This window comes from Phlebotomus papatasi, chromosome 1, assembly GCF_024763615.1.
Source record: "Phlebotomus papatasi isolate M1 chromosome 1, Ppap_2.1, whole genome shotgun sequence".
Taxonomy (NCBI): domain Eukaryota; kingdom Metazoa; phylum Arthropoda; class Insecta; order Diptera; family Psychodidae; genus Phlebotomus; species Phlebotomus papatasi.
The window spans coordinates 40,585,228-40,717,837 of NC_077222.1; the positions used below are offsets into that span (position 1 = coordinate 40,585,228).

Genomic DNA, 132,610 nt, shown 5'->3' on the forward strand with positions numbered 1-132,610 from the left:
TCCCAGCCATCGGAATTATTTCATTTCTGCTCCACAATCGGACAGAATATTGCCCTCTTCAGTGGCAAAACATTTTTTTCCATTGCATCGCATTGACCAGATAAAATACCGCGCACGAGGAATAAAAGGAAGCACTTTGTGTGGTAAAAAACATGAGACACCAATGAGTGTAAATATACCATTAATTGCGACGGCAAAAGAAGGGATCATCCTTGACAATTGTGACAATTATTGAGGGAGATATCCTTAAAAGGAAAATCATTAAATGCTTTATTATTTAAAAAGACTTCTCCGGATAGATTAACCCATTAAAACCTCTAGAATACAATGGTTCTCTTCAATGATAGCCAGTGGATACTAAAAGTTACCTGATGGAGAAAAACGCTTTTTCAACCTTGTACAGAGCTTTCGATACTAGTTGCGGACGGTGAGGACCTTCTCCAAACGAAGTAACAAACTTCAGAAAATTACAAAAAAAAAATAATCAACCAATTTTTCCTCGGGTTCTTCTACTCCCAAGATGTTTCAAAATTAATTTCGACAAGTACCCTAACACTTTCGACATTTAAGACAAGATTTCTGACTAAAAATGAATAGAAATCCCGAAAATATTGGAAATCTGATATAAGTTTATGAAATGAACTGAGCATTTCTTTAACATCTTTCGCAAGTTTTTGTATTTGGTAACAAGTTAATTTTTGATGCTTCAGAGATCTGTGACGTTGCTCACTTAAAGATTAAAGGTCCCTTAAAACTCTTGAAAAAAAAACAATCTTTATCCTGAAGAAAATTTACTCATCTTTTTATTTATCAAAGCTAATATTTCTGAATTAAAATCAACAATAAACCTTCATGTATTTTTTAAAACTCTTCCTGTAGAAGTCAAAGATGGCTTCACTAGCCTTGAGGCAAATATCCTGAGCCTCATTGAATTGGTCAACGGTGTACTTGCCTTCCGAGTGAACCGCCACAGTCCGCCGGGAAACACTGTCAAAGGCGAACGTAAAGGTAGCCACAGTGCCACCGTCCTCGGCCATGGTCCTCACGTCAGGATCCAACAGGATAGTGCCGGAGGGACGTAGGGCACAGTGGACAGCAGCCACGAGGAAGCGCATTTCGAGTCCACTGTGCAAAAGTGACAGACACGCCGCGTTCACCGCGCACGCAATTAACTGCAAAATAGAGGAGAGAAAAGAAGCAATTAGCGGTGAGACTAATTGCGCCCGTCGGCGACGTGGGAGTGAAAAATCCACCATTGCATTGCTCTAGGTCAGAGGAGGGATAACTAAAAGCCCGAGGTGTACGTCAAACATACAGGACTTAAAACTTCCGAAAGATTAAAAATCAAATTTATTTACGACTCTATCTGAATCTAATACGGGTTTCAGACCAAAGGCTTAGACATATGGCTTAACTGCTATAATTTCTTTTCAGTCGAGATTTCTTAGAAAAGATTTACTTAGGATTGAATTATTAAGGGCAAATGTTCTATTAGATTCCAAAAAACCAATAAAATTGGTTGGTATATAGGATTTTGAGACCTTCGGGAACGGGGCTAAACCTCTAGTCTGAAGACCGTTTAAACTTATATAAAGTTAAATATTGTAACCTCCGGTGATCATTTGAGATCAGCAATTCTTGAAATCAAAATTTCTAACCCTTCCTTCTTAAACGTATTGTATATGCTAATCCGACTCTTTCAAAATCAAATCCAAATTCATTTTGTTTTGTGATGCTAACAAGAATAAATTTTTATAAAACGAATAGAATAGAATTTAGATTCTCTATGAATCTTTCTAAATCTTGGATTTAGGTCTATGATTTTTTCTTTTTAGATTTTTTATGAATATAATTTTAGTAAAACCTGATTAAATAGAACGTTTAATGGCTTAAAATTATAGGAAATACATAAATCTTTCATTTTCAGGACGTATTCAAAATCGGTCAAAAATAGAATAGGGGGTGGCAAAGCGTCCCAGGCATGGCGAAGTGATAGTATTTGTGACTTAGACGCTATACCTCAAAAGTTCTTTCGCACAATTTACCTTTGTTGTGTTAAGTTGATCATAAACCACTCAAAACATCGTCCAAAATAGCTCAGAAGTAATACAATTGAATTTCGGATAAAAATTACTTATCGGTTCATAACCAGTTCTTAACCGATTGAAAACAGTACATAATTGTCATAAAATCCAAGACATTTCTTACGAGCCCAAATATGATAACATTCGATTGAGAAATACGCCCTCTGGAACCTTTTTGACCTTTAATCGTGATAAACCCTTATTAGGAATGATTCAACGGTGTTATTTTTATATGGACGAAATGTCCACCTATATAATCTCTAAAACATATCCAAAAATTAAAAAAAAAAACCATCGCACGACGCATTGTCGAGCAATCCCAAAAAACATGGTCATGGATGGATTAGGGGAGGATTCGGGAGGAAATGAGGGGCATATTAATGATCCCAGGGTCCATTTATGGGGGGTCCCCCAAAGGTACCAAGTCTCTATCTCTAATCGTTTGAACTATATGTGTGGTAACGGCCGGGCAGACGGACGGATAGACAAACAGCGTGACGTTAAAAAACTCGAAACTTTAGATTTCCAAAATTCTACCGAACATATGACTCCTTAGGGAGCAAGGATTCGATACTAACTGAAAATCGAGGGATTATACTGCTCTCTTTATAGAGTTCGAGCACTAATATTGCGCGAAAGAGTAATATTGGTACTGTTTATCAAAAAAATATAATTAAAATTTTAACCTATTTTAACGGAAATTTAAAAACTTTTTAAAAAAAATCAAATATTGTTGAAATTGACTAAAAAAATAGAAGATTAGGACTTATATAACTTTTAAGCTTGAAGAATACAATAAAGAACGAATTATTGAAATCTGTTTCCGAGATTTGTTATATGGTGTACATTTTTCCCCAGAACTTCAACTCCCCTTGAATCGGCATATTGCACCAACCAAGGCAAGAGTCAATAATGAGAAAGAAGAGAGACAAAACACCAGGGAGAATTAATGTCATCTTGTTGAACACTGTGCAAAAGACTGACTCTTCTTCCAGGCTCCTTCTGCACTAATCGATTGGACATAAGAATTGTGTCCAGTGTGTGCGCAGAAAAAAAATGGCAATGAAAATAATTGCTTGTGACCTCTACAAGATTCTTGAGTTGCAACATGCAGATTATTTTCAAGACACCTTCCCGCTACTTCTCAAGAATTAAAGAAACACCCAACACACAATGTCTTATCGAGCAATTAATTTCCCTTGCAGGTGTCAAGAAATATTCGGCAGGAGGGATTAAGATGAACAAGGGAATTCGTTTTTTCCTTTCGAAAAGCCCTTTCATGCTACAATGTTTTTGTACGCAGGGGCAATAACAAAACGGACCTTCCTTCCCAATTTCTCCAACAGCGAAATATATTCCTACCTCATTACATATATCTTACAAAAGTGTTAATTCGCTTATTTATTATAAATAAAATGAATAACATTGAAAAGAACTTCACTCTTCATTTCTTTAACGAGTTTTTAAGTTATAAAAGTATCATTTTATTCACATTTTGTGTCTGTTTATCACATAAAGAGTTCAATGATTCATCCAACATGCATAAAAAAATCTTATCTTATGAATTAATTGAAAGTGAATCAAAATGTAAGCATACTAATAGCACAATTTATAATTTTAACATTTGCTACAGAGAAAAATATTTACCATTTGAATGCTATGTTATAGTAAAATGTCTAGGAAAATTGCAATAAAATGCAAATCAGACGCTTTCAATTAGATAAAATTGTCTATGTTGATAAATTGATCAATCTTTGGCGAGAAAATGTTACTGTGTTAATGTCTTTTTTCCGTAAAATCACAAAAACAAATTAAAATCAATCGAATTGTAAAAATGCAAATATTCTAAGATATATGAAAATAAATTTGTGCTAAAGACCTTTATCATAGTAAACGATAAATACTGAATCAATGCTTTTAGGAGTGGAACTCTTTGGACCTTTGTTTTCCATTTACCGGCTGAAAGGCCAAACGTTAGAAGTAATCAGACTATGAATTTTCTACGACATCCTTTCTAATAACAAACTTAATTTTCTCGTAATCTGTTCTTTTCTACACAAAACTGACTTTTCCTGATTATTTTGGAAACTCGACGTTTAATTTTTTCATATTTTTCATTGTTGAATATCAAACAGTTATAGAACTAAATTTTCAACAGATTTGTTAAAGTTCTTTAAGAACAGAAAAAAATTGGAAAGCTAATTGACCGACTAACACGTTAGGCTTTTTTTAATTCTTGAGTTTTGTTAATTTTCTTTTGTGATGTCATATTAGTCCATCTCTTTCTATCTGTAATACCTTAATAAAGGACTTAAAAAGTACTTATTATAAACTTATTGTATGCACTTTGACAAAGCTCTTATTTACGTGCATGGTCAATGCCTTTAATCTATTTTAGTACTTAATGTTACCAGTGTAGATACTAAATAGCACTTCCTTTATCATTTTAAACTAAATGTATTACGTACTTTAAGAACAAGTTTTCGTCATAAATTTCTTCTAATTTTTCTAAGCTGAAACTACGAATTGCATTGTTTGTTCAACACTGAAGGGGAAACTGGGCAGTAATGAACATGGATTCACCGAAAATGGATTATTTAACATTAAAACATTTATATAATGTTTATTGACCATTTTGATCAATCGATTGCATAATCTATCGGAGCTATTTAAAATTACTTTAAAAAAAATAATACAAAAATATAATATTTCTTTAGAATAGGGGAAGGTAGGACTACTTTGAACTGTGGGACTACACTGATGTTACGATTTTTTCGCGCTACATTTAAAGCCTAGTTTCCTTTAGAATTATGAGAAATAGTCGTATATCAAAGTTGCACAACAGCTCAAAATAGCCCCACCTCTCCTCTACGATAACTTTTATAATTATATTTTGTTTAATTTTAAGATAGTCTAATAGAATTTAAACTCTCTTGATTTTCAAAAGATTTCAGGAAAAGTGGAACTCTATAGATAAGAACAATTTTTCCACTGCACCGAATTGTCCCAAAATTATGAATACGATAAGTGACAATATTGCTGATATTATTTATTAAATTTGCCACTGCACTGAGCAAATTGAACTTCAGGAACCCGGTGATGGCTATCGAGAATTACTAAGCTCTCGATAGTCTGTTTTTAGAAGGCATGCTTCCAAAAGGCATAAATTTTCATGTTCCAGGAACAATAAAGTAGGGCAAAGTGGATGTGGCGATCCATATAAAAAAGGAAGGGGAGGAAAATTTTAAATATGTCATATGGCATTGTCATATGACAATGTCTTTTCACACAAAAGACAAGTGTAGGAAGCTTTGCTTTCTGTAGGAAGCTTTGCCCCTTCAAAAACCATGTTTTTCGGTATTTCTCAAAATTGGCCCAAGCTTTTTCAATGGTTTTTGGACACGTTTTAGAGCTAGCCCAGGCGAACATTTCGCCCAAACATGCCTATGACCGGAAAATTCGCCATTTTGAATTCTTGAAGGTCAAAGGTCAACCACATTGGGAGGCTCATTATTCAACCGATTTCGTTAAATTTGGATTTTTTGGAAAAGTATTGCAATTTAGAACCCGGCTGCATCGGTCTTCATCGGTAATGAATCGGTTAAGTACCGATTTTTGAATAAAATTACATCCCGAATAATTAAAATTCCCTAAAAATAATGCTTTTTCGGTTTTTCTCAAAATTGGCCCAAGCTTTTTCAATGATTTTTGGATATGTTTTAGAGCTAGTTTAGGCAAACATTTCGTCCAAACATACCTATGATCGGAAAATTCGCCATTTCGAATTATTGAAGGTCAAAAGTCAGCCACTTTGGGAGGCTCATTATTCAACCGATTTCGTTAAATTTGGATTTTTTGGAAAAGTATTGCAATTTAGAACCCGGCTGCATCGGTCTTCATCGGTAATGAATCGGGTAAGTACCAATATTTTGATTTTCAACTGCTTTTGTGATTTATGGATCAATTTGATCTCTAGTAGATCAGTGATACCAAAAGATTATGCAAAAAAACTAATTCGCGGTGAACTCTATCTCGTGAGTTCGAGCATTCATTCCGCAAAGCTGGGACGCTTTGCCATCTCAGTTTTTAAAATAATTTTAGTTAATAAAAAACTAAAATTATGTTTTGACAAATCAATAAATTAAAAAGAGTAATAACCATGAATGTAATGGAATCTTAAACTTAATTTTTAAAAATGTTTACAATAGTTTTTTAAAATTTCTTTCATTAGAAATGAGCACCGCAACAAACTTATGATTCCGTTTCAGATACTTTTCAGACGATTTCTGAGATATGATATCACGTTGTTTGTCCGTCCGTCTGTCCGTCGCCAACTCTAGAGAGATAGCGACTTAGAACCTTCGGAAAACCCCCTGGGACCATTAACATGTCCCGCATTCCCCTCGAAAACCATGTTTTATGGAATTACTCGAAAACGCTTCATACAATTTTTTTCATTTTTGGATATGTTTTAGAGATAACCCGAGCGGACATTTCGTCCTGATACGAAAATTATACGTTGAATCATTCCTAAAAACCATTTTTCAAGATTAAAGTTTAGAAAGGCTCAAGAGGGCGTATTTTTAATCGAATGTTATCATGTTTGGCCTTGTTGGAAAAGTCTTGGAATTTCCGATAAAACTGAACGGGTTCCAAATAGGTATGAACCGGTAATAAACCGATTTATAAACGATAGGTAATTTTATTGCCCGAATACCACGGAGAGAGCAGTATATAATAATCCCTCAATTTTTTCACGCCCCCCCCCCTTCCCAAAATTTCCACTTTCCACCCCCCGGAGACCAATTTTATCAACAAATCTTCACGTTTCAGACGATTTCTGAGAAATGCCGTCACGCTGTTTGTCCGCCTGTCCGTCAGTCCGTCCAACTGTCGCCAGCTCTAGAGGCCAAACGGTAAGAGATAGCGACTTGGGACCTTCGGAGGACCCCCCCATAAGTCGACCCAAGGATCGTTAACATGCCCCTCGTTCCCCCCTCCCTTTCCACGCCAAAACCATGTTTTTTTGGGATTGCTCGAAAACGCGTTATGAGATTTTTTTCATTTTTGGATATGTTTTAGAGATTACCAAGGCGGACATTTCGTCCTTAGACGAAAATACCATTGAATAATTCCTAATAACGGTTTTTCAAGGTCAAAGGTTAAAAAATCCTTATAGAGCGCATTTATCAAGCGAATGGGGTCATGTATGGGCTCGTTGGAAAGGTCTTGGAATTTCCGACAAAACTGAATCGGTTCCAATTGGTTTTGAACCGGTAATGAACCGGTTCATAACCGATAACTAATTTTTGTACGAAAATCAATCCTATTACTCTTAAAACTATTTTGGGAGATATTTTGAGAGATTTATGAATCGGTTCAAATCGGTTGAGAACCGGTAAACAGGGAATGATACGAAAGTACTTTTGCGGTATAGTATCTATGTCACGAGTTCGAGCATTTCGCAAAGCCTGGGACGCTTTGCCACCCCTTTTATCAAGAAATCAATTGTATTACTGTTAAGTTATTTTGAACAATGTTTTGAGTGATTTATAAATCGGTTCAAATCGTTTCAAATCGGTTGAAAACCGGTCAAAGCCTTTGACGTTCTGCACTCCTTTTTCTAATCAAATTTTGATTTTTCAAATTTTTGACTTGTCCGATTTAGTGAATTTCTCCGAAGTTTCTTTTAATTTAAACATTCAGTTTAATTTAAAAATTTATGTTTCACGCGCCTAAAGTCTTTGAAACATGACCTTTTTGGTTGAAAAGTCATACAACAATTTATGACAAATACTAAAACTGATTATTATTACTGCTGCTCATACAATCTTCCTCTCTCTATTAAATTATCTCAAACTTTGTAATTCCTTGCCAATTGTGGACTTTTTCATTTTCTATTTATTCCTCAAATATTCTATTTAATTGCAATTTAATTGACAAAATTTACTGCAGTGCCAGTGGATAATTTTGCATTGAAGTGTAGTGAAGGAATCGTAAAGTGGATAGAATCCCATTAAACTATTGCAATTTTTTTCTGCACCTGAAGAAGTCTCTTTTGCTGAAGAGTTGGAGGAGAGAGAAAAAGATGTGCTGCAGCGTGTTTGCAGGCCATTTTGCCACCACCTTAATTGCAATTCGAGCGCAAACGATTGACTCAATCTTGATCTGGAGGCTTTGAGCTAATTAACAAAATGCTGAAGGCATTGGCCACAGAAAACTTTTTCACCTCAAACTGGCTGAAGGCATAAAAGCACAATTTTTTTTTTTATCCGGTATCAAAAACACTATTTTATTGAGTCTCTGTGCCTCAAACAGGAGGGAGTGCAGTTTGGCCTAATCGACCTACTGGATCAGCGGACTCTCGGGGAAGATCACAGAGAATGGGAAAAACAGGGAGCAAATTGCCATTAGTCAGAATACGATATTGTAAACTTTTTGCCACTTTGAAAATTGACTTGAATTGTTTCGACACGGAGTGCTTACCAAAACAGAGACAATCGGAAAAATTCAATGTGGATTAACTTACCCCAGCACGATCTTCCATTTCCTGCAATTGCACTGAAATTGCTGTACGCGGATGGAGTGTTGTCAGAAGTGCCGATTCGCAGGTATTCCGAATGTATTGCTCACGAAATCTATCTCCCACGCTCTGATGACCACTTTTACTCTTGTAGTAAACCTCAACACTTGATTTATCGTACTGCAAATTCTGCAATTTCACTTCAACAGGGCCATGAACAGATGCAATAACTGCCGTCTCACCTGAGAATTTAAATATTTGATATTACTATTTTGACCCAGATGGCGCTGTTAACACTTTCAAAGTGTCTTGGATAAACATGAAAAGCATGAGAATAATCAAAATAATGAAACCTCCACAATCTCAATAAATTATTAAGTAAAATACATTTTTTAATATAAAATTTAAAAAAAAATCACCTTGAGCAAAAAGTGCTGATCCATCTGAACGAGATAGTAAATCCAATTCGCAGTGCATTGGCCTTAATTCGAAAGTTGGCTTCTCGGTATCCTCCTTCATTGTTTATCTCAAAATCTCTCTATTTTCACCAATTTCACCAAAAACTTTACCTTTGAATATCTTACAACACACGATTAAATAATTATCAATGGATTTTTCACTGAATTATTCAATACTTTTGTTTGAAAAGGCAGAAAACTTGATTTGTTTACATTTTCTTCTGAGAGAGCCACGTTTTTCTGACGGCTCTCTCATAATTTCTCTCCGATATTCGATATATCGTCAACTCAGCGATTTTTCGCTCAGTTTTTAAATTTGAAATAACAGAAAAATTAAAATAGAATTTCGCTTCCCCTTATGGCCTCTACACATTGGGAGAAATTTTTGTCAAAAATTGCTTTTTTGAAGGGAATTCCCTGCAGCGTTGTAGTGGAAAACGTCAAATTTTTGTCAAAAACGCAATTTTTGACGAAAATTACTCCCAATGTGTAGACGCCTTTACGGTGTCTACGTCTACACACTAGAAGCAATTTTCATCAAAAATGGCATTTTTTAAAAATTCTGACGTTTCTGCCTACACGGATAGGATATATTTTCTTTAACCCTTTAACTCTTTCGCGTCCATAGGGTAATGTCATGACTCGGGGAAAAAAGTTTTTTTTGGGTATTTACATTAATTGAAATCTATCTGTTCGTGCACGACATCATAATAGAAGGATGTAAGATTCTTGGCTCATTTTCTCAAGACTCCAGTTAGATTTCAATTAATGTAAATAGCCAAAAAGAAACTTTTTTCCCCGGGTCATATATGACCCTATGGACGCGAAAGAGTTAAGGACGATTGGAACACCGGTGTCCCATAAAGAAAATAATTTTTCCTGACTACCTAAAGTTATTTTTTCCTTATGTTTGTACGTAATTACAAAGTAGAAGGTTGAAGGAATCTAGGATATTTTTTGCAAGTATTCAGCTGTTTGCTATATAATAAATTTTTAAGCTCAAAAATGACGAATTTTTAAATTCTCATAATGATAATTAATTTTAAATTATTTTTTATACTTCCAATTTTTTTAAAGCAAAACCGTTTTGGAAAAAGAAACTACAGTACTGAAACACATTATTTTTCATTAGAGTGAAAATTATCACTAATTGGTATTGTCAGAAAAATTACTTAAATTTTTAGGCTATTTTTGTCCCTATTGCTCATAGAGGTAAAAAAATACACCTAATCAGACTCTCCTGGATTTTCTGAGACTAGATATAAGACCTTTTACTGATTTTCCCCCCAATTCTGAGATTAATCTTTAAGTCTTAAATCATTGAATCGCCCTTTAAAGGCCGATTCGTATTTTTTGATAAAAATCTTTAACTTTAAACTTTAAAGTGTCAAATTTATTTAAACCTTTAAGACTGTAAATTTCGAATTCTACGCTAAAGTTTTACAGACTTAAAGATGTCAAACGTCTATAAATCGCCTTTAATTTAAAAGCTGCTCGAGAGGACCTTTTAAACCTTTAAGTCCAGTTCAATTTGAAATTGTCAATTGTTCAAGGGGCGTGTTTAATCAAAAAGGTGAGTTTAATTTATCACAAAGATGTATATTTTTCTGGAGAGTGATGTACTTGATCATTTACATAGTTTTTCCCGCTTTTCCTTATTTTCAGTTTTCGAAGTCAATGGATCCAGTACTGGAAGAAGCTGTATGTCGAGCTCTCAGGAATGAACTTCTGAACTGATTCAAAACTTATTATCCTCTTTAGTCGTGCGCAGAGATCACGAACGAGGTACTTGAGAGATGAATCAAATCCTTTAGATGTTCCGGAAAGAGCGTTAATAAAAGGTTTGACCAAAGGGGATCATATCTGTCGCTTAATGCGTCCAGAGTATCTCTGTGTTCCAGGACAAAATTGACGAAGCACTTCATCTGGCTTAAAAGTGTGTTGGGGCCCCTCTTTCTTTTATTCGGTCCAGATGAAGCTTCTGGAACTATAAACTGACTTCGTCACTTACCTACAACAACTTCTTATTTAAATCACTTACCACTTGAAATTAATTGACCTGAATTGCTCATTTTCTTTCAAATCTGTATAAGTATCTTCCTGTGCTTTCTGCTGAATGGGTTTGGTATTTGGTGAAGCACGTGGAGCAACTGCCGATAGTTCAGCGATAACTTAACTCTATTTGATATACTGCAGCGGAATTGCGACACTGAGGAGAGCAGGAACTGTGTAGATTGTTCTTTTTGTTGACAATAAATCGGAACTTATGCACCATTAAAACTGAACGTCTTGTTTTGACATCTTGGATAATCAAATTTCTTTAGTGGCGCTAAAGGCTATTTTATCCAAAACTCCTATATAACTCGGAATTCGAAATCTTTAGTGTCGAAGTTAAAGCTTTAACTTAAATCTTTAAGCTTCTCTCAGAATTGGGAGGTTTGTTTATCTGTTTCATTTTTATTGATGATTTACGGTCCGCGAAAACTGTCTCACCATTAAAGGCTTAAAAAGGCTTTTTTTTAAAGAAATTTCTATTAGTGTGTAGAGACCATAACGCAAAAAGTCTTTTTCACTCCCACACCTAAAAAAAACAACATTTCTAAGATTTTTTCCAATAAATTTATTCAACAATTGCCATGGGCGTATCGCTGAAGATTACATTGTTGTATTTTTCAGAGAGAATTTTTTTAAGTTCTTGAGATTGTGCCCAATCACTAGTTTCACACACTATCTTAACCTGAGCTTCGTAGACATCATGAAGCCAGGCTCTTTCGTGGACAATGTCTTTTACGGAGACTCCCAACGTCGCCAATTCCTGACAAATATCAGCAAGGCCTCCTGGACGATCACTTATGGTGACTACAAAATTCAAAAGACGTCCTTCAGCAGCCATTCCGCGTTCTAAACATCGTCCTAGAACTGTAGAATCCAAGTTCCCGCCAGACAGTATGAGAACCACTCTACAAGAAATAATAATTGCATTCCAATTCATTTTTAATGAAGTGAAATAGAAAAAAAAAATAATAAAGAAAAAGCCTTGTCTTACTTTTTGCCTTTTAACTCATCAAGATGTCCCGATAAGATCGCTCCCAATCCTGCAGCGCCAGCTCCTTCAACAACACACTTCTCCCGCTCCACTAGACGCAAAATTGCTAGTGCAATCCATTCTTCTCGAACCACAACCATCTTGTCCAGCAATGGAGTAATTGTAGCAAAAACGTTGTGGCCAACAGTTGGTACCGCCAAACCATCTGCAAGGGTGGCTTGACAAGGTACTTCTACAGGTTTCCCATTTTCCAAGGCTCGTGAAAAACTGGGGCATTTGTCCGACTCAACACCAATAATCTTGGTTTGCGGCGAGATGGTTTTCATAACCGCTGCCACACCAGCAATTAATCCACCTCCCCCAATGGGCACAACAACAGCATCCGGCTGGCCGATCTGTTCAATAATTTCCAGTCCAATTGATCCCTGACCAGCTATGATATGGGGATGATCGTAGCCGTTGATGAAAACGAAGCCATGTTTCTTTGCAATGGTCATGGCTACCATCTTAGCCTCTGACATATTTTTTCCCTAAAAAAGGAATTTAAAATATATTTTTTAGGTTAAAGACAATACTTTGAATTCAAGCTTGCAATTCTACCCTTAGAATCACATTAGCCCCAAAATTACGACACTTCTGGATCTTCATGATAGAGGCTACTGTGGGCATTACCACCGTTACAGGTATTCCAAGACGAGTAGCATGATAGCATATACCCTGAGAATAGTTTCCTAAAGATGCTGCAATAACACCACGCTTCTTCTCATCGTCCGAAAGCATAAGAAGTGCATAACATGCTCCACGCTCCTTGAAACTGTTAACAAAAATGCAGAAATTATCCTCTTCTTAGACCTGATAAAAGACTTAACAAACCATCCTGTGAATTGAAGGAATTCCTGCTTGAGGTAAATCTCCATTCCAGTCATCTCCGACAAATGGGATCTCTGTGGAGTACAGCAATAAATCCTTCTTAAAAACACCCTTATGCCCAATACACTCTTACAACTAAAAGGCGAGAAGCAGGTTAACATAATTATAATCAAAATAATGATTAGACTAGATTCCCATCAATTTTCCACTGACTAAGCCGATACTCGGCTTAAGCTAAGGGACCCTTTAGTCAGAAAAAGATGGAAATGTAATCTGATAATTATTTTAATTAAAATTATGTTAAACCGTCCCTTGCCTTAAGTCGTAAGTGTGTCTACTAGGACATAACCATCTCGTTATATTTTGTCCAAGTACCTACTCACCTTACAAGGAGTTTTTTCTACGCCATCTTTTATCATAAAAGCCGCAGACGTAACATCCTGATAGGAAATTTTAACTGGTTTGTTAGGAAGACAATAGGGATCCTCAATGTTTTCAACAATCTTGAAATCTTCTTCTGTAAATTCAAATTGATTCTTTTTGGCAGTTTTTATTTTGTGACTTAAAGATGCATTTTCCGAAGAGACAACCATGCATGCCGGATCATTGCAGTGCGGTACTTTTGTCGTAAATGTACGTTTAAGACTTCGGTCAAGGAGGAATTAATGGAAAAAAACAAAGATCAAATGAAAGCCTTCAAAAATTGTATCTGACGTTAGTTATATATGAAGAATTGAAGAAATGGAAGCATTTTCCTGTCCTGGGCCATATTAAAGTTAGTCTGTGGAATACGAAGTTATTCTGCGCTCTAAATACTAGATTTAGAATTAAATCTGGAAATGTAATATGATTATCAAAACTGACTTTGGCTTTTGATAAACTCTTCTCAAAAGAGTCTAAATGAGCTCTACTCTACATATTCAGAGCAATTTTCGTAAAAAAAAACACTTTTTTTTTAAGAAAATCGTCTGCTTTGCTTTATGGTGTCTACACATTACAAGCAATTTTCGTCAAAAATTGCCTTTTTAAAAAAATTCTGACGTTTCTGCCAACAATAATAGGGGAAATTTTCTTTAAAAGGGCATTTTTTTAAAGAAATTTCTCATACTAGTGTGTAGAGGCCATTAGGCGAAAACGTCAAAATTCTATCAAAAATACAATTTTTGACGAAAACTGCTTCCAATGTGTAGAAGCCTTAACCGGGATAAATCTGAAAGTATTACGCAGAGATAAAAACAGTTTTTTTTAAAGAAGGATTACAAGAAATTATTTAAAATAATATTGTGTACATTCTCTGAATAAAACATCAGTCATTTCATTTCATTTCATTTTATTAAGGCCTTTCGTCATTATTGCTATGGAGATGACGGAACCCTAAAAAGGTCAGTATAAAACAGTCCTAATAAAACTGCCTAGGTACTCATAATCGTACGTCCTTTAGTTTTCCCTTAGTTTTCTACTGTTTCTCAATAGAGACTTTCCGTGAAGCCAGCGGCAAACACATCGAATTTGAGAAGAATACACAGAGAAAAATTACCCTCTAAATTCAAGAAAAAAATACTCTAACTAAGGGTTCGATTTTGCTCCAAGCAATTTTTTTTCTTAAATTTCGCTTAAATTAAGAAAAAATTTCTATAAGAGCATTTTCTTAAATTTTAGAGTACGATGGTTTTGAAATTCAGTAGCTTTGAATTTAGACTTTTTTACTCTTAAATTTAGAGAAAAATAGTTTTGAATTTGTAGCAAAAATGGTTTTGATTTTAGAGTATCATGGTTTTGATTTTAGAGTATTTTGGTTTTGATTTTAGAGCATTGTGGTTTTGATTTTAGAAACTTATGGGTTTGATTTTAGAGTATCATGGTTTTGATTTTAGAAACTTATGGTTTTGATTTTAGAGTATCATGGTTTTGATCTTAGAGTATCATGGTTTTGATTTTAGAGAATTGTGGTTTTGATTTTAGAAACTTATGGTTTTGATTTTAGAAACTTATGGTTTTGATTTTAGAAACTTATGGTTTTGATTTTAGAAACTTATGGGTTAGATTTTAGAAACTTATGGGTTTGATTTTAGAAACTTATGGTTTTGATTTTAGAGTACCATGGTTTTGATTTTAGAGTATCATGGTTTTGATTTTAGAGTATCATGGATTTGATTTTAGAGAATTGTGGTTTCGATTTTAGAAACTTATGGTTTTCATTTTAGAAACTTATGGGTTTGATTTTAGAAACTTATGGTTTTGATTTTAGAAACTTATGGGTTTGATTTTAGAAACTTATGGGTTTGATTTTAGAAACTTATGGTTTTGATTTTAGAGTATTGTGGTTTTGATTTTAGAAACTTATGGTTTTGATTTTAGAGTATCGTGGTTTTGATTTTAGAGTACCATGGTTTTGATTTTAGAGTATTATGGTTTTGATTTTAGAGTATCATGGTTTTGATTTTAGAGTACCATGGTTTTGATTTTAGTGTACCATGGTTTTGATTTTAGAGTACCATGGTTTTGATTTTAGAGTACCATGGTTTTGATTTTAGAGTACCATGGTTTTGATTTTAGAGTACCATGGTTTTGATTTTAGAGTACCATGGTTTTGATTTTAGAGTGTTTGCAGTGTTGATTGTCGAGTATTGCTGGTTCTGAAAGTAGAGTATTGTGAGGTTTTGAATCAAGGCAATTTGAGGGTTTTTTTGTGAATGTTATATATTTCATTCTTTACCTTTTCCACGTGATGCATATGATGCGCGCGTATTCACTTCCATGAAACTCTCATATGCATCTTTCATTTCAATTTTCTATATGAACTTTGCCAATCGGAATTTACCTCCACTGAAGTATGTTGCTTAATCTGAAATATTTAAGAGTATAATGGTTTTGATTTTAGAGTATCAAGGCTTAGAACCTCTCATAGTCTGTCTTATTTCGATATTTTTATATAAACTTTTCCAATCGGAATTCATCTCCACTGAAGTATGTTGCTTAATCTGAAATATTTAAGACTAATATGGTTTTGATTTTAGAATATTATTGTCTTGCTTTTAGAGTACTTTGGTTTTGATGTTGGTCTATTGTGGTTTTGAATTCTTTTAGAGTATTAGGGATTTGATTTTAGACTATTGTGGTGATGATTCTACAGCATTGTGGTTTTGATTTTAGAGTATCGTGGTTTTGATTTTAGAGTATTATAGTTTTGATTTTAGAAACTCATGGTTTTGATTTTAGAGTATTATGGTTTTAATTTTAGAGTATCATGGTTTTGATTTTAGAAACTCATGGTTTTGATTTTAGAGTATTATGGTTTTGATTTTAGAGTATCATGGTTTTGATTTTAGAGTATTGTGGTTTTGATTTTAGAGTACTGTGGTTTTGATTTTAGAGTATTGTGGTTTTGATTTTAGAGTATCATGGTTTTGATTTTAGAGTATAGTGGTTTTGATTTTAGAGTATTGTGGTTTTGATTTTAGAGTATTGTGGTTTTGATTTTAGAAACTTATGGTTTTGATTTTAGAGTATCATGGTTTTGATTTTAGAGTATTGTGGTTTTGATTTTAGAGTATTGTGGTTTTGATTTTAGAGTATCATGGTTTTGATTTTAGAAACTCATGGTTTTGATTTTAGAGTATTATGGTTTTGATTTTAGAGTATCATGGTTTTGATTTTAGAGTATCAGGGTTTTGATTTTAGAGTATCATGGTTTTGATTTTAGAGTATTGTGGTTTTGATTTTAGAGTATTGTGGTTTTGATTTTAGAGTATTGTGGTTTTGATTTTAGAGTATCATGGGTTTGATTTTAGAGTATCATGGTTTTGATTTTAGAAACTCATGGTTTTGATTTTAGAGTATCATGGTTTTGATTTTAGAGTACTGTGGTTTTGATTTTAGAGTATTGTGGTTTTGATTTTAGAAACTTATGGTTTTGATTTTAGAGTATCATGGTTTTGATTTTAGAGTATTGTGGTTTTGATTTTAGAAACTTATAGTTTTGATTTTAGAGTATCATGGTTTTGATTTTAGAAACTTATGGTTTTGATTTTAGAAACTTATGGTTTTGATTTTAGAAACTTATGGGTTTGATTTTAGAAACTTATTGGTTTGATTTTAGAAACTTATGGGTTTGATTCTAGAAACTTATGGTTTTGATTTTAGAGTATCATGGTTTTGATTTTAGAAACTTATGGTTTTCATTTTAGAAACTTATGGGTTTGATTTTAGAAAGTTATGGGTTTGATTTTAGAAACTTATGGGTTTGATTTTAGAAACTTATGGGTTTGATTCTAGAAACTTATGGTTTTGATTTTAGAGTATCATGGTTTTGATTTTAGAAACTTATGGTTTTGATTTTAGAAACTTATGGGTTTGATTTTAGAGTCTCATGGTTTTGATTTTAGAGTATCGTGGTTTTGATTTTAGAAACTTATGGTTTTGATTTTAGAGTATCATGGTTTTGATTTTAGAGTATTGTGGTTTTGATTTTAGAAACTTATAGTTTTGATTTTAGAGTATCATGGTTTTGATTTTAGAGTACTGTGGTTTTGATTTTAGAGTATCATGGTTTTGATTTTAGAAACTTATGGGTTTGATTTTAGAAACTTATTGGTTTGATTTTAGAAACTTATGGGTTTGATTCTAGAAACTTATGGTTTTGATTTTAGAGTATCATGGTTTTGATTTTAGAAACTTATGGTTTTGATTTTAGAAACTTATGGTTTTCATTTTAGAAACTTATGGGTTTGATTTTAGAAAGTTATGGGTTTGATTTTAGAAACTTATGGGTTTGATTTTAGAAACTTATGGGTTTGATTCTAGAAACTTATGGTTTTGATTTTAGAGTATCATGGATTTGATTTTAGAGTACCATGGTATTGATTTTAGAGTACCATGGTTTTGATTTTAGAGTATCGTGGTTTTGATTTTAGAGCATTGTGGTTTTGATTTTAGAGTATCGTGGTTTTGATTTAAGGGTATCATGGTTTTGATTTTAGTGTACCATGGTTTTGATTTTAGAGTACCATGGTTTTGATTTTAGAGTACACCATGGTTTTGATTTTAGGGTACCATGGTTTTGATTTTAGAGTACCATGGTTTTGATTTTAGAGTACCATGGTTTTGATTTTAGAGTACCATGGTTTTGATTTTAGAGTACCATGGTTTTGATTTGATTTTAGAGTACCATGGTTTTGATTTTAGAGTATCGTGGTTTTGATTTTAGAGCATTGTGGTTTTGATTTTAGAGTATCGTGGTTTTGATTTTAGGGTATCATGGTTTTGATTTTAGAAACTTATGGGTTTGATTTTAGAAAATTATGGTTTTGATTTTAGAGTATTATGGTTTTGATTTTAGAGTACCATGGTTTTGATTTTAGAGTATTATGGTTTTTCTAAAATCAAAACCCTGATACTCTAAAATCAAAACCATAATACTCTGAAATCAAAACCATAAGTTTCTAAAATCAAACCCATAAGTTTCTAAAAACAAAACCATAAGTTTCTAAAATCAAAACCACAATGCTCTAAAATCAAACCCATAAGTTTCTAAAATCAAACCCATAAGTTTCTAAAGTCAAAACCATAAGTTTCTAAAATCAAAACCATAAGTTTCTAAAATCAAAACCATGATACTCTAAAATCAAACCCATAAGTTTCTAAAATCAAACCCATAAGTTTCTAAAATCAAAACCATAAGTTTCTAAAATCAAAACCACAATGCTCTAAAATCAAAACCACGATACTCTAAAATCAAAACCATGAGACTCTAAAATCAAAACCGTAATACTCTAAAATCAAACCCATAAGTTTCTAAAATCAAACCCATAAGTTTCTAAAATCAAACCCATAAGTTTCTAAAATCAAAACCATAAGTTTCTAAAATCAAACCCATAAGTTTCTAAAAACAAAACCATAAGTTTCTAAAATCAAAACCACAATGCTCTAAAATCAAAACCACGATACTCTAAAATCAAAACCATGAGACTCTAAAATCAAAACCGTAATACTCTAAAATCAAACCCATAAGTTTCTAAAATCAAACCCATAAGTTTCTAAAATCAAAACCACAATGCTCTAAAATCAAAACCACGATACTCTAAAATCAAAACCATGAGACTCTAAAATCAAAACCGTAATACTCTAAAATCAAACCCATAAGTTTCTAAAATCAAACCCATAAGTTTCTAAAATCAAAACCATAAGTTTCTAAAATCAAACCCATAAGTTTCTAAAAACAAAACCATAAGTTTCTAAAATCAAAACCATGATACTCTAAAATCAAAACCACAATGCTCTAAAATCAAAACCACGATACTCTAAAATCAAAACCATAAGTTTCTAAAATCAAACCCATAAGTTTCTAAAATCAAAACCATAAGTTTCTAGAATCAAAACCACGATACTCTAAAATCAAAACCATGAGACTCTAAAATCAAAACCATGAGACTCTAAAATCAAAACCGTAATACTCTAAAATCAAACCCATAAGTTTCTAAAATCAAACCCATAAGTTTCTAAAATCAAAACCATAAGTTTCTAAAATCAAACCCATAAGTTTCTAAAAACAAAACCATAAGTTTCTAAAATCAAAACCATGATACTCTAAAATCAAAACCACAGTACTCTAAAATCAAAACCACGATACTCTAAAATCAAAACCACAATGCTCTAAAATCAAAACCACGATACTCTAAAATCAAAACCATGAGACTCTAAAATCAAACCAATAAGTTTCTAAAATCAAACCCATAAGTTTCTAAAATCAAAACCATAAGTTTCTAAAATCAAACCCATAAGTTTCTAAAATCAAAACCATAAGTTTCTAAAATCAAACCCATAAGTTTCTAAAAACAAAACCATAAGTTTCTAAAATCAAAACCATGATACTCTAAAATCAAAACCACAGTACTCTAAAATCAAAACCACGATACTCTAAAATCAAAACCACAATGCTCTAAAATCAAAACCACGATACTCTAAAATCAAAACCATGAGACTCTAAAATCAAACCCATAAGTTTCTAAAATCAAAACCATAAGTTTCTAGAATCAAAACCACGATACTCTAAAATCAAAACCATGAGACTCTAAAATCAAAACCCTGATACTCTAAAATCAAAACCATGAGACTCTAAAATCAAAACCATGATACTCTAAAATCAAAACCAAAAGTTTCTAAAATCAAAACCATAAGTTTCTAAAATCAAAACCACAATGCTCTAAAATCGAAACCACGATACTCTAAAATCAAACCCATAAGTTTCTAAAATCAAAACCACAATACTCTAAAATCAAGACCATAATAGTATAATAGAATTCAAAACCACTATACTCTTATTTCGAAACGATGATTTCGCTAAGATCAAAACCAAAATAGTCTTAACTCGAAACCTCTATACTCTAAAATCAAAACCATGACCTTCTAACTTTAAAACTTCTGTATGCTCTATCAGTGTTCAAAACTACGATTCTCTAAAATCAAACCCACTGTTCTCCTATTATTAAGCACAATTTATTCTATTTTTTAAACTATCATACTCTTTTAGAGAAATTCAAGCGCAAAATATCTCAATTATAGGGGAAAATAGTTTGAAATTCTTGTACTCTTGATTCAAAACCACGTTTCTTAATTTTTTCTAACTCAAAATTTTTCTCTGTGTATGTTTAGCCCAGTTCTCGAAGATTCCAAAATAAATAATAAACATAAAACCAATTCAATTGATTCTTCAGTTTCTGATCATTTTCTCTTCTAATCCTAAGGTATTTTTTTAATCTTCTCTAATGATGAATTGAATTAGAGACATTTGAGAAGTTAAGCCATATGGCTAAGCCTTATGTCTGAATTCCATATAAAAAATCTGAGATGGAAACTCGACTTATTATGTCGGAAGTCGTTGTAAGGTCGCTATAAAACAAAAAGTTATATTAAAATAAATCAAGAATAGAATTGGAAATTTAATTTTCAAATTTCAGAAATTATTCTTTGGACTTTAGCGTACGGAACAGTAGTCTCAAATCTCAAAATTTCACTAACAATTCAATTCGTCTTGAAAAATAATTTATAATTACCTCCACTCAGAGAAATATTCGAAATTTTGGAATATTTTGGAAATACAGAAATACAGAGAAAAAAATACAGAAAAATATTGGAAATTTAATTTTCAAATTTCAGAAATTATTCTTTGGACTTTAGCGTATGGAACAGTAGTCTCAAATCTTAAAATTTCACTAACAATTCAATTCGCCTTGAAAAATGATACCTACACTCAGAAAAATATTCGAGTGAAACTTACTCGAATCGATGTTGAGTTAACTCTTTTTCGTTGTGATTTTCGATTAACTATATTTTAGAGTTGATTTTACTTCTATTTAGGTGTAATATTCGGAAAAGTTGTTTTAACTTTTTTTTCCTAAAATTTACATGACAAAAAGTGTAAATAACTCTTCTTAAGACTGAAAATAACTCGTTTTAAGAGTTAAAATAACTCGTTTCAAGAGTTAAAAACAAATCTTTTTTAGACTTAAAATAACTCTTTCAAATCCCAAAATAAATATGTTTTGCGATTTTATGTTTTTTTTATTTTATCATTTTCTTTATTAATATATTCTTGACGTCAAGTTCCCTATGTTCCGAGCAAAATATCACCTATGATGCAAGTACATTTCTTTATGAAGCACTGTTAGGTATATTTCTAATTGATGTTCCATATGAACTTTGTCACACGAAAATCTTATTGACTGATTCTTAAAACGAAAACGCTTAAGCATATACTTCAGTCGAGATAAAATTTTACATCGAAAAGAGTAATAATTAGATCGATATCCGACGAATTAATTCAACTCGCACGAAGAGTTGTTTCAACACTATTTCCTAAAATTTACAACGAAAAAGAATAACAATTACATCGATATTCGCAGATTTAATTCAACTCTGCCATAGAGTTGTTTCAACTTTTTAGGTTTTTTCTTAGTGAAATAAAATAATTCATATTTATCTCGTTTTTTTTAAGAATGCGTGGTTCTTCCAAGAAAATTCTATACCCTCATTATTATCATTATTTATTATATCGAGTCATGGGCCCCATGGGCCGTAGTGGGGATGATGATAAGATACAAGGCCTGATTACAACGTACTCAGAGTTAAGTCCCATATGCGCCTTAGATAAACATGAAATAAATAAATTCCAATTAATTAATTGCCAAATTTATAAGAAAATATTTGCATGATAGTCCTTATTGAAAGATCACCAGAAAATTGCTTTCTCTCCGAAATTTATGGGTTTTGGGGCAATGGATCATCTCTGTTTACAAGCCTTCTTATCACATCCAGCAGAAGACGTAACAATATTAAATGAAAAAAAAACTGGAGCTGAGACAATCCTCCTAAAAGAGGCGTGTATGGGAACAGCTGAGGCTTGAAAACATTTGATTATCGTTAGGTATAATGTGTATACTAAATAACATCAAAAACCATGTATTTAGAGGCATTATTAACCCCTTCGATAATGTTTTGCTAGCATATTTTCATTCTTTGCATTGATTTTCACATGAAAAGACTAATCAAAAGTTTTTTTTCTTGCAAAATTTTAGTACTATCAAGAAACCACAAATTTGCAAATTTAGAAGTTATACTTACAATTTGATGACGGGTGTTAAATTTCCAACAACTGAGACTCTCCTCATTCTTCCCACAAAACTTTATTCAAATTTTGAACGGATAAGTAAATTTTCTGTTTGTTTCAATGCGGTATCTTTTCTTCCAGTCTAAATTTTTATTTTGTCGAACTGCAAAGCTCGCAGGTGCAATAAGCTAAATAAAATTACATCACTGATTGTCTAAAAGAATAAAATACATATATTTGCATGTCACATTACAACATATCTTCTTTTCAAGAGAATATTGTAAGAATGGTCTCGTAAGGAATTCTAAATTTAATTTGCAATTGCCATTGGGACGTCGTTGAAGACAACATGGCTATATTTTTCAGTAAGGATTCTTCTCAGTTGCTCAGAATGAGCCCAATCACTAGTTTCGCACACAACTTTCACTTCCACGCTGTAAATATCCCTGAGCCAGGCTCTCTCATGCATAATGTCCTTTATTGAAACGCCCAATGCAGCGAGTTCACGACAGAGCTCAGAGATTCCTCCTGGACGGTCACTAACCGTGACGACAAAGCGAAGTAGACGTCCTTCAGCGGCCAGGCCACGTTCTAAACATCTCCCAAAGATAGTAGTGTCAATATTGCCACCACATAAGAGAAGGACAACTCTGGGGAAATAAGAAAATTCAATTAAGTAAAGTTTCTCTCCTAAGTAATCTTCAAAGAGGTTCAGCCCAATTCATAAAAAGAAAATATAGAATAGGTGTGGAAACGGGTGAGCGTCGGGTAAGAAGAAGCAAAGAAGAGTCTCAAATTCTTCCCAAAGCTTTCGGCTCGGACTCCAGGCCTTCCTCAGTGGTCAAATTTTTAGTCTTTTCTTGCTTTGTCAAATGGTCTTTTTTGTTCACAGGGCATGGGATTTGAGGCACTGCACTTAATTTTTTACTTATTTTTAAAATTTTAGCAATTTTTCTCTCTTTTTGTGTGTCTTTCTTAATATTTCTTTGTGAGACTACTTTGTGAGTAGTCTCACAAAGAAAAGACTGCAAGAAAAGACTAAAAATTTGACCACTGAGGAAGGCTTGGAGTCCGAGCCGAAAGCTTTGGGAAGAATTTGAGAATTTTCTTTGCTTCTTCTTACCCGACGTTCACCGGTTTCCACACCTATTGAATTAATCGTCGGAAATTACCGAAAATATAGAATATTGAAATTCACGATTTACAAATTTGCCCTAGTCTACCCTACTTTGTACAAGATAATTAAGACTTTCAAAGCAAAAAGGGACCCTATCGTATATGCATTTCCTTGTTAAAATAGTGTTCGCTTGGTATTATCCATGGCTTTTTTTTGTAAACCATAATAATCGTCAAATTAAATAAACAGTGACCAGTAATAAGTTTCGCCTTAGTCCAGCCCATAGTTCATCTTTGCACCAATCTTTGCACCCTCCTGTTCATAAACATTTCTTTAATTCTAATGTGTAAGAATGGTTCTCACCGATCATGATAGATCGGATCGCTAAAGACCACTCTTAAGTTTTAGAATTAAAGAAAAGCTTACAAACAGGAAGGGGGCAAAGTCACTCATGGACTCATGGAGCTATTTGAAGCCAATTCCTAAATTGATCTCGGACTCAGCTCACAGTGCCCCAAGGAAAAACTTTATTTAAACAAAAATTTAATATATTTATCCCTCCATACGGAAAGGTATCTTATAATACGGAAAAACTTCTCACTTTTTAAATATTTAGCATAACGACCACGAGTGCAGAAAAATTCCCATACGCATTTGTATGTGAAAGTAAGAAATTGGCTTCAACTTTGAAGGCCACTCGCCGAGGACTAGCCCATGGAGGATAAAGTCTTTCGCATCAAAAATGATGTTTCTTAACCGATTTGGATGATCTCATTAGGAAACATCGCAAGCACTAAATAATCCTAGTTCGAAAAGCTAACAACTGCAGTACAAAAGGGACAGATAATCCTAACCGGCTTATGTAGGTGAGATTCTTAACGTGAGCTAACTCGGAGTGCATGCAAATTTGATTTAGAGCTGAAGTTGGGAGACGCCATTCAGTTATCTTGAATAAAATTCGTGAAATTATACAAATTTTGTATTTAAACCAAAATATCAAGGATTTGGATGAACTGAGAGAAAAGTGTTATATGGGTGAAATGTAGACCAGAATGTTCTCTATAATTTTCCCATAGAACATGATCTCATCGATTACTGAGAACTCAAGATAATCGAGGTTTTTTGTTTCTTAACTCGTTTTTTTTCATCCAGAGTTCCCCAAGTAGTCATTTGTTGAACTTCAACTATATCAAAGAATTGTTGTATTTTGTGGGACTTTCCATTTAAAACCCTATTTTAAGTGTCTTGGTCGAGTAGAGGCAGTCAAATTGGCATCTGAGTGGTTTCAAAGCGTTATTATGGGAAAAATCATTTTTTTCACACTTAAACGGCAAAATCGGAGTGATAGCGTAGTCTGAGTGGAAAATGATGTATGGACGAAATGTAGAGACAAATGTGCTCTACAATTATGTTGAAGTAATCATCAAAATCGGTTCAGCGACAGTCGAGATAATTGAGGTTATGTGATATTGAAATTGGTTTTTCGACTGTGGCGCCCCTGGTGTTGGTCCCACGAAGTTCAAATATTCTAGAAAGTTGTAGCATTTGGTGAGATCTTTCGTTTAAGCCCTCATTCATCAAAATCGGTCACATAGAACCGGAGATATGATTTTTTGAATTTTGTGAACTTTGACCCCTCATATCTCCGGTTCTATTGAAACCACAGCGCGCATACGCACCATTTTGGAAACGTCCTAGACTGGACTACAACATACTAAAATTTCATTAACTTGCACAATGCCGTTTTTGAGAAAAGTGACTTTGAATTTCGATGAATTTTGACGCTATCACAGCGCCACCTATGGTGACTTTTTGAACTTCCATCTGAAAGTGCTCATCGAGACGAAACCAAAAAGGTAAAATTTAGGTCGCTATGTTAATTAGAACCGGAGATAGAGGCCGGTCAATGTTCGAACTTTGACCCCTTATAGCTCGGGTCAGGGGTTTTAGATCGACTTAAGGTTTTTTTTGTTTGATAGGTATAATCAACGGCTACAACATACTAAATTTTCAGCCCGATGCACAATGGAATTTTTGAGTTATTTAACTTTTAAGATTTAAAAATTTTCTTTTTAAAAAAAGCGCCCCTAGCGGTGGTTTTATGAACTTGCGATGTTAGAAGGGGAAGTGGAATTTCACGAGAGCTTTCCAAAAAGCCCTCACTTTTTAAATTCTGACAATTAGAACCGGAGTAATGGCCATTTTAAGAAATTTTTTTTGGACCCTTATAGCTCGGGTCAGGGGGGTCGGGGGACCTTAAGTTTGGTATTGATGGAAAGCTCTAAGGCCCAGCTATAACATACTAAAATTTGAGTCCGCTGAATGCCATAGGGGCGGAGCTATTGAGAAAACAAAAAAAGGGGGGTCTTCAAAATGGCGGAAGGAGGGGTGGGGGGTGGGGGGTCTATGCACCAAGTTGCAATTTTCACCCGATATATAACCTTTGCCGAAAACCGCAAGTCGATATCTTTTTTAGTTTAGGAGCTATTAAGCTCCAAAGAGCGGCCGGCCGGCCGGCCGGCCGGGAACGTAACTTAGCCACATATATATTCGGAATCAGGAAGTGGCGAAACACATTTTGGCCAAATTTGAGGTCGATCGGACGACATGAAATTTTGTTAGGATTATAGTAGGTGAGATTGTTAAGAATCTCACCTAATAGCACTCGAATATATTAAATATAAATTTCTACTAACTTTTTGCCCCTGTACTCGTTAAGATGTCCTGCAAAAATTGCTGCTAGTCCAGCTGCGCCTGCCCCTTCCACAACACACTTCTCCTGTTCAACGAGACGCAAAATAGCTAGTGCAATCCATTCTTCCCTAACCACTACCATCTTGTCTAATAGAGGAACTGCCGTTGCAAATGCATTATAGCCTACAGTTGGAACTGCTAGGCCATCGGCTAGAGTAGCCATGTTTGGAGTTAAGATAGGTCCGCCATGTTCCATGGCTCGGGAGAAACTCGGACATTTGTCCGATTCAACCCCAATTATTTTTGTTCGGGGTGAAATTGCCTTGATAGCAGTTGCTACACCAGCTATAAGTCCTCCACCACCAACTGGAACAACTACAGCATCAGGTTGTCCCATCTGTTCTATGATCTCGAGGCCAATTGTTCCCTGACCTGCCATTATGTGAGGATGATCGTAGCCATTAACATAGACATAGCCACGTCGCTTTGCGATGGACATTGCGATCTTCTTTGCTTCAGACATATTGTCTCCCTAAATATAGAGGTTAATCTTGGGATCAACAAAAAAAAAGAAGAGACGTAACCGATTTTTATCATACCTTGACAATAACATTAGCACCATAGTTCCGGCACTTCTGGATCTTCATGATTGGAGCCGCAGTGGGCATCACTACTGTTACAGGAATCCCCAAACGGTTAGCATGGTAACTGAGGCCCTGAGCATGATTGCCCAGAGATGCCGAGATAACGCCAATACGCTTCTGTTCTTCAGAGAGCATGAGGAGTGCGTAGCGTGCTCCACGTTCCTTAAAGCTGCGTTATTAGTGAAATGATTAAAGTCAGAGATGTGTTATTTTTAGACACTCGAATGGTTTGGACGCAATAAATCTGAAGGCGCGATATCATAGATGATTTACACATTCGCAATCATCCACTTCTCCTAAGGTGATAATTGATTAATTACACATCGATTTAGTGTACAAACAATAGGTTTAAATTTCACGCGGAAGCTATAATTTTATTAGAGAGCTTTCGCGATTAGAGATTAGAATTGTTTTTTGTAATACTAACCTGCCTGTAAATTGGAGGAATTCTTTCTTGAGATAGAGATCCATTCCAGTCATCTCGGACAAGTGAGATTTCTGGAATTTAATTAAAAATTCTCTTGAACTGATGAAACTCTGTTCTTGATATTTTCACACTAACCTGACATGGGGTATTCTGAATGCCATTCTTGATGAGAAAAGCTGCCGAAGTGATGTCTTGAAAGCACACTTTGACTGGATTCTCAGCAATACAGTAGGGATCCTCAACATCTTCGATTATTTCAAAGTCCTCCTCAGTAAATTCAATTTGCTGGTTTCCATTTATACCATTTTCATGTCCGTTTATATGTCCATTTGCGATCTGATCTACCTTCTTCACAGTTATCACCTCCCCATTTTCAGGCTCCGTAAACGATGTCATTGCAATCAAAAGGGCACAAGAAATACTACGAGAGATCAATGGTACATAATGAGGAAAAATGCGATTAAACTGCAGTTATCTCTCGAATTGCTCATGACTATTTTATTTACATAAATCTTCATTTTTTTTCTATCTCGGAGTGTTGGACAATTGAAGTGATAAGGAAATGTGCAATTGAGTTCAAAAGTCCGGAAAAGGAGAACACAGAATATTTATTTTTTATCATCATGAAGACTGTTGCTTAGGGCAGGACAATAAAAAAGATGAAAAAAAAATCTTGAGGTCTTCAGAGACAATAAGCAAAGAAGTACGATGATAAAACTTGTCTCGTAAACATGTTTTTGGTGGTCAACTCTGTGCCCAAATATTCCTTATCACACCAAATTGTTTTTTTGCTCATATGAAATGATCGAGAGAACAAAAATTACGGTGAAAGGTTGTATGTATTTAGCAGGATGTTTAAGGCAAAAAATGTTTCTAGCACTTACTTTTAATTTATGTACAAAAACCGTCGAATCTCACTAAAAACACAAAATCACTTTCTTCAAAAATTACACTTTTCACAGATGAAAACTTCAAAGATGAGCCAATTGAATCGAACCTTATCGATGAGAAAGCCACTTTGCGACTGTCCCAAACGAGAGATCACAAGGGAATGCCTCTCTCTCAGCCGTATGATGATATATTAAGTGTGGATTTGCTAGCACGGGATCATCTCTGTTTACAGCTACTCTTATCACATCTGCAAAATACGTAACATTTATTGATAAAATTAAACTGAAGCAAATCCCAAAAAAGGCGTGTACAGAACAGCTGATGGGGCTGTAAAATTTGATTATTATTAGGTAATTCAATGATAAATCTGTTACCTACCGAGGAGTTCAAATAACCCCTTCAGAATTATTCAAAAGCCCATAAGGTAGCTGCTCATATGTACACGTGTGTATACTCGTGTATATACACGTATTTCTGAATATTTTTTTTTTAACAAATAAGCCTCATGAAATGAGCAAGGTATTATAAGAAAAGACTCTCAAGATAGGGTAACAACCTTATAATTAATAGAATAATTAAAAGCAGAACAAGTTTGGATTCGAATGTGAAATATCGTAAAACGAACAATGCAAAAAAGACTAATAATTCGATAAAAGATATAACATAATACTCGTACTTATAAGTACGATTACATGTGTACTAATTTCTCTTATAGGGTGGAGTAAGTACTTTTGGCCACTTTAAGGTTTCATGTGCTTGTAATTTTTATAATCTTTATTTAAATAAAATGAAATTTTGTACAAATATATCTTAAAGTCGATTTTTCTTAATAATCCAAGAGAATTCCCAAAATTTTTTGGATATTTTAGTGAAAAATGCATTTTATGCAACTATGCATGTTTCAGTACTTTTGGCCACTTTGTAAGTACTTTTGGCCATTGTGTGCAAGCACTTTTGGCCACTTGTTTCCAATAGAATTTTAATAAAATAATAGTAGAAATAGCTCTCGAAAACTTTCACAAATACACAGCACAAGTCCTATTCTTATTTAACACCAATTTTATGTGATTATTAGAGTATTTTAAACGACTTTTTGCATATTTTCTATTTGATGTAAAAATCAGTCAAAAGTCACGATTGTTTTTACTGAAATCCGCGAGGTGCGCCACGTATAAAATATATGGGAAAATGAATGGCCAAAAGTACATACACAGCCGAAAAAAGTAAGCTCTTTTAGCCACATCCGCTTTTAATTTAATTTGTTAGAAAATCTTATTAAGGATGATATCACAATAAAATTTAGTTAATTATGAAATGGACTTTCATTGAATAACATCAAATATTTTCATCAAAAATATGAAATAATGCAAAACAATTTTTCTTAACATTAACAAGTTTCTTAAGAATCCCATGTTTTTTTAGTGATTGTTTACCTTGTCGAGAATTTCTTTGAATAACTTAGAATTAATCTAGTCGATACAAAATCAAATATGCTCGCACACTTACTTGGCGCTCTTGTAATTTGTCTCTGTATCTTCAAAAAAAAAAAAACTTTGAAAAATAAAAATCAATTTTTTGACCTTGTCATTCAAAAAAACCCTATTAACTAATTTCAGTTCAATTTACTAAAGTGACTTAAACTTACGTTTTAACTTTGAAATAAATTAAAAAACATGCGCCTTTATTAATTCCAAAAATCTTATTCAAAATTTTAAACAAGGGACTGAACAAGACTTAATCATATTGAGCTCTACGTCTTTAATGACACCGTTAACACCTTACTATCTTACCTTTTTTTTAAATTGATTGATGACAAATACCTGGAGATATTAAATTATGTTGACTTATTAGGATTTTGCGAAATTGTTTTACCGATAATGTTTACTTGGTGTAAAAAAAAGTGCACAAGGTACAGAGCAGGTGATTATAAAAAAAATACCAGCTAAAAATCTGTACTGCTGAGTCAGACACGTATAAAAGTACCTGGTTCATCCAGCTCTAGAAGAATTATCTAAAAAGCACATTTCTCGTTGAAATAAATAAAAATTGTCTGCAATAAAATTGAAGAGAAATACATTTTATATAAAAATTCATCAGGTCGACATTTCTTCCATTTACGAAAAATCTATTATAAAGCGAATTAAAATGCCTGTAAATACTTTCTGGAGTAATTTTATGCACATTCGCCTTCGAGATAGAGGATATTGGTCTATGTTATAGAACGGTTAAATTCTCATGAGAAAATTCTGAACCTATTATCTCATGTTTTCTAGAAGCTTGCAATGAAATATATGTTTTATCCGTTTCGCCATATTATGCCCCAGGTTCGCCCATACATTATCTTTGATATTCCATCTAGAAGCTTAATTATTCTTATCATGTTACTGCTCGAACTCAAAGAGAGAGCAGTTATATTATCGTCTACCTTTAGCTGTTTTCAAATTGTCACCGTCCTGAAGCTTAAACGGTAAAAGGCATCAATTTCCGATCTTCAATGACCCCCAATAAAACAACAATATCCCCAGACGTTTTTTTTTTCTTTTCCACCGACCCCCCTCCAACGCCTCCAAAACCATGTTTTTAAACGATTTTCGGATATGTTTTAGAGGTAGTCCAGGAGAACATTTCGTCCAAACATACCTATGACCGGAAAATTCTCCATTTTGAATTATTATTGAAGGTGAAAGGTAAACCACTTTGAAGAGGCTATTTTTCAAGCGATTTGGTTAACTTTTGATTCCTTGGAAAGGTATTGAAATTTTGAACCCGGCTGTATCGGTCGTCATCGAGAATGAACCGGTTAAGTACCGATTTTTGAATATTTTTTCTGTTTTTTTATTCTTGACCCTAATGCCTTAGACACACTTACGACTTAGTGGAAAATTATGGAAATATAGTTTAATCATTATTTCGAATATAAAATTACGCTAAGCCGTCTCTCGGCTAATCCTCAAGTCTGTCGAGGCGGTCGAGGCCTTAAGTTGGTTCCCGATCTAAAGGTTAAACGGTAAGAGATATTAACTTCCGGTCTTCAACGACCCCCCCCATAATTTTCATGGCTTTCGTATTGTCTATAAACAATATTAAAAAATATGCTAACGGAGGGGACTTTCTCATGAGTTCGAGCATTCCACTAAGTTGGGACGCTTTGCCATCTCTTTTGATTCAAAATTTTTATAGTTAGATAAAGCGTCACCAAAACTACCAATTCTCTTATAATCTATGAGAATTGCCATTAATATGAAAGTGCACAATCATCTAGAAATTTAATTTTGCGTTGTAGATTCGATTAAAAATACAATTTCTTCCGTAGACTTTTCTCAGTGGATTGTTATGAAAAAAAAATCACTCCGTCTGGGTCCAACATCGATGAGAAAATACGTAAGATTTTGAGCATGAATTTAAATATATTATCATAATTTTATATCCTTTATTTATCCTCTCTCTCTCTCTCTTCACTATACAATGGTGGTAGTCTGAAAAAATACTTCATTTAATATTTTCCAATAGAGAATATTTCACACAATAATTTTTTTTTAAATAACTTTTTTTTTCATCTGTATAAATTCTCTCCATATCTCTCTCTAAAAAAAAAGAAATGCTAACTTGGAACAACTCTGCCTATTTCCTTTAAGATCTTCATTTATTCTTAATTGCCATCTTTTGCTGTTTTTAGTCAATATTCTTCTTGTTTCTTGTCAACCTGGTGTTGTGCTAGAAATTTGTATATAATTCAATTTTATCAATTGAAATTCCTTGTTTTTGTGGTCAGAACAATCGTACAATGCTTATATTTGTATTTTGCGATTTTTTGGTAACTTTAAATGAAAATTTGATGGTCTTTGGCCCCCCGAATACCGCAAAAAACTAGATAAAATTTGTGTTTAGCAGTCGAAAGTTAACAAAGAGAAGATAAAACATAATTAATTGTTTAGTAAACAGTTATTAAAAATTATAATTTCTGATAACTTTCAGTATCACAAAGCTTAATAAATTGTGAAATTAAAATATTAATAATAACTTTTGCAACAGTTTTCTTTTAATTTTTTATTTTACACATAATATTTAATTTGTTTACTTCCCTTGTATGTATAATAATTTTATAATTGTATTCCATCATCGTCAATAACTTTCAATATTTTCTTTTAGTAGAAGATCATCAATGTAAATACTGTGTATTGTGTCAAGAATAAATTATTTTATGATGTTAAAGAGGAAAAGAAACATATCAAAGAAACAATATTTAGCTAGATTTTCTTTTATTTAGCATATATTTTTTTAATTTTTTTTTCTTAAAGAGTAGAATTAATATATTTATTGTTGCAATATTAAAAGGATTTCTTCGTGCTTGAAAACTCGTGCTTCAGTAACTTTTCATTTTGGCTGGACTTTTCTCTACCCGTTCTTTTTGATTGAAACAATAAATATATTTAAAAGGTTTTTTTTTGTCATTCTTCTCTAGCGAATACAATATGAATATGTGTATCTCTTTTTTCTAATGGTTATTGATAATAAATTTAACTTATTTTTCCTCCTGATGTTCTTATTTTCTTTTTTTTTACTACTAGGTAAAATTCTATTAATTGTTGTATATAAGTAAAGTTCATTAGACTTTCCTATAGGAAATTGAATTTTCTCCCACTTCCACTAAAAAATATTTCTCTGTCTAAGATCGATTATACTTTTCTTTAGATGAATTTCTCCTGTGATCCTGTGATAGTGCAATCAGAGACTCCCCCCTTTTTATTCTTATATTTTTTAATACAGTATTTTTTTTTTCATTTAATTAAGGATTTTCTGACCCATTTTTTCTGGTTGTTTAATAAAGAACAGTGGTATTTATACTACGTTTATAATAGTGTATATAAATATAATAATTATACAATTTTTTTTATCTCTTTTCTCACTTTATGTATAAGTCCTTTTAATATTTAATAATATGATTTTCTTTAATAGGTGAAGAATTACTTTCAGTGTTTCTTTTTTTCTTTTTCTCATTTTCTCTTTGGACATTGACCGGAACATTTGTCCCTCCCCTCCTCCCAATTTTTGGTGTAAGTTTTTTTTTCTACATTTTCACTCACTACTTTTTTAATTTAGTTTCTTTTTTCTCAAGATCTACATAAATAGATTTTTTTTCTCCCATGTTAATTTTATTTATTATGTGCGCAAGAATAATTCCCTCTCTGAAGTTTATTTTTTCACTTTTTTTTAGCACACAAAATTGATTTTCTTTTTTAGTTCTCTCCACGAGATTTTTTTTCACAGATATTCATTTTTCTATCCTCCCTCGGAATTGAATTTTAGCAATGAGCCAATAGCAGTGGTCTAACATCATCAACATTTATATTTTTTTTCCAACACTATCATCTTTACTGACTTGAAGTTCGAAAGGTACTTTATTACTCATCGTATAAATTTGAAGAGTTTTGTTTTAATGGGAAAGGAAACTTTGTGTGTCACAGAGAAATGCACCATCATTTTTGGAAAATTCTTGCGGAAATTAAAAAATAAATAAATAAAATACGTTTTTTTTTGGTGGGGTGAAAGGTCTGAGGAAGCGAAAAGGAAATTTGCTGGTGGGAAATGGAAAAAAATGAAAATAAATCCACAGCCTCTCGTCAACTTAAAACTTGTTTACATCTTGCGTTCTTCGTGAGCTTTCTTGACGATCGCCAGCTTTGAGTGTGGAGATCCGGGCACAAGAGACCGATATGGAGCCTCTTTTGTACCATGCAGAACCAGAGACCATTCCTTAACGAATCCCATTCGTGGCTGTTGAGAATTAAATCGAGCCTGAAAAAAGATTGAGCTTTAGTTATTAAAATATTAAAAAAAAATCTTTTTGGAAATGAGTTTTATCTTAAACCATTCGTACCATCGCTTACCGTATTAATCAAAAAATAGACGAATTTGAATAATTTATTTCTACGCAATTGATGTCGGGAATGGATTTTTAGTTAAAGTCAAGGGGGAGATTTAGGGTCGGAAGTGGTGTACAGGCGAAAATGCAGTGCTTGGAAGTCTTTGGAAGTGGAAGTGTTCAAATATAAAGTTTTTTTGCCTAATTACGATTTTTTCAGACTACGTTAGTTTTAGTTGAGATTTTTAATTCGAGAGACAGTATAATTTGAAAAAGTTTGTTGAAATTTTCAAGTTCGGCTATTACAATTAAATGGAGCAAATACGCTCAAACTTATTATAGTTTAATTTGTGTCGTAATTTTTCCAAGGAAAATTTACAGTTGAACAATAATTTTCCTTAATTTTTGCATGAATTACAAATTCATGTAGTGGCTCGCAAATAATGACATAGCATTGCAATTGACTTTCAATCAATTTGATATAATTTTTTTCTAATTTATCGTATTCGTGGGACTTTTTCGCGAATGTCATTAAGCGGTATCCCATAGGTTACCTGTACCATTTTTTGTTTACCTGTTTGCATTTACTGGAAAGGTTTTAGTGTATTATATCTCTTCGATGCCAAAAGTATTCTTCAAAAAAGTAGATTTGTGTTTTTGAGGACTATTTCAAAATGAGGAACGAAAAGGTGCAATTGTAATATGAAATGCTAGACTAATTTTGGAAAGGTCTAAGTAAGTGATGTACTTCTATTAAAGAAACATTTTGGGGGTTTATTTAGATTTTGTCCTTGCTTTAATGATTATTGAAAAGTGGCTTTGAAAATTTAGAAATAGGAATTTATTCTTCAAAATATCAATTTCATTTTAAAGGGTCTCTAATATTGATGCCAATATTGTGAGAATCCTAGTAGAAGAAAATTTATGGATAGCAATTGAAGAAACTGTTAAAATGTCGGAAAACAATAATTAGATCGTATTTCGCTATGTAGAAAGGCTTGGATGTGTTTAAAAGCTCGGCACGTAGGTGCCACATTCTTTCACTTAAAGGAAAAAGCATAACTTTATGATTGTGACCATTTTTCTCTTGATATGTTGCGATAAAAAAATCTTTTTTGCGGATCGATTGGCGACAGGTGATGAGGAATTGATCTAATACAACAATAGCGAAAAAGATCCTGGAAAAAAAGCTTGTTGCAAAATTTGATTAGCAATCATCTAAAACTTTTCCCAAGAGTGCAAAATTTTTTAATTTTAAAGGATTTTGAAACCAGAGAGAGAATCAAGCTCAATAAAATGTGAAGATTCATCTGAAGTGCTGAATTAGTTGTTGCATTCGTACTTTTTAACTCTTAAAGACTCTCCAGCATAGTTTCAAAAATTACAAACGACAATACGTATTTTTCTAAAAGTAGCTTCACAGCTTCTTAGGAAAATTCAAAATATGTTAATACCCCTTCGTAAAACGCAGATAATATTAAAATATTGAAAGTATGCAAGAATATCTGGCGCAAGAAATTCAAAATATAAGCAAAATTTTAAAAAATATGTGTAAAAATAAATTTCTTGAGATTTTTTTAGAATTTCCTTAATTAGGTTTTTCATCATAATAAATAAATTATACATTAATTTCTAAGCATAAGAGGTGCATGAAGTGCAAGAAGTGCTGGAAGTATTGCATTCTCGAGAGTGTTGCGAAGTTCTGGAAGTGCGAAGGTCTCTTCCATACAAATTGGAAGTGGTGTACACATTTTCACCCAAATATCTCCCCCTTGGTTAAAGTAGAGTCTTTCAAATTCGAACGATGGTTAAATTCAAAATGTCATTTGTGGGGTTATGTTAAAAAATCCGTGTTGTGAATAATTGAAAATCATACCTATTTCTGTGCTGTTTTCTGTATATTTATATACATTATGAACGAATTAAATGAAAATTAATATCGTCACTATGAAGATTTGTGAGAAAATGCAGGCATTTGATTCAAAGTACGATTTAATCCTACATAAATTCCAATATGGCTCCGGCACACCTTTTAGATCAGGAAAATTTTATAAAGTAAAAATTCACCTTCTTTTCCTTCTTAAAAGTTTTGTATATGTTTCTCCTACTCATTTGAACTCTTTTTCTTTTAAACATCAAACCAAATTAAATTTAGTTCAGTCCAATTTTGAGACCGACTTATGCAAATCTTTTGAGAAAGAAAACAACGCGAATTTTGTCTTCATGAAATTATACCGAGTTAAAAGGTGTGGCGAAGGCATTAGTATTAAAAGTTTCACCTGATTTGAATTCTGATTGTCAATTTGTTTTTTTTTTTTTTATAGGTACCATATCGAAATCAATGGAGTTTGTATTAAATTAATGTAAAGAATTTAAATTCAGTGACCGTTAAAACGCGTATTTGACAGCGACTTTCCGTGCCCCTTCAGGGAAATTGTTTGCAATTTGGGACAGCTTGTAATTTTGGACACTTTGTGGGTGAAATCGGAAACTACAAATAAATTGATTACAATTATAGAATATTCTTTGAATATTTAATGAATAATGCATTTCATCTAAATATTTACTCTTTTTAGTAGATATGAACACTGTTCAATTTTGAATATTATTTGAATTAAAATTGCGTTGTTAAAACTTCATTGTGAGCAGTTCCTTAGAAGAATATGACAGAACCATTTGTTTACTTCAGTCTTATTTAGCTGTGATAAAATCATATAATTTTACATTCATTTCCACTAATTTTTACTAATTATGTTATTTATTTTTTCTAATTCCAAAATATGAACATTCTATACCAATTATCTCTAGTACATTAACTGAATAAGTTAAAAACCACAATAGTATGATTTTTTTGTTTATTAAAAACATTGTATGAAAAAAAATCTGCGTCTCTGGACTGAATAATATAATTAATTGTATTTCTACCACTTTGGCTTTTAAAACGCTACTATTCTCTCTCACAAAAGAAAGACTTAAAAAATTAAAATCAAGTCTTTAAAACTTCAATCTGAATGGGTTAATTAAGAAAATAAAATTTTTGTTAGGTTGTTGTAAGCCGGAAGCTTCCTATTTTACAATGTGAGAACATTAAAGAAAAACACTTCCATCGTAATCTTAGTAAAATAAAAAAAAAGATTTTTAATAATCTCAAATGTAATTGTGTTTGTAATAAAGCTTCATGTTACACCATTCAGAAAGAACTTTGCCAAAGTATTTCTCGGAAAACCTGTCAAACATTTGGTGAAACACTTTTTCTGTTAAATTTTCCTAATTTTAAATCTTCATCACCAAAATCAATCATTTTCTATAAATAAAGGTAATGATACTTAATTTTATTTAGGACTCCAATATATCCGTTTACTATATGCCTCACAACTTTATAAGCTCTAAAATGATTTTATACTTATTTAAAACTGGTCGTTTATAAATCTCACCAGTTTACTAAAAGTTTGGGCCTATCATTAAGTTTAAATGAATTATAAAATTTTAATTATCAATTAATTCTAAATTTTTGCATACCGCTCATCCATATTCGTCTCTAAATGTAGTTTACAGACTTATTTCAAGCTTTCAAGATGAATTCTAGTAACAGTGCTGGAAAATTCCATAAGTCTACTCAAGATTTATCTCAAGGAACAACTAAAACCCAAGATATGTGAGTGAAAGTTTTGTCAAATCAATATAGAACTTGGAATTAATTTTCTTCTGACGTAATGTAATAGATTACCGAAAATGGAATTCACTTGGAAATTATACAAATCTCGAAGATATATTGTCACTGCCATGAGTCTTCTGGGATTCTTCAATGCCTACACCACAAATGTGAGCTTTAACGTTGCAATCGTTGCAATGACCCAAAAAGTGAATGTAGTCTTGGAGAATGGAACCACTATTGAAACACAGGAGTTTGATTGGAACTCCAAAGAACAAGGACTATTGCTCAGCTCTATCTACTACGGCTACATCTGTACTCAAGTTCTTGGTGGAATATTAGCTGAACGATTTAGCGGACATATTGTAAGTTTACCCATTTATAAAGAACTACATATGCTATAATAGATAACAATTAAAAGAAAAATAAGACTTGATGTAAATTAACCCTTTAAGGACGATTGGAACACCGGTATCCCATAAAGAAAATAATTTTTCCTGACTATCTAAAGTTATTTTTTTAATGTGTCTGTACATAATTGTAAAGTAGAAGGTTGAAAGAATCTATAATATTTTTTGCAAATCTCTAGCTATTTGCTATGTAGTGTATTTGCTTTGTAGTAAATATTTAAGCTTAAAAATGGCGAATTTTTAAATTCTCAAATTCATAATTGATTTTTTATACTGCCAATTTTTTTTTAAGCAAAACCCTTTTGGAAATAAAAACTACAATACTCATACATAATATTTTTTAATAAAGCGAAAAATATTATTCATTAATATTGTCAGAAAAATTACGTAAATTTTTGGGCTATTTTTGTCCCTATCGTTCATAGAAGCACAAAATATACCGAATCAGACTCTGTTGGATTTTCCAAGGTTAGATGTAAGACTTATTATTGATTATGTTTCTCAGTTTAAATTTTATTGTTGATTTTCAGTCCGTAAAAAGTGTCTCGTCGTTAAAGGGTTAACTAGAAAAAATCGACACACCAACCATAACACCATATGCTGAAACTCAGCAAAATATTTATATAACTTAGCAAAAAACTAAAAAGTGCTGATCTTCAGAACTTAATGTTCGCTAAAAGAAAAGTATTTTTCCTGCAAAATATATTCCTTCCAGATATAAAAATAATTTTGAATAAAAACTTGTGTATATACATGCTCTGCATGTCTTACAAATTTTAATCTAATTAAAAGTGTAAAAAACCATCAGTGAAAGAAAAAAGAGTTAATAATAAAAAATTCAAGCAGATGTGTTAAAACTACAAACTAAAATAGAATGGGCAAAACCACTACACTACTGTGAGATAACTCTACACAGAAAAAATTGTGAAAAATCGTTCGAAAAAAGGTCTGTGAATTCCTATTGTGGACTCACGAAATGCTCATAAATCGTTTAACCCACAAAAAAAAGTAGTAAAAGTTTGTACTTTTTCATTTGTTGACCATTTTTTGTTCCTTTACAAACATTTTTTCGTACATTTTTTGTTCGTACATTCGAATCTCAAGTTTGAAATGTAATATTTTTAATACAAATTGATTTTTTTATTCCTTTTTCTTAAGGAGTGTTGCTTGGAAACTTCTTAACAATTTATCGTCTTTATTTTCTCTAAAATCATTCTTAGTACATTTTAAAATGAATAAAAATGTAAACCTAGCTTGGTCCCCTATTTCGGCCACCTTTATTCTCATAGTTCCTTGCCCTTCGGGATTTCTTCCAATGTCTGTTTCTCGTCATCTCGTTTGTCGAAATTTACATTCTCTGTTTTTCTTTTGCATTGTTTGTATGATCTCTAGACTATATAAAAACTAAAACTTCATGGAACTTCGAGGAATAAAAAAGGTGGTCGGAATTGCAAGCTGTCCGGAATTTGGCACACTTACCCTATGTCGACCTTTTCTTCAGTGGACAAGGGCCCTATACTCTCTATATGAATTTATATAAGACTCCTTCTCTAAAGTTTAATATCTAATTTAAAAAAAATGCAGTGTTCACAACTATCCCGTGTTAACTGCTGCCCCTGTTTCCCCTACAGTTTCGTTTTACACTCAGTCCCGGCATTATGCACTTCGGGATTATGCACCTGACGGAATTATGCACAGTTTGCCTACCGTTGGGAGTAAATTTATGAAATCATTTTTTAAATAACGCCTGAATGAATACTATCTTGCGACGCGGGAAATTTGAAAACACTGCGCTTTTTTTTCAGAATAAAACCTAATTTATTTTATCAAGGTAAAATTTTTAAATATTCTAACCATTTATTGAAGGACTCTGGCCAAAAATACTGTTTGTTAATGCATTTCTATTAAACCGTTAAATCTTTTGGTATTACTCCGCGCGAAATTCGTTCTACGGCCGATTTATTCAAAAGAAAGTCCCTGCGAGTATGCAAAATTTCTCGATGCGTAATGCCATTTCGCGCGTTGATTCCGGGATTGAGTGTAATGAGTCTTAGCGTTAGTGTCCAATCTCTGTAATTTTTTAGATTTTCCTCGTAAATTCTTGAATATTCTTCAAATGAAATTTCATGTAAAGAATTACATGTACGAAAATAGGTTCTGTATAGAAATATTCTCCTTGAAAATTGGGTAGTAGAAATTGCTCACTCTTGGAGTTATTCGAGCAGTTAAAAGAATTTAAGTATCAGAAGATTGTAAGGTCCTACAAGACAGTGTTATCTAAAAAAAAACTCTGGCTAAATATGTTTAGAGTAAAACTATACTTATGGAAGAGTTACATTTTTGCCCATTCTCCTTTGTAAAACAAAAGTTTATGAGGTACATGACTTTCTCAGACCGGAAGACACTAAATGCTAGCATTATTGTGGAAATTTTTGGTCCATTTTTGCAATAAAATATATAAATGAGTATCCACCTGAACAGCAGTATAAATCTGCTCAGGTATTTTACTACGGTATTCTACTTGTCGACTTTCAGGAAGCCCCAAGGCCACTCGCCTGCCCAAATACTCTCACGGCAACTGGACTCAACCTGAACCGTGGAATCATAGAAACTCTATCCCGAGCAACAACAGGATACGCGCGTCTATTAAAAGCACTCCTTGCTAAAAAAAATATACTAAACTATTTTTTTTAGATCATATCATTAAAAAAATGTTGAAATTTGTTGAACTTTAAATATTTTTCAGGTTTTTGGCATTGGCGTAGGGGCAAGTTCAATTTTAATGATACTTTCACCAATGGCGGCTAAACAAGGGATTATACCCTTAATAGTTACGAGGATCCTAATAGGTCTCTTTCATGTAACTATATCTAACATTTTTATTCTTCACTTGCATTTTTCTAAAATTGATGTTTATAGGGTGTTACTTATCCAAGTATTCAAGACGTATATGCACACTGGGCTCCAATCTATGAAAGAACTACAATTACTGGGATAGTTCACAGCGGAAGTGCAATAGGAATATCTGCTGCGTTCCTTCTATCGGGAATCTTTCTTGAATATTTAAGTTGGGAGAGTATATTCTATGTTTTCGGTTAGGAATCTTTCCATAAGATTTATGGATTGAGTTTTTAATAATGTCAGTTTTTCAGGAGGTCTTGGTTGCGTTTGGTATATAATATGGATGATATTTATCAAGAAAGATCCAGCAAGTGATCCCCGAATTTCACCAGAAGAAAGAGCTTATATCGAGAATAATCTAGAAAAGATAGATGAAAAGAAAAATGTTCAACGTCCTTGGAAGGATATCTTCACTTCTTCAGCTGTAATTGCTGTCACAATTGTCAATTTCTGTGATATTTGGACGACCAGCATATTTGTAACAGAGGTTCCGACTTTTCTCAAAGATGTACTTAACTTCGATTTTAAGAAAATGGGTATTAGAGCAGCAGCTCCATACTTACTGTATATTGTCATAGCTTTTATTGTTAGTCCATTAAGTGACTACCTTCGGTCTAGAAAAATTCTTACAACTCAACGAGTAAGGAAACTTTTTGTTAGCTCTGGATTTCTCGGAACTGCATTCTTTCTGTTACTCATGTGCAACATGAATAGTGCCGACGCCGTTAGTAGCTGTCTAATTATTGCAGTTGGCATTACAGCAATTACGAGAACATCGTATTAGTAAGTTATTGCTGAGCCAGAACTATAATAAAAAATAATTCAATCTACATTTTCTAGTTCAAACGCTCTTGACTTTGCTCCTAACTATGCCTCAGTTATTATGGGAATATCAATCACAATTGGAACCATTACTGCAATTATAAGTCCATCCATGGTAGGTTTTATAGTTCAGAACGGATTAAAAGACGAGTGGAAAATCGTATTCTACGTTACTGCTGGATTCTGCGTGTGTGGCTCCATTGTATTTGGAATATTTGGAAAAGGAACAGTTCAATCTTGGGCACAAAGTTCACAAGTGCATAAACGTAGAATTGACATTATAACAGATTAACAAACATTCCATGGTATTTCCAATTACACCTTTTATTATTTGGACCTAAGAACAGAACAATGTCTTCCTACTTTAATCGATATCTATAAAATTTCATTCTCTTTTTACTGCTCGAACTCCGCAGAGACAAAGTAGGGGAAAGTACTCTCCCTTCGAACGTTCATACCTTCGAATAATGTGAATTTTCTTTGATTTTCCAAGAAGACTTACACAAAATTATCACAGGAATAATTGATAATAAGCTATGCTAATATTTAATAGAAATGTGTAAGCCACTTAGAAAAAGTAAAAGAAAATTCACATTATTCGAAGGCATGAACGTTCGAAGGGAGAGTACTTTCCCCTACATTCCTAGATGTTTTACCCCCTAAAAATTTCCACCTTCTACACCAGGAGATTAATTTCCTCAACATATCTTCACGTTTCTGAGAAATGATGTTATGCTATTTGCCCGTCAGTCCGTTTGCCCTTCCGCCCGACCTTTACCACGGCTAGAGACCAAACGGTTAGAGATAAAGACTTGGGGCCCCCGAAATCATGTTTTTTGGGATTGATCGAAAAGGAGTCGGGCGATTTTTTTTTCATTTTTCAATATGTTTCAGAGATTGTCCAGGCGAACATTTCGTCCATATATAAAAATACCGTTGAATCATTCCTAATAATAACGGGTTTTCAAAGTGAAAAATGAAAAAGGCTCTAGAGAGCGTATTTCTCATCCAAATGGTATAATGTTTGCGCTCGTTGGAAAGGTCTTGGAATTCCCAATAAAACTAAATCAATTCAAATCACTTCGGAATCGATAATGAACCGGTTCATAACCGATTATTAATTTTTATCGAAAATTCAATTATATCACTTAATGTGTATTTTGGGCATTGAGTGATTTGTAAATCGGTTCAAATTGGTTGTGAATCGGTAATGAACCAGTTATATGAACCGATAAGTAATTTTTGTTCGAAAATCAATTATATTGATTTTCGAATCTTCGATATTATATCAATTATATGTAACCGGTGACTCACTGGTCCTTCAAAAAAAGGATTCAATGATTTTACAGAATTTAATAGATTTATTTGACCTTAATATCGAATCCTAAGCCACAATTTCCTTTAAAAAAATGCCTCATAAGAAATTTGAAGAATTAAGCCATATGCTGAACCTTAGGTCGCAGAAAACTATATAAGTCGCTATCTCAAACTGTTTGGCTTATAATAATTGTAGCAAAATACGGACAAAAACGAAAGTGACGTAATTTAACAGAAATCTCCATCACAGTTTCAAAAATCTTAAAAATAAAATGAATCCCAAAAGCATGGAAGGCAAAATTTTTCAGAACAGCTAAGTTTTTAAATTTCTTTCTCTGTGGAATTCTACTAATTTTTATGCAAACTGTAATTGAATCAGATGTTTTTCTACAATTTAGGTCAATTAAATAAATAAGTTAATTTAATAATAAACGTCTTTTATTTCTTCTGGTTATTTCTTCTTGGTTTTACCAAGACGTCAAGCATACTCTTGCTTGCGGCGTTGAACACTACAATAGGGATTTTTTTTTGTATTTTTTTCAATTCCAGGAATTTGGTACTGCAATCGGTAGTGAGATAACGCCTCATAAGTTTAGTTTCTAACCTTTCAAAATAGGCTGTATAGGGCTTATTAAACTCCTTGGACTATCGCATCATTGCAAAGTAATAAAATGACATAAACGGTAGTTTTTCAAGAACTTCAAGATTTTTTTTAAGAAGTCTTGAATATCTGTATAACACCTCTGAACACACTATCTGTCCCTTGTAAAGATGTATCCATTCTATTGTTCCAAAGGTTTGAAGCTACTTCAAAACAACAATAATTCCAAGAAAAGTATTCGTAAAATTTAATTGAAAAACAAATTGAAATTAATTAAAACTGAATGACAGCAATGAGTACGAAAACCTTAATTTTGAAGATTAATCGAGCTCGTTATTTTGGTGGCATACCCTTAAAGTTAGCTTTGCATGATTGATTGAACAAATAAAGTCGTTTTGCTAAATCAACTCATAGATGTAACTTTTGAGTTCAAAGTTATGACGAATTTTTTAAAGTTTTTTTTCGCTGAATGTTCAGTAGTATTTTATGAGTCATGAAAAATCGTAGAAATAACACTTACCTCCAGTATCCAAGTGCCTTGTGGATACTCTCCCCAGGTGTGTGTAGTCATGAATGGCCACTTTGTGAAGCCGTCCCTGTGATCATCGTCATTTTTCCTGCGGCTCAATATCATAGATCTAAAGGACAATATTGTCAAATAATAAAAGCAAATTAGATATTTGGAAATCTTATTCTTACTCAAAAAAAAAATTACCTTGTTCCCATGGGAGACGTGAGAAATAGTTCCAAGTCACCTCTTCGTGTACTGTTTGCCGTGATAACTGCCTGAACGTGCTCCAAGTAGTTCACTTCTGTATCTGATCCTGCACATGCATTCGTGTTGATTTTCAAATACAGAGAACCTCCATTACTTGGGATCCTCATGGGCTCCAATATCGCTCCGGCTTCACAGTGATACCTCGGTGGACAGGTAAGCCACTGCTTGGCCAGAGCGACCATTGCACCAGCATCGAGAACTCCAAAACCAAATAGATGATTAAACTCCAATCCAACTCCGTTCATGGTCCAGTGAAAACGATTTTTAGCATCAAAAAGCGAATTCCTCTTGGACGTCAATACTGTGATATGCTGAACATCGCGCCAAGTCAAAGATGGACTAAGGAAAAAGTGAAATAAATTAGTAATTTTATCATCTACTACCAACGAAAATCCCCCATACTTTGCTTCTAAAGCTAGAGCAAAGACGCCTGCAGCTTCAGGAGCTGCAGCACTTGTTCCAGAATGAGTTGTTGTGCACTTCCCATACAAATCTGTTGTGGCTACACCGGTATTGGGATCTTTGGCTCCATTGCTGAACGTGCTGGCCAACGTTGAACTACAGCTCTCGTCATAGTGGGCGTTTTGACCATCATTTATCGCACTGTTTATCGAAATTGTCCACATTGAAGCTGCATATCCCTGAGATTCACAAGAAATCAATATGAATTAACCAACCGTGTGGGAAGCTCCTCAATACTCATTATTCTTTCCAGCCACGTGAGTCCACAATCAAAATGAATTTAAACTCTTTCAAGAATTCATACTAATAAAAAAGTACGAAAAACTTTCTTTCTAACTTTTAAACTCTGTACAAAGTTTTCAAAGAATTTTGTGGTATCTAGAAAGATACTGGCAGATACTATACAAAACTTTTGTAGCAAGATGCTGCAAAACTGATTTCGAACTTTTCTTTGAAGGTATATAATTATTTTAGCTTCAGAATATTTAAAAGCAAATTTTAGGGAAAAATCGTGTAACAATTTATTTCCAATGTTTTAATAATAATTTCTGACAAAGTGTTTTCAATCTATTTATAATATTGAATAAATCTAAAATAATGCATTGAGTTTGAAGTTTTCTATTATAAAATTTCACATTTACATTTTCAAGTGCCCATTGTTACAAAAATATACATATAGAGAGAATACACTTGGGTCATATGGAAATTATATCATTTACTTTAGCGGCTATAGAATTAAATTGAAATTCTGGCCCGCATCCGCTGTTGACTGTCAAGAGAACAATTTGTATGGTAAAAGTTGTGGATTTCCCATTTGGTATAAATCTAATTTTAGCGTAAATGAAATTTTCAACCCATTCTCTTGTGTCCACAGAAGCCGGAAAATTCGCAACTCTATAACAGAATACTCACGTCGCAATTGCAATCATCCTCTTCACCTCCATCTCCTGATGCCCACACATAGATGTTTCCCAGTCCATTTCGACCCTGATGCATGACACAATTTTACATTACTCCTTACCACTTAGATCAAACCTCTCTTAACACCCTCATACTCACCTCATTGACTCCCTGCACAATGGCTCGCATTGTGGCATTTCTCGGACCATCTACGGTCTTTCCATCATCCGTAGGACCCCATGAAGCACTGTAGATGTGGATCTTGTGAGGCTCATGGCCCATTGAATTTGCCTCAATGAGATCCGTCATATAGGGCTGATCCAACATTCGAATTCCGGCAATCTTTGAATCATATGCAACACCTACACCACAAATGCCATTGTCTCGGGCTGCAGCTACTTCTCCAGCACATCTGGTACCATGGCTGAAAGAACAAAATTCAGGATAATCAGGATTGTTGAATGCCAATTTATTTACTACTTTTGGAAATCACAGATAAATCCACTTAAAATTAGAGATATAATTTAATTTTATTGATAAATTGAAATTGTCAGGGAGAATCTCCGTCTGGAAGCAACAACAAAAATCTGTGATCGAAAACTTGATTCTTTTCTTCTCCAGAGCCTTCGACACTCTCCGTATCTTTCTGAGCGGCTGGGGAAAAAAGCTTTATTGGGAAATCATTTATTGGGAAATTTTTATTGGGAAATTGGCAAATCACGGATTTTGGTGAATTCTGATTGTCCAGGAAGTGTTTTTTTGGCTCTTGAGAAAGCTTAATGTGTCTACAATAACATCGTGTTGAAAGAAATGTGTAAAGTGTTATTATGTGAAATATTTTGAGGTATCTGTTGGCAAGCAGGAATTTGGTGTCTTCTTGACCACTTCCTGGACATCCCACAAGGTACTGGTCAATAATTCTTCTTGTTTTAGTGATCAACATTGTAAAGGAGTCATTTGACACGCAAAATTAATTCACAAACTTAATATTATTGGCTTTTGGAAAATTGAAGTTTGTCTCCTTTTCGTTCTTTTGGGGACGAGAGTACCCATGAGTTTTCCAATTTCCCAGAGGTGGAGAAAATTCTTTCACTACAAAAGTATCATATTTGACCACTAAGACTTAAAATAAAGTGAGTTTTACTGAAATTCGTTCACTGGATATGTTGCGGTCCGGAAAGAGTTAACGACTGAGCACGGCACAGCACATGTCGAAAGCTCTTGAAGCTTTTGATCTATTCTGTGTTTAAAATTTCACAGATTGTACTGCCGCGTCCATACGGAGATTCTCTTTCCTAATTTCCTTTGAACGACAATCTTCCTCGTGATAAAATATTCTTTTACTCTTTCGCTTATTTTGGGACTCTGAGGGATCAAAGAAAAATACAGATATTCTAAGAAAAACAATTTTTTTGGACTATTTTAAAATCAAGAAAAAGCAATTCACGTGAGTGAATCAGCTATAAGAATGTCCAAACCTGGGATATTTTTAGCATTAGCTTGATTAATTTAGCTAAGGTCTTTGTCATCGAACAATGATAAAAATGGCTTATTGTATACGGTCCGGAACGAGTAAAAGGATTATAAGGTAATTGTTTTTTTGGTTTCCCTTCCTTATCTAGCTCCCTATCGTCCCTATCCAAGGTCTTAGGACTTAAGGCTTATTTTGACCAATATCCTGTGTTAAAAATTGTTTAAAAAATAAATACAATATATTCATAAAAATTGATATCAAAATTATCATTCTATAAAATTGTCTTTTGTCAAATATTGAGGAAAACAAGAAATAACATTCTGCATAAGATTATTGTAAATTAATTATACATTTTTGAATAAAATACTTAAAATAATTATGAAATATGTCATTTATTTAATTTATCAACAAAAGTACCTACATAATATCGTTATCAAAACTTTTTCATATTTCATGTTAAAATTTCTAAATAAAGTCTGCTCAAAAATAATTTAGGTCATTTTAGTCACCTAAATAAAAATATTAATGATTTTTTTTTAATTCCTATTATTACATAGAGGATAATGCAAGTAAACCAGCATTGTAAAATTCACTAAATAATAAAATAACAAAAACAAGAGAAAAGGTAAAAAAATTGACCTTTGTATTTCTTATCATCAAAATCTGATCAAATATCTCATGTCGTAACTTTATGTACCAATATGATTTTTAAACCTGGAAGAAGGAAAACCCCTCCAAAACAACGGTTTATGAAAAAACTAAAAGAAAAAAAGACAAAGTTCAAATCCGAGTTCAGAATTTTTCCGTACATTCAATCCATTTCACCCGAAAAACATTTAACTTATAAAATTTCCAGAAATTTTCGAATTTTTTTAACACTACTCACTAAAATTCTTAATGAACAACAATTGCAAATTACAGAGTTATTGATAAAGAAGTGAAAAAGCCTTCATATGGAACGTCGAAGCACCAATATCTCTTTTTGCACTTCATTTCTAATACATTTATTTCTTTTCTTTACTTCAATCCTTTTGAAAATTTATGCAATTTGTTGGTAATAGTGACAATAATCTTGTTGTGATTTAAATATTTAACAATTTTACTAAATAGTTTATCGTATTAAAAATTTAAAATTACAATAACAGCCTAGAATTTTCAAAATATTTAAAAATTTAAATTCTTCAAATGCAAATTTAATTATTTATTTTAGACTACCAACCATGCCATATAAGCTTGCTATTGTATATGTACAATATTTGTAACTTTATATTGAATTTTTATATAAAGGGAAATTTTCTAATGCAATAGCCGCAATAGCTTTCCCTTTATATTCCCGAAGGTAATATGCATAATTAAACACCAAAGCACTAAAAAATATTCTTTTATTGAACTAATTGATAAAAGGGTATCCATTAAAAGAGTAATTTTATTTTTGCGACTTCTGACCTATCCAAATATTTTTTTTACAACTCTCCACAATCAATATTTTCTCTTCGTCGTCACCACTTATTTATGATTTTCCACATTCATTCTAAATATGATTTTTACCACCCATGTCCATCAACGTGGGAGTGAAAAATTAATTGAGAAGTGAGTGTGTCAATTTAGATTGATATTTTTCCGCAGTCCTCTCCTCAGTCGACCTTCGGAGTTTGAAAAACAGTTTTATAGAGACTGATTAAATTACGTAGAAGATATGAAGGATAATGGAGGCACGTTTTCATAGAATAGCAACCCCATTTTCACAATTGACTTTCTGAATTGAAATCCTTTAGTATACCATCTAGTTCTAGTATATATGCACCCCTTCATCTCCGCTTTGATTCACAATCACGGTAACACAATTAAATTTTCTTGACAATTCCACTATGTTTCCTATATTCCTTTAAAATTTATGTTCTTATTTTACTCTTCTTGGAATGTATTTCAAACGATGCGACAATAGATTTATGAAGCTATGAATTAAAGACAGAAAATTTATGGTGATTTAAGAGAAATCTGAACATTAAGGCACTTGCATTGAAGAGCTAGTGCCCTACAACCCCTTTACTTTCTCCACTGCATGTTGGTATTTCGAATCGCTTTTTACTGCTCGAACTCTACGGAGAGAGCAGTATATATCCCTCGATTTTTTCACCCCCCCCCCCCAAATTTCCACCTTTCAACCCCCTGGAGACCACTTTTCTCAACAAATCTTCACGTTTCAGACGATTTTTGAGAAATGTCCTCACCGTCGTCACGCTGTTTGCCCGTCTGTCCGTCCGGCTGCCGCCAGCTCGAGAGGCCAAAGGGTAAGAGATAGCGACTTGGGACCTTTAGGGGAACCCCCCCATAAGTCGACCCGAAGATCGTTAACATGCCCCTGATTTTCCCCCAACCCTCCCCATCCGCACCAAAACTATGTTTTTTGGGATTGCTCGAAAACGCGTCGTTCGATTTTTTTTTTTTCATTTTTGGATATGTCAGGGGCCTCTCGACATTTCATTTTTTCATACGTTTTTGCTTAGAGACACTGAAGACTATTGGCTAGTTTTTTCCTAAAGAGAATTGACTTATCAGTCTGATATATTTCGAAATTGTTCGTTAAAAGCTATCTATAAATACATATTGAGTCATTTATGAATCGATTCAAATCGGTTGAGTACCGGTAAACGGTAAATGATGCGAAAGTACTTTTGAGGTATAGCATTTAAGTCACGAGTTCGAGCATTTCGCAAAGCCTGGGACGCTTTGTCACCTCTTTTCAAAATATTAACAAATTTTTAAAAGATAATTTTGAAGTTGCACAACTATTAAGAAATGAATTATCATGTATTATGTGAGCAATTATAGTTATCTATAAACAAACAATAATAAAAGAGAATTTATTTGAATGTATTATGAAATCAATTAAAATCTATCTAAAATCCGATTACCTTTTTATATATATATATATTAATCCAACAAACGAACTTGTTAGTTTCAACCAACATGAAAATTCTACTAATTGGAAGTGAACTAAAAACACCCAAAACATGTATAAAATGAAATGATATCCCCCTTTGGGAATTATTTAATTATCACGAGGAAAGTTTTATCTCAACTTCAAACTTCGTGCTTGAAGGGTATGTTTAACAAAATAAGCTGTAAGTATAAATAACACAAATTAAGACTATTTCAGAGAAGATACTAATAGTGGACTTAAACTAAATTTCAGTGGAAAATTATTACAATATTTCTGAATGACATTAAAAAACAAATAAAACAAAGAAGCAGAAAAATTGGTCAATGAAATAATACATTTTGGTCAGAAAAAATTCTAAATCTTTACAAATTGTAGATCCAATGTATAGAACTAACTAATTCTATAAATTCTACAACATTTACTACTGATCAAATTTATTTTTTTACTGGCGAATTCTAATTTCTTATTTTTTGTACAATGCTCTTTACTATTTTTTTTGTGTCATAACATCCCACAATTACCTATTTAAAAAGATCGCTGCTTTCGTAAAGCATTTAACTAAATGTCAGACTGTCTGGAGGATATCTATTAATAGTCTCTTACAACTTACGCTAGAGGTATTTGATACTAAATATCAAAAAAATTCACGTTAAATTTGACTTAAAGACGAACCTAAAGACGTACGAAAAAATCTCCCAAAATACCACCAAATGTCACAGAAAATGGCGAAATTATTGCAATATGCGGAGTAACGGCAATATCTTTCACCAACAGCGTCTCGGTAATTAATGAAATGGTTCCTCAGGATCTTTTCACTTTAACCGCTGTCGCGGATTTTCGGAATGAGACACGTGAATGCCATTAAGAGACTATCCTTAATTGCGTGACAAAGATCTCAAGAACAATGTCAAGAGATTTAAAGTGGCAATTTCTGTACATTTGAAATGATATCTGTGGAAAATGCCCAAGCACGAAAATCTTCATTGCCAAAAATTATTATAGCGCATGTAACATTCCATCTCAGATTTCTTCCCTGTGGTAAAATAGGTGAGAAACTTCTTCACGTGAGACATTTAATATCCCATCGCACACGTGTCACAGCCCCCGGAAAATGATCTCTAGCTTTTTCTCTATTGCTAAGTGCTCGTCAGAACAACTTTTACTTATCCGAATTCCAGCTATTCTCTGACGTCAGTATACCTGGTGGGTAAATTGGACTTGTTCCACGTAAAAGAAACAACCATAGAATCTTCATCACTTTTCCTATATACTTTCTGCGTATTTTTGAACTTTCCACCCAAGGGTGATATCCAATTTGTGATAATGTTATTGTGTTTATTACACGTAATGTTCACATGTCAACTGTTTCTATCTACTAAAGGATTTTAAGAATAACCACCCCTTCTATCGAGATATCGAAGATAGACGAAGAATAGGAGAATATATTGAGAAAACAAAACCAGAAAAGTTTGAAATAAATATGTGATACAGGAAAACTTCTTTAGACATCCAGTAAAAGATTCACAAAGACTCACACGATGTGAGTTTCAGGGAAGAAAAGTTTTATAACATGTCATAAAAAATTAAAACAAGAACGATGGGAAACTCGCTAAATACTGAAACTCCTATTTAGAGTTTGAACTGTGTACCAGATCAAAATAGTTAAAAAAAAAATCATAAATAGACTCAAAATTTTAGCATAGAAAATATGAATTTTAAAGTAATCATTTTAAATAATAAATTATGTTGTTTATTAGCTAATAGTTAATAGAAAGTAACTAAACAGTGAAAACAGCTGAGCTTAAATATAGTCCGCATTCATTTGGGGAATGTAAACTTGTGGATTTATCTTTGCCTGATTGTGTATTTGCCCGTATTGTTTATTAAAATAAAATTATTAAAAAAGAAAAGAAAATGTCGACAGATAATATTGACTTAGGTAGTCACTGAAGACTAGAAATCGATATCATAAACCATTTGACTTCTAGCTTCGTTACAAATTAAAAAAAAAGTTTAAAAATCAATTTTCAAAAAATATCAAACAATTACGAGTCCTTTGGGATAATCGATTGAGATCTATGCAGTCAAGTGGATTATTTGAAAAGCTATCAAAAAATTCAAATTTAGATTGATTAAGATATAGGATCAGAATCGTTATCTCCATCTATAAAATTTCAAAATGTCGATTTTTTGTCATGGATGTACATACATGAACGAAATATCTGTCTTGATTACCTTCAAAACCTATCCGAATATTTAAAAAATGTAAATGGAGTTGTTTTAGAGATAACCCCGCAACACCTCAAGAAAAAGAAATTTCTGTCTTTGTTTTGGAGAGGAAAATGTAGGAAACGGTATGAAACATAATGCTAGGGTTTTGCGGAGTCACGGAAAATCATAACTTTATAACTTTTACCGTGTAAGCGATAAAACTATTTGAAATTTAAAAAAAAAATCGATTATTTCCTGATTGAATTCGAGGAGTAAAAATTATATAGTACAATATTACTTTAAACAAACCAAATTTTCTCTAATAATACGTACAAAAATAGAAGCTATTCAGACAAAATTGGTTAAAATTTATTTATTAGATGTTAGTATACATAATATGAGAATAGAAGCACCTGCAAAGTCCTAATTTATGCATTCTAGAGAAACACTAAAAAGGAGAAATTCAACAAGTGCGATACTAATTTGTATTTTAGTTGAGATTGTTATTTTTTATTCAATATTTTTTAACAATTTAAAAAAAAATAAGAAAATGCCTTGATATATAATAAAGACTTCAAGATTTTTAAAGTGGGATACTTTTAACTTTAATTTAATTAAAAATGTAAAATGATGTAGAAAAATTACTTTCTTTTTTCTCTAAAGTTATTGTATGAAAAGTTATCATGTTCCCGCAATCTTTGCGTATTATTAATTACTTTCGCAATACATGTAAATATCACTATTCAAATTCAAATTTAAAGACAAATATTCTTACTAAAGTAGTACCAGGATCTACACAATTACTTTACAGTTGACAGAATTGCAAGAAAAGATACTCCTGCCTTAATAACTTCAATAAACATGTGCAGGTTAATATCATACATTCCACCTGCCTTTAGTCCAAATGTTTTTTGTGACATAAGCATCAATATTAAAAGGATCTTTTGCTCTTTTAAACCTAGTTCATACCAATTTGTGAGGTAGAATTCGGTAGAAAATTTTTCTGTTTTTGAATATATGAGTTCTCCGAATATGCAAATGACTCCAAATTGGCCAAGAACTAATGAAAATAACGGAATAAATGCAATAAATTCATCACTTAAAATTAGAAAAAATATACACAAGACAAATGTTGCACTAGCTGCAATTTGAACTGTAATGGTATAGTAAAATACTTCCCCAAATATACTGAATTTATCAAGAATATTGCAATGAAATTTATAGAATTGGATTAAGACTCTTTCTTTGTTGCTAAAATCAAAATTTTTGATATGCTGTAATATATCGTGAAAGATATTCAAGGCAGCAATAAAATAGAATCCAATAATTATTAGAACCGCGTCAGAAATTGAGATGAAAATTGTTGATATTTGGAGACAGATACACTGATTGATGTGCTGATTGAATAAGCTGGCATTTGGGATTGGGAATACTCCAGGAATAGCAAGTACCATTGAATCAGTGTAAACTACGTATAACATTGTCGCTGCACCGGCCATTAACATCGCTAGAAAGAGAATTCTACATAAGGAATTTAATATACTACTCTTGTTCCTTAATTTGAAAATCTCACCCCAGAATTATTTTAATTATGCTGAAGCTCTTCTTAAGATGCTTTAGATAAATTTTTGCAGAATCTGTAACTAAATCAAATTCATGAACTTGATGAAGTTCTTCAATAAATTGAAAGAGAATTTTCAGTTGATTTGGTTGGAAAGTAATTGACAAAGATCCAATTAGAACATTTAGAAATCCTGCAATAATTATAACTCTTAAAAGAATTTCCATAAGATTTTGCTCAAAGTACACTAAAGTAAAAACAACAGATATTAAACTGTATATATTGTAACTCTGGATGATGACTTTTTCATATCCTTGTAGATATGTCCAAGGTTTGAACGATAAGTTCAAAATGCGTATAAGACATGTAAGAAACTCTTCTAATTTTTGATATTCAAGAAAACACTCGATATACTTCACCATCTTTAGACTGTTCAGGAATGACGAACCTCAACAGGAAATACATCGATTTATAGTTGGACTTAAATTGTGTTCTAAACTCATTTGTTCAATTTTCCAAATAAAAAATTACCTATTTTATTTCATTTCAAAACCGTGAATAATGTAATATCTGTAAAAGAACATGAATATGTAAATTACTCAATTTTTCATCTATTTTTTCTTAATACTGAGAAAATATAAATTAACTTTAAAGGACATTTGATTTGTATGTCTGAAATATTTATTAGTCTAAATCCCTAATATACAAGTAGGGGAATCTGGGGCAGCTTTGAATTGGGGTACCTTTGAAATTGTTTTTTTTTTCTCCTATTGTCAAAATAAATTGAGGCTTATTAATAATGCAACTTAGCTTGATAATTGCTTTGAAGACTGAATATAAAGGTGGCCCACTTCCCAGTAAACCATATAAACACGAAATATAAATATAATTTTTTAGGGATTAAAAGTCGAAATACATAAAACTCAAAATCGAGGAATTATACTGCACTCCAAGAGTTCGAACAGTAAAAGTTAAGCTGTATAGAACTGCCTTACTTTCCTAGAATTATTCTATATTATATCAATTCAATACAGTCTCGAACTTATTCTAATACCCTAGACACACTTACGACTTAAGCGGAGAGACGACTTAATGTATTTATGATCAAAATAACGATTTGTCTAAATTCCCACCAATTTCTCTTTAACAAAGCCATTTCTCTTCTTAAGTCGAGAGATGGATTAGTCAGAAACTGATGGAAATGTAATCTAATCATTATTTTCATAATAATTACATTAATCTGCCTCTCGGCTTAAGTCGCAAGTGTGTCTAAGGTATAATATTTAAAGAATTTCATGATTATAGTGAATAATAAAATTTCAAATGAAAAATCTTTGATCTGGAAAGATTGAACTTTCACCCTGAAAGGTTAAATTAAAAAGCGATAAATAGAATCTTCGGTGTATATAGACGAAATATATCTATTTAGACAAACATCAAAATATTTTAATATCTAAACTTTAAAATTGAAAATCGTAAAAATTTGTTTTCTAATAACAAAATAAAATAAACTGAGATAAGCTTGTGATACTAGACATCTTCTCTTGGTTTTGAAACGTAGAATTTGGATGAATTTCAAGTTGCAGGACCACGAAATTGTTTGAAAAAGATCTCAGCGTTCATTTATGTTGGCTTCTCATTGATCACTAGTTTAACTGGTTTAACTATGTTAGTTTGAAGACGATTAATTTACGCATTAGAATAATCATCGTTTCCATCAATACCAGTCACATGCAAATGTATAAACCAAAAAATACTGATACGTATTTTCTTAACTTCAACATTCTAAATTATAATCTCTTAATCTTAATCTCTTTCTAGACATAATACAATACTAAAAAGTATTTCAAAATCAAAAAATTATAAAATTCCCTCCCCTATGTTTATAATCACTATTTGTTAATTTTGCTTTAAAGGAATTATCTTTAATAATAAAATGTGAAAGAGTTTTATAGTCATATGTTCTATGAAAGAACAATCTTTTAACAAACTTTTTAAAGACGGAATTACAAAACTTTTCGTTCAGAGTATGTTTCATATGTTCTAAATTTAAGAATCCTATCGAATATCTCATGTTATTATGTAATATTATTGTTATATCAAAAGTACAGCTATTACGAAGTCTACAAAACCCCTTTGCGACTCTCTAACACTTTAAGCAACTTTTATCACCGAAATCACTTTTACTGATAGCTATAAATTTCTTCAAAAAAAAAAAAACATCCAACCCTCTTAAGAAAAAAATTAATATCCAACTTTCTAGATAAAATTCTGGATCATAAATTTTCTGAAAATTGCGAAAGGCATAAATTGTAATAGCTACATTCCTCTGTCTCCAATTTCTCTCTACCAATGAGTATTTATCAAGTGTAAATTTCCCGATGGAAATCACATTGAGCTTTTGAATAGCGACAACAGAGTATATGTCCACGAGAGAAGGTTTAACTCATGTGGAAAATTGGAAAATTACTGCAAAACGAAACGCTTCAAATGAGTACCATTACTTCCAACACAGTATAGTTGGAAAATAATTCATGAGTTTCCTGTGCACACAAAAAAGCGCGTATATGAAGCTTATATTATGGCTATAATCTCCACAGAGCTATTCCATCGTTAATTATACTTTGACTGAGATGGGTGTGCGGGGGTGAATGATGAGAATTCCCGATAGCACTGAAGTTGTAAGAGGAGTTACGTAAAGAATAAATGAAATGAGAGTTCCTCCTACGTCATTGTTGCTGTCTGTTATTATGGTTTAATTGTTGAACATATGTAGCCAATAATCACTCATATTCATCTGATACATCTCACGGGAAAAGGGGGCTTTGGTCACGTTTGAAAATGCCAGAGCTTCCACATAGATTAAACTTCTACAACCGATTTTGCAATTAAATACAGGTCTTTCATATAAACATGACTAAAATCCCTCAATCGAAATCTCTTCAACATGTAATCAATGAATGCTATTAAATCCCTATTTGCTCATCTTCCCCGATGTTTATCAATACCTAAATTATTTTCACATCCAAAGACTGAAAATGACTAATAAATATCATGAGAGTGATTTAATAAAGACTTTATGTGTCTCTATTTTTTTTCACATCAACCACCCTCATCATTATTGTTAGTTATAAAACCACAAGTGGAGCAATAAAAAAAGCCGCACATAATATTGAAGAAAGACCGAGAGACCTGAATTTTATGCTACAGTGAATGTCCGAAGCTGAAAATGCTTAAATATTTGAGGGATTGTATCCTTCACGTAGACATTTTTTTCTGATTATTCATGTGAAAGAAAATAATTTAGCTCTAGAAGGAAATATTTTTGCCCCCAGAGCCAGAACGAAACTTTTCACCCCAAGATGTGAAAGAAGAAAAAAATCTTGAATTATTGAATAAATAATACCACAATTCAATCCATCATTCGCACCCTGAGGCTATGGAAGCAGAGGAGAAAATATTCAAATCACAGATATATCTTACCTGTTGAACCAGTCATCCGTGTAGCGTGGGTAGGGATATGGATCATTGCTGCTGAAATCGTAACTGGCTTCTGCATTCTGAAAGAAAGCCCAAACATCATCAAATTAATCGCTATATTCGCTAAATTTATTAAAAGAAAAAAAAACACGAAAAAAACATTACGTAACGTAAAATTGCTCAAAATGTAATTATTAAATGTATTGCAAATCTCTTTGACAGATAGAGAATATGTCTAATGCGGAAAAACGGCCGCCCACATAAGAAAACCACTACATAAATTATGATACAGAACCATTTTCACTGTGCTATAAGGTACATGGTGAAATGTATTAAGTGAGATTATTTATAATCTCACCTGTTGTAGTCATCCCCAAAGTTCATGTCTTTCGATTATGCTCAAACTTTGTTAAATTATTTTGTAAACTACATAATCACGAATGCTATGAGTGGCAGAAAAAACTTTTGAATATTGGATATTGGAAAATAATTACAGATCACTACAACGCTTACACTACACACCAGTAGGGGAATTCTGTAATTTTCATGGCATTGTCACGCGTGAGTTCGAAATGTGACAATGCCAATCGAGCTTTCCCCTACTATTTCTTTAGTAGTTGATACTGGAAAAGTCCCACCCACGAAAATATAGACCACGCCCCAAATTACTTTTTTAGTAATGCAAATACCAAAAATCGTATAAAAAAATATTATCGAAATTTTTATATCGAAGTTCGTTTTTAAACAAGAAAAAAATATTACAGAGATAGTATTTTGAAAAATTGTATTTAAATTCACCAAGTTGATCCACTCTTAAACGTTTTATAAAATGCAATCATTCTCTTTAACATATAAATTTCAGAATACAACTTTGCGATGTTTTAAAGACAAAATAAAAATTATAACAGTACTAACTTAATTACATCAAGCTCCAACTAAACATAATTTAACTGTTTTTTTTTGTAGATTGATAAAAATTCTTTAAAACGGAGCTTTAGATTAAAAAAGTTAATAAGTCCAATAAATTCGATATTCCTCATTTTTGAGTCCTAATTGTATATACGAAAAATTGCTTTTTTATTACTATTAGGCGCGTGAAGTAATGCTAAAAGGTACTGCGAACATTCACGTTAAAAAAAGTATGCATCTGTGCATAAGACATTTTTTAATAAACATTTCAGAAAAGAACGATTCCGAAACTGAGTAAAGTGAGTGAAAGTGAGTGAAAGACCAGTAAACTATTAAGGGCCCCGATGTGCATCCCCAATGACCGAAATCAAACTAAACTATGAATAAGCATCGCTACCGACATCAATTAATCAATTTGAACCATAAATTACTTGAAAAATAAACAAAATAAGACAAGAACCGTGAAAATTTATTCACACTCCGAATAATATCATACGTATTTCCTTTGACTCACGTTTAGAATCTGACCCACCATAAGGTATTCTAGGCTTATCAATCACTTTGGATAATACTGTTGGTTATCTTCTCTCTCTCGGATGATTGATTGATTGTGATTAAACACAATCATTCTATCGATGAGGTGTGGTTACGACATGGCAGCAAAAGAGTGAAGGAGCGCCTGGTACCAGGCGTCTCCATCGAAACTGACTCTCCCCATTCAATTGATTTATCAAACTTCTACCGGCTTTTTGTTCTTATTATGCAAAAATTTCACTACCAATACCATGTTTTACAGGTTCATTTACTACTCTTTAATATCTCAAAATTCTTCAAAACATCCTCAAAGCAAATAAATTTTCAGTCGAATCTTAAGAAAGGCGTGCAAGTAAAGTCAAGTGTTCTTACTCTCAAAACTCTAATTGAAGATAAAGATTTCACGTAAAGTTTACTCTGTTAATTGTTATCTAACATTCAGAATTTGAGAACATCTCCTACATTTCAACGCCTAATTAAGAATATACCATATAATTTAAACATCTCTTGAAAGTAAAACTTAATTGTTTCCCGCACAGGTAAAATAAAATTTAATTTTCACCTTAAATTTACACAAAATACACAACCCATAAAAAATAATTGTAATAATGTGTATAACAAATACATTTTCCCGCACATTCATTCAATCAAATATTTAATTGTATTTTACTAAATTGAATTCTATTTACTTACATAATTGTATTTGAGATCTGGGTGCATGTAATCCACACCTGCAATATTAAATAATTTGTATTTAATATATGTTCCTAATTTAAAATAATTTCACTGTAAATTTAAATCTGTCAAATGACGGTACATCACAAACTTTCAGTTATCATCCATTATTTGCATAATATGATAAATTGAATGCTTTTCCCACCCACGAAAAGACGTCAGTACTTCTTCTCCATAATCATTATTTGTTGTGTTCTTATTGGTATTGACAGTTTTTTATCCATCCAGCAACAATATTTCACATAAATACCTCAACTTATTATCAGAGCCAGAGGGGTATGATTTTTATTTTCCATTCAATTTCATTCTTCTTACTTTGCTTCAATGGTCACACTTGAAGATTTTCTCGATAAATTGTAATTAATTTGGTATTTTCCCAGAGAAAAAGACCGAAAGTTAGAGAACAGGTGAATAGGAGGGACAGAAAACAACGATTCGCTTTTCTTGAAAACACCAAGATTGTATTACTTTTATTTGAAAAAGGATAAACATGAAGAAAGTAAAAATAGCCTTTCTTATGAAAATCCTTTACTAATTAAAACTTCTTCCCACACGCGCACAACTCTTAAGACTTTCCCTGACCAATTGGAAACTCAGGGAGTGTCACAAAATCCAAAAGTTTGTTTGTCAAAGTTAAAATTCCATTTGGTCCATTCCCAAAATGCCCCTTAGCTATGAAAGTGGATATTCCTTTTGAAAGAGAAATATAATCTGAGTACTTGTGGTTGAATTTTGATCTATACAAATTGGCTCTTTCTCTCTAAATACATATTCCATTAATTCTAGAGCGTACGAAATTTAATACACATTCCCATATGACAAATATATTTTCTCATAGCTCAGCAATATGCAAATCATCTATTCCAATAGGTTTTATAATATATACTCATTTGTATTAGGTGAGTTCAAGATATAAAATGAGAATTTATTGCAGAAACCATTAAGAACGAAAATCCCCATTAAACAATTACGTAAAAGACACAGAGGTATAACGATCTTAATGAGGCCCGTCTCAATTTAATACAACGTTAATAAAACTAATTTCAGTAGAAACATTCAATACTCATCTACAGGTTTAACAAATTAATGAGAACAAAAAATATCGATAATTTCATCTTATTCTACTTTTAGAGAACATCATTTTAGGCCTTCAAGAGAAGTCACAGAGGAAAATTGCAGAGCTGTGGCAAAATATGGCTATAAACAAGAATTAGACAAACAGTCTCTAGGCCAACAAAAGTGGTCCCTAATTAATTCAGACAGGTGGGTACTGTACACAGTACAACTCTCTCTTTCTCTCTCTCTCTCCCAAAATAAACCAATTTTCATATACCATGTTTGTACTCAATGGATTTAATTCAAGTAATTTTCCTTGAGAGCCGAATTAAAGTTTCGAGGACATTAAATTTAGATGAGACACTGTGGAGTTGTTTTAAATAATTTTTCTGTTCTACAACTTCTTTTGTTATATAAGAAAAACATTGCAATACGATCTTAGCTCAATTGAATACGAGATTATTATTAGTAGTAAAATTTAAGTATAACTCCGACCCATACTTTCAAATCTAAAGGATGAAACTCACTTTAACCCTTTAAGGACGATTGGAACATCGGTGTCCCATAATGAAAACATTTTTTCCTGACTACTTAAAGTTATTTTTTCTTATGTCTGTACATAATTATAAAGTAGAAGGTTGAAGGAATCTAGAATATTTTTTGCAAGTCTCTAGCTATTTGCTATGTAGTAAATATTTAAGCTAAAAAATGACAAATTTTTAAATTCTCATAATGAAAATTAATTTTAAATATTTTTTATACTTCAAATTTCTTTTAAGCAAAACCGTTTTGGGAAAAGAAACTACAATACTCAAACATAATATTTTTCATTAGATTGAAAATTATCATTCATGTCAGAAAAATTACTTGAATTTTTAGGCTATTTTTGTCCCTATCGTTCATAAAGACAAAAAATATACCAAATCAGACTCTGTTGGCTTTTCGAAGGCCAGATATAAGACCTTTTACTGGTTTTGTTCATTAGTTTCATTTTTATTGAATATATTCGGTCCACGAAAACTGTCTCGTTGTTAAAGGGATAAAGGTCACCAATTTTTAAGCAGTAACGGAAACCACTAAAAGTTAACATTGGCTCCATTCAGTATTAACCTTTCGAAAAGACAAAGCCAAGCTAAACCTATTCGAAAATCTTCCGGAAGTCTAAAGTGCAAGTTCACGTACCCGCAGCTTTATCGCTGATTGTTCTGCAATTTCAAATTTCGGTATTCTTGACACTTCAATCGTCAACCAATGTCAATAACAGTGTGTAAACGTTTGCTGAAAAAGGCATTTTTTGTGAGGTTTTGGTGAATTTCAGAATAACAGAACGTCTGCATTGCAATTTGTCCCTTTAATGAACTTTCTCACTTTTATGTAACTTGTCAGTTTAAGGGCAGAATCACATTGTCAGTAAAATCCTCACCGTCACCGTCAAAGCCTCATCGTATTTCGTTGATTTACGCATTTTCATTGCAATTCTTACGTAAATATTCAATTACCGTATTACCTTATCTCATACTTGGTGGCACTAAGTTAAAATAATATAAGAAAACTGAATAAATGAAACGAAAATGCGATAAACGGTGAGCAAAAAAACTGTAGAATTTTTTCGCAACAGTTTTTCGTACAATGTTTTTGCTCACCTTTTATCGCATTTTCGTTTTATTTCTTCAGTTTTCTTATATTATTTTCACATAGTGCCACCGAGTATGAGATAAGGTAATACAGTAATGGAAAGTTTACGTAAGAATTGCAATGTAAATGCGTAAATCAACGAAATACGGTGAGCATTTTACTGTCAATGTGATTCTGCCCTAAACGTTCGAACTTTCAACGGGTTTTAAGGTATGTTCTCTCTGATTTACCTTCGAATCGTTACAGAGCTCAATCGGAGAGAGCTCTTAAATCGGGAAGGTTTTATTACTGAACGAGAAGATAAGTGTTTTAGGGATCAACTGCCTTTTGACTGAAGAAAATTGGTAGAAAGATTGGTTGAAGTTGTCATTGTATTGTGATAATTTATTGTGATATTCAAAAAAAAAGAATGCGAAAAAGTGGGATAAACATGTCCAAAGAATTGAGAGAGAAAAGGATGGGAATTTTGATTTCATTAAATTTTACAGATTTAAAAAGTTTATGGGAGCTATGAATACCATTTTTTAAATATTAGGTAAAAATACATTCCCACCGCATGAAAATAGGAAAAAATTGTTGACAATAAGAAAAATTAAGAACTTATTAACTAACTTGATATCTCATATAGTTAAAGGGTTATATCTAGGAGAATGCCTAAAATTAGCGGGTTTCTTGTAGAGCTAAACTACTTTATATGTTAAAGCCCAGTTTCCTTTAGAAATATCCAAAGAAAGTCGAATATCAATGTAACCTCACCTGCCCTACTTCCCAGATCCCAAAACTTTATATTATCTATATGCATGTCTGAACTTGCCCCTGCTCCCCTATACATCACTCTAAACCTCTTGTCGTATTAAATTTCTGCGGGAATCAATTTTATCAAATTGAACACTCACCATCATCCATAATGGCTGTGGTAACATTTTTTCCTGTGATGCCCTGATCCCAGGCAGCCTGGACATTGAGGTCCAGCCTCACTTTTCCACCATTTTGCCCCGTATTCCGCAGATACCATTGTAGCGGAAAATAGGGGTCTGTTGGTGCTTGTCCAGGTTGAGCCACCACAGGTTTACCAACAATGGATGGAATAGCAGGACGAAGCCCCCGTTTCACACGTACAAATCCTATTTGCTGAACAGCACTGTGAACCTAAAAGAAAGCACAAGGTACTAGTAAGTTTTTTTGTCAACCTATCAAATTCTGAACCTATATCTTTAAAAAATTTTGGAACACAAATCAATTTTATATGTAATAAATTTATGTTAATTGAGCAGAATTTTCAGAAATTAAGAAAATAGAATTCCTTATCAATTGTCTTATAACTAATACCACGCCTATTTACACATATTGTGTGATTCCCTAAATATTTCTCTCACATTCTTGAAATAATCAAAATTCCTCACCACATGGCAGTTATGAATATTTCAAGAAATCATTTGAGTACACAACCACTTAATGTGACATAATTTCGACGAAATAAATTTCCTGACGAAGTCTCAACAGGAATTCTTATTCTCTGTGCAGAAAATACATAAAATCACGATGGAATAAATCATTTTATCGGAGCAATACAGTGTGTATATATTTATTGAAAAGAAACTCACGAGAATACACAATTTAATAATCCTTGTGACTCTCCATCAAGGAAATTATTTTATCAAAGATGTACTAATGTAGATCAGTGATAATGATAAGCAATTATCCTAGAAATATGTTGAGTTTGATGGCAATATGTCGATATGTGTGACATACTCTCATAATAATAACTTTTGACCTCCTTTTCAGGCGCATTCCCAAAGGAAATGAAAAATATTTATTACATACACTTCTCAAAATAATTATACGAACAAATATTGTAGGTTTTTAAAGCATACCAAGGAAATTTTTAATAAAAAAAAATCTATTAAAATTTTGTAATATTTCTAATGTCATTGCTAAGATATTATTTTTTAATAACTCTTCATTTATAACTTAAAATATTTCTAATAATCAATTATCTCAAAAATATTTTAATGTGAATATTTTCTTATCTTAACAAACAGCATAAGAAAATGCTTTTAATTCGTTTTAGGTCAGTGTTGGCCGCGTCAAGTACGAAAAAGTGGTTCAAGATGAAGAAAATCTTCATAATTTTTCACCTTCAACTCTCTCTCCCTTGAAAGCATGATTCATGGAAATGATTCAGATTCAGATGGTAAATGTACTAGAAAAAGTATCATGCAATTTCTAGAGCATTTCAAGATACACTGTAGGCATAAATTTATACCATCATCATCTCATGAAAATTCTCCCAACACAAGCAATTCGTTCATTATTTTCTCATTTTCACAGAAGAACTTTAATAAAATTTATTTACTCGCCCACCAGTGCTTTTTTCCCCAGTCCCAGTGTCACTTGTGTATATCCAGAATAAGTACTTCACGCTCATTTTTTTGTGGTATGAAAAGGCATATGGTTTCCTTCTTTTCTTTCTCAATTAAATTTTGTAGGAATATAAATACGTGGAACATTGGATACAATCGATTTTTTTTCATGAAAATTTCTATAAAAGTAAAATTCCTTGAGAAAAATCAACAGTGACATATTGCTTACAATGGTACACTGGATAAAAGAAGATTTCGTCCTTCTTTCTTCATGAAAAATTCACACCTAAAATATTTGATATACCAAGATCCAAAAGGATTTGTCCCAAATACTGCGAAAATCCTTTAAAATCAGAATTCATAGCATTTTTTAGTGTCATCCCATGTTGTTCCAACAAAAAAAAAGTAAAACACCCTGTTGGGATGTATCAACTGAAAGAGTAGAAGACAACCATAATAAATTTTCCAGCAATATTTCTCATCTTGTGTACAACAATGAAAAAAAGTTACTTAATGGTTTCAGTATATTAGGAATATCTGTTGACAAAAGTAAATAATTTTTATATCCTATTCACCCAGGGTATAATATAGTGGGATGTCTCTTTTTCTCACAGTTAGAAGAACAGTGAAAGATTCCCAAATGAGCAAAGTTGACGGGTGAAAAAATTAATTTTCAGATGAGAAAATTAAGATGGACAAGAGACTGAAATGGAAACCCTATTCTTCTTTGGTATATACATATGTCTGTTCCCATTTTCTTTTTCCTATCTCATTGGATTTCTTATTAAATTATCTGTCTGCAAGAAATTGGTCTCGATTGCCGCGCTCTCAAGTTAGAATATCAAATTATAGCAGAAGAATAAAATCTTATTCCGGTAGAACAGAAAGAAATTAGCTCTTAGAGGAAATGCACGTTACATCAGATAATTTCATAAAATCGTACACAATTTTCATTGATGACTTTTTATTGTGTACCGGACTTTTATTATTATAATTATTATATATTTTAATTTTAATGTACGAAAAAAAGATTATTTCTGTTATTTTTTGCAACATCTTTTGATCTTGTATCAAGTAAGCTACTTGAAAAATCCTTCAAATAAGTTTATTTGCTTTTGAATAATTATTTTTAAGTAAAAAACGAAATCTTGTTTAAAAACGTTCCCGACTTTTAATAATATCGTGTTTCCGCTCATCAAATTATTAGAAAGTAGTTTGGAAAGTTTGGACTAAACATCTCCTTGACAGATTATGAATAAACATTTCCAGCACATTTCACTTGGATACATTTTGAAGCTTGATACAAGAGTATCGCATCTTTTGGTTTAAAGAAAAATGACCGTTTATCTTTCTGACCTTCGATTTAAGTCTTTTTTGAGTCTAATGTCAATGGATGATGCAGAGTAAATCTTATGGAAAAAATTTACAACGTGAAAGCTCAAGCTCATTATCCGTAAGTAATAATCTAAAATGCTAAACATAAAAAAAATTTACTTCATTCCATGAAGCTATTGTTGTATATTTGGTGGGATTCGAGGGGAATTATTCATTTTGTGCTGCTTCTATTCGACGGATAAAACAAATGAATATACTAGGATAAAATTAGGTAATTTAAAATCATTTCTAATACAAAATTTTGAAATTTGCTCTCCGTTTCGGATGGACAAACAGAAAACGAAGACTAGAAAAATTAAAAGACCTAACACTCAATAGTACTTCATTTTTCAAAATGTTGTTAAAATAAGAAAATTTCCAGCAACAAGCATATTTTGCAAATAACGCAATCTTTCGATTACCATTTGTTCCGATCCTCACAAAATACTATGAGCGACAAAAACCGATTTTTTCGAATGCTTTAAAAATCATCTTATGAACTTGGGAAACCAAGCTCAATCTTTAAAAATATAATCCTTCATCCCCTATTAAACAAAAAAAATATAATTTTGTAAAAAAAAACATCTTACCACCAACTCTTAGGATCGTATACGAACACATGGAATCATCTATTATGAGAAAAGAATCTCACACGTGAAAGTTTTCCTATCACATTATTGCCTTGACATAAAAGCACTCCAAATGGGAATCACAATTAAATTGAGCTTTTCCCAGCGAGTGAGTTTCAATTTCAAATTCAATCAGTAAACTCTTGGTAGCATCAATTCACAGCTTTTAATTCGATTTCTATGTTGATTGGGTCTCTCAATGAAATGCAAATTCATTTATAATATTGATTATTAAATTGCTTTTCTTTTCATTCACCTGCATTAAGTCTTTTTTTTTTCAACTAAATAAATTCTATTCAATAAAGGTTTTAATGGGTTGCTTTTACCATTTCTCTCTTTTCTAACAAATCGACATAAATCCTTTTCTTTTCAACCCTCAAAGCTATTGAATCATTTATACATTTGTGTTGATTCTCACTGAAGTCCAATTTCAAAAGATTTAACTCACAAAGCACATACACTAGAATTCGATTGCACACATAATATACTATTGTGTATTGCACTTTGGCCTTTGAAATATAACACATTTTCTTCAGACACAACAATTTTAGATAAATATGCAAAAACACAAAGAATTCTCTGTAAATTATGCATATTCATGTTCACAAGTATACCCACCAAACACATCTGTAAAATAAAGACTTCCACTCAATTTTACAGGAGCATTTCATATGTTGTTTTATGGTTATCACACAAAGATATTTTCTTCTTCTCATATGATATTATCGTTAAGAATAAAAGTGGGATATAAAGAGCAAAGACAAAGCATCAATCATCTTTATAATTCACTGTATAAATATCGCATTTCATTCATACAAAATCCTACAGAAGAGAAAAGCCACTGAAAAAGAAACAACCCAATTTACCAAAAATTTTTATAGGTGATAACCTGATAACACGTTCCAAGAAGAAAAATGAACCTCTTGAATTTCAATGTGAAATGTCAACAGTAAACTTTTCATGGTCTGGCGCGTGACAAAGAAAAAACAGATTATAACAAATTGTTCTAATGGACTAAGAAGTTAAGAAAAAACTTTTTATTATCAAGTCAACTTGTTTGGGATCTGCATTACGTAAGATAATAAATTGAAAGAAATTAAGAATGATGTTTATTGCTACTTCTTTTGTAACACCAAAACTGGTGCACAACAATACCTTTCACTTTCTATAGAAGTTAAGAATATTTAAATTTAAAAAAAAAAACTTGAAAACAGAAAAAAATATAGAGCAACTTGAGGCAAAAGATAGGGAATCTTCTTTACCATAGATAGGGAAAAATGAGGTAGGGGGAGGCTTTGAACTTTCGCACACAAAAATGATGTTCAAATTCAGTGATTTTTTCTGACTACCATGCAAACCGTATCGATTCTCCAACTATGCCAAAAAAGTCTCTTACTTATAGGGTTCATAATCCCACCTCAGATAATCCCAGGAAATCCTTTCATTTTCCTCCCGGGGAAAATGAAAATTTAATGGCGATTTGTGCGAAAGTTCAATCAAGTTTCTATCTTCGCACACGATTAACGTTATCATTGAACACCCCATTTTTACCTTAAATTTTGCACCGGACACCAAAAGTTGCACATCATTGTTTAAAGGGAATTCTAATCTACTTGATTAACCCGTTTTTATAAGGAATAATACGTTTTAATACCACTTTTTTGGAACTTTTCTAAGACATATTTTCATGACTAAAAACCACTTTTTTGCTGGATTTCATGAGAATTTCACTCTCGGAAACGGTAAATCTGGTGAATGCTTTCTTGAAAAGTCCAAATATCACCAAATTTATACTAATCAATAAGTTTTTTAAGCTAAAAATTGATTAAAACTCTGCAAGCGAGAAGACCGCATAAGATTCCACCATTCCTCTACGGAGCCGAATATGCTCAAAAACGTTTGAATCATTGAAGATTTCTCTGTCCCTACAGCTACAGCTATAGGGTGTCTATTTATTACTTCCAAATTGGTGGTGACCACGTATATTTTGTTCGAGACAGTAATCCCCTGTGATAAAATTTGTTGTTACTTCCTAGACCGCGCTATGAATCATTTCAAAGATCCTTCAATTACTTTGCCCCATTTATTCTGAACAACCTTCGGGGCCTGGTGCTCCCGATGGACTCTGGTTTCGTTCGCCGATTTCTGGATGGAGGTGTATCGGTGATACAGGACATTTTTGTTTCAAGATACGTGAGCTGAGTGCATTATACGGTATTGTAGTGGACTATGTAACTCTTTAGGGTTTTTGTGTTGCTTTACTCCCAGTGTGTCGACCGGACTTCATGGTGTTTAGTGCACGGTTCCTAGTCCTTCGATTTGATTGATGAATTTGTTAAATTTTTAATTAGTATTTTTTTATAATAATATTCACAATCACCCACATTTCAAACAGCCGGCTCGGAAGTGATTCTGTCCTCTCTTAAACTCAGTCTGGCCTGCCTACTTTATCGGCGTTATCACACTTGCACATTAAAATTTTAATGTGATTCACATTAATTGTCGCTTATGAGCGTCCAAATATGTTATTTGTGTCTTTGAGTCACTTAATATTTGGGGTTTTTCTATTTATTGATAAAGAAGTGGACTTGGCCTGCAAAAATAAGTTTAAATTTACCTAAATCATAAATATTTTTCACATTAAAAAATTAAAGAGAAAATCGCATTAATTTTTCGAATTAATGCTATAAATCAATTTATTTCAAATTTTGCGGGCCACGTCTACCTTTTTATCAACAAATAGATCAAATTTTGAATATAAAATGATTCAAACACACAAATTACCCATTTGGACTATCACCAGCGACAATTAATGTGAATTATATTAAAATTTTAATGTGCAAGTATGATAACACAGTATAATGAAATTGTAACAATTGATATTGTAACCTAAAACATACAACGAGTGAAGGGATTTTTCATCGTTTTATCGGTTTTATCCCGGAAGTTCTTAACGTAAGCTAACGGATTCTTCTTAACGGATTCTTAACGTAAGCTAACTCGGAGTGCATGCAAATTCGATTTAGAGCTGAAGTTGGGAGACGCCATTCAGTTATCTTGAATAAAATTCGTGAAATTATACAAATTTTGTATTTAAACCAAAATATCAAGGATTTGGATGAACTGACAGAAAAGTGTTATATGGGTGAAATGTAGACCAGAATGTTCTCTATAATTTTTCCATAGAACATGATCTCATCGATTACTCAGAAGCCAAGTTAAGCGAGGTTTTTTGTTTCTTAACTCGTTTTTTCATCCAGAGTGCCCCAAGTAGTCATTTGTTGAGCTTCAACTATTTCAAAGAATTGTTGTATTTTGTGGGACTTTCCATTTAAAACCCTATTTTAAGTGTCTTGGTGGAGTAGAGGCAGTCAAATTGGCATCTGAGTGATTTCAAAGCGTTATTATGGGAAAAATCATTTTTTTCACACTTAAACGGCAAAATCGGAGTGATAGCGTAGTCTGAGCGGAAAATGATGTATGGACGAAATGTAGAGACAAATGTGTTCTACAATTGTGTCGAAGTAATCATCAAAATCGGTTTAGCGACAGTCGAGATAATTGAGGTTATGTGATATTGAAATTGGTTTTTCGACTGTGGCGCCCCTGGTGTTGGTCCCACGAAGTTCAAATATTCTAGAAAGTTGTAGCATTTGGTAAGATCTTTCGTTTAAGCCCTCATTCATCAAAATCGGTCACATAGAACCGGAGATATGATTTTTTGAATTTTGTGAACTTTGACCCCTCATATCTCCGGTTCTATTGAAACCACAGCGCACTTACGCACCATTTTGGAAACGTCCTAGACTGGACTACAACATACTAAAATTTCATTAACTTGCACAATGCCGTTTTTGAGAAAAGTGTCTTTGAATTTCGATGAATTTTGACGCTATCACAGCGCCACCTGTGGTGACTTTTTGAACTTCCATCTGAAAGTGCTCATCGAGACGAAACCAAAAAGGTAAAATTTAGGTCGCTATGTTAATTAGAACCGGAGATAGAGGCCGGTCAATGTTCGAACTTTGACCCCTTATAGCTCGGGTCAGGGGTTTTAGATCGACTTAAGGTTTTTTTTGTTTGATAGGTATAATCAACGGCTACAACATACTAAATTTTCAGCCCGATGCACAATGGAATTTTTGAGTTATTTAACTTTTAAGATTTAAAAATTTTCTTTTTAAAAAAAGCGCCCCTAGCGATGGTTTTATGAACTTGCGATGTTAGAAGGGGAAGTGGCATTTCACGAGAGCTTTCCAAAAAGCCCTCACTTTTTAAATTCTGACAATTAGAACCGGAGTTATGGCCATTTTAAGAAATTTTTTTTGGACCCTTATAGCTCGGGTCAGGGGGGTCGGGGGACCTTAAGTTTGGTATTGATGGAAAGCTCTAAGGCCCAGCTATAACATACTAAAATTTGAGCCCGATCGATGCCATAGGGGCGGAGCTATTGAGAAAACAAAAAAAGGGGGGTCTTCAAAATGGCGGAAGGAGGAGTGGGGGGTGGGGGGTCTATGCACCAAGTTGCAATTTTCACCTGATATATAACCTTTGCCGAAAACCGCAAGTCGATATCTTTTTTAATTTAGGAGCTATTAAGCTCCAAAGAGCGGCCGGCCGGCCGGCCGGCCGGCCGGGAACGTAACTTAGCCACATATATATTCGGAATCAGGAAGTGGCGAAACACATTTTGGCCAAATTTGAGGTCGATCGGACGACATGAAATTTTGTTAGGATTATAGTAGGTGAGATTGTTAAGAATCTCACCTAATAAGATGAAGAAAATTGAATTGAAATTGAAATTGAATTATACGGTTCGAAATTCTTAGATTTTGAAAGACTTTTCAATAAAGATCATTGCTTTGGTCTATTCCTTCTATTCTCAAAAATGAAAATGCAAAATTGGGAGAAAATTATGAATATGAAAATTTTGAAAAACAGGAAAAGTAGGGTATAATAGGATAATTTTTAACACAATCTAAATATGAGTTTTGAGAATTCCCAAGAGAATTCCGAACCATTTCAGATAGGTAAAAGAAAAAAGCTTACGAAGAAGTGCTCTGCTTTTTCTCCTTTCTCTTCTTTTCTGAAACAGTTAGGAAATCTCATTCATTCATTCATTTTCAACTGCTAATTTCTATTGGAATAGCGGGCTTGGTAGACCAATGTTAGAAACCCGCGCCTGTCGATCCTCCGCCATTTCAGAAAAATGTTCGGAATCGACCCCAACACTATCCATGGCAAGATCTTGAATTTGTTTCAACCTTCTTGTCCCAGGGCTGTCAGGAAGCTGTTTCCTCTTTACATAGCTTGCATGGCAAAGGAATTTCAAAATTCAAAATTATATTACTGTTAAAAATTACCCTGTTTTACCATAACTGTCCACTGTATTTGAGCAATATGATTAAATAATGCGAAGCATGAGTAAAAATTATTTTCTTAAAATTTCAATATATCTTAAAGGATTTATAATATGCTCGTTTATGTTGATCTTTTGAAAATGCTTGTAAAGCAAGTAAAATATCTTATCTAAGATATCACTCATTCTCTAAGTTTTCATATCTCTCTCAAAGATTGTGAAAAACTTTTCAGCATCAGGATGCAAAATATTTTCAATGGACATTTAGCATCATGTCTGACGACAGACTTTTTTGTCGTGAATATGCAATTTACTACACTTTATGTATATTACTTATTCGTGCTTAACATTGGATCATTCTTTGGCATTTTATTTGCCAGCTCATACTGTTGTGGCATGACGTAAAGATGAAAAGTTTTCATGAAAAACTTTTTACACTTTCACAAGTCACTAAGTACAACATATATAATGGAAAATCCTAAAACACTCCATCATCAATTGGCCATTATATTACGTTACATAAGCTAACATCTCCATTTTCGCAAACATCTTTATTTCATACGTCATACATGCAATATTGCTTTCAGAGGAAACTGTGGCGGGAACAAAAACTTTATGGGAAATCCAAACAAGAACCACAAGTTTCATTTTGGAAGAAAACGGAATCTGGTAGAACAATACAAGAAATGTGTTAAAAGTTAACCGTGTTTCAGGAGTTTGAATTTTTTTCAGAAACAAAAGCTTCTAAAATATTTCATCAAGGAAAAGTTATATTGCGGTATTTTATGCAGCTTCTCAAAAATTTTCTCTCTGATAATAAAATTTTGATTTTATTAAGTCAATTTTAAGGCATTTCAGAAACTTTGTTTCATGTCAACTTGTTAATAATGTAATTAATGAAAAATTACCAAAATTGATGTATACATTCTACATTAAAGCATCACCGTGTGATGGGTAAATGTTCGCCTTCAACGTGACAAAACAAGTTTATATTGAGTTTGTAAAATTGATCCAATTTGGCAAGATGAGAAAATTTCCATTCAAAATTTATGTATGGAAAAATCAGTGCAAATGAAAATTGAAGTCAATTTTACTACCCACGATATTTCATGCATTTTCTCTGTTTCTCATTTATAAGAATTTAGCATAAAAATGAAAATGCGCTATATGATAGTATGAAAGTTGACTACTCGGATCAGGTGGATTAAACTTTCATCAAAGCTTCAGAATGTTTTTGCTTTGAAATTCCCTTCAGTGGAAAACATGTTTAAATTTCCAAATAACAACTATTTGGATCAAGAGCCTTTTACAGCATAAACTAACATATAAAAAAATGTTACATTGAAGAAATCCATTAGAGTTTACAATTCTGTCGAGTTTGTAAGAACATAAAAGAAACTTATGAAATTAACAGATTAATAAAAATTGAAAAAGTTCACCATAGCATCTCACCTTTTAAGAGAATGCCTGGAAAGCCGTATAATTTTTATCTTCTATGAAATTATGCCGAAGAATGCCAAGGAAAAGTCAAAGAAGAAAGAATAAGAATCTCTTCTCATAACTTTGTGCGCTTTTTCTCCAACTTCATTTTATGAAATAAATAACGCTATTTTAATTATTATCGCACTCTTCTCACAGTGTTAGAGTGCCCAGAAGAAATTTACCAAGAAAATAATCATGAAAAATTTCATGATAATTTTTCCCCACACTTCTATGTGCCACGTGAAGTCATTACTTTTGATATAAATCATTTGAAATTGACATTGTTAAATGAAAGTTGTAAAGAAAAGAACTTCTTTCCAACACTCATGTTTCTGCAAAAAATCCATGAATTTGTCAAAATTAATTTTCTCTGAATGCACGACTTTGGACTTTAATTAAATTTGCTGAAGATCTTCTGTTATAGCTTCTGCAAAGCTATTTCACATCATTTCAACAACGTACATACCATGAATACGTACGTTCACATCCAAAATTGGCCAAATTCTTTTATGCTAAGGTATAAAAATCAAGATTTTTATTTCACAACTCCAGCGAGATGAATATATTTGTCTCACAAATTCATAAAAATAAAAAAAAAATCCTCAAGTGTAATAAAAATGAGAAAAAAATGTTTCAATATCTCGCATATACTCGCCTATGTTATATTCAAAATGACTATATATTTTGCAAATGAATTTCGCGTCATATATCTTCGATACCGGAACTTAAAAAAAGGCTGAAACGGATGAAATAATATATATTGCAAAACATTCAAAGAATTTTCATGTAGGCATTTCAGTAGAAAAACAAAATAAAATTAAAAAAATCAAGAATTTTTGAATGCAGGCTTTAAAAAAGGATACAGAAAGCATCACCATTTTACAGACTGCTTGAAATCGTATTTATGATCGATCCTAAGGCGTCTATGGACTAAAAGTATTTTTATCAAAAATTGCCTTTTTTGAAAAAAAGTGACGTTTCTACCAACAATGATAGGGCAATTTTTATAAAATGCATTTTTACAAAAATTGCTCTTAAGTGTATAGAGCGTATAGAGGCCTTAACGCAATTGCCCACAGGAAAAAATGTCAAAATTACGTGACAACGATAATTTTTTAACAAAAATTTCTCTCAAATGTTTAAAGACATTAGGGGAAGTGTGCCAAATTTCGGCCAGCTTCTAATTTCGGCCACTTTGAGGTCTACAGAACAGATTACATGGAAGATTTCAGGGCTTGTGGGTCATATAAACGTATTAAACTAAAAATTAAACTCGTTCCGCTTGACATTTTGAAATTTTCTATCCGTTCCGTCACACAAGATGGTCAGAAAAAAGGTGGTCGGTATTTCACTCAAAGTGGCCGGAATATTACCCAAAGTAATGTCCATATTGTTATTAATTTTTCAATATTTTAGGAAATGATTTAAAGAAAAAAAGGATAAATTAGTTTTCAAGGTTCCACACAGCCTTCCCGAAAAGGAAGTAACAAAAAATATCAATATGAATTAAAAATACTGCATTTCAAACTTAGGACTTCGGTGCTTATATGCAACTATGCCGAAATTTGGCACACTTACCCTAGTTCGTAAGAAAAACATAATGATCACGAGTGTTTTCAAAGTATTTCCCTTTGTGTCACTTTTTTGTGTATCTTTCTACAATAAATTTGAATAACCATAAGTGAATCATTTAAAGGATTATCCAAAATAACCGAGAAGTTTCGGGATTAAATATCGAACAAAACTTATTTAATAATAATAATATGTAGCAGATAGTGGACGGTTAAAATAGACCTCTCTTCATTTTTACTCTTTAATTCTTCACGACGTTTCGAGGATACATGTCCATTTCATCAGGTCTACAAACCATTATTAAAAATATACAAAGACCTAATGAAGAGGACATTCGTCGTTGAAACGTCGTGAACAATTAAAGAGTAAAAATAAAAATCAAGAGAGGTCTATTTTACCGTCCATTATCTGCTACACTCCATCAGACAGAAAATTCATTCTGAAAATATGTTTATTCCATCATCATATCTCAGATTTCGGCTGCTGACCAACTTCACAACCGGTCTCCTCAAGTAAACGGTAGAAACCTTGGTTCATAGACCGTATAAGCCAACATTTTATCGATTCATAACCAACACAAGACCGACTAATAACGATTTTAGGAAATTTCAAAGTTATCAGACTTTTGAAAACTCCTTCAATAAATCCAAACTTTCCCCAAGAGATTCAGAAAATTATACTTCCTCTGTTCCGAAAAGTCGTACAATTTTACATGCAAAATGTACTAGCAAAATGTACTACGATTTATTTCGGAACGGAGGGAGTACAATTTAGAAGTATTTAACCTTTAATCTTAAAAAAACTGTTACTGTGAAGACCGTCCCAATACTTTCAGATATGAACTATACATATTAAACTGAAATACAACTTGATATCTTGTTAAATGCACATATATCTCTTGGAATAGTCTAAAAATCTTAACACAATCTTAAGGTCTAAGGTTTAGACACATGGATTAACTTTTTTAAGTTCTTATCAGGTAAGATCTTTTAGGAAATAGTATTCATGATTGAGGTAAAGGATCCATTAAATATTGAAAAATCAGTAAAACAGGTTTTTAGTTAAAAATTCGAGAAATTTCGAAATTGAACTAAACCTCTAGTTTTAAGTCCGTATAATTGGTTTTTAAGGCTAAATAACTAATAGTTCTTGTGGGCATCTTAACCATTTGAAGACTAGTGTATAGCCGGTAATCCATGAAGTAAAACATGACAACATCAAAGAGTCTTTCTAGAAATTATCGTGCCATATTTGTTAATTTAATAAACAGTGAGATTATACACATTTTATTGATATTAAAATTTTTTAACCAATGTTCGTTCTAAACAGGTATTAGATCAAAAATCTTTAAATGCTCGAAAACTTTAATTTAATCATTTTGAATATATTCAAACAGAAATTATATAAAATAGTGGAATTAGAAAATTTACGTATTTTATTTTAAATTTATTTTACAATAATCCTATAGATGTATAAAAATTGTTCCGCACTATATACACACTTATTTCCGAGCAGTTAAATGGATAAGACAAATGTCTGGACAACAATAAATCCCAGAGAGACATTTGGGGAAACATGTCTGAAATCTTGCCAAATATTTGATTAAATTTACATGCTATAAAATGGACATAATGCCAAAGAAAACATGAGCATGAAAGGGTAGTCGAAGAATTGCCGAGAATAATTACATTGTCTCGTCTCTTTTGAGAATGATAAATTTCTCTTGGACCACCACGAACTAAAACCCCATAAGATAGGCACATTTGGGTGCTGCAGTCAAAGACGAGACTGAAGTGATAAATTATTTTTGAACACTCACCAGAGGATCTCGTTTCAGGACACGGGAGTGTGTAATGCTTCGCCGGGATCTGGCATGAGGCAACGATCGATGCTTAAAATGGAACTCTTTTCCAGCACTTCCAGCAAGCTGCAGAAGACAAGAAAGGAATATATTAGCATTTATTGTGTTCCGCATATTTTTATGAAGAATGTCAGGGAGAGAGATGGAGTTGGCTTTCTTTTCCCTCGAGTCACATGTTTATGGAGAAGACGCTTTGGGTGGAAAAATTGTGCAAATGACACGTGTCTAAAGCTTTTATGCATCGACGACCAAGGAAATTTTCCTTCTTTGTATGCCATAGGGATGCACATTAAACACAATCTGATCAATTTGGCGTGAATTGGGTACTGATACCCATTATCTCAGTGAATGTCATCATTTCACCTGCCATCGAAGCACATTTTCCTTCCTTTGGCATTTTATTGAAACCAAATGGAGCGTGAAATTCACTCATTTGAATCCATCCTTAGCTGCTTATACATTCATTATTCGTCTTTTCTTGAAAAAGAAATCCTCTCTGAGAGAAAAATCTAAATAGTATTGGAACGAAATTATACATTTTATGGATTTTATGTATCTGTGGCAAACAATTCCACTGTAAATCCCATTTTATTGAAATTTTCGCGTCACTTCAGTACACAAAATAACAATTCTCGGCACCCACATTAAAATCACGGTCAGACAATGAAATTTTCACTAGCTCATGCAAATTTACTGGTTTTTGCCCACAAAAGAGCAAAGATAAATTAATGATAAGCAGAGTGGAGCTTTTACGACAATTCGGCAATGGAGAAGAGAATAGAGTTAAGAGGCCAAAAAGAAAGCCATTAAATGAAGGTAATATTTTCAAATTAACACTTTGGTATTATTCTGACCTTTCTTTCGAGATGATAAAATATTGCAGGCATTAATCCAATGAAGATAAAAAATTAATTGCAAGCCACTCACACAGATTTCTTCCCTTTTTCAAAGCGTATTGAAAAAAATTTAGAGACCAACCTTCATAATTGTTTCGTTGATTACTTAAATTTAAATTTAAAAGTTTTTTAACATTCCAATGTTCGTGTAATGAAATTGTAAAACTATCGATATTATCGATTATTCATAATTATCAATATTATTCATAAACTTCACTATAATTACTAGTCAAAATAATTTTCCATATTTTACATTTTAGTACAATTAAAATTTTCTTTTATAAAAGAAAAACAAATATAGACAGAAACACTTTCATTCATAATTTTAATACGATAAAATCATATTTCTACATAATTATAGTCCTACATAATTTAATTTGAGATATGAAATTTTTGGAAACCTTATAGTTTTTCATAAATTATAATTGCATAACTTATCCCTTATCCGTTTACTGTACGTCCCGGTGAAATAAAATATTCCGAGTGTCAGTTAAATTTTTAAATGTTTATTGACATAGCTCATGTTTTGGAGAAAAGAAAATGTGGTCTAATCTGCTGTAATTCAGTCAGGTCAATCCCCCGGATGGCATTTTGGAGCCAAAAGCATGGATAAGCGAAAGTATTGCAATAAATTAAAAATAAATTACATAATATTCAAAATAAATATTAATTTCAATTCCTTGATAAATTTTAGATTCGATAGTAACGTATGTTAAATATTAAATGTAAATAATTTGAGGAAATTAAGTAAATAAGACTAAATTGTTGTAAATCAAATATTTTATAAACTGCACAGTTTTCTTCGTTTTCTCTCTTATCGTTGTATAAAATTTTCAATTTATTTCATATTTTTTAAATCATTTTAACAAACTTAAGAATTGTCTAAGAATTTGCATGGATGTATTATAAACATAAAAGAAACGGTTCGGATTTGACTTTCAATATGGTGATATGCTTTTTATGTATAATACTGAGTTTATCTAATATTCAGTCAGAAGGTAGAGCGTATTCCAAATAAAGTTTGCAAGAGACAGTGAGTGATTGCCAAAAAGATGGTCAATGTTAAATTTTATATCAGTCTCACATTTTCATTATCCAAGAGGAAAGTAAAGTTTTCGCATGATTAACTCTTCATCATGGCTCGTCAAATATCACATTCATTTGTCATCACTTCCATCAACATGATGAAGCACCAAGAGCACTGAAGAGGAACTGTGAATCTTGATGTCGTGAATAGAAAAAGGTCAAAGGCTTTCACACTTAAACCTTAAAACATCTCGTTGATTCCCAAATTTATCATCAAATTCTCTAACATAAGAAACCGTCTTTTATTCTAGCGCTTCATCCAAAATTTGCGTATTTTTCATATTTTATCACTAAATGAGTTCAATTTAATAGATGAAAATTGTACAAGAAAATTGTATCAAACTCTTCCGGCACTAAGAGTTTTAATACAGAACTGATACGGGTTTCATATCAAAGAATTATTCATCTGGATTAACTACTGTAAATTTTTCAATAAGCAAGATTTTTGCAAAAATTTTAACTTCAAGTAGATTGAGATAATTTGAAACATTTCCTATCACTTAAATTTTCACATGAAATTTTACACATAGGGGAAGGCAGGGCTACTTTGAGCTGTGGAGATACATTGTTGTATAATATTTTCCAATATTTCTAATGGAAACTGGGTTTTAACATGATGTAATTTGGATAGACAAAATAATGTGAATCTAAATTAAATAATTGTAAGAATCAGCTTCATTTAGAAATAGGCGAAAAAGTCGTATAACAATCTAGGCCCAAAGCACACAGTAGCCCCACCTTATCCCTTGTAGACACATATATATTCTCGAGAACATGCATAAGTTTGCTCTTTGACTGTTTTATAATTTTACTGCTTAGTGCAAAGTCTTTAAATACGACCCGAAAAAACAATTAGTTAAATGAAAATTTTCAATCTCGACCCCGAAATTTTTATGTCACGATTTTATGTCACATTCTTTAATCTTCCCTAAAATTGTATATCAAAGTTAATTCACCCAACCGATTCTGAAAAAATACTACACTTGCTTATATTTTTAATATTCCAAGTCATTAGGAACTGAGATGAACCTGTATTCTAGAGACCGCTTAAATTACATAAAGTATTTTTTGATTGTTTCCTCTTATTAAATCACATCGGAGATGGCGGAAGTTGTAAGTTAATAAATAGACCTAAAGTTTTAAGCAAGAGAAACTTTCATCAAATCATCGATTTACTAACCTATATGTGATCTGATAAATAAAATGAATATATACCGGTAATGATAAAACTAAATTGTAACTGTTTTTAACATTACGTGCGATTTTGTACGAAAAGCTCACGTTCCTTTTATTAAAAAAAAAATCTTTGAATGAGCAAATCGAATATAATGGATCTTTTGAGTTGAGGTAAAAGCTTTAGAAAGTTCAAAAGCACGTAGACAGGGGGCATATTTGTACTTGAATGTGATTCTCTGCATAAATTTCCATGTTTACCAATCAATTGTGGCGTATATTTTTCTGTTCTCGTGGCGTTTTATAGCTTGTGCAAACTAAAAGTAAAGTATTCTTTGGTCAAGATTATCCCCATGTGTGACACAAAGACATCCATAATCCAGAGTATCTCTCCACGTGGGAAAATGCCACTCAAACGGTTATATAATGTGGAAGTCTGCAATGGTTCTGCGTGCTGAATATGGTATGGGTCCAAGTAAAATCTCTGTGCGTGACATATGGTTAATGTAGGAGAACTCATACCATCCTTGCCAGAAAACATATCTCCAAAAATAGTGAAAAAAAACCCTAAACCCATGTTAGCTGATTCTCAATCTTCTCATGGGAGAGTTACTCTGTGGTGACACTTTTCACTTCATACATTCACCCCTAAAATTCTCTCCCTCTAACTCACATAATCCATCATTATTTCATGACTGTGCGACGGCCTAGCCATTATGCAAATTTAATTTTAGTTTTCGGCAGTCTATTTTGGTCATGGTATCACTCTTACCCTTGAATTTGGCACAAGGAGGCTCATATATGACTCTGTGAGCTCAACAGCAAGGCCAAGAGACGCATAACAATTCCATACCAATGATTACACACCAAAATACACAACATATACCATCAATTTTATCTGCCGCTAAAAACTTTACCATAATCACCAACAGTAGCATAAATTTACCCTCAGAATGAACTTCAAACATTGTAGCAAAAGCTACCCCACCACAATAGAATTTGAATTTGGAAGACAGAAAGCTTCAAAATCATTTCCAGCACAAAATTTGCGAGGTGAAGCAAAATTTGCCTAAAAACGACACAATGTGGGTGGTTCACACTTGACCTTTTCACATGAGCAAATGGGTTGGATATAAAATCTAAAATTCCTATAAAGCTTACACATGTTACTTAAGTGCAAGTCTTGCTCATGGAGATTTGCTAGAAGAAAATTGTGAAAGTCAAAATCGACATATGGTTGATTTAAGTTTCCCAATTGAACTAGACAAAAGGAAAAAATCCGTATCATATGGTTCTTTAAAATCATTTTTAAGTGTTATTTGTGAAGTCTGACATACTCCATCCTCCTCCTTCTTGTGTTTAACATAATAAAAGGATTGTAGATCTTAGCTCACCTTTACGTCCATATAGCTAAAAGCTATAAGGGAGACCGGCACAGAATTAGTCAGAGGTAGAATTAGATAGTGGAGTGGTAGGGGTAAAGTGTTCTCCCTTCGAACGTTCATGCTTTCGAATAATGTGAATTTCTTTTGTTTTTCGTAATATATTTACATTAAATTATCACGGAATTGTCAATAATTAATGATAAGCCAACTAATATTAATTAAAAAAAAGGAAAACTAAAAGAAAATTCACATTATTTGAAGGCATAAACGTTCGAGGGGAGAGTATTTTCCCCTACTGTTTTCCTTACAAAGAATATTGAGCACAATACTATTCATTCAGGATAATTAACTCCCTCTCTATTCATTGAAATATTTATCAGTCTGATTAAAACATGTTTTTCACAAATTATTGGCAAAGAAAACTTTTATTTGCTGGCTAATTTTACCTCGGTCTCTCCTATCCTTATTTCCCTATACAACCATGCATAAATTCGCGAAAAATGGTACGGTGTCAACGGTAGCAATAAGACTTTAAGTGACTATAATTCTTCAATTAAAAAAAAGTATACTAGGAGAAAATGCCAGACTTCGTACGACCCCATGCTTCGTAATGACTAAATTTTTCATGATTCTGAATAAATGTAACTCCGCAATATGTTTTAAAAACCAGGCAATTTCCCTTAGCTTTTAAAACATGGGTGCGATGAGTCATATTTATTTACGAAACATAGAAAAAATACGAAGCTTGGGATCGTACGAAGCATAGGCATTTTCCTCTACTATTTTTTTAAATTTTAGAATAATAAAAATATAAGGTAAATTAAGGGAACTTCGAACCTGGTTCAACAATGAGATTTTTTTGCAAATGGGAACAAAAAATTTCTTTCATAATAAATGAAGGTCAAAGTTCTTGTTTATATGTATTAAATGTTTTCTGTGCTGCAGTCCTTTTATTCATTATGTGAATTTTTCACCTCAATTTAAACACAATTTCACAAATTGATTATTCTTCGTTTTTTAACTAATTTTTTCAGTGATAATTGGTGTTATCTTTATTGTTAACAGTACATAAAGGTTTTAATTGACTAAGTACTAATTCTATGAACAAAACCTGCTTTTGTGAAATATGAAGCAATAGCTCGTATAACGGAAAATTTTCCGAAAAGAAAAATGAGCAATAATGACTCCGAGGGCTCCGAGGAAGTGCTTCTTTAAAACCGAAAAACTTGCGTCTCCTCAATACAATAGCACCTTATAATGGATATCGACGAACCAATCTGAATCGTGCCATTCCACTGCCCTACTACTTGCTAAGAAATTTCTCAGCAGAACGGCAGATAATGCCTCGAATTGATGAAAGTTTAAATAAATAAGTTTTAAATTTTAAATAAATCTCACTGAATATTATTAATTATGGATATATTGCCTTTTTCACAAATTCATGGATTTATTGGAGAGACACTAATACGAACTTCAGACATAAGGCTTGGGCTTAGCCATATGGCTCAATTTCTTTAATGTCTTATCAGTAAAATTTTTTTGGAAAATTTGAACTTAACATTGGATTATTAAAGGGAAATCGATATCAAATCGCAAATCGATATCACTTAGATTTTCATCAAAAGCAAGAAATTAATTTTGTGTACCCTTAAAATGAGAATTTCTACATATTTTCGACATATTCTTGCATTTGTTGTGCTACTTTTGACGTCATTGAATCTCTCCAAGTGTCTAAATCCATTGCGACATAGTGAAACAAGTGGAAGCACTTTCTCTCCACATGTGAGAAATGAATGTGTTATTGTTGAGCTGATCCCAAATCGATTTCCCTCCCTCATATATCCAACACTACCCCCCTAAAGGGAAGCTCCTAAAGTCTCAAATGTGCGATGGTTCGATGACTGAAAGCTTTCACCACAGCAGCAATTTGAAATTATAGACGAATGGATTTACTTTATCTTAGAAACATAATGTTGCTCAAATATAAAGAGAATAAGTCCTTTCTCGATACTTTCAAATTATGTAGACACTTTCTTATTTTGCGACTTGAAAAGATAATTAAAATTTTCTTGCTTTGTACTAACAGAAGATGTTATTTATAATTTAAAAAGATTAGCTTTTGAGAAGACTCTCAATTTGTAAGGAAGTTCAGAGCACGACACTTAATCTTTTAAATGCAACAAGTACACTGAGCGTGTTTTTAGCAAGGATGTGCATGAAGAAAAGGACCAATTAAAAGTAAGGAGGTGTGCTGAATAATGAGAAAAGCTAATTTATTAAACTTGACACATAACCTTTGACCTAAATCCTTCTCTTTTGACATAAAAGTGATTTTGAGTTGCACTCTCAAGCACTATCTACAAAACACAGCTTCACCAATTTAATATTAGTAGAATTCTACAATATCTTTCAAACTATTGAGCTTATTTCCTTGAATTCTAATCCATGAATTTAAAAACTACCGTCTTTTCATATAGAGAACATAAAAAATTTAATTTTAATCATAACTTTTGTCATTTTTTATAGGGTACTGTAAGAAATAATATTATTTTGCATATTCTTCTTGAATATCAAAAAGTTGTTTTATGGAATTTTATGAACCGTCTCTTCTACAAGTTTACTTTTCCATCCAAACAATAATAATCGTCGAGATTTAGATCATACACTGTTAAGATTTTATATGATAAACTAGTGTCTAACGCCCTATGCACAATAACTTTTGTTTTGTTAACGTGTTTCCCAAAATATTTATGAGTGAGCGAGATCATTTGATTGACTTGCTGAAATGTCAAAAACATGTTTTGAAAAACGTCATTTTGCGTTAGTTATAATGGTTATAATGCACATTAAACATAAATAGAACTTTATATTATGAAAACTATTATAAAATCTCAGGTAACAATAACTTCATGAAAATGTAATGTTAGAAAATAATAAAAAAATATAGCCACATAAATATTCTATTGTCAATATAACTGTCATTTTTCAAATTTGACATTTTACATCTGTCATAAAGAATATAGAAACATATTCGTGACCATTGGTATTTTTGAAAACAGGTAATTTTATATAGGATGTCTCAACATTGGATTTTGGTCAAAATGGGCCTCAAGGCCTAAGACCACGGTAAGGGGTGTAGGTAAGAAGGGAAACAATAAAACAATCTTAACGTTGACCTTTTCATGGTTTTCCTAAGATTTTCTTTAATTCTAGCACCAGAATGACATTTAGATCATCCTTAAGAGTTTTCTTTTCTGGTCACTGGACCATCCTTAAGTTCTAGAATCAAAGCAAAGCTTGAGAAAAGCACGGGTACAACGTCACCCGCATCTACAGTAGTCTTAATATTAATCTTATACGTGTCATCACGATGAAATTATTTCTTTTAAGATGAGCTACCAAGAGTAAATTAAATAGCAGAAAAATATTAATTAAAAAGATAAAGGCAATATCTTTCCATTAAAATCGGATAGGATTTTCATTTTGAGTTTTCCAAAAACTAAGAAAAATTTTTTTAACAAATCTACAAAGAGTTTAGAAGATTATGAGAAAAAATCTCTTGAATGTCAATATGTTTTTTCAGAGTGTATACGGCAAACATTATTATGACAGAAAAGAAACGCCACAAGGAAGAGGATTACTTTAAGAATGTAATTGCAAATTTTATTCCTCAATTTCCTCAATGCTCTTTTTATCATATTTTCCTCCTGCTTAAGTGTCACCATTGCCAACAAACCGCCCAATTTTCATCCCCTTTGTACCCCATTCATTTCTTCACGCCCAGCAATAAAACCCAATTTTATGATTGAAGCAAATTTAATTAACTTGCGAGATTTTCCACAACATTTTCACGGTCAAATGAAATGACGATGCTGTGTGGAGGGAAAATTGCTGGAAGACAAAGTGCCCATACGATAAATCATATAGAAATACAATATTGTTATTTGAAATTTCTTCCCATCCCTCAACCCGTGAAATAAATAGGGATTTGGGGGTGTGTGCAAGAAAAGGGGTAGGAGAGAAAATAGTGCTGATGGAGTGGTTTGACTTAATGGCTTCTGCAGCTAGCACAACATGAGCTTCCATTAACAGACAAAAATCTTAATAGCCCTTAAGTTTCCTAATGGAGAAAACTTATACTACTGAGAATTGTGCTGTGGTGGTGTTATAAAGTGTCTTACCATAATGCTACTATATGCACACTCTAGTTACACTATAGAGAGTCCTTATACCCAACCCCAAACCCTATCGTTGGATGCACTTTCTGTTAAGAGCATCAAATGCGACAAGGACATAAATTGGAAATGGCGCAGAAAGATAATATATGAGTTTTGGATGTTTAAAATACTCTTACCAAGTTACTGCGGATGCGGAAGTACAGAAAAAAAGATCCGCATCAAAGATAGAAAAAACTGATATGTCTAAGTCTGGAAAATGAACCTACATAGAATATTATTATTAAAGACGTTTCTTTGCGAATAAAATATCCAGTTATCATTTTTGTCAGAAATACGAACTATATTTTCCTAAAATTGATACTATTACAGCTACAAAATTATATTGACTCTACCAATAATGGAGAAGGAGAGGCAAAGTGTCCCATATTTTGCGAAATGCTAGAAATCGTAATTATTTACCGTCTACATGTTCATAATCGAATTAAACCGATACATAAATCTTTCAAAATATTTCCCAAAATACTCAAGGAGTAATGCCCAGCGCACAATAACTTTTATTTATAAACATGTTTTCAAAATTTTCTAGGAGAGTGAGCGAGATGACTAGATGTAGATCTCACTCACTCTCATTAAAATGTCAAAAATATGTTTACAAAACAATAGTTATTGTGCGCTAAGAATAATAACCAGCGCACAATAACTTTTGTTTGTAAACATGTTTTCAACATTTCGCATGAGAATGAGCGAGATGACTAGATCCTAGATCTTACTCACTCTCATGGAAATGTCAAAAACATGTTTACTAAACAAAATTTATTGTGCGTTGGGCATAATATAATTGATTGTGTGCAAAATATACCTAACAGTTCATAACCAGTTCATGCCAATTGGAACCTTTTCAGTCTTGTCAGAATTTCTAAGACCTTTCCTACGAGTCTGTTGGTCGATAAACGCCCGGTCGATTTACAGCCCGTATAACGTTTAACCATGAAAAATTGTAATTAAAATTGATTCAATTGTATTTTAGTATATGGATGAAATGTCCGTTTAGTTAACATCTAAAACTTCTTTTTGAGAAGAAATGAAGGTCATGTTACCGGTCGTTTGCTAGACTTGTGGGGGTCCTCTGAAGATTTTAAGTCTATATAATCTTTTGGCCTCTAGAGCTGACGAATACTGGATGGACGCGTGACATCATTTCTCAGAAATCGTCTAAAATGCTAAGATATATTGAAAAAGTGATCCAACAGTCGTCGGTTGCCTCAGCAACTGTGCTAACTGCATTTGCTTTGTGTCAGCATTCGTTGTAAGCAACGCATCGCTGCGCGGCGTTTGCAACGAATGCAGACACAAAGCAGATGCAGTTAGCACAGTTGCTGAGGCAACCGACGAGATGTGGAAGGCGGAAATTTTGTGGGGGTGATTTTATGTTCTCTGTGTGGAGTTTAAAAAGTAAAACTGAATAACACTACTCTACAGTAATGTTGTTCGTATAAACGAAGACCAGAGAAGCGGCTGAAATTGTAAGTTATTAAGCCATGAATAACCATAAGGATGGTTTTGTTATGTGTTTGGTGAGATTGGAAAGGTATCATCTATTATGAGCTGCTCCCATCGAGACTAATAGTGAATTCTAGCCTAAGAATTATATCGAGTAAATAAAACAACTAAACCTACTGAAAGAAGGCTTCGACCAAGCGCACAAAGAATTGCCCAATAGGAAAGGGGTTGTGTGCCTGTGTGCCATCAGGACAACACCAAACTGAAATTTGGAAGCGCGCCAAAAGCTCCGGGAATGTGGTTGGTATATTTCAATGCACTCGCTGTATAGTCCTCTGACATTGCTTCGTATGATTACCAATTTTTATCGGTACTACATCTATAAAATTCTGTTAGTGATACAAAACTCAATAAAAGAGAAGCTTCTGAAAACCATTTGTTTTTTGACAACAGGAACAAGAGGTGACATGATGACTGGTTAAAATAGCACTCAATCATCAAATTGATATCATCAAACAAATAGTACACATTTGACCAACATTTTTTAATAAAGGCATTTATTTTATTAAATAAAACATTACGGATAATTATGTAAACACATTATCATATAACTTTTGCTAAAAACATCTATATTTTGGTCTCTATTCCTTGCTTAATAAATATTGAGAATCATTTCCGTTACTGTAATTTAAAAAAATGCATATGAGTCATATGAATAATTAATTTCCATTATTACTACATAAAATATTTTTTAATGAAATACAACGTAATGATAAGTAACGCTATGAAATTTTTATTGCACCATTTAGCCTCCATTGTTAATAACACTCATTACAGAAATCATTAAAAATTTATTGGAATTAATGGTTTGACTAATTTATCCTTCCGTTATTGTAAAAACAATTTTAGTCAGTAAAAATATGAAAAATAATCATAAATCATTTTAAACCAAATAGACAGTACCGAAATTATTTATAACTTTTTAATTTTCCCTTTGCCAAGAATATTTCTCTAATTTTTTTTTTTTGTAATTCTTAATTTCCATTTTATTTATATATTGAGCAAATATTCAATTGCCCATATTTGCAAAATACTAGTTAACCTGTTATAACTATTTTAATTAGTTGTTTGCCCTCAGTCAGAATCAAGTAATTCAGTAAAATTGAAAAAAAAGTTTCTTATTATAATATTATGTAGTGTAAAGTGGTACAAGTTGGACAATGGTACAATTTGGACAGGGCTTTTTGTCTTGATAGATTTAGTACTTCATTTTTATTTGTATATTTTTAATGCTTTAGTTTTATAATTTGGTTCCTTCTACTTAAAAACATATTTTGTACTGTATTTATCAAGAAAAAAGCCATGTCCAACTTGTACCAGCGAATTGTCCAACTTGTAACACTAATTCCAAATTATATCACTTTACCCTACATATTTGTAGAGTTTGCGAATAAAAAAGAAAGTTCTTAGTTCATAGATGTTCGTGGTCATTTAAACTCATTTATGGCCTTAGGAGAGAGCAAGTCGTGTCCGTTTGTAACTGCCTGCCTCTCCTCTATATCAATAAAAAGCTTATCAACTCTCAGTTTCTGCTCTTCAATTACTTCCTCTTAGCACGTCACCTAAACCCCCAAGCCATAAAGACCAAGTGTGAAACTCTTGGGACTTAATTATAATGTCTCAATGGTCTGAATGTTCTCATCTGACTGACAGTTCATCCGTGGGTAGAAGATGTAAATCATGATATTCATAGAAGGGACATAAGACAAAAAAGTCGACAAGTGTGAAAATTCCCAAAAGATAAATTTTGCCAATCTCCTTGAGAATTTCGATGTAGCTTTTATGGTTTTACTTGCCAAAACGAATGTCAAGAACATTATAAAAATTATATGTGTTACACATTTATCCCTTTTCTTGTATTTGCCAGTAAAGCATTCCACTGAGATTGTAATATCTCATCCTATACTTCCCATGTTTCTGCCCTAAAGCTGAAAGAACTTTCAGTTTGGCATGCACATTTTAAATTTTCTTGTGCAGTCAATCGTCGTTTTGTAAACATACAACCAAGATTGGTAATCTTCAGATGAACAAACAGCTGAGAAAAAAAGAAATTCAAGAAAAGCTATATCTTTCACTTGATATTTCTTAAAGATTGCTATTCCTTTTTTGCCAGAAATGCAGAGAAATTTCCCATTTCCATCACACTTCAGTGAATTTTTAGAAAATGTAACAATATCAGAGATATCTGACTGCGAGGAAGATGGTGAAGCAGTTTACAAGCGAGAAGAGCTGAAGAGATGGGCTTCTGGGGAGAAAACTTTTCAGCAAAACGAGCAAAATTCCAAACTACGTCACTTTTTCTTCAAGAATCCTGCATGGTACAACAAACGCAAAGGATGCCAAAGAAAGGAAGCCTGGAGGACATACTCTTATAGAAGATTGACTTCAATTATATCCACTTGAATTTATATATGCTTTCTGGTTAAAGAATCCTTTTTCATATATTTATTATATAACAAAATGTATATCAACTAATCTTTTTTCATGTTCTCATAAAATGACACCCCTCCTAGCCAAATCCCACGAATATCCTCTTCGCTTAAGAGGCAAATTTTCGCATCAATAATCTCGAAATGATATAGCAAACACACGGAATCAAGGAAGAAAAATCAACGAACGAGAAAAAAAAACTTTGATACAGTAGTGGTCAAAAGAAATTCATGTCGTCTAATCCCATCAATGTCTCTTTCTCTTGCTTCTTGTTTGCACTATGAATTTATCTTGACAATTTATCGCAAAATCCCAAGTTTTCTTCCTCTACTCTAGTGCTTTAATGAAAGAATTCAGCAAATTTTCAAACATGTTCACAGCTTCCCAATTTTATTTGAATTTATTTTTTTAGAATGCATTTAAAACTAATTTTATCCCTTAGGATTAAGGGGCATAATTTCGGAGAGCTTGTTATCTGAGAACTTTGAGCGAAATACCGCACGGACACTGTAACTAAATTGATTAAAATTATGTAATTATCTTCGAATTCATTAAATTCTCTAAATTTAGTATGTATCACAAAATCCATTCTATTTTTTTTAATAATTTGGGTTAAAATTGTTCTACAAACATTTCAGAATTAACCAGAGTTTTATTTTAAAAAAAAAATGTGAAGGAATAACTGCGTATCGTTTGCAATTTTGTTTAACTGAGGTAAATCGCGATTAATATTTCTTATATTTTCAAATAACTTTGTTTACTAGGGGGAGGTGGGGCTACTTTGAGCTGTGGGGATACATTGTTATACGATTTTTCGGATATTTCCAATAGAAACTGAGTTTCAACATGATATAATTTGGATAGACAAAATAATTGTGGATCTAAATAAAATAATTCTAAAGACCAGCCCCATTTAGAAATAGGCGAAAAAGTCGTATAACAATCTAGCCCCACAGCTCAAAGTAGCCCCACCTCCCCCTATTCATTAAAGATTGTTTCAATTCAAATTTACAGTGATTAATTAATTTAAAGATCTTATGCTAAAATTTACAGTAGATAAATTTTAGTATAAGATACATTTTAAAATGTGGGAAAAGCCTTCAAAAATTCAAATTCCGGTCAAACAAAAATTTTCGAGAAACTTGGTGTCCGAAATTCAACTCAAGGTGTCCAAACTTTCACACAAAAAAATATCTACATTTTTATTTATTTCGAAGGTTCTAAATAACAGTTCTGAAAAGAAAGAAACAAAAAATATATTGTTATTTCTATTGGACTTATATGCAATATATTATTTAACACATTTACTCTAGTAAGTGTTAGCCTAGTAAACTTTATGACAACCGCTGAAATTAAATTTTAAAATTCATGAATAACGTCTTCTAAAAAAAAAACATTATTTAATTCCATCTCCAAAATTTAGAAATATTTCTTTTTGTAAATATTTCTGCACCTTAAATTGGGGGAAAATGTCAAAACCCTCAAATCGGGATTATTTCAAATTAACCATCATTGAAGATCCTGCCTGATGAACTAATCAAATACTAACAACACCATTGCCATGAGGTATATTTACCCTTCCACATGCCAAACTCAAAGGCCATGCACCAAACATTATCCAACAGTTTCCAGAAGCTGGTTTCAAATTGAAATTTCGTGGCTTGAAATTTGCAAATTCAATTTACAGCAGAACACACAAATGAATGGATGTTGAACATTTCTGTTGGCGATGACGATCAACAAAGTTCAGCGTGTTCAGCGAATTGATGAAAATCAGACAAAAGAGGTACAAATGCGTAAATAAGAGAATGAGTTGAGAGATATGGATAATTTCTAAACAATAAATTTAATATGCTAAATAAATTTATCTACCAACTTTGAATTTGAAGTGAACTGAAAATAATTTAGTGCAAATTCACCTCTTCTGATGGAAAATTATTCGAGAAAATTAATTTACACAATGCAAAACAACGTTGATAATACCATAAGGTTTTCAACACAATGTGGATCATCAGTAAAAGATTTTCTGTGTTATTTATCATGAAGAACATTGTTGGCAATCGCAGGAAGAATCCATTAAACCACTTTATAACTACCTCTGTTTTTGGCACTATGTTAGGAAAATTAATAAACACCATGCTATACAGCTCTTGGCTCTATCCATAAGATCTAAAAATATTGGCTTTCTTTTTGTTTGAAAACTTTATAAAACTTTTGAAGAAGACCACACACACGAAGAATATATTAGGTCTTACTTTTCTTCCTATACAAACACGGAATTATCAGTTCCAACTGGGACCCAACAAATAAGCCCTATAACCCTTAAGTTTTGCAGAAATGTATTCAATAAAACTTAATAGATAAGATTCAGACTTCAGACAGCTTTTAAAGTCAGTATTTCTAGTGACTTAAAGCCCCAAATAGACTCAGGCTTATTCTTGAGAATATTTCTTTGAACAAATTTCTTCTACCTGCTCTGGCTGAATATTCACGAGGATATCTGATATTACCCTGAGTCTATTTGGAACTTAAGGGAAATTTGAACAAGAGGGACAGTTTCCTCTTATAACGAGTACTCAACCACTTTACTAATATACCCAATTTAAATTATATAGAATTTTAATTAATTGCTTTCGAACTATATAACCTATTCAGAAGAATATTTTACATAAAATTCCAGTGATAAAATAGCTAATATAGAAAAAATTAAGAGTTCAGGAAAATGATCGCTATTTTTTGTTCAAACTGGGCAAACTTTGCGAATAAAATCTTAAGAATAGTGAAAAAAAAGTTAACAACGCCTCTATTGAGAGTTCTCTTCAGCTAGTAACGTTAATGACTCGAAGAAGACATTACCAGTGTTTTCCGAGAAATTTTATTGATTTCATAGTGATGAAAAAGTGTTTTCGGGACCGGTCTTGCGATTTAGTGCAAAATAATAACTTATTTCACTAACTAAAATCGAAGAAAAATCTGAAAAGCATGAAACATGACCAAGGTACATATTTTAACATTCAAAAGTGAGCTTTCTGCAAGTTTTCCAAATGTACAGTAGACTCTCTCAAATTCGGGCATTTGGGACCGAAATATCACCCGAATTAGAGAGAAATTCGGGCAACAAACTTTTTGAAATGCAACGATTTTTTATTGAACTGTGTATACTCATATTAAGTTTAGATACTCATTGTGAATTGCATGAAGCCTCTTAATAATGCAAAATCACATCATAACTAAGTCAAACCGTGAAAATTTGAGCACATATATTTGCTTCATTTGATAATCATAATCAAATTTGAAAAAAATCAACAAACTTCTTTCGAATTCAACTGCCGCCCGATTTAAAAAGTAGCCCGATCTTAAAAGAGACGAATTAGCGAGAGTCTACTGTAGATATGCAAATATTCAAATTTTATTCTTGGTTTAGCCTAAAAATCTGACAATGGATCATGAATGTACAGACATTCTCATTCATTTTATTCTCATTCTCAGTGTCAGCAACACGTGCCTTTTAGGCCAAGCTGTCACTTATCCCTCATTATGCCTGCTCCTGTTGCCCTGATCCCGCGCAACAACTGCCACAATCTCCTACTTGTAAATGTCATATTGTAAACATGTATTTGGCATATACGATCAGTGATTCAGTGGTTTCTGGCATTTACCTGATGAGATCGGTAGTGAAGTCGGTCGGCAGCCGCACTAAGCATACTTGAAGAGAAATACATTGAATTGAATTGAATTGAGATGGGCAAAAAATACTCCCCAATTTTTCTCAAGGCATCTCATTCACAAAAGTAAGGTCAAAATATGACTCCTTAAGGAGTTGGGGAGCTAAAATATCCTTCAATTAGTTCTCCTATAAACACAAATTTATTGCAGTTATTTTGTTAGCTGTGACTTTTTCCAACCTAATTTCAACTAATTATAATAATGTAGAAGAAATAATGGAGGTAAAATTATTAAATTTAAAAATAAACTCCTTCGAGGGGTCGAAAATAGATGATTATTTTTAAAAGAAAATTATATAACTGCTCTCTCTTTGAGTTCGAGCAGTAAAATATTAAGGAGAGAGAGGAAAGTCTTTCAAGTACGTGTCTTAACCATTTGAGAACTAGTCGGTCAGCTGTGAGATCACCGACAAAAAAAATATTTTCTCTATTTTGAGAAAAATTACCTTAATAGTCAAAAAAAAAATTATATTAGACTCATTAAAATGCTTCTCTCCACAGAAATCTTTAGTAAAAGGCGAAAGATTTATTTGACATTTGAAGAGGAGCCAGAGTATTTCTTGTAAAAGAAATAAAAGAGTAGTATGGAACAAACTAAGAATATTTGTGAAGTTTGGAGTCAATCAAAAATACCGATGTTGTCAGTGTAAGAACTAATGTAGTATTTTCTAAAAGGTCCATAACGGACGCTAATAAAGAATTATATATAGTCAAAAAAATCTCTCTGGGTCCCTAAAAAACTCAATTTTCATACCAAGAACACAAACCAGCGAAAATCAACAGAGTGGAACTCTTTTTCAATGATTCTATATTTTTGACTTTAACATGCTTTAAAAATTTTTTTTTTTTCAAAGACCATTATGGTTTAACTAGAAGAGAAAATAATTTTGAAGAGAATAAGACTAAATTTCTTTCATTTGGCCACTAACCTAGGTTCGTACAGTTGCAGCATTGTAAAAGTCAACTTTTTCTATTTTACTAAATGAATCTAACCCATGGCCACAATTCTATTAGCTAGTCCAATATCTCACATTTCCTGAAAAAAAAATTAAGAGCTTAGGCCTTTTACCCTATTTTCAAGAAATAAAAATAAGTAATGGGTCTAAAGGCCTCGACAGACTTGAGGATTAGCCGAGTGACGGCTTAACGGAATTATATTCGAAATAATGCTTAAACTACATTTCCATCATTTTCCACTAAGTTGTCTCTCGGCTTAAGTCGTAAGTGTGTCTAGGGCATAAAACTATAATTTTGATGTATAAAGTTTTAGGGGAAAACGCGCTAACTTCGGACGACTCAAGCTTCGGACAATTCAATTTTTTTCTCTATGTTCCTAAAAGATTTCACTCATAGCTTTTTTTCTGAAAATTTGAGGCATTGGTCCACCCATAAAAATATAATAATGGGCCAAATTCATTTATAACACATTAAAAAAATGATTTGTGCGAAGCCTCAATCGTTCGAAGGTAGCGTGCTTTCCCCTATGTATTTTTTATAAGAGGTGCGTAGTTGTACAAATTTTGTATGTAGCTGAGCAAACTGGGGCACCTTTGTAAAAATTGCCAAAAAAATTTTAATTTACCTGTTGAGAAAATCCAAGAAATTCCAGAAATTTTATAAGGTACAAACCTAATAAAGAAAAAATGTTCATGATTCGGCCTGTGTGACATTCGGTAAAAAATCTTGAAACTTGTATATTATTTCCTGTACAATACTTCAAAAGTTCCCCCTATGTAAAGAAAACAGCTAAAAGACCACAAATATGAAAATATGTAAAAAAGCAAAAGTTGCAATTTTGTATGATATTTTCATTAAAACACTCAGCGCCTACATTTTCTCGGATTTCCCCAAAGGCATTTTGTGTATTCGAGAAATTTAATTTCACTCCTGAGAAAAGTTTATTCGTTAGCAATTTGTAGAGTGATTTAACGAAATACCCCACTAATAATTCATTTGGGGTAACAAATCCCAACGTATATCCGTGCGAAAAAGCTCTTTTCCCCAACTCTAAGCGTCTGCAAAGTGCGTCACAGGAAAATTGCTCCAACCAATAATATGGCGCGTTCAGCGGTTGGATGAAAATAAAAGAAAAATCTGCTGTGACTTTCTACCGTATGTCTCTGTAGAATACCCTCGGTTTAAATTTTGTTATAGAAATTCTTAGCATTTTTTCCGTGTGATTCTCCCCGCTGTTTGCTCGTTTTTTTTTTAATCCCATACACACGTAAATAATGCAAAAGCTCTTCAGAGTGGCATAAGCTGATAAGAAGAAAATACGAAAGCTTCACTTTACCATTACACGATGAAGTTTTCCATCCAGAATTAAAATGATATTCACGTTTCATATACGTTTGCTATTGAGACTTCACATTTTTTGCTCCCCCCCAACAGGAGAAAAAAGGACGATACATGGAATTCCGATGAGGAATGTGAGGGGCACGAAATCCAAATGGGATTACGTGGGAGCTTTTTTTTGAAACTGAAAATCATCAGTTCCATATGGTTAGTGTGAAAAAATTTAAATAAAGGAAATTGCTACAATACCATTTAATTCTCCCAAAGCAATTTTTAAGAAAGATAAGATAGACCTACAAATGCAATAGTGAGTTAATTTGGTAAATTCAGTTTGAAAAAAACACACATTCTTTTCTACAGTGAATTATTGAACGAAATTTTGTTGGATGGTTTTTCTCATCCTTTTATGGTACCACCGTTTTTCATCCACTTGGCAAAACTCATGACTTTTTTTCTGAAATTCATCTCTGGGTCGTGCTGCAGGAAATATAGAAAAGTTGTTTTACATATGTCTATCTGTCATTTGCATGCCACAAGAGTAGAGAGATTGACTTTTCACGTTCTGAATTGTTGAGAACAAAAAATAACCATTTTCAGAAAATTGAAAAAAGAGTACTTGCGAAACTTTTGAAAGTGGAGTAGTAGTACAAATATACTCGCGAGAAATACAGCGTTATCATAATAACACGATCATTTCAAGAAGAAGGTCCTTGGAAAGCGTTAAAAAAACAGAGATAAGTTGAAAAAGTGTGTTATAAAACTCACAATAAAAGCGTACCTAATAAAATTGAAAATCTTTCTCTATTTTAGCTAAAACTTATACTACAATATATTATTGAAAGTTAATGTATTAAATAAGTTCTTAATAGAAAAATATTTTCCCATAAAGCATAAAATGAATGCATCCTTTTCTAAATGGACTACAGTGGAATATCTTAAATTGAATTTTTTTTTATTAAATAATTTTAATTTTATAAGCTAAAAGCTTTTATGAATTGAATTGAAAAGTCTACAAAAAACTTACTAAACCTATTTGTTAAAACATAGATTTATAAAGAATAAATTTTAATTTAAATCGATTTTAATAAACTTTTAATGTATCTTATTCTATTAAAAAATCATTTATGACCCATTTCTTTATATTAACCAATAAATTTTAGAACAAATTTCTGTTGCTTATTACACTTTTGCAATTATTTTTAAAATCGAAGAAAAAGTGTTGGAAAACATTCCATATTTAAGAAATACATGAACTCGTGATTTTGATACTATTAATACCACAAGGAAAACTGTTTAAGGCATTGAAAAAAAATCATTCGCACGAATTTGCGCTCAAAGTTTATACAAAATTACGTAGAAGTAAATATTACAATTAAATTAAAGACAATAAAGATTAACTTATTGGTAAACAATTGATTTGTAAAATGTTGGAACCACTTTAGGAGTTGTTAGAGATTTTAAAAACTTAAAAATGTGCTTATTATTCCAGTTGATTAATAGGGTGAGATGAGGTAATTAAGAGTCATGTCTAATTTGGAACTATGATGCTCCCTAACAATTTTAGATGACAAAAGAAAAAACAACGAAGAAGTACTCTTTGAATGTAAAATCTTGTATTTCTTCGCGGTTTCTTATTTGACCTTCTTATTTTGACCATTATCATTATCATTATCATTATTATTTATCTTATTTTGACCATCTGAAACAAATATAAAATCTCAAAATTCCAAAATAAACATGATTCCGAATTACTCCATCTCACCCTAAACACCATCTCTAGAGCTAATTAACTTGTGATCATGAAAACCTATTAAGAATGGTTCAAGGATATTTGTCAAGGATAACCGTATAATAAGTTATGAAAAAGGAGATGGGTACAAGAAAATTAATATCATGGTCTCGAACTCTAAAAAAAAACGTATTTCTTTACATTTTCCATTTGTTCGTAAGCATATTAATGTCAGAACATTTTAAAATGTCCTCTTCTTAATCAATTTTCGATTTCAAAATGGTTTACTGATAATTTATGAAACAATTTAATCGCTAATAAACCGATACGTACCCAAAAACTATGCGAAAAGACAATACACGGAGAGACCTTTTTCTCTTAAGTTCAAGCATTCCGAAGCGATGAGACGCTCCTTTTTTTAGTATAATATTTTTCTTTCTTCAATTTGAACTATTAAGCATATAATAATACAATATTTAAACAATATTTTCTGAAATTCTTATTAAATAATCTTAAACATTCATCCGTTTGGATTCAACTTTCGAATACCGGATGCAAAAAACTATCTTCATAATTAGCACGGTTACTCATAGGAGATTTGTTTAAGGTTAAAAAAAAGGGTGGAGTCATCATTTGTAGACGTTATACACTTATGGACAGCTTGAAAACCAGATTTTGAAAAATCATAAAATTATAAAATTTTTGATGTCATTAACAATTTTGTGTTTATTTTAGGCTCTTTATTTAAGTCTATTTTAGGCAGGAACTTAAGATTTTTGGAAGCTATCCATAAGTGCTGACTCCACCCTATATTCTTTTACGGAGTGAGTAAAGTTCATACTTTGATAAAGTATTTGACAAAAAAAAACAATGTTCGGCGAAAAACACAAATCCTTCGTTAACTAAAGTACTAAATAATTCCTGTAGAAAAATATGCAAAATTTAAATGATAATATTTCATTAGTTTTCTAGAAATTTTGTCCCTCGATTTCAAAAACGGACGGGAAAGTTTTTTAGCCATCCACATATTTATGATCAGGAAGTGGTCAAACACATTCTGTCAAAGTTTGGAGCCAATTGGAGGACATGAGCTCCAGAATTTTATTTCGAATTTTGAATTGGGAAAATATTCTTGACATGTTGAACTATTATTATGAAACAAATTATTCAAACAATTATTTTTTGTTCTTAGATTTCAAGACCCACGTAACCCCTTTATATTGCGAAAAGTATTAGGTGAGATTCTTAACAAAATCTCACCTACTATAATCCTAACAAAATTTCATGTCGTCCGATCGACCTCAAATTTGGCCAAAATGTGTTTCGCCACTTCCTGATTCCGAATATATATGTGGCTAAGTTACGTTCCCGGCCGGCCGGCCGGCCGGCCGGCCGCTCTTTGGAGCTTAATAGCTCCTAAACTAAAAAAGATATCGACTTGCGGTTTTCGGCAAAGGTTATATATCGGGTGAAAATTGCAACTTGGTGCATAGACCCCCCACCCCCCACCCCTCCTTCCGCCATTTTGAAGACCCCCCTTTTTTTGTTTTCTCAATAGCTCCGCCCCTATGGCATTCAGCGGACTCAAATTTTAGTATGTTATAGCTGGGCCTTAGGGCTTTCCATCAATACCAAACTTAAGGTCCCCCGACCCCCCTGACCCGAGCTATAAGGGTCCAAAAAAAATTTCTTAAAATGGCCATAACTCCGGTTCTAATTGTCAGAATTTAAAAAGTGAGGGCTTTTTGGAAAGCTCTCGTGAAATGCCACTTCCCCTTCTAACATCGCAAGTTCATAAAACCACCGCTAGGGGCGCTTTTTTTAAAAAGAAAATTTTTAAATCTTAAAAGTTAAATAACTCAAAAATTCCATTGTGCATCGGGCTGAAAATTTAGTATGTTGTAGCAGTTGATTATACCTATCAAACAAAAAAAACCTTAAGTCGATCCATAACCCCTGACCCGAGCTATAAGGGGTCAAAGTTCGAACATTGACCGGCCTCTATCTCCTGTTCTAATTAACATAGCGACCTAAATTTTACCTTTTTGGTTTCGTCTCGACGAGCACTTTCAGATGGAAGTTCAAAAAGTCACCACAGGTGGCGCTGTGATAGCGTCAAAATTCATCGAAATTCAAAGTCACTTTTCTCAAAAACGGCATTGTGCAAGTTAATGAAATTTTAGTATGTTGTAGTCCAGTCTAGGACGTTTCCAAAATGGTGCGTATGCGCGCTGTGGTTAAAACAGAACCGGAGATATGAGGGGTCAAAGTTCACAAAATTCAAAAAATCATATCTCCAGTTCTATGAGACCGATTTTGATGAGTGAGGGCTTAAACGAAAGATCTCACCAAATGCTACAACTTTCTAGAATATTTGAACTTCGTGGGACCAACACCAGGGGCGCCACAGTCGAAAAACCAATTTCAATATCACATAACCTCAATTATCTCGACTGTCGCTAAACCGATTTTGATGATTACTTCGACACAATTATAGAACACATTTGTCTCTACATTTCGTCCATACATCATTTTCCGCTCAGACTACGCTATCACTCCGATTTTGCCGTTTAAGTGTGAAAAAAATGATTTTTCCCATAATAACGCTTTGAAATCACTCAGATGCCAATTTGACTGCCTCTACTCCACCAAGACACTTAAAATAGGGTTTTAAATGGAAAGTCCCACAAAATACAACAATTCTTTGAAATAGTTGAAGTTCAACAAATGACTACTTGGGGCACTCTGGATGAAAAAACGAGTTAAGAAACAAAAAACCTCGCTTATCTTGGCTTCTGAGTAATCGATGAGATCATGTTCTATGGGAAAATTATAGAGAACATTCTGGTCTACATTTCACCCATATATCACTTTTCTATCAGTTCATCCAAATCCTTGATATTTTGGTTTAAATACAAAATTTGTATAATTTCACGAATTTGATTCAAGATAACTGAATGGCGTCTCCCTACTTCAGCATCAAATCGAATTTGCATGCACTCCGAGTTAGCTCACGTTAAGAATCTCACCTACATAAGCCGGTTAGGATTATCTGTCCCTTTTGTAACATGAACCAAATTTCCCAGTAAAACAGAGTCAAGAAGTGATGTAATGACTTTTAATTAAATTAGTCACCCTATATTTAACATGATTCACCTTATTGAAGGGTCAATGGACATCTGAAGATGTACAACCCTCAATTGGATAAAGAAATATCCGTGTATAAGAATTATCTGTAGTATCGTCTATCAAAAGAATTTCATCTCACCCACCAAAGTGACTTTTACTCTTTTCAACCATAAGATAAATTTCTTAGTATTTGATATATATTTAATTGCCATTAGTTAAAGAAGGAAAAGTAATTAGTTTCACTCTACTTCTAATGTGAATCCACGTGTGATAATTCTTTCTACTTGAAGCTTTAAGTGGAGATATTTTTATTTATTTTTATGTGATTCAAAAGGACCAATGAGATGGGAAAATTTTCGTTTGATTTCTGTGTGGGCGAGCTTTCACATTTTCACACCGAAAAGCTCTTTGTCCCTTTGTCAATCTCAATATTCTATGAAAATCTTCCTTAGCATATTATTTTTTATCTTTCACCAACACATGTGGGATAGACTATATCCTTTTTTTTCATTTTTCCTATGTGAATGAAATCGTCTCACATGAGTGTGCAACATATTTTAGCTTCATGGAAGTAGGAGGAAATGTAAAGATATGAAAACCTGTCCAGTAAAAAAATCTACATTGGATGGTTTGAGAAGTTCTTTTATCAGCTAAACTATTCTAACATTGAATGCATCGTCACTTGCCTTAATGAACAGCATTCACTCGAATTGACAAGAATGCTGTTCACTTTTAGAAACTTTTAGAAACAAAACTATATTTATTTTATACCAGTACGATCCCGATAGAATAAATCCCTAAAATTTTTAAACACCAAAAATAATTAAAATTCTACACGTTTAATATCAAGCTTTTGAACTACTTTTTAACTAAAAATTTGAAGCAATTTTACTGCAGAAGTTTCACAGAGAGAGAGCAGTATGTATTGTATAATCGCATAATTTTTTCACCCTTCTAAAATTTTCACCTTTCACCCCTGAGGGCCACTTTTATCAACAAATCTTCGTGTTTCAGACAATTTCTGAGAAATGATGCCACGCTGTTTGTCCATCTATGTCCATATATGCGTCTGTCTATCCGTCCAGTCGTTACCATGCCGAGATCCCAAACGGTTAAAAATAGAAACCCGGGACCTTCAACAGACACCCCTATAAGTCAGCTCTAGGACCATTACCATGCTTCTCATTTTCTCTACACCCCCAAAAACCATGTTTTTTTAGATTGCTCGAAACGCGTCGTATGCTATTTTTTTCATTTTTGGGTATGTTTAATAGATTACCCAGTCGAACATATCGTTCTTATACGTAAATTCTGTTGAATCATTCCTAATAACGCTTTTCAACTATTATGCATATAATAATACAATATTTAAACAATATTTTCTGAAATTCTTATTAAATAATCTTAAACATTCATCCGTTTGGATTCAACTTTCGAATACCGGATGCAAAAAACTACCTTCATAATTAGCACGGTTACTCATAGGAGATTCGTTTAAGGTTAAAAAATAAAATAGGGTGGAGTCATCATTTGTAGACGGTATACACTTATGGACAGCTTGAAAACCAGATTTCGAAAAATCTTAAAATTATAAAATTTTTGATGTCATTAACAATTTTGTGTTTATTTTAGGCTCTTTATTTAAGTCTATTTTAGGCAAGAACTTAAGATTTTTGGAAGCTATGCATAAGTGATAACTCCACGTTAAAGGTTGAAAATGCTCTAGAGAGCATATTTCTCAACCACATGGCAGCATGTTTTGGCTCTTTGGAAAGGTCCTGGAATTCCTGATAAAACTGAACCGGTTCCAATCGGTTCTGAATCAATTATTAACCGATTAGGGGATACTGGGGCAAAATTTGTCAAAACGAAAATTTCAATATTCACTATTTTCTAAAATAAAAGAGACTGAGGCTTGAAATTTTTATTATAGATTGCCTTCATGATCCTTCTTAAACTTACAAAGTTTCAAGGGATTCGAAGAAGGATTATGTAAAATAAAAAATAATGAAATTTTGAGCCCTATTTTTGGAATATTTGGCTTACAGAAAATGTCAATACTGATTAGCTCAATTTAAGCACATTTCCCGTTAAGATAGAGAGAAATTATCTTCGACAAAGTTTTAGAGGAATAAATTTCCTATAAAAATATGTCTATTTGTTATTTTTAACGTTTGCAAGAGTAAAACCTCCACAGAAAGAATCTCCACAAAATCGATTTTTAGAAAATAATTCGAAAATCACATTTCTTTCGAAATAGAGGAAAATAGTCTTTAGGAATGTTGTAGAGCAGTAAATTTCTGCCCCAGTCTCCTCTATCATCCGATAAGTAATTTTTATCCGAAAATAATCTCTTATCCAATCAATTTTCAAAAATAATTTATGAATTTATGAATAGATTAAAATTGGTTGAGAACCGGTAAACGGTAAATGATGCGAAAGTATTTTTGAAGTTATCTAAGTCACGATTTCGAGCATTTCGCAAAGCCTTGAACGCTTTCCCACCCCTTTTTGTCTGAAATTAAATTGAATTAATACAACTAAGCTATTTTTGGCGATCTTATGAGTGATTTACAAATCGGTTTTAAATCAGTTGTAAATCGATAAACAATAAGTGATGCGAAAGTACATTGAGATATAGCATCAAAGTCACGAGTTCGAGCATTTCGCATTTACGCTTTGCCACCCCTTTTTATTCATTTTTTTATCTGGAGAACATTCCATGACACCGTATATAGAATAGAATGGATAGATAGAATAGAATAGAATCGTGGTAAAACCACAGACGACACTCCTTCTGTTGAAAGTTAAAAGTACTTCTAGCATGAAATTTGATAAGAGAATATTAAATTGCTAGGCACAATTTCTTATTGCGTTAATTGTATTGATTGAAAGGAGGACTCTCAAAACGTCTCATATAGACAATTTGAATTTATTCAATTGTGTAATAAAGTTAATTGCATTGAGAACTTAATAAACAGAAAATTGCAATGCATTGAATTTCTTTACTTTCTTTTTGTCATTTGTTTTCTACAGTCATTCTGAATTTGTTTTTAAATTCAAAGTTTAAAAAGGTTTTTATTCTTAAAGGGATTTCAAAGATAAAGCTTACTTTAATAAAAGTATGCTGCAAAAGATTATTAACAAAATAACCAATCTTAAATCCTTATGTTTGACTTTTTCAGGGTGGAAAAATTCCTATGTGAAATAACTTTAGTTATTGAAAGCCCTACATGAGATTGAAAATATGTTGTAGCAAAACCTGATTGATTTTTCTCCGACGCAGAATACTAGAGAGGACCGACGGGTGGCTCAACCCCCGAAAAAAAAATGTTAGATACGACAGGAAGAATGGGGTGGTATGTGTGGTGAATTGAAAGGAAATTACATTTCTTGCCCCCAAAGATTCATCCAACCATATGTTAGCATTAAATTATTCAATTTACCATTTTATTGAATTAATCAAAAGTGTGTGTATTTTTCTTTCTCTCCCTCCCTCAGTTGTGTTTGCCTTTGGGGAGTCAAGCCCCCAGCTTGCAGTAAATGTGTGGTACTCCAAAGTGGCCACCTGTTCAACTTTCTCTGGTGGCATTTCAATTTCACACATTATTATTTTATTGGCACCACGGAGCCTAACCGCGCCTCTTTCTTTTAGGGGGACCTTTAATTTTCGTCCATCCCTCCTCCTTCACGGCGAAAAATACCACAATCAATGTTGAGAATAAGAACACCCCAAGGAACAGAGCACAGAGGCAGAATTTGAAAGAAGAAGCATAAAAATAATATGAACAAAAAGCTTTGGTGTCAGCGATAACACCAAAGTTGATGGAAAATTCATTGAGATTTTTTTTTTGAATTGAAAGAAGGCAATTTGCCCTAAAATACCGTCATTCGGTGAGAAAGTTTAATTCTCATGCCACGACGCAAAAGATCGTACCTAATCCTTCGGCCCACGTCCAAAAAAGTCCCGTTGAGTTGTTATGCGAAAAAAAGTTTCAGTGAGATGGAGACGCCTGGTGACACCAGGCGCCTCCACTTCGACTCATTGAATGTTTTGTGAAGAGTCACAATTTCTAAATTAATCGCAATTCATGGGAATTCAATAATCATACTTTTAGACATGGATCAACCACGAAAATAGTGTACGCACTTATCTACCCACACACCCTAATCATCAATCGCACAAATATATCTACAATTGTGTCCAATTTGACCAAAAAACAAAGTCGCACATGCGACAAATACGAGGTATATTCTTTTTTCCAAACACCCCTCTTCCAAGGTTTCTTCTATAACAACCTCAATGTATCTCCCTGACGAATGGATGTTTTTTTGTTCCCACTCAACATATTTACTTCCTCTTTGTTGTTTGCCTTGTTAGGACTCAAGGGGAGATCGATTAATAATTCAAGGTACTCAACAGGGATTTCTTGGAGAGAATAAGGATCAAATCTCAAAAGAATATGCAAGAGAGCTTAGTTCAGAAAACATGTTACATCCTTGTAGGTTTTTTACTACTTAAAAATCAAACAATTCTTCCATGCAATTTTGAATAAAGGAATCTTTCAATTTTGTGTTTAAAAATAGAAACGTAATCCCATCCTCACATCTGATAATCTCAGTTATTTATGGAAATAAACTTTCGAAAGCCCACCTTCTTTAAATATTCAAGTATTTTTTATTAATTCAGCATTAATTCAGCTAACTTGGAGAAAAATTATTAGGGGAAACTCGGGAAACCGGAGCAGAATTAACCACCAAACGAAATTTTTTGTTGCCTAATATTGTGTAAAACTTTTTTGAATGAGACTAACAAATATTTCAATGAAAAGAGAGGGAGTTAATTACTCTAAATCAATACTAGTACTCTTAATATTATTTCTAAGGAAAACTGTAACATCTATAACACTTCACTATCTAATTCTGCCTCTGGATAATTCGGCCTCGGTCCTCCTTATGTGGCTCATAAATAGACGATTTTCTTTTGGAACCTTTAAAGGTGAAATCATCTCATTAATATTATAAAAACTACGGGTCATGAAAAGCTTAGATATCTTAATAGCAGCTAATAGGAGAAGATACCCATGCCTCGTACGGTCTCAAGCTTCGTAACGACTAAATTTTTCCTATGTTTTTAAATAAATGTAACTTTGAAATATATTTTAAAAACTGGGCGCTTTCCCCTAGGTTTTAAAATATTATATGAGTGCCATGAGTCACAATTATTGAAAAACCTAGGAAACAATTAGTCATGGGCACTTCCCCCTACTCTTTTCACATGATAACTCGGAGAAATTGCAATACAGAATGCATATAAATTTGATACGTAGCTGAATTTGGTGAATATTGAATATAGAGTCGCATCGAACATATTCATCACGGTGAACAAAATGAATAAAATTGACTTCACAGATAGGATTCTTTATCTTACAAGGTATAAACTTAGGCCAAAATGACAAATAAAAAATTTTAAATTCGATATAGCGCATGATAAAAAAAACCAAAACTTCAAATTTTGAACAAAAAAACCTTCATGGACCTTATCAAACAAATTTTGTTTTTTAGGATTTCGTGCAAGGCATGAGAAAAGTTAAAAATATTGAAATTTGAAGCTCTCCTTTTAAAATATTGTTATGGCCTCTACAGGTTGTGAGAAATTTTCATCAAAATACAGCATTTTGAAATAAATGTGTATAGGTGCCTTTAGAGAAAGCAACAATATTGACGAATTTATTTTTCAAAATTTATGCATTAGTGAATATTCACAGAATAATTTACATCCTTTTAATAGAAATCCCAGAAATCCATTGTTCTTTGTAGTAATTTTTCGAAATATTGTATTCAGAATTATTTTATCAAAAATTAGGCCTAGTGCTGAGGGGATGTGCGCTACCTTCAGAAGACTAATGCTTCGAACAACTCATTTTTTCAATATGTTTTTAATGAATTTTTCCCATTATAAATAGTTCAATGCCTTAAATTTTATGGAAAGACCAATGGGTCAAATCCATTAAGAACGTATGAAAAATTGATTTGTTTGAAGCTTGAATCGTCCGAAGGTAGCGCGCTTTCCCCTATTCATGGTTATGTGCTAAAAAGCACAGGGTAAAAACTAGCATGCTACTCAATTCACTTGTCTTCAGCCCGCCTTTTCTATCTTTTCCTAGACTAGAGACTTTTCTTTCTAGAAAAAAAGTGTTTGAAAAAGAACATGAAAAACACATTCCTCGTTTTCCTCGTTAGGATAGAGAACAATGGTTTTGAATAAAGTTGTAAGAAATTAAATTTCCTATCAAAACCTTACTGGATATTTATTTAATTTACGAAAGCTTATCAAAATGTCACAAATTACCCCTTTTCTTGTCTATATTCGTCTTGATATTTCTAAAAATTTTCACAAATACTCCATATAGTGTTTCGCAACAACAGAAAAATCTAAAATTATTGTTTTTCATAATTTTAATTACTAATTTTTTTTTATTTAAAACAATTAAACGTTAAATTGTTGTAGTAATTTTGAATATAATTAGGGGAAGTGTGCCAAATTTTGGCCAGCTTCTAATTTCGGCCACTTTAAGTGTAATTTCGGCCATGGAAATAAATTAATTAATATTATGTATGTTATCTTCGAATAGTCAATCAATTCATTTTGCTTTCAAATATTTATTCATTTTAGGATGTATTAACACAAAGATCGTTAAATTTTAGATATAATTTGAATTTAAATTATGTTGTAAAAACTCAGTGTGGAAAGAGTCTTACAAAAAATGTGACAGATCGATTGTGTTTCTAGCAGTCTTACGATTTGTGGTGAAGTGCTAAAGGTTTAAAGGTTTTCCTTCGGTGTTTTTCATGAAAATTGAATAGTTTTCATTAAAGATTATTTCTGTTTATGTTAATAGTGAATCAATCTTTAAATTTCGGGTGAAATTTCCCAGCTGGATCCTGTATTTCGCGTCAAAAATTATATACTTTGTGAGCGTCTCTCCGTTGAGGTAGTGTTGCCTATTCCAGCAACATCTTTTGCTTTCCAAAATTTCTTATTCATTTTGTGTTTTTTTTTTTCAATTTCTGAGTTCTACAATGTCCAGAGAAAAAACCATCGCTTCTATGAAAAAAATAATGTGGAAAAGGCCTTGGAAGAGTTCAGGAAGGGCAAATTGCTACGGGAATCTGCACGTAAATTTGAGATGCTACTCTTCAGGTCTTCAGAACAAATTACACGGAAGATCTCAGGGCTTGTGGGTCATATAAACGTATTAAACTAAATATTAAACTCGTTTCCTTTTGACGTTTTGAAATTTTCTATCCGTTGCGTCACAAAAGGTGGTCAGAAAAAATGTGGCCGGTATTTCACTCAAAGTGGCCGGAATACTACCCAAAGCAATGTTCATATCGCTCCTTGGAAATTACAAGGGACCAACTCACTTTTTGACGATTTTGAGGTTTTAATGCATTCAGACAGAGAATTTAATAAAATTTCAGATGATATGAGTCAATAAATTTCGTTATTAAAATTTTTTTTCAAAATTTTACTTTTTATGATTGCTTGCGCGGTGTTGTTTGAAGTCAAGGAGCACAAAATAGATTTATCGTTCATTTTTTTGTGAAACAAGGGACTAACTCAAGCAAGTTGATCCCGTGTCATGCTAATTTCATGAAAATTTGCGCATAATTTAGAATGGCAAAGAGCTAACTCATAAAAAAACATATTTCGAAAGGTAAAAATATGTATACAAATAGAAAAGAATTAAATTATTTTTATTAACATACTTAATTGAGATAATTATTTATACAAAGTTGAATCTTTCATGCTGTCTCCTGAAAAATGGCTCAGATTGAGTTGCCCCCTTGTAATTTCCAAGGAGCGATATTATTATTAATTTTTCAATATTTTAAGAACTGATTTAAAGAAAACAAAGATGATAAACTAGTTTTCAAGGTTCAACATAACCTTCTCGAAAAGGAAGTAACAAAAAATATCAATATGAATTGCATATTGCATTTCGAACTTAGGACTTCTGTGCTTATATGCAACTATGCCGAAATTTGGTACACTTACCCTAAATAGTTATTGAAAACAAAGAGTGGAAGATACAATCCTTTCTAAGGCTGTCCTATTCCAAATTATAATTTATATTATTATTTACGTGTAATTCATTATCGCCTCTATACAGTAGAAAAAATTATATTTATATTGAAGCAAATTGCCTACGCTTGCGCGTAAAAAATTGTCAAATATGGACATAAATTTCTTTAATGTAGGGAAAGTACTCTACCTTCGAACGTTCATGCCTTCGAATAATGTGAATTTTCTTTTATTTTATCTTAGAAACTTACACATTTCTATTAAAGTTAGCTGATCATCAATTATTGATAATTACGTAATAATTGTATGTAAGTCTCTTAGGAAAAATACAAGAAAATTCACATTATTCGAAGGCAAGAACTTTCGAAGGTAGAGTACTTTCCCCTATAGAGGTCATAAAGTAAAACGGACCATTCAATTATTAGTTTTTTTTACTGCTCGTTTGTTTTTGTTCTTTTATATAGATACGATAAAAGCATACTGAATATCTTCTAATCAAATTGACTATAACATCCTTAATTTTTTTTCATGTTTATCATTTTTCTTTGATAAAATTTCCCTCTGATACTTTTTAAAGTCTTTGAACTGAAGCTTCAACAGTAGAAATATTATTGACATTCCCTTGCAACACTAGCTAATAGAACTGGTGGCCATTACATATTGGGAGCAATCCAAAAATTACTGTTTTGATTTTGAAGTACTATTTTATGAATGCCCCAATGTGTTGGGGCCTTAGTACATTAGACGCATTTTTCTTTTAAAAAAAAAGCATTTTATGGTCTCTACACACTAGAGAAATTTATATTCATATTGAAGAGTTTTTCCTATACAAGCGTGGGATATGGACATAAATTTCGTTAGTGTGTAGAGACCATTAAGGAAATCGTCTGTGTCTTATAGAAGGAATTGTCAGAATTCCATCGAAAAACAAATACTTATTTTTTTAACGAAAATTGATCTTAATGTGTAAAGGCCTTTACGCAGCTATAAAATAGCAGAAATGAAGAATTTCAGTCAACTTTTTACTAATAAATTCATTTTCTAAAAAATTGAAATGCAGAACCATGAATATTTTTTGCCGATTTCAGACGTCTCTCAAAGAACCATACATAATAGAAGGTTTTTCTCATAAAACGAATTGAAATATTCTGCTGAATATTTTAGTCCTTGCTGTCAGCACAGGCAGGGCTAAAAGCCAGCACAGTTTGAAGGTTTGAACCATATACCGAATTGTCGCAAAACAGGTGCTACATTATTGAAATTCCAGTAGATTGAGAAGATACTTATCATATTATCCCCTTTCAATAATTCATTGGAAAGAAAGACAATTCTGATAAACTATTCAAGAATATCCAATCATTCACTTCCGTCTTTGAATGTTCTTTTGGAAAATTCTTACTGTCTATATTCCCTTCGAATGATTCATTGAAAATTCCCAAAGCACAAAAACAAAATTTTTTGATACATGATGCTATTTCGGAAATTTTCCCGCCTCCCAAAGCCAAAAATGTGACTGAAGGGGAGCCTACACCTCCACAAACATCAAATTTTCCCTCAATTTGATGTGAATGAAACTTCCCGAACTGGCAGATATTTTTCCTCCATCGCCCACACAAAGCGCTTCCCACTTTGAAACAGTAGTCAGGGGGTTCAGGAGCTTGATTTAAAATGAATTTTAATGTACTCACAGAGCCTAGGTTGTCGTAGCCGTACTTATTGGCAATTTCATGAGCCACCTCGCTGTCGACATTCCGCTTGAAGCGCACGAGGAAGGAACTGGTGAAGACATCACCAGACGACGAGGACACAGTCACAGCGAAGAATATCAGCCCCAGGAGGCACAACCATGTCACTGGCATCGCCCAGCAATACAAGTGCCCACGGTCAAGCAGCCCTTTGCTCCGGTTTCGTGAAAGCTGCTCTCTTGGTCAATATGCGCCTTTAAGAGCAGAAAGCTTGACAGCTGACACTGTCTTACGGGGAAAATTGCGCCTAACTCCGGACACAAGGGTATACCTGGATTTTGTCTCTGTCCACACTTTCACTCACTCCTGCATTTTTCACCCTCTCGACCTCTCTTCCCCGTCTGGGAAGGTATTTCCAAAATCACACCAAAAAAAAGCACACTCTTCGAAAGCTCACGACGCACCCAAAATCTCGTGAACGCTCGCAACAACTCCCACAAAGCACTTTTAACTCTTCCGGATGTCTATGGACCTCCTCCAGGAGTCCTGTCGTTTAATTTCCCTGGCCTTCTGGTGGGTGAGTGAGATGGGAAAAAAATATAAGACCCCAACACAGAACTACACCAAAGTCTCTTCTCGATGACGTGCCAGTAGTGACAGGAGCTCCGTGAATGGATTTCACTGCCGTCAACTTCGATCGGCTGTGCCATCAGAGAAAGAGGGAACAGTTGGGGATGCGCAAGAGTGGAGAAAACACTGCAGTCTCCCCTTCGATCTCTCTCACATTTGTCTGTGAGTGTGCTCAATGACGTCATTGGGTGTCTAAGCTCACCAAATGATAATATTTGAAATATACCCATAGGGCAGGGTTGAACTTACGGCGAGGGATTTACTTTCCATCTGGAAGATGAGTAGAACAAAAGCTCATGCTACCAGAAGTAGATATCAGGCTCTTGAACCAATAAGAACAAAAGCTAACATGGAAGTTATCTTTGGAATGTTGTTTTAGTTAGTGTAGTCCGCAAGAATAAAAAATAAAATTTGTGGCACACGTGAACTTTTTAAAATAGATTTTGTATATGACAAAAGAAAATCAGACAACAAAAAGTTTATATTTCTAATGACATTACATATTTGTCAACTTATTGGCTTCGCATGCAGTTTTTTTGTCTAAATGAATTCGAAAAGTAAAATAATTAAAATAAAATATTTATTAATTAAAGGCTATTGGCACTAAAGCTAAACTATACGTTGTTGATTTAGATTAGGTATTTTAATAAAATCAACATCATTGAACAATATTCGTAATTAGCGTTCCTCAACTGTTACGCGGACATAAAGGAGGGATTAGCATAACCATCTAATGTGCAAGTATACGCAGAAAACCCTCAACATTTGATTTTCTACATATTTCGTATTAAATTTTGTCATTAATATCACTATGTCCATCTTTCCAAAAGTTTTTGTTCCACTTTCCAAAAATTTGTCCATCTTTTCAAAATGTATTGTTTTCCAATTTGACTGAATATTCTAATTATTTGGTTGAAATATCTATTAAAAACTGATAAGATTCTGCATTTTTATTCGGCTTAAAAATGCATTTCAAATTGAACTTTTTAAGTGTCTCCCTTTCCACATTCCACCCTATTAAAGATTCAATTATTTGTAAATAAATATTTCATTTTAATGTCTGGACAAAAGCAATTTATTTCTTTTCTATTCGTCTTCTAAGCATTAATATAAACATTCAAATTTTCATATTTTTACATTAATTTTACCTTAACATTTTTTACCTAAATGATGAGAAAACCAACCTGGAATTAGACTTGAGTTCGTCCCCTGTTTCACAAAAATATGAACTATAAAACTATTTTGTGCCCCTTTACTACAAAAAATTTAACAAGCAATAAAAGAGAGTAAAGTATTGAAAAATATTTCTAACAAACAACACTATAGTTACAGTTACTCATATCATTTGAAAATTTATTAAATTCGTTTTCTAAGTGCATTAAAATCTCAAAATTCCAAAAAAAAATTGAGTTAGTCCCTTGAATTTCCAAGTATACTAGTGATTTAATGTAATGAAACAGATCTTCGACATTAGGATGACAGCTGTCAAATTCTTTTTAATCGGGCTTCATTTTTATTTTCATTTTTATTTTGATGTCTGGTGATTTTCAAAAAAGTTTTTCAAAAATTTTCACATTTGGTTAAGTTCATCTAGGAAAACAAATACAGTATCGGCCAAAAGTTTCTTGACAAAGCTATGTTCTGGAAAAAATGATAGAAAAAAATATAGGATAAGTGTGCCAAATTCCGGCCAGCATGTAATTTCGGCCACATTTTTTGTTCGTCGAATTTCAATGAATTTTCAGTTTTTGCGTACTCTAGAAATAATACAATGCAAAAAATAACAAAAAATATCACTTCGACGAACAAGATGATCTGAAAAATGCATTGGAAGAATTCCGGAAGGGCAAGGAACTATGAAAATGAAGGTGGCCGAAATAGGCCACCAATGTTATGTGTACATTTTTATTCATTTTAGAATGTATTAAGGATGAATTTAGAGAAAACAAAGGCGATAGACTGTCTACAAGGTTCTAAGGAAGACTCCTTATAAAAAAGTAACAAATAAATTCAATTTGTATTAAAAATATTATATTTCAAACTTGAGACTTTGGTGCGGCGTTTGCATGCAACTATGCCGAAATTGAGCACACTTACCTTATTTTTTTTTTAATTTAAAGGTTAAAAAGGCTCTAGAGAGCGTATTTTTCAACCGAATGGTATCATGTTTGAGATCGTTAGAAAGGTCAAGAATTTCTGACAAAACCGAACCAATTTTTATCCGAAATTCAATAATATTACTCTTAAGAGATTTGAACAATGTTTTGAATAATTTATAAACCGATTCAAATCAGTTGTGAATCGTTTGTGAATTGATGAGTAACTTTTGTCCGAAAATTAATTCTATCACTCCTAAAATTATTTTGTTGGTTCTTTTGAGTGATTTATGAATCGGTTTAAATCGGTTGAAGTATCAGTAAAAGTACTTTTGAGGTATAGCACTTCTCAGAACAAACACCAGCAAAATCGGATTTATAACCTACATAAAATTCTCTCTCAGCTTCTCGTCGCTTCCAAAAATAAGTATTGTAAGTAAGTCTAGAATGCAACTTTTTATTACAGAGGTTTAAAGATTCACAGCTAATATTTTTTTTTAATATCACTGTAATTAGAATACTTTTAACTTTTATATATCTTCTGATTAATGCTATTTTTAAACTAGTAGTGAAATTGTGGACAAAATTGTGGGTTTCTCGTAAATTATGCAGGAATAACTCAATCAACATAAAATTTTGTTAGAATGAAGATTTACGGTTTTCGCATCCAATAATTCCATATTTTAAGGCTACTGAAATATAATTGTAGGCAACGTTATGTGAAAAGTAATTTTTTTAGATATCCAAAGTACCATGTTTCCGGATGGAAAAAAGACTACTCAGGGAAAAACAATTATCATTCGAATGAAGCATAGGTGGACTTATGGAAGGGTCTTTTCGCTATCTGTAACCATTTGGACTCTAAATCTGCTGACGACCTAACAAACAAACAAAGTAACTCTTTAATAGAGTTCGAACAATAAAAATACACTGTGATATACCGTTCGACTCTAATATTGTTGTTATGAATTCTCTTGCTAAAAGTAATTTCCGGTTTTTAGTCAACAAGAATGGGATTAAAGTTTCACATTAATCGTTAAACTTTACATACTTTTCAATTACAGTAGACTCTCTCAATTTCGGGCATTTGGGACCAAAATGTCAACCGAATTAGAGAGAAATTCGGGCGACAAACTTCTTGAAATGAAACGGTTTTTTATTCATCTGCATGTACATATTGAGTTTACGTACTCAAATACATTGTAAATATCATGAAAATCCCTTAATAATACTAAATCACATCAAACCATGCCAAATTTGAGCATATTTGCTTCATATGATAATCATAATCAAACTTGAAAAATGTCAACAAACTTTTTTCAAATGTAAGTGCTGCCCGAATTAAAAAGTAGCCCGATCTTAAAAGAGCCGAATTAACGAGAGTCTACTGTATGTATCTAATTTTTATGCGTTGACACTATTGGAGTCGTACTGTAGTTTATTTTTCTATTAGAAAAAAATCTATTTTTCTTCTTTGAACTCCGAGAGCAAAGAAATGCAAAACGTTGTTGACACTATCATTTTTAGAGTTTCCTATTTATGTTTTTTTTTATCTTTTTCTGTACTTTTTAGCATTGGAATTAAGAAAAACCAAAAAAAAAATTGAAACTTATTTTAACTTTAACATAAATATTAGAAAAATATTGAAAAAATACACTTTTAATGGCTTTTAATATCCCAATTCAACCCATGTTAGGATTAAGTTAAAAAATTATCGATTTTCCGTTGAGACAATATATAAAAATAGCCACACAGTGACAAGAATTGGTAGAAAGTGTTGAAAACAACACACACTACATTAAACCCGGCAATTAATGCGCAAGATCACCCTGAACTTTCCCTCTTCGCACTATTTTTTTCACATTGCGCGTCTCATCAATTTGCTGCGTGTGTGAGATATAGCGGGGAAAATGCAAAAGCTCCGCCCTTGAAAGCTCTCTTGCGAATAAAACAACATTTCTCCTTGTCCCCAAGAGCGCCATTCTGAGGCATCTTTCCACACTCAAATTTTGGAGAGAGCGCAAAAAAAGCTCGGGGAAAATCCACATACACGCTACATGCGAATTACATTAACCATTTCTCAATCTCAAATCCCACCATTCAAGTGTTTTTACGAGTCAGGAGACTCTGCGATAGAGAATCGATGATAGCACACATCATAAAATGGGTTTTTACTCGTTTTTTTTTTTATTTTGGCTGCTGGAGAATTTACCACAATTGTGCTTCCCAAAAACAGCCCCACTTTTGTGGGATTTCCAAAACAGATGGTAACATTTTGTGGCAAGTGAAAGAAATGCGTCTCGATTGTTTTTTCGGTTTTACCTTAAATTATCAAACACTTCTTTGCATCATCGATATTATCCTTTAATATTTCTCAAATGCAAAAATTAAATATAAATGTATTACAAAATTCAAAGTTGAAAAATACCTGTTTGTTGTAGGTGGCTTTTATCTTCAGGAAGAAATGTTTGTATATGCACATCATTTTTTTTTTAATTGAGTGCATCGGAAAATTCATTTTCTATTGAGATTCCTCTGCTGCGCCTTGAAATTAATCAATCTTAAACGAGCTTCATACCGTTTCTGTTGAATTTCTTTCATGGAGCACTTTCCAGTGGCTAATAAAAGAAAAATAGAAAAAACGAGTATAAATTAATCTCTGCATTTTAAAATTAAACTATAAATAAAGCTGTAAATGCTTTTTTAAAAGTAGGGGAGACTGGGGAAAAATTTGTCAAAACGAAAATTTCAATATTCACTTTTTTCTAAAATAAAAGAGACTTAGGCTTGAAATTTTTATTATAGATAGCCTTCATGAACCTTCTTAAACTTACAAAGTTTCAAGGGATTCGAGGAAGGATAAGTAAAATAAAAAATAATGAAATTTTGAGCCCTATTTTTTGAATATTTGGCTTACAGAAAATATCAAATATATCAAAAAAATAGCTCAATTTAAGCACATTTCTCGTTAAGATAGAGAGAAATTATTTACGACAAAGTTTTAGAAGGAATAAAGGACAATGGGCAGAAATGTATGGGAGGTGGTCCAACCCTTCGCCAGGGATGGGACTAGGTTCATTTTGTAGGTATTGGTGTATGGCTTAAAAATTACTGAGACCCCAAGTGAAAAAGGTCTGTCAGTTCTTGGGAAATTAACGATATTCTTCTGAAAATTCACAACTTTAACAATTTATTACTCGAAAACCGCTTGACGGATCTTAACGAAATTCGGCTCAAAGACGACATATGACTCAAGCTTTAAATATATATATTTATAATTTTCCTCTGACTGGTTCATCTGGTAGCTCTCATACAAACTTGTCCTGTTTTAAAGCCATCGAGCATTTCAAAATAATAAAATGAAAACTTTTTTCGTGTATTGAGAAACCATCAGTATTTTCCTAGTCGATGTGTCTTCAACATATCTCCCGAATAAAATTAAAGTTCATCACGTCAAGTTTGTAATAAATGAGTAGGACTATTTTATGAAACTTTCTTTTCTTCTAAATAACGATGTATCGTAAGTTTGTTAGCGTAAAAGAACGATTTAAAAAGGAGAACTCAAGGATCATTTCCTAGAAGAAACCATTTCCCTATCTCTCCATTTTCCTTGTAATTATTCAGATTTTCCCCAAATGTCCTCGAATATCCTTTAATTGCATTAAAAGTATTGCATCCTTTTGTCTCCTTTAAAGAAATATTCTCCTTAGAAAAGGTACTAGGCTTGTTGAAGATCATACGGTTGAAAAGGGGCTGTTATCATAAAAAAAAAAACATTACAAGACGTTCAGAGTATAGTGGCTTTCTTAACATATTTTTACTCTGAACTTTATTATTCAAAGTTTCTGAATAACGATATATTTTAGGGCCCTGCGACCTTAAGAGGTTTCAACTATTTTGTCAATGAAAATGTTTCTGCATTGGAGATATTTCTCTACAGACAATCATTTTTATGAATTTGAAAGATATTCAATTTTTTTTGAACGTTTATGAGGAAGATCTGGAAAATTGCAGGGAAAATGAAATGATGAAGCTACAGTTAGTTCTAGAAAAAATCTTCCTTGAGCCTTCCTTCACAAATTGTTCTTTAAAACAACCAATATAATATAAACCGTTACTGTATAAAAAGAGTTTTGTAAGAAAATACGTCACTTATGTTTTATGCTCTAGTTCTAGTGCTTTTTCTACATACTTTTGAGTATGGTCCCGGAAGAAAAGTTGTTACCTTTGCCAATACCTATTCGATGGTATAGGTCTCATTCGTGGCGAAAGGTTGGACCATTTTGCCCATCGTCCTTTCCTATAAAAATAGGGTAAATTGGGACAAGTTGGACAATGGCAAAAGTTGGAAAATTTCGCTGGGACAAGTTGGACAGGCAATTTTTTCTTGATAAATACAGTACTAAATTTTAATTTGTATATTTTTCTATGTTATAGTTTAATTATTTGGTTCCTTGTGCTGCAAATAAAGTGAAAATCCATTCATATGAATAAGATTTAACGTATAAAATTCTCACCTCAATTGACAGTGTAACTTTTCACCGTCGAAAAAATACATCGATCGGCCATTTTTTCCTAATAAAAACACAAGAAGAGTGACTTTGGTTTTTCAGTTCTGTTGACATTTCTCAATATTTCTGGCAAATTTTAGTGGAATAAAGTGTTTAATCTCGATAGTTAACGGTACGTAATGGTTTTATTTGATATAATTACTAACTGTATGAAGAAAAAGTGCTTATTTGAAGCGTGAGCAAAAGTGACAAGTTGGACATCCGGAGATACGATTGTATTGCAGGGGTTTTCTTTTTATTTCAGATGGGTAAAAAGGCAAATAAATTGAAAAAGTACAAATCCTATACTCAAGACCAAGTGAACAAAGCACTGGAAGCTTTTCGTCAAGAAAAGTCACTAAGTCAGGTGTCAGTATTATTTGGGGTGCCAAGGACAACACTTTTTAATAAGCTGACCGGGAAATGTCCGGAAGAATGCTCTGGGGGAAGGCCTCCTACGCTGCCAAAAGATATAGAAGATGAGCTCGTTGAATGGATTTTAGGATGCAGTGACAAGTGGCATCCTATAACAAAAGATCAAGTCCTCAACACCGACTGTGCAAATTATTTGTAAGAAGTTCAAGATTGTCAACGAGTTCACCGATGGAAGGCCAGGATACTCTTGGTTCAAGAGCTTTTTGAACAGATACCCAGAATTGAGACTTCGTACACCAGAAGCATACACAACCCAAAGAGCTGGTATTACCACTGAGGACATCACTGAGAGTGGTTTGAGAAAACTCATGAATATTTAAAATCCAAAGATCTTCTGGAATTTCCTCCTGATCGCGTCTTTAATCTAGACGAAACGGGTGTAATGCTTTCGCCCAAAGGTGGACAGGTATCTATTATTATTCTATGGAGTTTTTAAATTCATGTTTGAAGTTCTTTCTGACAATTCGTATGATTAAAGAAAACTAAAAGAAGAGGCTATGCAAGAAAAAAAAAATCAGACTTCAGAAACAGGAAGAAAGGCTCAAAATAAAAGAAGAAAAGGAGCAAAGCAAGAAAATTAAAATATCCAAGAAAAAGATTTAATAAATAATATATATCTAAGCCTTAATGTTTTTTACTTTTTGATTATACACTTTACCCTAGTGGTATAATTGATTCAGTTTGTATGGCATTCAGTAAAAAATCTTGAAACTTGCACAACCTTCCCCTACGCATTGTCCAAATTCCCACGTCCAACTTGTACCCACCCTGTCCAAATTATATTGTTTTGCACTCACGTATTTTTCTTGTATTTAAGAACTTTTCAAACTGTTTTTCAAGAATTTCCATGAAACGGTAATATTCTAGAAGAATCAAGGAACAAATATATGTATGTCATCAGGGAAAAATGTATTTATAATGTCTTTAATCTTGTATCAAAGTTCGAGCCTCTGGAAATTGTTCCAATTTATGCAACTTACCCTATGTCTATTTGATATTTTTAACGTTTGCGAGAGTAAAACGTCACAAATTATCCGAAAACTGACAAAATTTGCCCCAGCAAATTTGAGAATCTCCACAAAATCGACTTTTAGAAAATAATTCGAAAATCACATTTCTTTCGAAATAGAGGAAAATAGTCTTTAGCAATGTTCTAGAGCAGTAAATTTCCTATAAGAATATGCTCATTATAAAACGTTTAAGTTTTCTCAGAGCTCGTGAAAGATTTAAATATGCGTTTTGACAAGTTTTGCCTAAGTCTCCCCTATATTGAGTATATTTGCCAAAAATATTGGTCAGTAATGGAACCGGCCCATTATTTTGATCAAGAAACTTTCATGAAATCAATATACATTTTCAATTTTCACAAAATCGGACAATTATACCGAAGTAATCATCAAAATCGGTTAACTCTTTCCGGACCACAACATATCCAGCGAACGAATTTCAGTAAAACTCACTTTATTGTAAGTCTTAGTGGTCAAATATGATACTTTTGTAGAGAAAGAATTTTTTCCGCCTCTGGGAATATGGAAAACTCATGGGTATCCTCGTCCCCAAAAGAACGAAAAGGAGACAAACTTCAATTTTCCAAAAGCCAACAATATCAATTTTGTGAATTATTTTTGCGTGTCAAATGACTCCTTTACAATGTTGATCACTAAAACAAGAAGAATTATTGACCAGTATCTTCTGAGATGTTCAGGAAGTGGTCAACAAGACACCAAGTTTCTGCTTGCCAATAGATTCCTCAAAATATTTCACACAATAACACTTTAACACACATTTCTCTCAACACAATGTTATTGCAGACACATTAAGCTTTCTCAAGAGCCAAAAAAACACTTCCTGGACAATCAGAATTCACCAAAATCCGGAAGAATAGGAAAAACTTCCCTCAAAGCAATCTCCCTCGCTGCCAAATGTCAAAATTATCGGCCATATTGGCAAAAATGTCGCTACCGCTTTACAGTAGACTCTTCGATATCCGGCTGACTGGGGGACAAAATGACATTTAGGTTTTTTGAATGATCAACGGTTTTTCTATTTTGTGCAGTGTGAATTTATTTTCTGTCTGGCAAAGAAAAAGATAATTTTCTTCATGGTGTGCTTATGTTTCATTTTTTATCACAATTATGTATTAAAAACTTCGATACAATGTTAATAATACTTTAATTCACTCTGGACAAACTTCATGTTTAGTGAAAATAATTTTGAATATATCAACCGCCAGTGTTTGGCAGCTGTCACCCGGATTTCGAAGTGCTGGATCGAAGAGTCTACTGTACAAGTTGGTGTCAAAAAGCAAATGGCGGGCATTGGCGGGATAACCTTACATTTGACCTCTAGATTTTTGGGGACAAGAGTAGGGTGGAATCATCACTACTCGCCAGTGCCCCACTTTTCGCCACTTATATTAAAATTGCAATTTTTCCATTATTTGTGAATTAAATTGGCCGTAAAATCATTTGTAACTCTACTGCTGTTCCTTATAGAGTCGAAAAACACTAATTTTTTGTTTTTAATTTAAATGTTTGAGCATTTTTTAGAAGAATATTTTAATCAAGTACATCGAATCAAATATTTCTTACCAAATATAGTAAGTGTTATGAAACTTTTATCGAACAAAATTTAATTTTTGAGTAAATAATTTGTCTATTGAACATTTAAATACATTCGGCGAATACATAAAATTTGTATTTAGTTAGTTAATATTTCATTTTATATTATTTTTATGAAAAAAATGAGCCATGGCGGAAAGTGGTAATATTCTAAAATTGATTCACCACCTGTCGCCATAGCTTTTCAATAGGCGACGCTAACTTCACTTCGTAGATTCTCAGTTGTCAAATCTACATTGTTTACTTTCTGCAATACTCCAATAATTTGATTTCTCAAATAAAAGTGAAGAAAAATGTTAATGTGAGCATTGTGAGTAATAATAAGGTAATCATGAGGAAAAAGAAATGCTGAATGTGTTCTTTGCATAATATTGCTCAAAATAATCAAGTTTAAACCTTTCCAAGTGGGTGGCGAGAAGTGGTTACAGAACTGGCGAAAAGTGGTAAAAAGTGGCGAAGAAGTGGTTATTTTTCCATTGTTAATAAAAACCAGTTTTTTAGGTACTCCCGCGTTAAATTGTAGGACAATTGTTTTGACCAATCTAGAGTCAATATATCTAAGTAGCTTTATGTAAAATTTGAGTTATCTGATAATAAGGGGTCAGAAGTTATAAAACAATTAATTTCACTTTATGTCGTTAAGTGGTTACTCCACCCTAGGGTGGAATCACCAGTTCTCGCCAGTGCCCCACTTCTCGCCACTTACATTGAAATCGCTATTTTTCGCAATTTATGAAATAAATGGGTCGCAATTTTTTTGTATTGTTTCTGCTTCTACGCATAGAATCGAAAAATAATAATTATTCGTTTTGGATTCACGATTTTGATCACTTTTTAGAGCAATATTTTAAGCAAGTGCATCGAATCCAACATCTCTTACCAAATGTACTAAGTGTCGTCAAATTTTCATCAGGCCAAAAATACCTATTTGGGTAAATAATTTGTCTATTGAATATTTAATTGCACTTGTGGAATACATAAAATTTGTATTCAGTCAATTAATATTTCATTTAATATTATTTTTGTATAAAAATGAGGCATGGCGAGAAGTGGTAATATTCTGGAATTGATTTTACCACCTGTCGCCATATCTTTTCAATAGGCGACGCTAACTTCACTTCATACATTCTCAGTTGTCAAATCTGCATTATTTACTTTCTGCAAAAGCCCCATAATTTGATTTCTCAAATAAAAGTGAAGAAAAATCATTTAAAGAGAGTAATAATAAAGTGATCACAAGGAAAGAGAAATGGTGAATGTATTCTTTTCATAGCATTGCCTAAAATAACCGAGTGTGGTTCTTTTCAAGTGGGTGGCGAGAAGTGGTTACAAATTTTACAAAACTGGCGAAAAGTGGTAAAAAGTGGCGACGAAATGGTTATTTTTGCATTATTAATAAAAATCAGTTTTTTAAGTAGTCCAGCGTTATGTTCTAGGATTATTGTTTTCACGTATCTAGAGCCAATACATCTAAGTAACTTTGTGTCAAATTTGACTTATCTTGTAACAAGGATTCAAAAGTTATGATTAAATGAATTTAATTTTTTCCTAAACATGGCGATAGCCGGTTATTCCACCCTACCCATAAAGTTTGAACAAGTTTTTTTGAAAATTTAAGAAAAAATTGTTTTTCGAATTTATGTAATCTGTAATTGTTAGTTATCATACTTATTGGCCCCGAGAGGTTTTTCCTTACTTAAAAAAAGTCAGGATATCTGCAAGGAAGCAGAAAATCGAAAATTCACGATTTTTGACCAAAAATATCTAAGCTCAGGAGTTAATTAGGATCCTGCAAAAAATATCTTAGATGGACATCCTTATAGTTTGTAATTACCCAGCAAAATCGGATTTTTATCGATTCTAGGTAGTCTAAAAAAAATTGTTATTTCCATGGGTACCCAGAGTCCCAAAAAGGAGACGAAAGAGTTAAAATCAAACGTGAAAATCGTGAACAAATTTTTGTGCCCGATTGAAAAAGACACGATTGAGCGAGAGTCTACTGTAGTTTCGGTTCTAATTGTTTGATCAATGAATGGATTTTGGAAAACGTGAAAAATGTCACAACTCTTTGTGACGCACGGTTGGACGGACGGATGGATGGACGGAAGAATGGATGGACAAACGGACAGACGGTAAAATTTTTTGGCCATCAATATTCGTGATCAGGAAGTTGGCAAACACATTTTGGCAAAGTTTGAGCACGATTGGAGGACATGAGATTTTGTGATGATTACATTAGGTGCGATTGTTCAGAATCTCATCTAATTCAGTGACAATTTCATTTTTTGCAGAAGATTTTTTCTTTAGTGACTGAACTGCTAAAGTAAAAGAAAAAAAAACACTTACAAGAGGATGAAGACACGGAATCATTGCTTGCATTTCTTGACAGAGGCTCTTCCTTCTTCAGTGTAGGATTCGCAGGCATACTGTCATACCTGGAGATACCCTTCGCTGCACTTCTCTCCACCTTGGGCTGCGTCTGTTTTTGCTCCGGCATTGTATTGTGCCTCCCGAAGCTAGTGTTGCGGCTGGTACTTGGCCCATCAAGTGGCATTTGCGACAGAATCTCATCGAAAGAATCATCAATGAGAATCTTTAGGTCTTCATCTCGATTTGGGGGCGCCTTGGGAACTTGAGAATATTTCGCTGTTTTCATATGTTCATCCAGACTCCTAAATTCTTCCTCCACGGCTGAGTAAAATTCCTCAGATTCAGTTCTTGCAGTGTTCTTCTCAGAACCAGAACCGATCACAGGAATCTCTTCGTTTGGCTTGGACTTGACTTCTGACTGACTCGGATCATCAATAGCGCACAGAGCCCTATCTACAGCCGAGTCATCGAAGAGAAAATCCCTGTCAGGGTTTGCATTGGCGGCAGATGGTTCAGGAATGTTTTGTGCCACCTCTACGGTCTTCTCACCATTGAGGCAGAAGGTATCCGAATCCTCCAGAACAAACTTGAGCATATCATCTGTGGTTTCCACTTTTGAAGTCCCAGATTTCTCCTCTACCTCAATTGTAGGTGATCCACTGGGAGTATCTGAATTAACTAAATTACCGAGTGAAAGGAGTTCTTCTTTGAATTTATAAAATCCAGTTTTGGCTTCCTCCTTGGGCGGCTTCCGGATGCTCTTGCTAAAACTATGTGACCTCAGTGTTCTCCCTTCTTGGGATGGTTCCTTCTTTTTCGGCAAGATTACCCTCTTCTCCACCCTTCTCTTGGACAAAGGACTCTGCTTTGGGCTGTCCCATTTCCAAGCAACATCTGTCTTCCGATAGAGATCCTGGCACAATGTGAAAATCGGCGAGGATTCGCAGTAAGGTGAAAGGTGGCTGCTTTCCTCCCTTGACTGCGAACTCACAGGTGTTGAGCAATTCTGACGCTCAAAGGCACGGGAATCACGTGATGGAGATTGTGGCTTAGGACTTTCTGCAAAGGAATGCCACAAATTTCATGAAAATTTGAACAAACAAAATCCCACAAGTGACACTTACGAGTCTTGTCCAGTAAACTCTGACTCCTTCTGATTTGACGTCGTTTTCTGGAGCTCCCACTATCACTCATGGCTACTTTAGCATAGGCACTGATAAATTTTACTGCAGAATTTTAATGTATTTCATGATTTTTCATGACGGGGACATTGCTTTTCCTTTGCAAAACAAACCGATGTATTTGAGGTTAGGTTCTCTGATTTTTGCCGCACTTTTACAAGATATACGCAGCCGACGCAGCCTAAAATTTAAACTCTGTGTACCCTAAATGCCGTTACATTTACCATCTACCGGATCTACCGTCTCGTCCGTCTTTGTTCACAGACGCCAAGCGACACCAAAAAAGTAGAAAATGTTCAATAAATCCACATTCCCAAGTGCAGGAAATTTCTTGTCAAGATCAGAGATATATTCCTCTATATTGGCTCCTCTAGCCTGTTTGGAGACAAACAATCTAGTTTTTGATCCATCATCACTAATCCATGCCATGCATAATAAAAAATAAGTGCTGATAACAAATTACTTTATCTCTAATTCACGATACTGAAATCCTCGGCCAGCAATTAATTAATATTTCCCCGCACACGATTCTCAAGCATGAAATCACAGTTACCAGGAAACAATAAAGGGACTTTTGTTCGTAAAATTTTCAAGGGAAAATCAAATTGCTGGAGGCATCGGTGCAGAGAGGTCACTTTCCGCCTCTCTAGCGTCCAGAAGAGTTTACTGGGACTCCAATTTGGAATTAATCTCGACCCAGGACCTCCAGATACGGAAGTGTTTGTTAAGTGAAAATGTGTTCAGTAAAAATGTTAAATTGGAAGATCCCCGGAAACCGTCCTGCTGAAGAGTCTCTTTCACCGAGGATATTAAGTTAAGTGCAAAATGAAACGGAATAGTATAATTATAATATAATGGAAATCTCGAAATAGAATTTCTTCTAAAAGAGAGCTAATTAAGTGTGATTCTTACATAATCACACCCATCACACCTTATTGTACTCAGCAGTTTGGTCAAGGGGGAGATATTAGGGTGAAAATGTGTACACCACTTCCAGACATTTCCACAATTTGTACGATAATACAAGTGTCCGATACAATAACAATATCAACTCAATAACTATCTTTAATGCCATTATAAAAAAGGATCGATGGATGGAGGAGGAAAAAATAAGAAATGAATTAAGTCAGTGCCCCATGAAAAATGTTAGATGACGCAGTTTCTGTCTTTTGGATATTTCGGGTTTAGATGCTTTATGAATGGCGTAGAATCCCACATTCAAAACGGAGATGATTGATTCGCACAAAAGCCCCAGTAACATTTAGCACCCACCTAGGGATGATGGGTTACGTATGTCATAGGAATGGACGATTGGGATTGGTGAATTTGGCCGTAAACTGGGTTAACAACTGTCGCATGGGCCGTACGATTTACAAAAAAAAACTTATTTATATATGTTTTATTTATTTATTTGCTGATTAATCATCTCTATTTTAAAATTATGCTCCTCTCTAGCCATTTCCTGATTTAGTTTCTCCCTCTCGTTCCTCTCAGAATCAATTTGATACCGCTTTACATCCTGTTCAGCATTCGAGCGAAGCAGTTTCAGTTCTTCATCATCAGTTATTGCCGTCTTTCGCTTCTTTACTGAAGGCCAATTTTTGAAACTCTCACCTACACCCACGAGCTCTTTAATGGCCGGGAGAAAATGACTTGCATACCCCCGTTAAAATTTTAGAATTTTAAGCTTATTACAACATAATTTGTTGCTAATGAAAGATTTCACTTTAAATAAAAAATCATTGATATATGAAAAAATATAAATTTAAAAATGTGTTAGGGGGAAGTGGGGCACCTTTGAATGTCGGGCACCTTTGAAATTGGATTTTATCACCTATTTTTAAATAAAATTGATCCTTATCGTGATATAATTTAGGTGCACAAATATATTGAGAAGCTAAATTACATTATGATATGGCTCAGTTCCATTTAAATATAGGAAAAAACCCAATTTCAAAGGTGCCAAACTTTCAAAGGTGCCCCACTTCCCCCTAGAGTTTTTATTTCAAACCTTCGAGATGCTCAAAGTGCTACTCAAATACCCAAAGCTCAAACGTAAACCTGAGCTTTTTCATAAATTTCCGCTTTTCCAAATTTCATCCTATATATCTTTTGTAGAATTATAGAAAAAAATTACCTTATTTATCACTTCGACGAATTTTACGGTTGCCGTACAATCTGCGAAACCTGGAATTTCCAGGATTCTGCAAAACTCTAACGAAACCGCTACACTGTGGCTCAGAGTCTGAGTTGCTATCTTAACCGACATCATATTGTCTATAAATTTTATGTGAGAACTTCTTAATTTATTTCCAAAATGCAATCCCATATCCTCCTGTAAACTGTGAAGCCTTTGAATGTATTTCCATTCTATGTGCTGCCATCTTGGTCCTTCATAAGATAGGGTTTTCCAAGATAGTTCCGCATTAATTTTGGGATGCATCAAGAATGATGTGAACCGTGAGGTTGGATGGGATGTGGGAAGCAGGTACATGTTCCGAAAGTCGATGAAGTGCCATTCCTCTATATTTGATGAGTGGCCATCAAAAGTTAAGAAAAAAACCCGCATGTCGACTTGATTTAGAAATCGGAGGACACTTGCACTAAACGAGCTTTTACTTCCGCAGTCATCTCAGCCGTTAAAAATAAGCAACCGGAATTTTCCATCTTCCATTTATGGCATTGATTAGATTAGAAGGACCAAAATTTCATTTGCCTTTCTTTTCGTTTTACAAAGATTTGGTATGCCGTAATTCTCGAATCCAAGATATTGTCGTTTTTGTCTATCCCAGCTCGGGGATATTTTGATAGACATCTCGTCCATCATCAGGGCTGCGAAGATCTGTTTTTTACCAGAAGCTTTTTCTTGGAGTACTTTTGATTTCAGTGCCTCATAGGGGAAAGTGCCCATGCTTTGCACGGTCCCAAGCTTCATAATGACTAAATTTTTCCTATGTTTCTGAATAAATGTGACTCCGCATCCGCAATATATTTCAAAAACAGTATACTTTTCACTAGTTTTTGAAATATGGGTGCAATGAGACACATTTATTGAAAAATACAGAAAAAAATTAGTCTGTGTAAAGCATGGGCACTTTCCCCTATTATCGATGTTTAAACTTCTCACTGCCATTCTCAAAGGTCTGCTGAATCCACCCCCAGGATCAATTTTTCCTGTCGCTCTTTTTTGGAATACTTTAAGTATTAGGATTCGAACTTCGGTCAGATTTTCCAGTTTGCAGTATCAATGGTTTTTGTTATTTCGGAATCCCTTCATTACCTTGGACAGCCTCTTCAGGAAGCGCAATGTCTTTCAATATTCTCTAATTTATTTCCTGGATATGTCTTTCTTTTGAAGCTGGCTCCGGCCGTTCAAGAACTTTTTCGTGATATCTGATGATATCAATTCTTCGATTAGACACCCTTTGCTGGTAACACGTGACCACTTATGTGGTCACTGCTCACGCGTTACAAGGTTATGTATGTTCGGATTCGGATAAATTTCGGAATTTCATTCTTACCGGTCAAAGCGGCCATAAAGCTTCATTTTCTTCTAGGAGTCTAAACAATTCCGTATGAGGAGTGCTCCTGAATACAATCGTTACTCAGGCTCTGACGTTCGGTCATTTACTCTCCCATTCTGAGGAAAGGGGGGGAAGCAACATCTCTCCCGTCGTGGTGAATAACTACTTCCTGATCCTGAATGATTTCCGTTCCAAAGATAAAATTTCCTTGGATTGTTCTGAGTGTGAAATCAATTAACTTTGTTTTCCCCTGAGTTCGCGGTTAGATTTCGGAAAGTCCTACATTAAGATGTTTCCAAGTCACCCTAATCCGTATCACATGGGTCTTCGAAATAATAAATAAAAATGTAAAAATTAAATTAAAAAAGTCAAGGTATCAATAAAAAAGAATTTTCGTGAAAACAGATAAATACCTCTGCTCTTTAACAAAAGACTCCATCCGACAGTATTGAACCCAGTCATCTGAGTAAGATGAGACTACTGTAGGGTACCTAGCGTCGATCCGTACTTGTTTATGTGGGAAAAGTATGGAGATGGTTTTAATTGGAGAAAAATCCATACCATTTTCGGGTCCCCGGGAAAAACGACGCACACCTAACTTCGTGCCAATATAGGAAGAAAAGTTCCACTGTCGTACCCGCTTTCGATTTAGTCGATAGAGTGGGCATAGGCATGTGCGGTCGATCTATACGCAAGGTCTCCCGAGTCTTGAGCAAAGGTATTCAGTAGAGATGGAGAAGGGTAAGAGAAAATTAAACAAAAGATTATTAAAAAAAAATTAAAAAAAAGAACACGAAAAGACAGCAAAATGAGATGATATCATGACCCATATTGATGCACGACGCGAAGAACTTCAATAACGGAGCTGTAATAACAGCCGAAAAACTCTAGAGGAATTCATTTGTTGTTTGCGATCACAATTAGTCAATCACTCCTTCCTGTCCTATCGTTAAATCCCTTCTAAATGGTTGCATTGCTCGCGGGTAAGAGGGAAGGATGCGAGAGACATGTTCCGGATAAACTTGAGTCCTGAATTTCGAGGAATAGGATTTTATTGATTCTTCAACAGATAATTTTGTCGGATAAAAGGAAGATCTAGCACCATCAGATTTACTTTTATTCATTGCAACCGGCATACTGGCAAACTGGAAAACCTAGTTCTCTTCTGTTTGCGTTTGAGATCCTAAGCGGGGAAATAAAAAGTGAGGAATGGGATAGGGGTGAAGCCTTAACTTAAAGTGTTGGTATGGATCGGGACTCACAATCATTCTATCCTTAACTTCATGCCTTCATGATTCGGATCGCCATTTGTCATATTGACTTCAGTTAGCTGAGTTTTATTATTTATTTGTTGAAGAATTTCAGTTAGTTTCCTCAATCTTCTTTATTTATCGGTTATGATTTTCAAATTTATATCTTCTTCTTTATTATAATGGGCTCTGCTCTGAGCCCTATCTCTTTCACCAGTGAGCGCATTGTTTGATTCCTGAATTTGTTGAGGAGCATTCTCTATTGATCCTGGTGGACTTTCAACTTGACGCCTATCGTTAGTTCCTGTTTGAACTTGTGAGCTTTGATTAGTGTGCTGGCTGTGTTGATCGTTTTCTACTGATTCTCCAATATCACGAAATCCAAGTTCATCTCAAATCATAAATCTTGTCTTAAATTATCATTTAAATACCCCAAACTTCTTCAGTTGGCAGAACTTCAGTATCAATTTCCCCACCACCTGTAGTGTTTCTGTCTCTATTAAATTTTCTTAATCTTTTTTTGGATAGTAATTGGATATTCTTGAAGAATTTTCCCATTGTACAGCTGTTTTTTGGGATCCACATTCATTACTAACTAACAGCGTCAAGACTACGAGATATTTTCTCCCATTTGGATTTTCTTCTTGTATTCCCTCTTGCGAGCTACCTTGTCCAAACAGGATGAACCGGTTTTCTTACACAAATTTCAACAGTTCTTTTTTTTGTTCTTTAGTAATTGTTGGGGACGTAGCAGTTTTATGGTTTGGGTTTTGTTTCAGTTGGCAGAGCTTAAGAAATAAATTTGCGTTCGTTCGTCTTGAACAGTTTTTTGTGAATTTTATTTTTATTCAATCATTACTATGATTTTTCATTTTTAACAGTAATGTAAGACTGAAAAAATAAATTTTTCAAAAATTTTAAAATATTAAAAGCATTAAAAAAATAATAATAATAAGAGAGCGTACTATTATTATAAAAAAAAATAGAAACAATCTTTGTGAACAACAATATAATATTTAAATTTAAATATACAATATACCCTAATATTCAAATTTTCAATGAAAATCCTTTTAATGGGTATGAAAAACGGACGTGAAAAATAAGAAAATTACATATAAAATAGTATATATTTTTTGATAACTTTATAGTTATCATCAAGGAAATTAGACCTTATTAATTCTCACAACAAATCACAACATTCCTCTATAAAGGTACTATTGGAAATTGAATGAATGTGTCCCCCGTAGGTTTTTCAATAATTTCAAGAGTTCTTGTAGAACATTTTTGGTGAATGCAAAGTTCCCTATAGGATGGATACTGAGGAACATTTTGTTCAGAAATTTGCAGAACATGTGAAAAGCATTTTCTGGATTTGTAAGTCCACCGAGAGAAGGGTATGACTCGGACGGTGTAGGGTGTAACTGAGAGTTCCCAATTCAGGATATTTTGATTTAAATTTCTTTGCCAAATATCCAGCAATATTTTCCTGCACATCTTCTTTATCCTGAAATGTTTTAACAATTTTCTTTTTTTGTCATCGTCTTCTTGGGAACTGATTGAGAGAGTTCTGAGGGAATCTTGGGACAATCTATGCAGGTTTAGTCTATCTTCATCGTCATTTTCTTCACTTGTAGTCTGATCTATTTTAACATCCTTCAATACCATTTCCACAAGTGTCCTATCAGTCTCTGGACTGGACGATGAAGAAAATTAGTAACTGATCCAAAATGTCCTTGCTCAAAAGGAATAGGGGAAAGCGCGCTACCTTCGGATGATTCAAGCTTCGGACAACTCATTTTTCTCTGTTCGTAATGGATTTGACCCACAGCTCTTTTCAAGAAATTTGAGGCATTGAACTATCTATAATGGGTCAAATTCATCAAAAACATATTGAAAAACATGAGTTGTTCGAAGCTTGAGTCGTCCAAAGGTAGCGCGCTTTATTCTAATCCCTCCAAACCTTTTGTGTTGCTTATCCACCGCACATCGCATCCTAACAGCAAGTCGGTATAGGTGCAACCGCGCAACCCCTTTCGAACTGAGAATATCTTAGCAGCCTATGTGTTATATGATTGTGACCTCCAAGTAGTCTGTTTATTAATCTAGTGGCGGTCAATACTGTACTTTCATTTCGAAAATTTGTGCGCAAAGATTTTCTTGGTGGAGTAAACAGTGAAAAAATTTTAAATCCTTGATTTTGTCGGGACATAGCTGGAGCTCCATCAGTTGTGACGCTATATAGTTTTTCAAATGCGTCATATTTGACGAGTGTCTCCACTCGCATTGAAAATGTCAGATCCTTTTGTTGTTAAAGAGAGATCACATTTCCAGCATTTCTTCGAAAATGCTTGAATCTGCATTTACTCCTCGGAAGAATATTAAAAGATGGTTTTTGTGCGTCAATTGCGACGGTTTTATATGAATTTCCACTGCAACCCCTGGCTTTTTCTTATAATTCGGCTGGCATTTCTTCTTTATGGCCTCTACACACTAGGGCGTTTCAACAAGGAAAAAAAAAATTTTGGCACTATTCTCACGGTGCTGTATTTGATGAGACAAGAAAGTTTTTCTTCGACGACCATATGATCAGACGCCGTTTAGAGGTGGCTGAATGACCTTCCCTGTAGAACATTTTTCTGATTTTACACTACAGAGAGGGTCGTTCAGCCACCTCTAAACGGCATCTGATCATATGGTCGCCGAAGAAAAATTTTCTTGTCTCATCAAATACAGCACCGTGAGGCATAGTGCCAAATTTTTTTTCCTTGTTGAAACACCCTACTACACACTAAAGAAATGTATGTAAGATTTGGGAAAAGGGGGATATTGAGGAAATCTTCTTTTAATTTAAGAATAACTATATTTCGACAATTAAATCTCACAATTGAAAAGTTCGTCTTCCTTTGTTGAGCAATTGAACAAGACTAAAATTTTCTCACAATCTGGACTACTAGGTTTTCATTTCTCCAAATTGGACTACTAGATTTTCATGAATATTTTCTTCCAAATTATTTCCCACATATGTCCATATTGAAGCAAATTCCTTACGCTTGCGTAGGAAAAACTCTTCAATATGGACATAAATTTCTATAGTGTATAGAGGCCATTATTGTTCTATAGGGGCTGGACATCCCTTGATATCACACTGTTTACAACACTACTGTTAAATTTTATCAATAAAATAAATTATTCACGAACGAATTGTTTGATCTTAGCTTGCTGCGATTTTGCTACACATTTACAGATATACGCATGCTACTATGTTAACTCCGAGGATGCTTTACCGTCTTGAGAAATCATTAGACGCCTCTCTGCCTTGAGTACTTCCACCGGCCCCACAACTATTTCTC

The 132,610-nt window shown here is 33.0% G+C and overlaps 5 protein-coding genes and 1 non-coding gene across 6 annotated transcripts; all 6 read right to left on the bottom strand.

Moving 5' to 3' along the window:
- Positions 1-774: 774 nt before the first annotated feature.
- LOC129799712 (exosome complex component RRP46) lies at positions 775-9,321 on the bottom strand. Its single transcript, XM_055843874.1, has 3 exons — positions 9,027-9,321; positions 8,614-8,849; positions 775-1,172 (listed from the first exon to the last, which is right to left on the bottom strand). The coding sequence occupies exons 1-3, from the start codon at positions 9,124-9,126 to the stop codon at positions 837-839; spliced, it is 672 nt and encodes a 223-aa protein (XP_055699849.1). The 5' UTR covers positions 9,127-9,321; the 3' UTR covers positions 775-836.
- Positions 9,322-11,661: 2,340 nt separating this feature from the next.
- LOC129799716 (L-threonine ammonia-lyase-like) lies at positions 11,662-22,729 on the bottom strand. The gene is made up of 6 exons (XM_055843877.1): positions 22,600-22,729; positions 13,365-13,626; positions 12,985-13,055; positions 12,712-12,925; positions 12,112-12,641; positions 11,662-12,025 (listed from the first exon to the last, which is right to left on the bottom strand). Exons 1-6 carry the CDS (start codon positions 22,644-22,646, stop codon positions 11,686-11,688), a joined length of 1,464 nt encoding a protein of 487 aa, XP_055699852.1. The 5' UTR covers positions 22,647-22,729; the 3' UTR covers positions 11,662-11,685.
- A 66-nt stretch (positions 22,730-22,795) lies between these two features.
- Positions 22,796-28,577, bottom strand: LOC129799717 (L-threonine ammonia-lyase-like). The gene is made up of 6 exons (XM_055843878.1): positions 28,352-28,577; positions 27,603-27,888; positions 27,468-27,538; positions 26,996-27,209; positions 26,399-26,928; positions 22,796-23,235 (listed from the first exon to the last, which is right to left on the bottom strand). Exons 2-6 carry the CDS (start codon positions 27,861-27,863, stop codon positions 22,896-22,898), a joined length of 1,416 nt encoding a protein of 471 aa, XP_055699853.1. The 5' UTR covers positions 27,864-27,888; positions 28,352-28,577; the 3' UTR covers positions 22,796-22,895.
- Positions 28,578-31,745: 3,168 nt separating this feature from the next.
- LOC129799714 (neuroendocrine convertase 2) lies at positions 31,746-111,334 on the bottom strand. The gene is made up of 11 exons (XM_055843876.1): positions 110,607-111,334; positions 77,202-77,309; positions 63,500-63,752; positions 59,871-59,908; positions 57,738-57,814; positions 46,224-46,488; positions 46,077-46,151; positions 45,105-45,343; positions 44,640-45,041; positions 44,445-44,562; positions 31,746-34,154 (listed from the first exon to the last, which is right to left on the bottom strand). The coding sequence occupies exons 1-11, from the start codon at positions 110,775-110,777 to the stop codon at positions 33,996-33,998; spliced, it is 1,905 nt and encodes a 634-aa protein (XP_055699851.1). The 5' UTR covers positions 110,778-111,334; the 3' UTR covers positions 31,746-33,995.
- On the bottom strand, positions 94,119-94,233 carry LOC129800121 (U5 spliceosomal RNA). The gene has a single exon (XR_008751595.1). It is a non-coding gene; the product is annotated as a U5 spliceosomal RNA (small nuclear RNA).
- Positions 111,335-115,671: 4,337 nt separating the features above from the next.
- On the bottom strand, positions 115,672-124,861 carry LOC129799718 (uncharacterized). Its single transcript, XM_055843879.1, has 3 exons — positions 124,430-124,861; positions 123,282-124,364; positions 115,672-115,947 (listed from the first exon to the last, which is right to left on the bottom strand). The coding sequence occupies exons 1-3, from the start codon at positions 124,497-124,499 to the stop codon at positions 115,844-115,846; spliced, it is 1,257 nt and encodes a 418-aa protein (XP_055699854.1). The 5' UTR covers positions 124,500-124,861; the 3' UTR covers positions 115,672-115,843.
- Positions 124,862-132,610: the final 7,749 nt, after the last annotated feature.

What these genes read in the sequence shown, in the direction of transcription:
- LOC129799712 (XM_055843874.1), bottom strand. Translation starts at nt 9,126, where the DNA reads ATGAAGGAGGATACCGAGAAGCCAACTTTCGAATTAAGGCCAATGCAC. An exon ending in ATCAGCACTTTTTGCTCAAG is followed by an intron (nt 8,850 to 9,026) that starts GTGATTTTTTTT and finishes TTAAATTCTCAG; the next exon opens with GTGAGACGGCAGTTATTGCA. An exon ending in AAATGGAAGATCGTGCTGGG is followed by an intron (nt 1,173 to 8,613) that starts GTAAGTTAATCC and finishes TCTATTTTGCAG; the next exon opens with TTAATTGCGTGCGCGGTGAA.
- LOC129799716 (XM_055843877.1), bottom strand. Translation starts at nt 22,646, where the DNA reads ATGAGGAGAGTCTCAGTTGTTGGAAATTTAACACCCGTCATCAAATT. An exon ending in TAGAAAAAACTCCTTGTAAG is followed by an intron (nt 13,056 to 13,364) that starts GTGAGTAGGTAC and finishes TGTACTCCACAG; the next exon opens with AGATCCCATTTGTCGGAGAT. An exon ending in TTCCTTCAATTCACAGGATG is followed by an intron (nt 12,926 to 12,984) that starts GTTTGTTAAGTC and finishes TTTTGTTAACAG; the next exon opens with TTTCAAGGAGCGTGGAGCAT.
- LOC129799717 (XM_055843878.1), bottom strand. Translation starts at nt 27,863, where the DNA reads ATGACATCGTTTACGGAGCCTGAAAATGGGGAGGTGATAACTGTGAAG. An exon ending in GTGCTAATGTTATTGTCAAG is followed by an intron (nt 26,929 to 26,995) that starts GTATGATAAAAA and finishes CTCTATATTTAG; the next exon opens with GGAGACAATATGTCTGAAGC. An exon ending in AACGAGTACAGGGGCAAAAA is followed by an intron (nt 23,236 to 26,398) that starts GTTAGTAGAAAT and finishes TTATTTCCCCAG; the next exon opens with AGTTGTCCTTCTCTTATGTG.
- LOC129799714 (XM_055843876.1), bottom strand. Translation starts at nt 110,777, where the DNA reads ATGCCAGTGACATGGTTGTGCCTCCTGGGGCTGATATTCTTCGCTGTG. An exon ending in TCCTGAAACGAGATCCTCTG is followed by an intron (nt 63,753 to 77,201) that starts GTGAGTGTTCAA and finishes GCTTTCTTTTAG; the next exon opens with GTTCACAGTGCTGTTCAGCA. An exon ending in TTGTGCAGGGAGTCAATGAG is followed by an intron (nt 46,152 to 46,223) that starts GTGAGTATGAGG and finishes GTCATGCATCAG; the next exon opens with GGTCGAAATGGACTGGGAAA.
- LOC129799718 (XM_055843879.1), bottom strand. Translation starts at nt 124,499, where the DNA reads ATGAGTGATAGTGGGAGCTCCAGAAAACGACGTCAAATCAGAAGGAGT. An exon ending in GAGTTTACTGGACAAGACTC is followed by an intron (nt 124,365 to 124,429) that starts GTAAGTGTCACT and finishes ATTCCTTTGCAG; the next exon opens with AAAGTCCTAAGCCACAATCT. An exon ending in TTCCGTGTCTTCATCCTCTT is followed by an intron (nt 115,948 to 123,281) that starts GTAAGTGTTTTT and finishes TTCTTTTATTAG; the next exon opens with CCACTGGAAAGTGCTCCATG.